Source organism: Cyprinodon tularosa, unplaced genomic scaffold (assembly GCF_016077235.1).
Source record: "Cyprinodon tularosa strain WSP-4 unplaced genomic scaffold, ASM1607723v1 ctg259, whole genome shotgun sequence".
NCBI classification, from domain to species: Eukaryota; Metazoa; Chordata; class Actinopteri; order Cyprinodontiformes; family Cyprinodontidae; genus Cyprinodon; species Cyprinodon tularosa.
In genome coordinates, this window is record NW_024038958.1 from 238,708 (window position 1) to 355,678 (window position 116,971).

Consider the following 116,971-nt stretch of genomic DNA (forward strand, 5'->3'; position numbering starts at 1 on the left):
AGTTCTGGTGTTCTGGAGTCATATATGATCTTCTTTGACCTCCACATGTTCTTTAAGTTACTTTATATCTTCTGTCTTGTCTATTTTTGCTGTTTTGTTTTGTTTTCTCTTTTTTATGCATCCTTTCCCTTCTCAAGCTCTTTCTCTCTCCCCTTAGTTCTTATCTGCTTTCTTTCTCAACTCCCTTTCAGTGTCTGTGACTGTTTTACGTATATGATTTTACTCCCTACTTTCAATCAAGTTTAATATACAAGTACTAAGAAGAACTTTATGGCAACAGTCATAATGGTCTGCTTGTGAAAGCAAATATGTTAGACTATCATCTAGCTCTGGGACATCTATTCCTGGAGCCATATTGGAAATTTTAAGATTTAATCTGGATAAACAGATATGCAGAACCCCGAAACCTCACAAACTCCAACATCAGAATCTAATATGACTGGAATTAAATTGATTTGGCAAATCTGTCTGGATAAACTAGACAAGCACTCGGAGAGCGCAGACCTTTTCCAAGTAGTTAATTTCTCCTGACATACTGTGACTTCCACCTTCAGCTAATACCTGTATTCACAGAATCTTTCAGAAAAAATCCTGGATCCAGCAAGTGATCTGGATCATCACAAATGTAATCATTGGTGGAGGTGACAATACACCACTTCTCTAAAAATTGCAGCAAAATCCATCCATAACTTTTTTTGTTATAGCCAAGGCAACGACGGTGAAAACAACCTTGTTGGCTGAGGTGATTACTGTTCAAAGATTGTTTTTGACTTAGACTTAGACAACATTTGTTGTCATTTTGTATACACAGAGTGTATACAAAACAAAATTTTGTTTTGTACAGCTTTCGTAACATTTCCATACCTTAAAATCAGCAGTGCTCAAATCTGAACAGGGTGGGAGAAACAAACATGATGCAGAAAATGCACTAATATGGAAGTTCAGAGCATTAAATATGTACGGAGCAAATATGCAGAATTTTGGATTGGTGTTATCAGAGTGATGCAGACTCAGTGACATGATCAAGAGTTTTCACAACCGTTCAGCTGTTTGATGGCGGTGGGGAAGAAGCTGTTTCAGAATCTGCTGGACCTGCATCAAATGCTGCCTCTTAGTCCCTAATTCTGCTTAATGGTTTTGGTTTGCAGAACTTGGGGAGATGCCCAAGGTTGAAATTAAGGAGAACAGACAAGCAAAGAAGAAGAAAAAAAAATCATCTGTCAGCTGCTGCACCCTAACAAATGTTTTTGGTTTTTAAAGAATGCCCAGTGATTTGGGAAGTTTGATGGTGAGATGGTCTTAAGCTTGTGTTAAACAAACTCTGGTCTGCTGACCCTGAGGGTGGCTGAGGAGGCAGCGCAAGAAGGGGTTTGCCCGGGTTGCTTTAAGGTGTTAACTGTTGCTTTCTCTATTGAGCACATTGCATGCCTTTCAACAGCCACTTGAAATGATAATGTCTTGTCCCAAGGACACCTTGGAAAACTAGGACAATATATATAGAGTATTCACTTCGGCATTTCAGCCAAAATGTTCAGAACTATTCTCGCAGGGTAAACTATCTGTTTTTGCACCATTTGCACTTTACACTCACTCTTTCCTAACTTGTTTCATCACGTTTTCTTCATTTCCTGTGTGCTGTAAGCATGTAAGTGGATGGATTTGACTCCTGGCAAAGGCACGGGTGTTATGTGTACTGAATGGGAGAATGGCTTCCTGGTAGCTTTAAAGCCGGTAGATTTTTAGCTCCTTCAAACCAAAAAGCCTCTCTGTTACCCTGAATGCTTTTGCTCACCGTGGTGGTCAGCTAGCTTTATTAGAAGCAGCGGCACAGATGTTTTGTGTTTGTGATAGAGAGATCAGGTTAAAGGCCCCCACTGATACGGTATAAGCAGCAAAATCGATATACTGTGGGTCAGTAGTCAGAAATCCACTGGAAAAAAAAATAAAGTGTGGATCATGAGGTGAAAAAGTATCATATCTCAAGCACGAACACTAACAGAAGCAAAAGGAAACCTCAGGGCTTCAGGCCTAAATTACCTCCTAGAGCTTTACTAGAATTTCAGTCTTGTTCAACCTCCTGTTTATCCTCCTTCTTCACACTTATAGATCAAATTTGATTTTTAAACTCAGTAGCAGAAAAAAACATTTTCAGAACTGGTCAGGAAGCACAGAGTTACAGCATTGCAGTGAGTGATGGGCTGCCCAATGTTAACTTTCTACTGGCATTCAGCAATGCCCACAGCTGTTGGCTCAGCTGCAGCTTCCTTAGAGCATACACCCATTTACACACCAGATGTAGTGAAATCTAGTGGATCAGGTCCTGCTGAATCTGAAATTAACATCTTAAGTTTACTCTACTTTATGATTTAAACAGCGTTTGGCGGATTGGAGTTTTCCAAGAGGTTAAAAGAGGCTTGGGCATGCTTTAAAACATTTTTTTCTTGTTGAACACATAAAATTCCAGAAAAGTTGGACACTTAGAAGTATTTCTCCATAACAGATAAAAACACACCAATCACAACACCAACCTGCAGAACCAATACACCAAGACAGTTTTGACTAAATATTTTTTTTATGCATTTCTAATTCCAACTCGATGTTTCATGACTTTAGATTTTGTCCTTACATGCACCAATAAAACAAAGCTATGAAAGCAAATACATATGTTTTAAGAACTCGCAATGTATAAGATGGAATTGTTTTTTTGTTTTGTTTTTATTTTACAGCAAACTGAAATAAGTTTACCAGATATTTGAAATTTATAAAAGATACTTCACCTTTCTTGTCACTAACTGGAATTAAATCAGACCAAGCCTTTTATTTTTTAGGATATTTTAGATTATCAAAAATATTAATATAAGCTACATAACAGAATATTGAGAGTTTGTTGGTTTTTTTCGTATTTAGAAGCAGAGATGGGAAGTAACGAAGTACAAATACTTCGTTACTGTACTCAAGTAGATTTTTCTGATATTTTTACTTTACTTTACTACTTATTTTTATGGCGACTTTTTATTTCTACTCCTTACATTTTTACACAAATATCTGTACTTTCTACTCCTTACATTTTAAAAAATTGGCTCGTTACTTTAGTTTTGAATCATTTCAATGGAGTTACCGTTATTATTTTTCACTTCATCAATACCAAATTCAATCAAATTGGATGGGAATCTACGTTGCATTTGACGCGCCACTACAAGATGAATCGACAGATTCGGCGGTATTCATTCGCGGCAAATCATTGCAGCTTGGTGGCGGTGGCGTTAGCATAGTAGTATGGACGACGAGATGATTGAAAATGAACACAATGGAGATCTAGTCCTATTGGCAGACATCCATTTAAAATGTAGGCAACGGCATGAAAAAAGTGGTTTCTACTTTTACTTTTATACTTTATGTAAATTTACAAGCCTGTTACTTTTACTTGAGTAAAGAAGTTTAATCAGTACTTCCACTTTTACCAGAGTATTTTTTAACACAAGTATCTGTACTTTTACTCAAGTACGGAAAGTGAGTACTTTTGCCATCTCTGTTTAGAAGTAGGAGGGACATGACTTGGATACATGGAAAACTATTTTTACAACTCTTTAAAGAGGAACCAGTTAAACCAGTGCTGTAAGGAGGAACAAGACCAGCACAAGTTTGAAGGAAGATTGTGGAAAGAGACACAAAAGATCAGATTCCAGTCCTCTGGTTTAAAAAGGCTATGTTTTATTTTTTTTTTTATATTTGCTTTAGCTCCAGTTTTATGATTTTTTTTCAGTATGTTTGTGAACATAAAACTTAAAGAAGCAATTACTTAGTAAAGTGTATTTCCTTTAACTAATCCCCAAAACATTTCTGTTTGCTCAGAGAATTATCATTAGAAGGTGTTGATCCAAATCAATGAAACCCCCCCTTATCACTGATACCCACTCTCTCATTGTCGAATGAAGCCCACTGTGCAATCAGAAGACCCAAATAAACAGCAGGAGTGTGAGTGATGGGAGAACAGTGCTCCTGCTAACCTGATGTGACCTCTGGATGGGGCGGCCTCATGAATGATTGGTGTTTAAGCTCAAACCCACTCAACTTGCTTCCTACTCCTGTGGGCCTTCTAAATGTCTCAATTCTCTTTACCAAGTTCCCTATTTCTTCCACTGATGGGTCTCTTCAACACCCTGACCCACCCTTTCAGTCTGACTGTCTGGGCCCTGAGGGAGGCATCGTGGGAGTTTAATTGCCTTGTACTTCCAAGAAGCAAAAGTTCATTACATTAACAGCTGCGACCCACGCTGCATACTTCCAACCTGCCGCAATTTGTTTTTGTACTTATTAAGCTGACTGAGAGGCCAGTTCACACTCAGCTGGGTGAGCGAGAAGGTCAGAGGGGGCTTTGCATGCACTGGCCTCTATTGTGATGAAAACATGATGAAGCCAATGACTTGATCTGAGAAGGAAGAAAAAAGGAAAAAAGAAATCAGGGTCTACCTGGTTGGGATGAAAAAATCATGAGACCTTGATATAACGATACAAGGAAGGTTAAAGGCATCACTGACGGAAAGTTTGAGCATTGTTTTTTGAAGGAATGGAGGAGACATTTAGAATAAATTTACACCTATGTACAGTAAATATATAAACAAAGGAAAGGAAGCTTTCACCATACACACAAACTTCCCTTATTTAGCATCAGGAAACAAAACACTAGCAATTTGTTATTTCTCTCTGCAGGATTGCTGAAGCCATGTTAGATCTAATAATGAGCTTATATAAAGATCGAACAGATTCCTGATTAGATTTAGGGCAGGACTATCATAAGAATATGCTATAATGTAGACACTTTCTTGTAGCTCTAATTGCATGTTTAGAGCTCTTTTCAGGTTTAAAGACTCAAGTCTTTTGTAGCTTTTAATATGTTTTGTTTTTGACTACCTTTAAACGTATATTGCTCCACTCATCTTGGCCTAAGACGTTTTACTCTGTGCAGAAGAAAAATATTGTCACAATCTTGGCACTGATGGCTGACTCGATTACTCATTTCATTCACCTGTCTAACTCTTCCCTGATTCTCATTACTGCTCATCTGATCCACCTGCTCTTGCCTCTATCTAAGCTGCTTGCTAACCAGTCATAAGGGCCAGATTATCTCTCTAGCGTTTCTGTAGTGTTCTGATTGCCCGATCCTGACCCATTTCTGTATTCGGACTTTTGAACTTGCCTGTCTTTGTTCTGATCTGTTTGCCTGACCTGTCTTCAAGCTCCTGTTGAATTCTTCTTGTGGACTGGATCTGGATCTGCCTCTTGACTGATTATTCTGCCTTCCTTCATCTGTTTGGATCTGATCTCCTTCAGTTCTGCAGCCTTCTAGGTACAGTGTCTGGAACGCTGTGTCTTGTCAGTCGACCGGCTGGAATCATCCTCGTTATCTGGGCTTGGTCTGAACTGTAAAACTAGGTTAGTGACTCACACATCCTCTGTCAGATTGTCATGGTCACTAAACTTTGTTTCTTTCTGACAGAGGTTCCTGCCTTAGACACCCTAGCCGCAGCCACTGTAGATCCAGTCAGGCAGTTTTTTTAATAAAGGCTTTTGAAGTTATCCCACAGTCTGTCAGCTTGAATACTGGGTCCTTATTTTCTGAATCCTGACAAGTATTTCGACAGCCTAATGCTGACACCACCATGTTTTATCTTGAGGTGTGTTTGGTAAGTTTGTTGCTAAATTGTTTAGTTTTGCTCTCATCTAACCAGATGCTATGTTTTTGCCACTTTTCACAGGTCAGATTTATTGATGACTAATAGCAGGCTGTGTACAGATTATTCCATGTGAGCTGTGAACTTCTGCATACAACTGAGGTGTTTTTCTTTTTTATTATTATTTATATATTTTATACTGCCAAGAATTAAAAAGAACAAAATTAAGAGGAAAAACTAAGGCAGAATTATCAACAATAAGTGGTGTCTTGTTTTTAGCAGTTTCTCACAAAAGAAGCTTGACAACAAATGGAAATCCACCAAGTTTTTGCAGGTTGCATGAGACTGTCCACAGATTTACACAGCGGTCGACCAGATTTCAGCGCATTGCAAAGTATGATAAGTTGTGGCAATTGGCATCATCTTCCCTTTTTTCAGCAGCACCAGTGAGACAATACTGGCAAATAAAGAGAAGTAATGAAAGCGCTTATAGTATAGTACTTTCCCATCAGCATGTTTAGCTTCCCAGCATATTTAAGTGATTGCCACATGCAATTTACAAATGTACAGAACTGATTTTCCCTCATGAATTTCGGTTGTTCACACCCACTAATGTACAGTTCAGAGAGTCCTGGAAGTCGGACATGACACATGCAGCTCTTTCTCAACTCGGGAGTTCCCTCTATCCCCACCCACTCTAAACTAACATGCTTATTTTGCTTCTGAAAATTTAGAGTTTAAAGATATGCCTCTGAGAATCTTGGGTTACAAAAGTGCAGATTGTCTGTCACCACAGTAATTCAGAGACAATGTGTACTTTTCACTTGGCTATATCTGCTGATGTAAGAAAACCACAGAAAATGGAGTCTGATCAATTTCTTCTGAGATTTATTGGAAAAATGGTGAATGAATGAAAAAGGCAAAAGCCAGCAGGAGAGTAGGAAGACTGAATGCACACTGTAGGACTAAAGAGGAAGTATTAAGCAGAGCAATAAGGAGAGAGATAGACCAGGTCCAGTGGCCTAAATGAGTGAGCATTTCTGAAAGTGGATATGAAGGCGGATGAGCCACGCCAGCCTCCTCTGACTGCATTAACAAAATCTAATGGAACGTCTGGCTCCAAGAGGCTTCGTCATCCATTATCTGACTGTTGCCCCACGCAACAGAAGAGGATCATTGTCTCAGAGGCTGCAACTCCACCATCACACGCTGCTTTCTGTCTTTTCCTGGGTCTCAACAAGCTCAAACAAAACAGCTGCTAAAGGAGTTGTGATGCACACGAAGAAACAGCAGTGACGTGGGGGGTGGTGAGGCGAGTTGCCTCCCCAAAGCCAGTTGCTGCAAATCATGTTAATTTAGGAGGTGAAGAAAAGAAAATGATGGTCATGTGTCGTACTGGGAGATCTGAACGGAGGCCAGATGTTGCTAAAAAGCCCAGAGTGGTTTTAGGAATACCCTAGAATCCAAGAATAAACTGATAGATATCCCTGAAAAGATAATTCTGCTCACATTTCTTTATAATCAGTACCAAAAAAAACTTTTTTTATGAATTAAACACGTTTTAATCTGAGTACATGTTCCCAGTGAGGGAAAATCCACACATTACGTTCACCCCTAACAATTCCTCTAAAATAGATATTAATTCAACATCTCTACATTTTTTGTAAGTTAACTCTAACTCTTCTGTAGAGAAATTGAGGGCAGAGTAGCATCTTGAAATCACAAGTACAGAGAAGCTGTTTGGAAAGGATAATGAAGCCTTTTTTTTCCCTCCTCCATCACAAAACAAGAGTAAATATTTGAAGTTTACTAAAGACTGCTGGGGATTTAGCGGGAACCCTATGCTTTGGTACAAGCAGACTGGGTTTGAGCAAGTGGGTACAGCATTAAGCAAAGAATAATGTGTGCACCTCGGGGGCAAAGTTAAATATAGCAGAGGATCTGTGATGTGATGCATGTTTCTTAAAGGCACTGGAATAAATGGAATTATAAACTCCTTGAAATACCAGGAGACTTTATGTATAAATCTGCAGGAAACTTAAGTAAACTTTTAATTATTTTTAGTGGGTCTTTCAACAGGAAAATGATCAAAAACAGGGTCAAGACAACACACCAGAATGAAAATCCATCTTCTTTCATGTCCACTCAGAGCTAAATCCTATAGAAACCATTATTATCTAAAGAGGAGAGAATAAGGAGGGATTCAAAACATTGAACTATATAATCTTTAAACCCTGAAGCTGTAAAATACTTTCCTGAGAAGAGATCAGCCGGAACAATCACTTTAAATAAGACTTTGTAATGTATATGGCATTAAATAAGTGTGAGGCATGACAACCGTTGTTAAAGAAATCGAAATCTTCCTCAGACCAGAGAAATGGCTCAGGTTAATGGCAGTGCCTACCACCGGGCTCACTTCTTAATAAACTTACCCCAGAATAACAGTTATGGAAGCATTTTATACAACTCCAGTACCACACTCTGCCACTTCATCACATCATTACATCATGCAGCTTTGTATATGAGGAGACATCTCTGGCTCCAGCCATATCAAGATATTACACAGTGCTCTAGATCAAGGATATTCCAAATGCACGGTGACAGAGAGCCCACTGTCAGGAATCATCCACACTGTGCTCCCATTTCATTGCAAAAATCTTTGTTATGTACATAAAGGAGATGATAACTTTTTATGCTGATAGAAGAACTGCCCTAATTAGATAAATTGCTTGGGAAAACATTATCCTTAACACCTAACAGGTATATAATATTAGGGTTTAACAAGCACAGACATGAATAATAGAAAATCATCATAGCATAGCACTGTGTTGATTTTTTTGTGTTTGTGCTTATAGAAAATAGCATTTTTTTTTTTTTTACCTTATTTGGATCTGAGAAAACTTTGAAAATTATACTTTTTTTCATGAGTCTGAAATCTAACCTTAATAAAGATGTTATATGTCAGCTTCAGTTAGTGTTTCACATCAACTCTGTCTCCCGTTAAAGCATGTTTAAACATCCATAGACGCCTCTGTGTGGATTTATTTTATTGTTTTTATGTTAAAAATGATAAAAATGCAACCAACTGCTGTATTTTCCATGTCTATTAAAAAAGATCTGCTGTAGAGAAAAGTGCTGTTCTGTTGACAAAAGTTTTTTTCCTTTACAAAACAGATAGAAGTTATATTATATTTCCTAAAATAATTTTTTCCCCTAAAATTGTGAGCTGACAATCATTTTCCTAAAAAGAATATAATCACACATTTTTACTTCATGACTTAATGCTTTATTGTTCTGATCTTGTGCCAGATATACTACATTCTAGAAAAGAAAATTACAATTTTGGCAAAAAATGCATAACATTTTATTAATTAACACATTTTGGTTTCAAAAAATCTTACAGTGAATTTATTTCAAGGCATCTGGTACGTAATAACATATTAGTGTTTATCATGTATTTGTTTTTCTATACTCTTATTTAATCAGAGTGTTAATTTGAAATAGAATACCACATAAACGTGTGATTATTTTTTTTTTCTAATGATTTGGCTCTATACTGATAATCTCTATTTAGATCTAGTAATGATTTGTACTCAGTTAACAGGTTTACATACCAGGGACCTAATTATCAAAAATTATCTGATTATTCTTCAGACTCCTTTACAGGGGACAACAGTAACAGTTGCTTAAAAGGAGAAATAGATTTTCTAAATTGTGAATTGTAAAGTTTCCGTTTGTATTTTGATTAGATATATTATCAAACAGCAAAAAAAATTTTTAATATTATTGGCAAGAAAGCTTTTCATCTAATATATTCTCTCTGGTTAAATAACAACTCTACTAATTTCCAGTCAGGTTTGTTTTGACCAGAACGAAGCGCTGACAATGCACTTGAAAAAAGTTTTAAATTAAACACCTTTGAGAAAATGAATATTTGTTTGTTGTTTTATGAATTGAAGATAAGTATGGCAACTTTTTCTGTTAAGCTAAAGTGGGACAAATATTACATGATAGAAAAGGAACATTTTGAAACATAGTAATTGTAGATCTGAGCAAACAAATTGTTTCTCAAGGCTCCACCCTCAGCAAGCCTGGATCGTCAAGCCACTTTGATTGAAGATCTTGCCCCACAACCACTGATTGTAAAGTATTACTGCATTTCTTACCAAAGCCATGCTGATGATGCACCTCATGTCCTCACCTGTCCTAAGTCTCTTTCTTTCAAGCACTGTGTAACTGTGTTTATAACAACAATGTGGGCCAGGATATCATCAGACTTACTACAGGAAAGACAGAGGTTATTATTACATTTTATTTCACTATTTAAAATTTGATTTTTGCAGATATATATATATATATAAAAAAACATAACCAAAGAGGGAAGCTGCAACTTGAAGATATAGTGGAAGATTTTCGCAAATTTTTGAAAAGACCCACCCTCTCCACTTGTTTTTGTAGAGATTTCATTTTTCTATAAAGTTCTGAACTAAACGTAATCTTAAAGATGAAAAAAAAAAAAGAAAAATGCACACGCTTAACCCTGTACCCGTTCCCGAGAGGGAACACCTATTAAACGCGTGCAAGAGCGTGCACGAGCCAATTTCTCCTCATGCACGCTCTGTTAAAAAGTTTCTGTTTGCATTGCTCATACAAGCTTACTTTCCAAAAGAAGAGTTGCAGATTTTCCACTGTGTCAGACTCAAGTCTCAAGTCTAAGTGAAAAAGGGGACGAGCACGTAGGACGATCTTAGGTAAACATATCACCAGAATGATTGACAATTAGGAGGACAACTTATTCTGATGATCAACCCGGGAAAAGAACATCCTGCACAATACCTTTAAAGAGTTTTAAATCACCTTACAATAATAGATTGTAAAGTTTTCTAATTTTTCATTTCAGTTCAGTTGATTTTATTCATTTTTCGACTTAAACACAAAGTAAATTAATAACTAAATTCTTTGAGCATTACCACATCACAAACCTCTGTGTTTGGTAAGAACCAGCAGTAATTCTCTGCAAGTATTTTATGCAGAAAAACTACACAAGACAAAAAAACAGTGTGTAGTTTCTATGTTATTTTCTAGTTTGAAACCAGTTCAGTAAAATGCTACAATTCCTTGAATTTCAGCATTATTCTGTATGAAGTTTTTTTATTTTTATTTTGTTTCAGTTTTGCTGTATAATTGTCTTTCATTAATAATAATGAATAATGTTTAAGCAAAAGAGTTCTCAAGAAGTATTTTAGGTGATCTCTGACTCTCACATCGAAGCGATTCAGTGCGGTCAGTGTTTGAGCAGGAGTGAGAAAAAGGCAGCAAACCAAAAAGGGAGTGGGAGGTCTGTGGGCAGATATATAATCTCTCATTTATCCATGGAACCTAACCCAGCATGCCCTCACTACACCTCTTGTTAGCCAGCAGACAGAACGTGTGACGGGACCAGGACATTGCCAGGGAGGCTGTGAGGACATTTGGACAAAGAGAAGTTCATAGAGGCTGTGTACTGTTTGGTCAACTCTGCAAGATATGGGTGAAAGTAAGAACTTACCACAAGGTGTTACCAGGTGGAACATGTGGCTTAGTGTACTTCTGCTAGGCGACCAAGTCCAAACAGTCATGTGACAACAGGATGTTATGAATTTTAAGGAATTTGGCTCATGTGATTTGGCTGCTCACGCACCAACCACACAGGAACATTTTTTCGCCTCTGAACAAATGTCCCTTTTTGCATTTGTCTTCAGCAAGCTTGTTTTCCTTCAAGCGAACAGTGGCTCATGTCAGTGGATCTCCAGATAATACTTTCTCCATCAGTTTAATTTAACATCCCCCCTCAATTGGCTTTGTGCTTTGTTTGCTTCTTGCAGTCTTCTCACCAGCTTGGGCAGAGATTACTCGTAGTACAGGAAATAATCACGCCAAGGTCCATTAAGTGGGATGGCAGGACACCATGTCAGCATTAATCTCCCACTTAGCAGAGGATCCCCAGAAGGGAGAACAAGATGGATGGGAGACAAAAGAGAAAATTGTTTGCAGCTCTTCTCTACTCCATGTTTTTTTTCACATCCTAAAACATTTTTATTTTTTTAAACAAGCATAGTGCAACAAAGGTTTCTGTTTTAAAAAGTTGACGTTTTACAGTTCTGGTCAGATACTCATAAACGTCCATCTTTTGCTTGAATACAAATTAAATTTTTGTTGTTATTTATTTTGGGTTTTTTTGCAGCTTTTGACGAAAAGTGCAATATGGAAGTTAAATGAACAATATAATGAATAATTTATTATAGAAGTTTACATATACCATGTTTTTGCTTGAAACCACACTTTGTCAAAAACATATTAATAGGCATAGATTCTTACAAACAGATCGATACTTGTTCAAAAGCTGCTCATCTTTTAATTCATGCATTTATTTAATCCGTTTTGGATACACAACTCGAAATAAGAAGTGGTTTATACTTATTTAATGACACATAATAGACAGTTGGACATATGCAGTCCTTTATTTTGGAAGAATGATTCCCCTTCAACTTTTATTTTTTTCTTGGAAAAAAATATTTTACCTCTGAAAAAATAACCTTGGAGAAAAAAAAACATACTTAACATTTTAATGATCTAAGGCTGCCCTTACTTGATGGATTGAAGAGTGTCAAAATTTGCATATTGAGAGTGGAATTCTTCATGTTATAATATGTCACATTATGTTCAAGTTGCTGCCTGTTGCATTTAATTAAGACTCTTTGTTTTTTGTTGTTTTAGGAAGGAGGGAGGATTGCACCAAGGGATACATTTAAGATTTGACATTTACTGTTAGCTTCAGCTCTTTCACTCTGCTTTTTTACATTTTTTTTTTCATCATAGTAGCTTCATCTGGTAAGTCTCTGTTTGGGTGTGACACCATCTTGCAGAGAAATATCAGCTGTGCTGCTGCCATAGACACGTTTGTTTATAGCTGTTGGAGCTTGGCCTGTTTTTCAGTGTAGTCCTGTTTCTCTGACTGTGACTGGCTGGATGTGCTCGTCTACGTGGCTGTGTGTTTCCTGGACAGGGCCGCCAGTCGAGCTGGTTGACAGATGCCTTTTATATCTCTGCTTCTTTTTTCACCGTCTGAATCTGTCTCCTTGAACCCCAGTCGGAATGGCCAGTTGGCCGCTCACAGTGAGCATGGCTCTGCTGGACGTTTCCTCCTGTTATATTGAGTTGTCCTCTCTTTTGAATCAATCTGACTGTATGGTTGTAATCTGGTTGAATTGTCTCTGTAAAGTGTCTTGAGGTGATGTGTGTTGCGAATTGGTGCTAAATCATTTTAAATTTTAATTTATGTATTTATTTATTTGACAGGGACAATGTACATTAAAAAGCATTCCTGCAAATGCACCAGAATAAGCCAAAAGGCTATTTTTCATCTGTTGTCCTTGGACAGATCTTAAAACTGTCTACCTAAAAAAAAAAACAAAAAAAACACACAACAGTAAGTATGCTACAATGTAAAATACAAATATAAAAAGAAATAAAAATAGCTATAACTCCTCAAAACTGATTTAAAAACATAGAATAAGTGTTCGCTGGACTACAGCGGTTAATAAAATAGAATAAGATATTTAAACTATGTACATATAAATATATATACATACATATACACACGTATACACATACACACATATACATACACAAAGCAGAGACACAAGTGGCAGCATGGCTTGTTAATGATAGACATTCAACTAATGCTGACATGACTGATGTGTTATGAGCCAATTTTTTAGATGCTTTTTGAAAATAGTGAATGTTTAAATGAACTGAATTTAATAAAATACCTAAAATATTGTTTTTCTCTTTGTAAAATGAAAACAAAATTTTAAAAAAGCTGCTCATTCATCTGCAGAAAGGCCATATACTTGGTATTGCCATAAAATGACGTATGTTGTACCATAACTCATTGAGGTGACTCAAAGCCTGCTGTGGACGTTGCTTTTAAACATTTGTCAACAATTTTATAATATTGACTTTATAAATGTTATATCAGTCGTTTAATGTTATCCTGCTCTACCTTTTCCAAAACCTAATTTTGTGTTTATCTGAGACATTTATCCCATTAATTATTTATTTTTCTAATCCGTCTGGCCGTAAATTGATTTTCTTTCTCCACTATTTTACTTACTTTCTGCAATGCACCCGTGTTCTGGCATAACAACCCCTTGGGATGATTCTGCTCAAACTATGGTCTAAACATACTTCACTCTGGACATGAGCACTCTTCGTCCTTGATTACCCTGACTCTTATTGTTTGCTTGTTTTTTACCAATCATCCCAAACAATTTTCACAAATCAGAGGCTTTGTTTGGGTCAAATCAGTAGAACAGGGACAGAATTAGCAAAGCCCTATAAAAGTCCCCAACTAGTAAAAAAAAAAAAAAAAAAAAAAAAAAGCTTGGAAAAGATAAACCAGGGTTTTTTTTTTTTGGTTTTTTTTCGGATGACCTTTAAAAACACAAACAATTATTAAAATATGTGAAATAACCCTGGAAACTGGTACAAAGCTATCCTGCTAGAATTATGCCAGAAGCTTGTCCATGGGATAAACATGTATGGAATATTTCAAAGCTGTGTAGATGAGAGAAAAATCCACAGTAAAACCAAACCTGTTGTTGTTTTAAGAGTTTGTTGAGTTATTCATCCTTCCACCAAGGAGTGAGGATAAGCACAAATCTAAAGGAAAAAATGAACAAATGCAGGAATCTCACTGTAATATGAAAGAAATATTTAAGTTGCATCTGTTAAAAACAAAAATGATGTTACTGACAGTTTAGATTATCTGATATTAGAATATGAATTCCCAGTTGTAGGATGAGTCAGTAAATGCAGATAAACAATTTACAAGAACACAGAGGGATTTTTTCCTCCTCCAATCAGAGCTACAAATATGTGAGACATGAAAAAAAAAACTGAACAGAGACATTCCTAATACAAATCTTAAAAACACCAACAGTTTTTTTTTTCCCAAGAAACTTTTAAAACTCTATATAGTCAACATGTTTTTAAGATTATAGATTATCAGATCTTAAAGATTAAGTTTAGTTCAGAAGTTTATAGAAAAATAATATCTCTACAAAAACAATCAATGAGGGATGCATGTTTTTAGCTCTCTTTAACCTCCCAGGAGGTCTTGCAAAAATATTTATGTATCTAAATTTTTATCAGTCTTTGTTTCTCTGGAGAATTTGGGGTAACATGGAAAATTTTTTGATGTCATTAGAAAATGAACAGATTTACAAGTGTTTTGAGCCAATATCACTATTATTATGTAAAGAAGTACTGCATGTATTCAAATAAATTTATTCTTTTTATTCTTTTTATAAAAGGGATGCTTGATAACTCAAGTTTTTGCATTTGTTGAATTGAAACAACATAGTTTACTGACTCAATTACTGATTGCAAACAATATGAATGATGGGAGAGTCTAAATATCTATAGTATGTCCCGATACTATAATAGCTCTTATTTTGTTGTTGCTTGATATGTCAGTTGGTTGGTTAAAACAGCTTCATTGTTAGTTGGATTAACATTTTTTTCCCCTTCAAATTATATATCTTAAATTCCCAAGTCTATGAATTACCTACTTGAATAAAAAGACTTCTAACAATATTTTTAAATGACAGATTATTATTATCATTATTGTGTATTGTATTTAAAGATATATCTAGTGGTTAACGTGTAGTAACATTTCACTCTAATAAGATGAACATTGTATTAAGAACTAGATAATTATATTCCACCTGGAATTATTCATATTTTATGCCTAGAATGAGTATGATTTGTATGGATTTAAATCTGTACAAAAAGCAATGAGCAAGGGGACCTAGCTTTTCAATTGCTTTTTTATATTTTGTTTTGTAAAATACCATATTAAAAGCAAAATAAAGGGGAAAAAATTACAATTACATTCTGCGCTAACGGGATGGTAACGCAAGGTTTCCACTCAACAAAATTTATGAGTGGATTTCACGGTGTCTAGCGCCATCTAGCGTCAGAAGATAATTTACAGTTTCAACTTAAAATATAGCTGCCCTCTAATGTCCCTGAACGACCCATCCAATTTCATTATTAATAACTGAAATATTATCATTAAAAAATTACTCTATTCAATATTTGAGTTAATCTTTTCATATCAAAATTGATATTTTAATTACCCGGGTAATTATGTGTTTTATTTTGTTTTTTAATCCCAGAAGTAGGGGCTTCCAGTTTTGTGCCTGATCAAAATTCGCTGGTTTTACCCGTTGTAGGTACCAGATTGACTCGGGCTGCCAGATTGACTCGGGGGCCTGCGCCTTTTGAGATGCGTCAGAGCGTCCGCCATCTTAAATGTGGCAAATCTGCAGTTTCTCAGTCACTTAAACAGTATCAGAGGGACTTTAATCTCTGAATATACTTTGTATTCGTAGTATTTTTGGTTTTGTAATATTACAAGTTTATTTTTTGTATCCCTTTAGCTTCATTCTCCTGAATTTATTCTCGTTACAAATGCAGACCGCGGGCTCAATGTAGTTTGTTTGAGTGGCATTGCCATAATGTCACGTCATCGGGAGGCGCAAGGCCCATGGCGAATTCGGTGACGTCATCAGAAGGCGCAGGGACCATGGAGAATGTCTTCGTAAAATTGTCCGTTTACAAACAGCAATCCCGCTTTCGAATAAAACCTACACCCCGCTATAATTACTTTAGTAAGCTGTCCAGACCAATCAAAATGTTTTGCGCAATTGTGCAAACGTTAAAACAATTATGTATTGTGACGTCATCAAAAGGCGCAGGCCCCCGAGTCAATCTGGCAGCCCGAGTCAATCTGGTACCTACACCGTCACTGGCTAAGAGCAGTGACAGCTGAATATCAAGCCCTCCTCCGCTCCACGCCGATTACAATCGCCAAAATGTTTGAGGAAGCGAGTGAAGTGTTTGATAATATGTTTAAATCGTCGTTTCCCCTCACCTTTATTGTATTTATCCCCGCGGTGTTGATCTTGGTGTCCCCCCTCCCAGCCGAGGCGGCTCATGAGTTCACCGTGTACCGCATGCAGCAGTACGACCTCCAGGGACAGCCGTACGGTGAGGCAGTCATTCTTCTCCTATCCTCTTTGAACTTAATGGGTGTATTTGTTGGCTAACTGAACTAAAATAGTTAATTCAGTGGCATTTCGGTAGCGGTTCCAGACGGCTTTAATGCAACGCTTCATTGACAGCTAACTGGCTGCTAACGAAACCTAGCTTCCAGTGTGTGTTTGTGGCTGCACCTTTATCTCTCTCCCTTTGTGTCATTTATGCTGTTAATTATTTATTAGCTAATTTCAGTTCAAATATGAGGTTAAAAAAATTGACAGGACTTTCCACCCTGTCAACTCATTATAAATGATGTTCTGTCTATGATTAAACTGTTAAATTTGACGGCTGGAGCCAAATAAACGATTCTTTTACAAATATTCAAACTTATTTCTATGGTTGGTTAATTTGTCCTTCAGATATGTCCTTTTAAAGTTTCCTTATTTTAGTTAAACATGTTTGGCTGCGGTGCACTGGGCATGTCTACATGGGTTTGGTGGATTTTCACCATTTTTATTCTTTTATATTAGAAATATACTGGAATAAGGAATGAATAAGTAAAATCTGTCATTTTAATATAAGCAATTTAGCCTTTTTTTGAACGATGAGTGTTAGTAACAGCTTAATGTGTCTGAGTCTGACTTCAACTGTATTAGATTGAGAAAGATTTGATTGGTTTGACCCAATTAAGTTTGGTTTTCTTGACTTTTGTTGAGTTTAAACCATCATTCCCTGTACAATTATACCTGCAACCTGTCTGGGAAATATCTCTATACAGTTATTTAAATATACCATTCAGATATAACTGATGATTTTAGCAATAATGGTATTTGTTGTAACCAAAGCTTTCCTCACTTCCTTTTTTTTTTTTAAATCTATCATCATCATTTTTTTCAGTGGAAAATAGATTGTTTCAGGATTACTACGTACAAACTCATCAAAGTTGTCTAACTGTCACATAGATGTTATTATTTTTATTGGCAGCAGTAATATTAGTCGAGTGGAATCCGCTTATAGTAGTCACGGATCTAGTAATCAACTGTTTATTGTGTTCAAAAGGCTTGGGACATAATCATTTCTATACAAATGCTGTTTAAATAATTTGTTTATAGTAATCAAGAAATCCACTTATAGTGTTAATTTTTGGCCATTTTATGAATGTAAACATCCATCCATTTTCTTACACGCTTGTCCCGAGTGGGGTCGCAGGGGGTGCTGGTGCCTATCTCCAGCAGTCAATGGGCGAGAGGCGGGGTACACCCTGGACAGGTCGCCAGTCCATCGCAGTGAATGTAAACGTGCAAAATAATTAAGTGGATCAAAAGTGATGTCCTTTGTGGTTTTCATATTGCACTGATTGATATTTACACAATATCTGAAATAGCTTTCCTTATAACTAAACATGTTTAACGAGTTGCATGCAGGGCTGAACATGCGATGTTCAGACTTCATAACAGTGTCTTCTGTTAGAATGCATACAAATATTGCAAAAATAAATGTTTCACCACAGCTTAAAAACACAGCTTAACTCATGATAAAATTCTCTATATAAATAAGAGATTGATAAATCATGACAATAGTGGCCAAACCGAAAATGTTTTTCAGAACACTACAAACTACTGTTGTTTCTGTCAGAGTTGATGAGCAGCTTGTCCTCTCCGTTTAGGGACCAGGAACTCCATTCTGAACACGGAGGCGCGTACGGTGGAGGCGGAGGTACTAAGTCGTCGCTGTGTCATCATGCGTTTGGCAGATTTCTCTTACGACAAGTACCAGAAAGCCCTCCGCCAGTCGGCTGGGGCTGTGGTCATTATCCTGCCCAAAAACATGTCTGCCATGCCGCAAGACATAGTGCAGGTATGGCTGCTACTCATTACAGGGGTTTAATTTCTAATTTATTCCCTTTAAGCTGTTTCCAGGTGAATCACAAACTCATATTTTGTATGGAGTTTCCAAAGTCTCTTCTCTCCTTTTTGTTTGAGCCAAATAAATTGCTGTTTATTTCAGAAAATAATGTCTCTGATCTCTTCTCTGTTAATTGCTTTAACTTTCATCTTTTCTAAATGTTTAAATCTGAAGCAAAAAAAGTTAAAAAGGTAAAAAAGTGTAACCAAGCCCAGTGTTTTCTTTGTTTTTAAGATCTTAAAAGGGACTAATTTTCCTCATTAAAGCATTCCTTTCACCCCCTGACTATTCATACCTCTGTGACTTACTATGAAACTATGAATTTCTCATATTTAGACAAAAGAAAAATCATTATAGAAGGTTCTTTTTTCTGAAAATTTTCCCTCAGAAATCTTTCAGGGATTAGAGATTAGAGACCGTATCAAATAATTTTTCTCTCAACATATATTGCATCTTATAAACGCTGTAATTTTTGCCTGTTTACTGACTTTAGCAGTTCATGGAGCTGGAGCCAGAGATGCTAGCCACTGAGACCATCGTCCCGGTCTACTTTGCAGAGGAGGACAATGAGCTGCTGTCTATCTACACCCAAACCCTCACATCCTCATCCTCTCAGGGCTCCTTATCTGCAGCTGAAGGTAAAGATACCTAATCTTTGTTTTTTAACATCAGATGATTTTGGTTTGACTTTTCTTCCTGGTTAATTTGTCTAACTTGTGTTTCCTTTTTGAAGTACTGCTGCACACAGCCACAGCAAATGGTTTCCAAATGGTGACCAGCGGGGCTCAGAGCAAAGCTATCAGTGACTGGGCTATCACCAGTTTGGAGGTGAGAAACAGAAACACAAGGGTGTAGTTAAAGTATCTGAACTTGTTCAACAGATTTGTTTTTGGTAATTGGCAGCTGATTTCAGACATATTAGATAAAACAGTGACACTTGACGGTTAAATTAATGTTTGCTGAGTAATTTGATTAATTTCACATTATATTGAAAGCTATTGTTTGCCTTAAAGATTTGTCAATGTCAGGAAAAATTGGTCAAGGTTAGCTCAACAAAGAGAGTCCAGAGAGTTTCAGGGAACAGGTTTTAACTGCCAAGCTGCTGCATCCAATCCTTACATGACCAGGTCAAGTACAAATTATTGCAGTGTAAACTGTGCCGCCATTGGACTCTAGAATAAGAATTAGATAAACCCTCTTTGAAACCTCCTCCCTCTCTAGCTGCGTTCCTATAACAAATATCTGCAAAATTATGTTGATATTTTGCTAATTTTAAAAGTCCCTTTTTTTTTTTGCAATTGCTGTATTTCCATTTAAAAGAAATATGATTAAAATTGCATAGAATATTTTCAAGTAATAACTTTGAAAACAACATGGCAAGAGGTGGACGTAAACAGATGGCCATATCCACATTTCAGCCATGGGTCTAGTGGGCGCCATTGTCCTTCAGCTACTTCAAGCCTTCGTCTTCGTCTTTTTTACGAAGCAGTAAGGTCCGGTTATAGATCATCTCACCTCTCGGGTGTGAAAAAAAAAAGGGTTTATTGTACGACTGAAGAAACACCCCATCAAAGTGTAAAAACTTCATCATCCATGTAGGAGTTTGGTTGGTTACTGGCTGCAGCAGCGTTTTTCTGACTATCAGTTGTAAAATTTGGTGCTGATGAGATTAAGATGTGTGGCTGGTTGTTTCTTTTTAAGTTGGAAACCTTTTTCTTGCTCCATTGCTTTACATGCAGATTAAAGGTAAACTGTAGTATAGATGTTGTTGGAATCAGATGTAATTTTAATGGATTTTTTGTAAATCTAATCAGTCAGTGGACCCTTCCAGACTAAGAGTGTCTTTAAAAAAAATTAAGTGGTGTGTAAAAAAAATAATCTAATTAATTAAATAGATATAAGTCCATATGCTAATGATCCTTTGCTTTGCTTTAGGGCCGCCTGACTGGAGTTGGAGGGGAGGACCTGCCCACTATCGTGGTGGTGGCTCATTATGATACTTTTGGTGTTGCTCCAGTATGTTTACCACCTTTATATATATATATATTTTTTTTTTTATTTCAGCAAAAACAGCAACGGAAAGGATCTATTACATACCTTAAGTGTGTCAGTGGTCTAACAGTAACGGTTGAGGAAATCCTTTTAAAGGGTGAGTAAACTAATCAGTGTGATCTGTTCCTGTAGTGGCTGTCGTATGGCGCAGACTCAAACGGTAGCGGGGTGTCCATGTTATTAGAGCTGGCTCGGCTCTTTTCCAAACTTTATACCTACAAGAGGACGCATGCTGCGTGAGTGGAAAAAGCATCACACCAAGATGATTTAGAACAGCAATGGAACCATTAGAAGATGAAGAGCTTTAGGGCGAGGTTCATCCTTATCTTATAGAGCTGTGTGGTTTGTCTTTAGGTACAACCTGCTGTTCTTTGTGTCTGGTGGTGGGAAGTTTAACTACCAGGGAACTAAGCGCTGGCTGGAGGACAACTTGGACCACACAGGTGATGTTATTATGTCCTAACACACACCTGTGTGAACCTTGCAGGAAGTCTGTCCATTTGGACTCGCATCTGACTTGGAAATAAAAAACTGTTAGGATGTAAAATAAGTTTGAGTCTTAAACTTTTTCTGCTTATTTATATGCTTCCAATATTTTTGTTTTGCTGCCTTTAGATTCCAGTTTGCTGCAGGACAATGTAGCCTTTGTGTTGTGCCTGGACACTCTTGGGAATGGAGACTCTCTCTACCTTCATGTGTCTAAACCACCAAAAGAGGGAACTCCTCAGTATTCTCTACTTAAAGAACTGGAGACTGTAAGATCATACATTTATTTAGCAAAATAATTGCTTTTATGTTTATAGAAGAAATCAAAGTTTGCATTGCTGCATGTTTTATTTCTACCACAGTCTGCAGAGACATGCAGATGGTTCAGTTCTTATCTCACCCAAAATATACAAAAACATTTTTGAATCAAATGAGTTTTTTGGTTTAATACATGGTAAACACATTGGATGACCTCTGCTCTGCATGAACCAACTTATCCTTACCAGGATCTAAACATTCAAGCTCAATTTTTTAAGATGTTTATTACATTCTTCCAGGTGGTTTCAAGTCAGTACCCTGAGGTAAAGTTCTCCATGGTTCACAAGAAGATCAACCTAGCTGAGGACATGCTGGCCTGGGAGCACGAGCGCTTCGGGATCCGCCGGTTGCCGGCCTTCACTCTCTCCCACCTGCCGTCGCATCGCTCAGCTCAGCGTTCCAGTATCATGGACGTGCGGTCAGTGTCCCCCTCCTCTCGCCATGGAGCGGGAGAGCCCCCTGCTGGGTGGGTTCATTATTGCAAGTGGAGTAAAATTCCCATTCCATGGTGAAATAATGTTTGCTGAACGATGCAGTTTAGATTGATGTTTTTCTTTAGCTTGATTCCATCCCTTATTTCCAAATTACTTGTATTTTTTTTAGATACATTTGTCAAAGGTTTCTGTCTTTTTCTTGAGGTAAAATAAGCAAAGTGGGTTTCCAGAAATCCTTCATCACACCCTCAGTCTGCTGGCTCAGTCTTTCTGTTTCCTCTAGTTCGGTCTTTCAACGTTATTCTTTGGATTTCTTTTTTTTTTTTTCACCAGCCCTTAGCTTTTTAAACCAAACCCAACTCATGTGGTATCATTTTTCAAATGCCCTTTTTTATTTACCTACCTTGATGGTTGTAGATGTCAGAAAACTGATTTAAGCTCCGTAAAGCCATCTTTGAGTTTCTTTGCTTCTATTTTGCATCTCATCCCCTCTGTGTCTTAGTGGCTTCTCAACATTTGTATACTAATAAGGCCGGTGACATCAAGAGCAGCAGCGCATACGTCAGTATTACCCATTCAAGATCTACCTGATGTCCACATGCCTCCTCAGAACCAGCATAGCATCTTTTTGCTGCTGTAACACCAGAATATTGTTGGACAATAAAGGGATTTTTCTGTTCTTTTCTATAGTTGCCCGCACAGACTTGCTTTTTTTGTCCCGTCAAGGTGGAGAAGGGGATTTTCTGAAATTAGAGGCAGCATGATATGAAGACATTTGCACATTTTTACTTTTTTTTTTCAATGTTTCATCTGTTCTCCTTGATTTCTAACCTCTCAACCACAAATCTTGTGTAATCCAGGGCTGTAAAAACTAACCATATGGTTAAATGTGTTATTCTCTTATATAGTGAGATGAAATAACCTGACAAATGTTGCTTTTACACATGACTTTGTAATCGCTGTGTGACTTTTCTTAAAACTTATTGGGTGATGCTGAGTCCCCCAGTGGTTACACTAGGCCCTCCCTAAGGCACTCATCGTGCCCAATTTTTCACTCCAAGTGTTTTACAATAAGTTTAAAGTTTAGTTCTGTTTGGACAGCAGAGACTCATTCGTCTGCTTTAACTGTTTTACAACCTGTTGTGTTTTCTAACAGACCTCATGTGGATGTCAGCAAGCTCAGTAGGAACACCAAGGTGGTAGCTGAGGCTCTGGCGAGGGTCATCTACAACCTAACAGAAAAAGTAAAAACCAACAGCAAATATTAGAATCCCTCTTCGTGCATCTGACTTTTGACATGTAATATTGTCTGTCTGTCTCTTTGACTTGTCTGCAAAGGGAGCTCCTGGAGACCTCCAGATTTTCACAGAACAAATGGTAAGTAGCTTCAGTCTGATGCTTTATTTAATCTATTTTGTTGTTCTAAATCACAATTTATATGCGAGTCAATTAGAGGATTTAATAGTTTTCTGTACATAATCTGAGTGACTGAATGGACTTGATCCAGCATCTGCAGTCAGTGTTTGGTCTCCCTCATCAGCAGGTGCAGGAGGAGCATCTGTCAGCTGTAGTTGACTGGCTCACAGCACAGCCTCGAGCTGCTCAGCTGGTGGACAAAGACAGCAATGTTGTCTCCACGCTGGAATATCACCTTAGCCATTATCTCAAAGATGTGAAAAGACACTACGTCAAAGCTGACAAAAGGTAAAGAGGAACAAAGACCACTGGTGCACAGATCAAAGTAGTTATTCTGTGAATCCAAGCTTCCTAGATAGCCTAGAGAAAGCACCCCCCCCCCCTCCTTTTAGACTTTCATTTTGTGCTTCTCAAACAGATCTGTTATAAATTCATATTGACTGTTTTTATCCCATCTTTATACTGATTAGAAAGGCTGACAAAGCATGAAAATATTGACATGAATATGTGTGGAATGCAGATTAAACCTCAAAAATGACATCAGGCTTTTTTTTTTATCTAGTATTTATAGGAATCAAACACAAATGTAAGATGCAGAAATATACCCATGTCAGAGCGTACATGTCTTACAGATATTGATCATTAACAATGTGTCCTTTTCAGGGATCCAGAGTTTGTTTTCTACGATCAGCTGAAGCAGACTATGAATGCTTACAGGTACGACTTCACCTGCTCTAAGATATTTCAGCTCATCCTAGACTCTGCTTCTAATATGGCTTAGACATCTTTTTTGTCTGAAAGATTTAAATCTACTCTATGGAGATAGAGTTACAAACCTGGGTGATTAAAAAATGGAAAATATATATTTGACTATTATTAAACAGCACCATATATTTGATTTTTTTTTTAGCTTCATTCAGGTTAGAAAGTTCCACTAAATGGTGAAACAGGAATTCTATCGGAGTGTGAGAGAACCATCTGTTTTTAAAATCTTTGTCTTAATTCAGATTGTTTAAGATGGACAACCTTATTGTGACATTGTTAAAACTGTGAAGCTTACTGCTAATTTTAACGGCTGCTGAAGTTTTAATTGATACTTTTATTTATAAAATACAATTTTATTGAGGTATCAAAACCTGAATCCAAAGATCTCCATATTTCTGACTCCCAACCTCTATCCCCCTTTTCTCAGAGTGAAGCCAGCTATTTTTGACCTGCTGCTGGCTCTCTGCATTGCAGCCTACCTAGGAATGATGTATCTGGCTATCCAGGTAAGTCATGGTATCACTGCAGCAGAAAGTAGCTTCTTTAAGACGTCCAGGTCTTAAAGATGAGTTTAGTGGAGAGACCATAAGGATATTTTACCCTTTACTACTGCTCATTAAAGTTTAGGCAGTTCAGTTATTTAATACATGCTATGAAAGATATTAGAGGCACACCATGGGGCGCTAGTGCTGCAGTCCTGTTGCAAAAGTAAACCATCAGGTGGCCAGTCACCAGTGTTTTAGAGGTTTCCCTGCTCTCACAGAGCTGACTTTTATTAACTGCTAATTAACAGGCTTTTGCTGAACTGCAATTATCCGAATCAGCTGTGCTAAAGCAGGGGAAAATCTAAAACCTGCAGGACAGCAGCCCTTGAGGGCTGACTATGGGTATGCCTGCTAGCCCTACACATGAAAAAACAGCCGCTCTGCCAATGACATGAAAAAAAAAAAAATGAACAAGGCAGTATCAAGGGCGTAAGAGATTTTTACTGCCATGTTCTAGTGGTTTTGATTTATGAAAAATAGTACTCAGTCGTTTGCGCGGAATGCCTGAAATTTACACATTCAGACTGTGGGGTCATTAGCTTTTGTCTGTAGTCTGCTAGCTTTCTTTATAATAGAGCAAGAGCCTGAGCTCTTTGACTGTATAAGAGCCTGTGGCCATATAGCCATATATTCTTCCAGGTCACATGACCTGGCCAATGACCGTATGTCAACTCCCAACTTACATAGTCGGTATTTCAAGAGGGGAGCCCCGCTCGTAGCATTGATAGTGTCAAGTTCTGTATATTGGCCTGAGGAATCATTTAAAATAGGCATCCCCAAAGTCGGTCCTGGAGGGCTGCTTCCTGCAGGTTTTTAGAGGTTTCTCTGCTTTAGCACAGCTGATTCTGATTACTGCAGTTCAGAAAAAGCCTGTTAACCTATCAATGTAAATCAGCTGTGCTCGTACGTCACTTTGCAAGTAAAGGTTGTGATCTATCAAAAAGCAAACTTGATATGGAGACGTGAAGTCACTAACGCCAAATCATTCACACATTATTGAGGAAAGGGGGGAAACTGATACAGACGGTGAGGTGGAGAATAGAGAAGGTCAAAGCGCCTGCAGTGTTTAAATGTTTCCTCACCATCACATTCCTCTGAAGTCGTACCAGAGATGAATACATGCATTTAAGCAGGTGTGAATTATTCATACACAACTATAAACATTTAAAAATAGAAAATATTGTTAGCCTATGCCATTTCCGGTTTCTGTTCCGGAAATGGCATACGCTAAGATAGATGCCAAAAACATTTGACCAAAGACCCAATTTAGAAGTTGTACTGAATACTAAGAAACATTTATGTAAACCTCAGAATTAAAAGAAAGTAATGCAATAACTTGGCTCTCTTTGTTTATTGCCATTTAGCAAATAAAATCAATTTTGAAATCCCATCTGACCTAAAACAGGAGAAGTCAGCTGTTATATCAGAGTGAGGGTAAAAAGAAAAGTTTGTCAATAGTTTGTCAGCTACCTAAATGAACAGTAACAGAGGTTGATGTCTGTAAGTAAGAGTTTGACTAAGTCTCCCCTCTCTCTCTTTACTGGCAGAACTTTGGACTCCTTTACAGCTTTGTCCGGAGAATAACTTTGCCCAAAGCAAAGGTCCACTGAGGCTCCCTGTCTTCCAGTCCTCACTGTACCTCCTTTCACAAATCCAGACACTCTAGCCAGTAAGAAGGCAGAAGCTGGACCGAGCTGCTGTTCTGATCAGGACCAGAAACGTCACTTCCATTTCCTTCCCCGGATGCACAAACTATGATGTCAGATCCTGTCTTGCTGCCAACTTTTTCTGGTCTCATAGACCACGATATTCAGGAGTCGTGATTTGTGATGTTTGTTTCTCCGTGTTGATCCTTTTTTTTATTTCCTTACCTCTCAGTACTCTGTGAGCCTGACTGATGTGTCCTTTTAGGCAGCTAGAAACTGATCAGTTGAGGCTTGAATTTGTTTTGGCAAGAAATGAGATTACAGGAAAGATGCAACATTTTCTAGCTTCTTTCAACGCTGGTCTCGCATATATTTGAGATGTACTACAAAATTCATAGCATTGATTCTTCTTTTTTGCTACTAATGGTCCCTAAAACATATGAAATTTGTATCAGAGGGTCAATTTCCAAGCATGTAATGTTTCTGCCCTTTTTATAGTTTTTGTGCCAATTTAACCTGCATCTCTAAGTGGTGACAGTCTGTCACTTTCATTTCAACCCCAGATTTCTAACTAACATTTTGCTAGAACTCAAGTATGAACAACAGGAATGATCAATATAACAATAAATAAAATACATTCAAAAATGTTTTGAGCATGTGAATGTTAAGGCTTTAACAAATACTCCTCAGAAGTACTGTTTACAGAGAAGACTGTAAAATGTGAATTTTTTTTTTCTTGATGATTTGTGAAAGGCTCCCCAAATAAACTAATTGTGTGTTTCTCTTTTTCCTTTCTGCCATAAATCACTTATTAACTTTGTTTGCTGTGTGACTTTCTTTGATTTACGATTTTGATGTTTTGCTACTTTGATTAAACGGTGATCATTATTGAAAATATGTGGTGGTGGATAATCAGAACATGTGTTTCTTAACCATATCATAGCATGCTGGTGGTTGGAGTGTGTCTTTACATAAACCTCTAAAATAACATTTGTCTGCAATAAATAATTCGATATTGAATCTAGATAAAATTCAAACATTAAGAGTTTTGAAAACACTGGATGAGTTCAAGTGAACGAATGACAGAAAATACCTTGATGGCTAAATCTAGAATGTTGCCTTTTCTGTTTTTTGGGTCTTAAGCTGCTTTAGCTTTTTTTGGGTTAATGCATGATCCATGATAACTATTACTTTTTTTTTTTTACCAACAGAGACAATGGTGTGGTACAATTAAAAATAATTTATTGGAGCGGTTTGTCTTGTGCAATTAAATGAGCTTTCCTCTGCACCCTGTTTTCACCTCATCTGTGGCACTTGATCTTTGCAATTAAAAAATTTTTGATTTAAAAATAACTGACAAATGGGATTTCTTTTTCTGTTCATGTGCATTTCTTTTTTTTTTTAAACAATTATTGTTGCAAAAAATGATAAAACAGAAAAACGTTGGGGGAAATTAATTTATTCTTATATTTTACAGTGTTAATCAGTTGTCCAAAAAAACAGTAAAATACAAAATATGATTTAGTCAATGATCCTTCAGTCATGGTAAAAATTCTCAAATGCTCCCTTCTTTTTTGTTTTGATCTACTAATGAGCAATACAAATAATACAAATGACAGTGCAATGTATAGGAAATACCTGCAGAGCATCACTGTGCCCGTCACACTCAACCAGCTCTTCGGCTTCAATCACCCAGAAACATTTCCCTTTATTTTTTTCTAGTGGACATTTTTTGGCACAATTGAAGCACTGATGGAGCCGGCTCACCTTTCATGCTAAATATCACAGTTTCTGTGCAAAATTTGAAATTGTAAAGGAACAGGACAGCAGATTTCTACATTGATATGGCCTATTCAATTCAGCTTGCCATATTTGCTGGATTTCTTTGTTATTTCTTCCTTCAGAGAATTAAAAAACAAACTTTGGCTGAATTTTGGTAATACAGCCATGGGTTGTCCAACCCAACTATTCAACTTCACCCTCCTGCTTTTATTTGCATAACCAATAGGTCACCTTTAATAAGTCGACATTAAGTGTTGAAATCAGAACCAAAATGTTAAACATCTCAAATCATTTAGTTAAGGTCAGGTTAATGTGTAATTTAATTTTTTTCTTATTTTTACAGTTTTAATGAAATGCTAACATTTGTTTTTCTTTTGTTTTAAATCATCTGCTGTGATTTTTTAATCATTTACATTTCTGGTCACTTTATTAGCACCCCCTTGTAAAGATGTATAGAAAGCCATAAAATAAATGTACCTTTCACTGCAGCAACAAAATCTTACACTGGAAATATTCAAATTGTCCAACGTTTAATTTCAGAGCTTTTATTTTCCAGTGGGGAAAAAAATCTTGTATAATACTGTATTTTTGTATATTATTGATATTTCAAGTTTCTAGGGAGTAGTTGTTGGTAAATCAGACTTTTCTGTTATATCAGGATATGACTCTAAACTAAAGCCTGATGAGTGAGGTTCTGATCAAAGTTTCAATAAATGTTTACTTTTGTTGGTCCCATTAGGAACATACACTATATTGCCAAAAGTATTTGCTCACCCATCCAAATTATTGGAATCAGGTGTTCCAATCACTTCCATGGCCACAGGTGTATAAATTCAAGCACCTAGGCATGCAGACTGTTTTTACAAACATTTGTGAAAGAATGGGTCGCTCTCAGGAGCTCAGTGAATTCCAGCGTGGAACTGTGATAGGATGCCACCTGTGCAACAAATCCAGTCGTGAAATTTCCTCGCTCCTAAATATTCCACAGTCAACTGTCAGCTGTATTATAAGAAAATGGAAGTGTTTGGGAACGACAGCAACTCAGCCACGAAGTGGTAGGCCACGTAAACTGACGGAGCGGGGTCAGCGGATGCTGACGCGCATAGTGCGAAGAGGTCGCCAACTTTCTGCAGAGTCAATCACTACAGACCTCCAAACTTCATGTGGCCTTCAGATTAGCTCAAGAACAGTGCGCAGAGAGCTTCATGGAATGGGTTTCCATGGTCGAGCAGCTGCATCCAAGCCATACATCACCAAGTGCAATGCAAAGCGTCGGATGCGGTGGTGTAAAGCACGCCGCCACTGGACTCTAGAGCAGTGGAGACGCGTTCTCTGGAGTGACGAATCGCGCTTCTCCATCTGGCAATCTGATGGACGGGTCTGGGTTTGGCGGTTGCCAGGAGAACGGTACTTGTCTGACTGCATTGTGCCAAGTGTAAAGTTTGGTGGAGGGGGGATTATGGTGTGGGGTTGTTTTTCAGGAGCTGGGCTTGGCCCCTTAGTTCCAGTGAAAGGAACTCTGAATGCTTCAGCATACCAAGACATTTTGGACAATTCCATGCTCCCAACTTTGTGGGAACAGTTTGGAGCTGGCCCCTTCCTCTTCCAACATGACTGTGCACCAGTGCACAAAGCAAGGTCCATAAAGACATGGATGACAGAGTCTGGTGTGGATGAACTTGACTGGCCTGCACAGAGTCCTGACCTCAACCCGATAGAACACCTTTGGGATGAATTAGAGCGGAGACTGAGAGCCAGGCCTTCTCGTCCAACATCAGTGTGCGACCTCACAAATGCGCTTCTGGAAGAATGGTCAAAAATTCCCATAAACACACTCCTAAACCTTGTGGACAGCCTTCCCAGAAGAGTTGAAGCTGTTCTAGCTGCAAAGGGTGGACCGACGTCATATTGAACCCTATGGATTAGGAACGGGATGTCACTTAAGCTCATATGTGAGTCAAGGCAGGTGAGCAAATACTTTTGGCAATATAGTGTATCATCGAGCTCTAATAAAGTGGGAAAACTCTATAGAATAGATGATTCTGTTATACTTTTCTGTTTCTTTCACTTCTTTATTTTCCGATCATGTTGAAAAATAAACTAACAAACTAATTCAAACTAGTTTGACCAAATGAGACTAACATTGCACCTTAGGGTAAATCACAACTCAACATTGGTAGCATAAATCAAACAGTGACTTTGGGGAAAAACACCAAACATTTGCTATAAAGCAGCGTGGAGGATTTATTCTGAATCTTTAGTGCAGGGAAGTAGGGGTTCTTTAAAAACTAAACATTTTATGGACTCTGATAAAGAGAAATAATCTAATTTTGAACTTTTTGACTGGTATTTCTGGTTCAAACATTTATTTAAATGGATACATTTTTTACCTCTGATTTAAAAAAGCATTTACAATAAAAGACTGCTTTATTTTAAGGCTTTTGCACATCCTGACTAGCAGCTGCTAATGTCAGTGTCTCAAAGCCTCAAAAAGGGGGACAATGATTTTCAAAATATTTTGGTTAAAACCCTACTGATTAACAATGTCCACAAAAGCCAACAAACCCTGAGGCTTTATAGGGATGAAAACCAAGATGTAAACAACTTCATCTAGATAAGTGGAGCCCTCTTTAAGAGAAAGTTTGTTGTTCGTCCTGTCATAGCCCTCTGATGTAGTGTGACGAACCGTGCTGGATCATCCAGATCATCGCAGAATTCAAGGTTACGGACACTCACAGCTACCATCGCTGTCATTACACAAAATAAATTAGAGTATCAGAGTTGAGCGGGAAGATGAACATGGCGGACACACTGAGGTGTTTGCAGTTCAGATGTACTACAGTAAAATCAGCATGATAGACAGGAACAGATGATAAAGGTGAGCAGTGGTCCCCTGATAAACATGACTGTCACTGACATCAGCAGGAAAAAAATATATAACATTTAGAATACAAACAATTCTCTCAGATAAAAACAGTAGCGATTCAACAAAAAAAAATTAACTACAGCGACGATATTCATCATATGAAGACAAATTATAAGGTAGCTTCGATTGTTTCCTGAAACACTGATTTGAGGACGATGGAAGACAGAAACAAAAGAGAACGGACCCGTCCACCCCACCCCTAACATCTGCGGCCTGCTCAGGCAGCACAAGCATGCTGTTCCTCCAAACAAGAGCTGGAATTTGATCGAGAAGGTAGACATTCCTTTTTTTCTTCAACACACATGCAGTAAACAAGCGGGCACCTTAAAAAAAAATCAGCTTTGTCCTAGGTTTTCAATTTATAGTTCATGTTTTGACATAACAATTTAAATCCAATTTTATCTGGTTGAAAGTGCATCTTATACAGTTGGGAAAATGAGTATTGAACACAGCAGCAGCATCATCACAGTGCATATACAGGTGCTGGTCATAAAATTAGAATATCATGAAAAAGTAGATTGATTTCAGTAATTCCATTTAAAAAGTGAAACTTGTATATTATATTCATACATTACATACAAACTCATATATTTCAGATGTTTATTTTGTTTAATTTTGATGATTACAAATGACAACAAATGAAAATCTCAAATTCATCATATCAGAAAATTAGAATATTACTGAAGACCAATAAAAACAAAGGATTTATAGAAATGTTGGCCAACTGAAAAGTATGAATATGAAAAGTATGAGCATGTACAGCACTCAGTATTTAGTTGGGCCTCCTTTGGCCTGTATTACTGCAGCAATGCGGCGTGGCATGGAGTCGATCAGTCTGTGGCACTGCTCAGGTGTTATGATAGCCCAGGTTGCTCTAATAGTGGCTTTTAGCTCTTCTGAATTGTTGGGTCTGGTGTATTGCATCTTCTTCTTCACAATACCCCATAGATTTTCTATGGGGTTAAGGTCAGGAGAGTTTGCTGGCCAATTAAGAACAGGGATACCATGGTCCTTCAACCAGGTACTGGTAGCTTTGGCACTGTGTGCAGGTGCCAAGTCCTGTTGGAAAATGAAATCTGCATCTCCAAAAAGTTGGTCAGCTGCAGGAAGCATGAAGTGCTCTAAAACTTCCTGGTATGTGGCTGCGTTGACCCTGGACCTCAGAAAACACAATGGACCAACACCAGCAGATGACATGGCACCCCAAACCATCACTGACTGTGGAAACTTTACACTGGACTTCAAGCAACGTGGATGAAGTGCCTCTCTTCTTTTCCTCCAGACTCTGGGACCTTGATTTCCAAAGGAAATGCAAAATTTACTTTCATCAGAGAACATGACTTTGGACCACTCACCAGCAGTCCAGTCCTGTTTCTCTTTAGCCCAGGCAAGACGCTTCTGACGCTGTCTGTGGTTCAAGAGTGGCTTGACACAAGGAATGCGACAGCAGAAACCCATGTCTTTCATACGTCTGTGTGTGGTGGTTCTTGAAGCACTCACTCCAGCTGCAGTCCACTCTTTGTGAATCTCCCCCACATTTTTGAATGGGTTTTGTTTCACAATCCTCTCCAGGGTGCGGTTATCTCTCTTGCTTGTACACTTTTTTCGACCACATCTTTTCCTTCCCTTCGCCTCTCTATTAATGTGCTTGGACACTGAGCTCTGTGAACAGCCAGCCTCTTTAGCGATGACCTTTTGTGTCTTGCCCTCCTTGTGCAAGGTGTCGATGGTCGTCTTTTGGACAACTGTCAAGTCAGCAGTCTTCCCCATGATTGTGTAGCCTATAGAACTAGACTGAAAGACCATTTAAAGGCTTTTGCAGGTGGTTTGAGTTAATTAGCTGATTAGAGTGTGGCACCAGGGGCCATCAATTTTGAACCTTTTCACAATATTCTAATTTTCTGATATGATGAATTTGAGATTTTCATGTGTTGTCATTTGTAATCATCAAAATTAAACAAAATAAACATCTGAAATATATGAGTTTGTATGTAATGTATGAATATAATATACAAGTTTCACTTTTTAAATGGAATTACTGAAATCAATCTACTTTTTCATGATATTCTAATTTTATGACCAGCACCTGTACTGTTAATGTGATTACTTACAGGCGATTCCCACCAGAAGTCAGCAACAACGTAAAAGAACATCCAAACATAATCATTTACAAATCATACTTATATCAGTAAGTAGCTAAAATGTTATATGTGTGAATAAATTTTATACTTGAAGTCTAATTAAAAGCCTGTTTTGGTATTTCAACTTCAAGATATGCTTTGTATGGAGTAGTTCTCCTGTAATCAGGAGAACTATTGGTACTTTGGTAATAACAGCTAAAAAAAGGCCTTTAATTAGGACTAAACCAACCAGAATTAGTTTGCACCAATAGCTACAGACCTTCATTTTAAAATCATTACAGATTTCTGTTGTTTTTGTGGGATTTCTGTGCATTTTATGTCTCATTGTGTTCACTAATTTCTCTTACTATTCCTAAAATCCTATTTTTGAGCCTGGCATTTGACACCCTGTGAAGTTGGTTTGAAGCCATTCTTATATCAGCTGTTTCAGTCTGCATTGGTTGATTGGCTCTGATTCTTTAATTTTGTGTTATCTGCAGTCGGACGATACGTATATGGGAAACCAATCTCATCTTATCTACCTTTAAAAAATCCTAAAATCTGTCAATGACATCTGAAAGTGTTAAGATATAAGAAAAATAAAGATCAATGATAGGCCAGAAAACTGCAATCAGTGCACCCTTAATTTTTTTGTTGATTTTGGAGCTGTTTGTTTTGTTGTTTTTTTTATATACAGTTGTTTTCTTGTGTTTTCTAAATTGGCCATTCAAGCTTTGCACACCCAAAATGACCAGAGGACTGCTCAGTCCATAAAATAATGTTATTTATTACTTTTTTTTAAATCTCTGCTGTTTAAAGGTATAGTGGAGGATTTTTGTGAATTTTTGACCTCTTGACTTTGAAAAAAAAAGCACATGCACAACCCTGTACCCGCTCCCGAGTGCGAAACGTGTGTGAGAGCATGCTGGAGCCCATTTCTCCTCATGCACGCTCTTTAAAGGTTCCTGTTTGCATCGCTTATACAAGCTTACTTTCCAAAAGACGATTTGCTATTTTTCCCCTATGTCACCACTACGAGCACGTAGGAAGGCCTTACGTAAACATATCACCAGAATTATTGACAATTGGGAGGATACATTTTTTGATGATCCACCCAGAAAGAGAACAACCTCCACTATACCTTTAACTGTGTATTATCTAGGTCCCGTGCTGGCTCTTTAAAGTGCTTTATAAAATTGTATTAATGGGAATTACTTGTCAGTAACACAATTAAAAGTTCATTTACTGAGAACACTGACAATACTTATTTTCCCTACCATGTATGTTTGATCATATTTATCTAAAAGACTCGTTTAGGTGCCGCTTGGAGAATATGTAAAACACTGATTTGTACGTTCAGTTTTCAGCTAATTCTGGGATCAGCTGTAGCAATCAGCTCTAAAGTTAAGATCAGAAGGATAGGAGATTTTTGAAAAACACATTGCATGTTTTCAAAATCATTCTGACATCATGCATTCCTGAATACTAGAGCGAGTGCATATATTGGATTTTTAATCATGATGGCTTTTCCATCATCATTCGCCACCTGGAGACAATAAACATGATTTAAAATCTCTTTCAAACAAATTAAATTAGGATAACATGTGCAGACCCAGTCAATCAATTCTAGCTGTTTGCTGTCATTAAAACCAGCAATAAGCTTGTATGCCTTCATGTCAGTGCAGCAACAGATGCTACCACGCCACTAAAGAGACAAAACGACAAAAATAAAGAAAAGCAGCACTTTCCATAGAGGAATCTAAGCAATATTCAAAGTTTATGTGGATCTTAAGTCACCGAGATAAGTGTTATGAAGTAAAGGATGTCTGTTGCTTTAAAAGCTGCAGGTACGCTCTTGACATCCTGGAACATGCAAATGATGCACTTGCTTCTCAGTTTAAACAAAGGGATGCAGGAAGCTGGGAAGCAGATAAAGGATTAGCAATGATAATCCTCATATATTAAATCAGACCAGATGGATGGAAGTCAAAGGAAGGGGAGAAGGAATCAACAAATAACCCCAACATGATCCGGCTGTTGCTTGTTCCCTTGGTTCCCAAAGGATATTCGAAGAAATCAGAACGGGTCTAGCCTGTTCCTCCCTTAAAAAGCCTCGTTTCCACTAGGTCTATATCATACATTAAGTTGACAACAGTAAGACAGAAAGTCAGCTGAAATGACATTCACAGTGCTCTAATAAAATAAAACCGAAAATAAATTGCTCTAAAACAAAAACTAAACAAAAACTGATTGTACCCAACTTTCCCTCCCTTTTCTTGTTTCCTCCTGTTGTTTCATGTTTGTTATGCTCTCCACGTTCGGTCGCTTTTTTGAACGACTGCTGTCCGAGGAGGGCCTGCGGGTGCAGACCAGAGCCAGATGATGGCACTGGTGGAGAGCCCTGTTATAGATACTTGTCCTTGGTAACCCCGTTCTGTACGTGCTTTCTGCAAGAAAAAAGAGAAATACAGACAGGAGAGTGGGGAGTAAGAATACTGTGCACGAAAGGTGGGGAGGTGGGAGTTAGCAGATGGGAGACATTTGGTACAAAGGATATCAGACATGTTCAAGGCTGGTCAGATAAGGGTGTAATCACATCTGTATATGCTCTTTGGGCCCCTTCTGAAGATGATTATGTTGTTCTGCACCAGGAAGATCAAAAGCACCACCAGGAAAGACCGAGCAATAAGATTATATCACAATATAACATCTAGGAGTTAGATTTTGTTGGGGCTCAAAACAAAAGGGAGGGATCTGAAGAAGAGACATCAAGGTTTCAAGTCTGCAGAGGTCAAAAGCTACCATGATAGGGATGCATGATGCTGTCAACACTGAGATTAAAGGCAGGTTTCCAGATAAAAACAGATACACTTTGGTTTCAGTCAGCAGTTTGCAGTTTAAAGTGCACTATTGCAAAATGATAACAGTGGCTTGTGCCATACTGCAGCTTTAAAAGAAGCACTAAGTAAAGTGTCATAAAAAACATCCTATAATGTTTGAGGTGTGTGATTAAAGGCCTCGGTTGGTTAAAAACGACAAAGAATGGGGCTTTAATCCAAGCTTGCCAGCAGAAGTCTTAAAGTCATTTGCATATTTTTGATTAGAAAAACAAATCCAAATTAATGCCTTTCTTTGTTTTGACTATTCAACAGCTGGTTTGAGGGCATCAGAGGTTACAGGTTAGTTGCTAACCTACATAACTGGACATTGCATTTTAAGACATAATGTGATATAACAACAGTTTCCCATACGAGGGAAATATTTGCTACTTAAAGGAATACTTATCTCAAAGTAGATACAAACTAGATGTTTTCCTGAACTTTGGCTCAATTCCTTCAGTTTTATTCTTCTTTATTCTAAGCCTTGGACTAGACCGATTTCTCTGTGTTAGTGGATCGTTCCATTGACCCTTGGAGGTTTCAGCACCTAAACCAACAGTTTCAGTCTTACTGTAGAGATGGAAACACAGGACTTTGTTTAGAAGCATGAAAAGATGCATATGGGGGGGATTTCTGTACAAAATGCTGGAGAACATAAAGCATGCCAGCAAATGCAGCTAGTAGGAATCATACAAAAATACAAAACACAAAATTTGGTTTTACTGATCAATCAGTCAATCAAGGTTCTGATGCCTAACATTGTTTGACCTGATTGGACTTTTCTTTGACAGCTTTAGAAAATGTCGGTATGCGTTCCTACCCTCACTTATTGTCATGAAATCTGGGTCATGAATGAATGAATGAGATCCTGGATACAAGCAGCTGCTATGAGCTTTCTCTGAGGCAGCTGAGGTGGCTCAGGCATGTTTCTGTTTTGGATGCTCTCTTGCCGCTCCCTTGGCAGGTTTTCTAGGAACATTCCACAGGGAGGAAGCCCAGGGGACAATGCTGTAGGAAGTATGTCTCTCAGCTTGCCTGAGAAAACCTCTGGCCTCCCTCAGAGGACCTGGAGGAGGTGTCTGGGAAGAGGAAAGTGTCTGGGAGTCTAACGCCACCACGACCAAGCAGAGGGCAATGGTACGAGCTTTAGAAATAAATAATCCAATAAAACAACACCCTGAAAAACTCCCAGCTACCTTAATTTTCAGCAACTATAATATATACACAATTTACAGGTGTAGTGTGATTCCAACTATAAGAGTTCCTTTTTATTTCTTCATTGCAAGAGATCCAATCAGATGGCTGTTTTCATTGACAAGGAGGCTCTTTCAGTTGCACTCTACAGTTCCTTTGGGTTGCAGCCACAGCAGAGATAGCCTCTATTGCCAAAGATGTTAAATTACATGGAGCCCCGCCAGGAAGGTGCGGACAAGATGACGCTGCAGGCCTCAAATGAGAACAGGATGACCAGAACTGCTTTGCATATTCTGACGAGCAATCCAAGGCGAAGCATGTGGTGAACGCTTCACTGATAAACTTCCACTGCTGCCGCCTCGCTGCTCACTGTCAATGTTACTCTCAGCTCTCAGGCTTCAGTATGCCGGGAGTTTTATATCAAGATGAAAAGATGAATTTAAAATAGATATTTCAAACCCCTTTCTAGCAGAATACCCAGTAGATGAAATAAAGATGTGACCTGCTTTTTACAGTTCTTGATGGGTTTTTTTTGTTTTGTGTTTTTTATATGGTTTGAACAAATTAAACAAAACAGGAATCAAGGATAGCAGCTAAAGTTAAACTATCACAGTCAAAAGAAAATACAAAGAATAAAGATGCATCTCACCTCTGAGCTAAGTTATGATGTCCAGCATCATCGTTATCATTATTTTCTGCCTGGGGATCTTTCAGTAGTTCCTCTGCTGCCTTCCTAGCGTCATCGTCCTCGTACTCCCTGACGTCGTTCACCTCCTTTACCTTCAGCAACTTCACCACGAAAATCACAATGAACTGGAAAGAGCAGAGGAGAAAAAGAGTTTCTACGGAGTGTCTGAAGTGGAGGCTTTTAGACGACATGGTCTCTAAGCGTGCTCACCAGAAACCAGTAGATGTTCATGAGCAGCAGGGTGAAGAGCAGAGCATTGAAGAAGAAGTAGAAGGGGATGTTGGGGACAGACTGGATGCTGGATACACACGTCGCATACAGCACTTTTAGAGGGAACCAGTAGAGCCGGAACCAGAACCTGAAAAAAAGAGGTGAGACCAGCTGAACATAATGATGCGGCTCTGAAGGCGCTATATAGTGAAAATCCGGTGACTACGAGATTTAGAAAAGAGGTTAGAGATTTCAGCAGACGTTTACCAAGTGATGCTGAAGCTGGCGGAGCCCATGTTGGACAGCACATCATTGATCAGATGATAACCACCTCCTCTGGACTTCAGGTAGACGTTAAGCTTGGTAAACTCCAGCAGGACATCGTTGATGTCGTGCAGGAATAACACCAGGATGCCTATGTTGTGGTACCTGACAGATGTAGATTTTGTTAAAGAAACGGACTGATGTCATGGCCTCTACTTCTCTCCTGTTTTGTTTTCACACCTGAAGGCGTAGGAGAAGCTAATTAGAGCCAGAGTGATGATGTGATGAACCACCATGACGGCAGAGTCCTTCCTCCATGTGTCCATGTTGACGGTGGCGTAGATGGAATGGCCGTAGAAGCTGCCCTGGATCAGGTAGGCTATGGCGATGTCTGTAGGCACTGTCATACCACTCTTCCAGTCTGAAGAGACAGAGGGGAGGAGTAGATAAGGGAATAATGTTAGATTATAAAGGATGTGTTAAGTAGGGCTGGGTATTTCCTGAATCAATTCGATTTTGATTAATAAAGTTCTAAATCGATTAATTTGAGTTGATCTGTTTTTACAATAATGAAAGTGGTTCAACTGTGTATCAAAATATAGAGAGTTTAAACCTGAGGTTTGAACAAAACTGTCTCATAAGTGCAAAGTTGTTTGTGAAAAGTGAAAATGTGAAGCCTCACTCCAGGAAGCAGACGTGACACAGCCGGCACACAGCAGACATGCATGAGTTGCATTATCTTCCTGCACAAACCATATTTGCAGCGTTGTCTGTAACAACTACAGGGTGTTTGCTGGTCAGCCCCCATTTGTTAATGTCTTTAGTAGAGATGTCCCGATCCAGGTTTTTGCACTTCCGATCCGATACCGATATTGTTTTTGGATTTCCGATCCGATACCGATACTGGCCGATACCAGCCTATCCGAGCATGTATTTAAGTTTAAGTTAAAGTATTTAGCCTTAGTTGTAAGACTCATGTTGAAAAGGGTTTTAGTACTCTTGATAACATCTAGCCAGCTAAATTAGGTGAGATTGAATAAAACACAATGATTGGTAACAACAAACTTACCTGTTTATTAAGAGATAAACACAAACTGGACAAAATTACGAATAGCAATCTGAAATTTCACAGTGAGCAGTAAAACCATAAACAGGTAAAGGTGCAAGTATTACTGTAAGTTTAAAAAAAATGCAAAACAGGGAAACACTGGCGCAAAATAGTGGAATGGATCGTTTCAATCGGCGAAACCGGATTTTTTTTAAAAAACTGGATCGGCAGTCTGGATCGGCATTTTACATGCTTTGCCGATACACATTTTTTTGCCAATATCGGCGTCCCGATCCGATCCACGTATCGGATCGGGACAAGCCTAGTCTTTAGTCAACCTATTGCTATATTTGCAGCTGTCTGGCTTGAAGTGATCTTGAGTGCCTCTTTCCTGCTCATTTGAATGTGAACGTCAGGTGCGTCACTATAAAACTAATCGATCTCATTCCCTAGACATTGATTTTGCAAAAATGTAAAGGAATCGATTTTTTACCCAGCCCCAGTGTTAAGAAATGTCATTTTTTTATTGTCTATAGGATGGTTCAGAAATACAAAAAAAAACTATGGCCAAAAATGGTTACAGGGTTTGTCATAAACAATATCTAAACATTTATTTGGATTATTATAAATAGTCAGTCAACCATGTTATTTTTTTTTTTTACTAAAACATGTTTTCAAGGTGAACAATAAATACGTTGTATGATTTTCTGCCTGCAGGTGGCAGCAACATGACACAACTCAATGCATGGCTCAACAGAGGGCAGACATGACCTATAATAAAGGTATTTGCAGTTTTATGCTTTTCAGGCACATTTGGGTCAGAGAGAAAAAAAGGCGAGAAGTTCTATAAAAAAATATGTCAAAGATGTTGCATAAAATGCAGATAAAAAAAAAACAGCACAATCATTTGGACATTATCTACAGGCTAATACAGAGAAATCTGTTTACAACTAGGAAATAGTGGAATGAAATTAAATCTTTTTAACTTCATGCGGCTGGTAAAAATTCAGTGGTTTTGACTTTTTTTATCATTATCCTATAGGGCAGGATGATTAATCAACTTTTCTGTTTATAAAGATCCTTTTTTTTTTTTTCTTTTTTTTTTACGGACTCTTTTGGCTTCCATAGCTCAGATGGTTCAGTAAATCCCTTTTTCTTCTAAGATGTGTCCTCAATAAATTCTCTAACCTTTTAATATCACCTGCTGCAAACATTTAGTGTGTGCATACTTTCATTGTTTGTTCTGGAATATGTTCATTTTACAAGCATGTTTTATAACAAACATGATTATATTTTGATGCTCTTAAAGTTAAGATCACCTCCTAGAAGGGCTGACTGATATCAAAAATCAAAGCTAGGTTATGAAAGTTTTTTAATGAAAATTAAGGGCAAAAAAAAACTTTAAAAAATGATTAATCGGATATGAGTAAAGATTTATAAACTATAGCGCCCATCTCTACAATCTTGATTCATTATTTTTGTTCAGTCTACAATCAAGCACAGGGTCAGGAATGTGTATTGTCCCCTAAAATGATAAGTAAATAATAAACAAATTAATCAATAATAATATGAATGTGGAAAAAATAAAACCCAAGTTTAAACAGACACCAGAAAATATTTTGAGCAACAGAAGAGCTCTATTTTTAAGAAGCAAAGATATTGCATTTGTGTTACTAAGTAACACCTGAATAGTGTATAAGTTATATGAGAAGGTGATGAAAGGACTAAATAAATCATCTACTTATTAAAATTATTTAAAACTGGAAATAATGAAACAATGATTAAAGAAAAATCTTCATTTAGATCTGGGGGAGAGGACTTATATCACAATGATATAAGGGGAGATAGAATATGAAATTTGGTGGAACAGTGCAGTGAGGATATAACTGGAGAGAAACACAGGGTTAATTGTTCCTGCTCTTCACCCACTAAATATGTTTAATCATAAGGTGAGAAAGCAGAAAGTTTGCAAATAATTTATCCTGTTGGATACTATTTTCTCCTGAAGCTTTTGCTTAAAAATTGCCTTAAATTCATATATGTTAAAGACTGTTATCTTAATTTAGATGTAGAAGCATCTCTAACATATGATCAGTTTGTCACATCTTTATGTTAAGTTGGACCATGGATGAGAGGAAGCAGCATTAGGGAGTCTTTCAGTTGAAAACCAGCCTAAATGCATTCTGAGACTGGCTAGAGTCTAAAAGCAGATTGGATGTTAGACGGAAATTCTCCTCTGATGTCTGAGCGAGGTTTGTCTCCACTGGGATGGGGTTTCAGGCTTCGTGTTTTGTTTATTGATTAGCGCTTCTATCATTAAACATTGAGGAGAGACTCGAGAGATGGATCCAAGCTGAAAAGCAGCCAAGAAGAAGCATGGAGGCACAAAAGCTGCAGCTCTTCCCACCTTTCATTCTGGATACAGAAATAGTGCCCTGCAGAAGTTTTTAAACTGTTTAACTTTTTTCCTTTTTCATCCATCTCAGAAGAGTATGTAACAGAGAAACAAATGGTAATTCACTTGAGTAAAATGCAAGAAAGGTTTATTTTTCCATTGATCATAACTGAATATCTGGATAGTGAGTAAGAACATTTCGTGTTAGTCAGAGCTACATAGCAAAGATGCAAGTCCAGAACTAAATTTACTTTAGAAGGTTAAAAACAAGCTGGCCAAATTCAAATGAGTTCCACACTTTTTTTTTTTTTTTTCTGCAAGTGTCCCAATTCTTTTTGTAATGACGTGCTAGTGTTGATTGGACCATCCCAATAAAATTCACCACTGTTTGAGGTTGTAACGTGTTGAGGTTATAACCTCAAACAGTGTGGGTTCTCAATGCTGTTTCAAAATTAATTCTTATACCATCGGCTGTTGTGAGCCCCCCTCCCTTCCCCCTGGAGTAGTGCTGACACCTCAGTGTCTAATAGAAGAGGCTAAGGGGTCGTAAAAGACATGAGTGGAATATATGTGAAGTCTGGGGCATCTCCATTGTCCATTAGCAGAACACTTATAGATGTATTGACACTGGTTTCTATTAAGGTACAATCATAAAAATCTTCTGTTTTAAATGATGCACTGCATGAAACCTAATGTGTCTAACAGTAAATAGTTTTAAATGAACATATTCTGTTAATAAAGAGTTGACTGAGCCTTACAATGTGTCTGCATGTGTCACTGAGGTTTTGCATCATTACATGCTCAGGTTATCCAGTGCTATCTTTATAGTTATGCTACTATAGGGTTAGACTGTTGGAGGACATGGGGCCCCCTTTTTTCTTTATCAGTTTTTCTTTATCAGTGCCTTTAGATGACATTTGTTGTGAATTGGCGCTATATAAATTAACTAAATTGAATTGAATTGTTTGAGTAAAAGAGAACCTCAACTTATTATTTCCTGTCAATTCCAATTACTGGTACCTTAACTGGATCCCCTCCAGTACATTAATATAAAAACAAAGCACAAAGATGCTGAATAAAGTGACATCATTCCTTACTGTAGAAGACAGAGGGTGGGTCATGGAAGAAGGAGTAGGAGGAGAAGAAGAGCAGGTAGGTGCTGTAGGACCACGACATGGTGTAGAAGACCAGCTTCCACGCACTCTCTGGCATCTTGGCAGCATCTTTGGGCAGCAGCCTGCACCACTGTGCAAGAGGCTGCAAGGACAGAGCAGAGAAAAGAGAGAATTTAGATAATTGACACCCTCTGAGTTGTTGTACCGGCTTCTAAAACCAGAGGAAATCGTAGGAGGCCTTTTAGAAATGGCAGGTTTAATGATTTTATAAATAAAAAGAAATCCTTACAAACAGTCCAATCCAGAGTCTTCTAACTACTTTGTAAACATTAAAATGCTTAATTTTCTTAATACATGCATCTTTTCTTATAAGACAGTTAAAAATGTTTAACATGTTCTTGTGTTTATAAAAATACTTACATTTTTAGAAAACTAAGTGCTTTTCCTCTCATCTAACCTATTCTGTTTTAAATAGATAGGATGAGAAAGTCCATGACATGACTAAGCATTTTGAAATTTATCTATCAACAGCACAGCAGTCTTCAGAGTGGCCTGAAAGCTGAATCAGCACCTCAGAAAATAAAAAAACTATTCATCCATGTCTTCATAAATCTATATTTTACTACTGCGCCACAGCATTAACTCTGGGAAGGTCTGCCGTTTCTTGGCATCTTTTGTTTGAGCTTGGAAAACTGAATTTGACCTTTTTCAATTCAGATGTATCTAGACGTTGAATCGCAGACAACTCAGTTAGAATCCAAAATGGCTGCCACTCATAAATAGACTGAATTAGAGAACAGTTTGTTCTAATGTTTAAAATGTCAAAAGCTTCAATTATGGATTATTTTGCAAATCAATTAATCTGTTAACAATTTTTTCAATTGGTTGCTTAATAATCAAATTACAAACAGAGTTTATTAGATTATTTTTACAGAATCTGGACCAGGTAAAGGTAAATCTTGAGAAGTTTTCAAGCATTTTACCAGAAAAAGAAGGTTTGGGTCCTATATTTATGGGTTTTTTTTTCTGATCCTGAATCACTGCTCTCAGTGGGTTGCTCTGGAACGACTTTAGAGTCATTCCAGTTAAGGATTGTCTGATAAATAAATGTGTTGATGATTATTTCAATAATTGAATGGGCATGATTAATAAGATCAATCATTTCAATCCTGCTAGTTTGTATAAGTAATTGTGGTTACCATGGTCACTAAGCTAACCAAGTTGCTAATAATTTAGGTTTTCCATCTTTCATCATCAGAGGTGACTTAATCTAGCTTCGAAGAGTAAAATTTTCCTTCATCCTGTTTACAGGAAAGCAGAGCGATTTTAGTCTGTGGCTCCATCAAAATCGGGGAAATCAATCAGGACACTTAAACCAAAGTATGTCAGCAGTCGCTATGATAAGTGCTGCCACAATAGTGCTGACAGTAAGAAAGGACGTAGGAAGAGGAAGCAGTATGCCATAAATGGTTCATTTAGCATAGGGACCTACCCATGTTCCTATATAGATTCCCACAATCCTTTGCATGACAGGACCTATAGACACAGCCCACCCCAGGGAAAAACTATATTTCTTCCCTCTCCCTTAAGTACCACATGCAATTGTACACACCATTACATGTTTTGGGCTTTATGTCAGAGACCATTTGTTGAATGTATGTAACTTTTGTTTTTTGTAGTTCTTTTCTTGAAGGCTGAAGTCCTGATTTCACCAGCGACATTCATGTGTGTTTCCATCACATTCATGATGTGTCCAGATACAGAACAGCAGCCCAGAGTTCATTTCCTACTGTTGATGGTGTTCTTACTGCTTACACCTTATGAGGTGAAGGAAGAGAAGCTAAGAACAGCAGATCATTCAGCCTCTGTCTATGCTGTTGACCTGAATATGCAAAATGATGGGAGGCTTTTTTTAACTCTCTGAACCTGCATTATCTACCTCCATTCAACAGGAACACAACTTAGTTTGAATCAACATGGTTTTCATCATAGCTTTAAAAAGAATGCAGCATAACCAAAATGTGAAAAAATATCTAAGCAAAAAGAAGTATCCTCCAAAAGATTTTGAAACAAATTTAGACTTTGATTTGTGTAATATTGCCTTTTTTAGTGTGAAATAACTTCCCTTGTCAGTTTCCTGCCTAAATAGAGTCCTATTTTTTTATGCTTTGTCCTGATAACCACATAATATTTAGTTTGCATTCAAACGTAAAGAGGGAAAGCTTCCAGTAAATCGTTTTACAGTCTAAAAGGTGCTGAATGGATGATACAGGACAAGAAAACATTTTCTACAAGGGCCCTAAACACCAAACTTTGTTTGAAAAGAAGGTAAATGCACAGGGCACATGCAACAGTTGTTTTGAATTTGCACTGCACTATATACTCCAGAAAGTCTGTTTGTTTATAGCCAGAGCTTAAAGGACTATACACAATTTTATTTGGAAAAAAAGACTACAGGACAGTCATTATTGTTTTAAATGCTCACATTTCCAGCTGTGCATGGCTTGTAATGGGAGGGAGAAGCAGTGAATGGAAACATGGCCATGATTATTATTTGTTCTACAAGCAGAAATCAAACTGGTGCTTTTCTTTTGGCCTCACAGTCGTCTGATATATTTGTGCAGAGACTTGATTACTAGCGGTATCATGCTATCGTCATCCCCTTCCTCTGTCTTCCTGCCTCATCGCTAATTTTTTTTCTTTCCTCTATGCCTTCTATGACGCAACAGCAAAGCCTCTAAGATATAATTACCCGTCAAAGTAACTAAACCCAAAAAAAGCTTTTGACATAATGACACCCAAACGCTGGAACAAGCATAAAGGAAACACAGTTGAGATAAAGCAGATATGCAACAGGTAAATGAGTATGGCAGGGAATCATATGGGCTGTTCTTCAGTGTTTCATAGCTGTGCCAAGACCGGAAACCAAACCCAGCCCCCCTCCCCTTGTAAACAAAATTACACACACATACACAGCGCTTTAGAAAGTCGAGAGCATGTAACTGGAGGCAGCAAAGTGAAAGTAGCCTGTGTCAATGATACAGCGGCTGGTCCACTCGGCTTGATGGGACCGGGCTCAGTGACGACCTGCATGACAAATTCATGAAGAGAGCATTAATCCTGCTTAGACACTGGACCTTGTTCAGTTTCTGCTTTTCCTGTTTGCCTGATATGAAACAGAACAGCCAGTCTTGTGTTCACCTGTGACTTCATCCCTTTTACGTGCCTTCCTTTGTTTACTCTTTGCATCCCTATGTTTTTAGAACTGGTAGAGTTTGTGAGTCACGCCAGAGAGTCGAGACACAACAGGGAAGGAAGCTGAGAGGGCTGCGCAGATGTGAGATAAAATGTAACGGCAACAGACTCATTAGCTGTGACACATGTGCAGAGCCGAGTAAAGGGGATGGTCACGTGATTGCGGCAACAAGGCCTGATTGGATCAAATGCAGGTGGCATGTGTCGTTAGGTCGTGACCCCCAGCAAAGTGCAGCACAGGACACTACGCCACATTCTTTTAGGTCTCACAAGGCATCTGCATCAGTCCCTCTCTATCGGCCCACCCATCCGTCTCCTCCCCTCCTTTTTTTTCCCTCGTTCCCGCTGTCCATTCACCCCTGTGTCACTCCTCCCCTGCCTATGACATTTATTTATAGAAGCCAGCTGTCAGCACACAGTGCAGACCCCTGCAGTCCTCTTGCACATCACCCCCCCCCCCCCCCCCCCCCCCCCCCCCCAAACACAAAACACACAAAAGCTGAAATGCAAGAGAAGCTGAAGCTGGTTACAGCCATCACCATCGGTGACTCTGCACTTTATACTGCTTCTGCTCTTAGCACATCAAAACCCATTAATCACACTTACGTTGTCTCCAGAACACAAAATCTCTGTTTTTCAGAAACTAGGTGCTTCACCTCCATCAAAATCAACCAATAAAATACAGCGGCAACAGTGAGAAAAGTTAGACTTGTGCCGTCTGATGTTAACGTTTTGTGGAAAAGTGGATTTTCCTGCACCCACTGGATGTCAATACAGTTTTTATGGCTTTTTAAGGCCAGCAAGTCCTTGTCTTTATTTAGCTCAGAAAAAAATGTTAAAAATCTACTTTTTTTAGGCCATACATCCTGTCCAAATTTAGCCTAAGCAAAGAGAAAGTCAGGCTTACAGTAGTTACCACACTTGATCAGCTTTGGAGACACAATCATAGCCTCTCTGTGCGTGGTGTTCCAGCTTTATTTTGACTCTGTTATTGTTGCACTAAATTTTTGCCTATGAAGTGAAAGGACTTTGGACCTCATGTGTGACTAATATTCAGAACGTTTGTGGTCAAGAAATGAAGTGTGAGCCTGATGACTGGACCAGCAGAGTTTTATTCCTTGTAACATTTTCTAAATCCTTTACTTTCTGTCACTCTCTGACCAGGTCAGACATCTTCAGGCTTTACAAACAGTTTGGGTGGCAAAGCTAGTCGGTCAGGTTGGTTTTTAATAGTGAAATATCGACATTAAATTTATACTAAAAAAAACAATCTTAATGTTTATAGACATCTTTTCTATGGCTATCTTTGATCGCTCAGTCATTGTCTTTGTTTATCCCGGTGTAATCTGTCTAAATTATCCTAAGATGTCAAAATGCATCCTATTGTGGACATTTCTTCACCTTTCAATTATCAACCACATTTACACAATGTCTAGAAGGAAGGGAATTTTGTATTTATTACTTCGGAGTCCAATGTGCTCCAGCTCCAACTTAATTGGGCTTCTCTTTTTTCTTGAAATGAGAGAGGTCCAGTTGGTTCACTTCTAATCTAAAAAACTTTAATGCAAAAGCACACAGCAACTCAACAAGGCAAAAAGAGGACGACACAAAGAGCTGGGTATGTTTAGTCTAAAGGTAAGCAAATGACCCAACAAAGCCTCACAAAATGTACTTTGAATAATTGATAGATGGGTTGGTTTATGGAAATTGATGATGACATTACAGATGGTCTAGTCTAGGATTTGATGCTTATACAGCCGTTGTTTGTTTGTTTTAACTAAAGGTTTGTCTTTATTGTTCCTATCTATTTAACTCTCTACGTGTTTAAAGCTGGAGTTGGGGTTTGTTAGTTGATAGGAAGATGCAGGTCTGAACGTGGCAAGTTTAAGTTACTCACATTGTTATGAGATTAATTTTTATTTATTTGGTTTTAGACTATCCTAGGCCCGGATGTGGAGAAAACTGGATCTGAGGGGTTATACTGGGGAGTCATCTCAGGAAAACACCCACGATAGTTGGAGAGGAGACATCCTGCTCGTATGAGTAAATCCTTACAATCACTCCTTTTGATATGAAGAAGCAGTAAAACAAGTGTGAGATCCCGCTAAATGGTGCAGACTCTGACAAAATCTCTAAGTCTGAGTCTGACCACCTATCCAGGGAAACCCTATTTTAGTTGCTTTTATTCAGAAGGCTGATCTTCAGATGATGATCAACGTCTCCTGACCTTAGGTAAGCAGCAAAAACTGGATAAAACTGTAAATCCTTCGAAAAGACAGACCCACAACCCCTAATCAAGTCTCCAAATCTCTACTGTACATAAATCAACCCATTTTCTGTCATATTATCCTTCGTAAAAAAAAAAAACTTGAATCAGTAAAGAAAAAACAGAAATAGATTTCAGCCAATAAGAACCCTGGTCAGCATCTCTGTAGAAAATCAAAATAAGATGGAAAAATATTTCTTGCACTAAAAAAAACTCTTATATTCAACTAGAATCACTATAATACTCATCTATTTTTGTTTGAGATATCATGATTAAACCTCACTGCCTCTCTTATGTCCTTTATTTTCAACAAGCTTGGGAATTATGGTAGTAATAACAAGCAGTATTAGGACACTGCTCAAAGCAAATTCACACAAAGAATTGCTAAAGACTGGTCCTAAATGCAGACTAAGGAATTATTCATCATTCTGTAAAAATATCTGTCCATGATGTCGGTTTTTCTGTCAGCCTACCAAGTAGAGGTATGGTGGGTCAAGGACACTTGTCCTCCAACGTCGGTCAGTTGACAAATAAGGCCTTAAACTACACTCAACAGCTCCCTCTCTCTTCTCTTTTCTCTTCCCTCCCTGACAGGCAGACTGTGGCTCGACTTGCCCCCTAGCACGAAGCGTCACTGGCTCCCATTTCACTCTCCTTTCTGCCAAAGACACTCTGAGCTAGAAATCCAGGAGGAAGAAAAAGGATGCAAAAGTTATAAAGAAGTTACAAAAACTGATTGTTTGAGAAAGTCTGAAAGACATGAGGCATTCTTATTCATTTTTTTATATACCCTCCTGTGCAGTGCTGAACCAACTGCTACTCCTCACTGTTCACCCCAAAGCAGGTGATGAATGAGGAAGGGAAGTGAATGGACTCTCCTTTGTTGGCCAGTTGCATCAGAAGATAAATTGGACCATTGAGTCAGGACGCTAGCTCATGTGTGGGTCTGTCCAGCCAGGCCAGCACTCACTCACTCACTCTTTTATTTATTTGGCTCTGTCGAGCTTCGATCTCTCCCTGGTTCGCTGACGTCACTCTGGGTATCTCTGTGTACCTTTAAATCCAAACCTATCACGGTTGCCCTCTGGTTTCAGGGTAAATAGGATTTGCTAAGGCTTATCCAGCAGATGACCAGAGTTTTAGACTATATATACATGTGTGGGTAAAAATAGCCCATTCATCTGTGATTAACAATTACTCCAATCCTATCTAAGGTCCTTCTAGAACATCTTGACACGCCAAGTGGGTTAAAGTCCACTTTTTTGTCTTAATGTATAACACAGCTGGTAAGCAACTTAATATATCTAAGTTTGATTTAAAAGCGTAGATTGTCGGATTACACAAAAAGAAAAAAGAAAAGACAATAATCTCATTGGTTCTCCTTCTTGTTGTTAAGGCGAAGAGCGGACAGCTGCCACCGGGGATAAAACCTTGTAGGTTTTTAGACTTAAAAATGGGATGGTGGTTATTGTTTTTTTTTCTATGCATCTTACTTCCGATAGTATTTTCTTTATATCTATACAAATCTTTTATGTTGTAATTTTATGCAGATTTTTTTCCTCTAGCACACAAACCAGTTAGTAATACGACAGAGTTACAATGATTTATCCCAATGAGCTCTTTTATCAGAAATGTGGGTTTTGGGCCATAAGGATATGTTGCTTTTTTGATATAGCAAACCTTTCTAAATGTTATGCCTTGTCCTACATTTTTTTTTTCTTGAGTGTTTTGTTTTATCCAGTCCCCCTAAGGAGTCGGTGTAAATCAGCCCTTATCAGCAGCCTGTTTATTTCTGTTATAATTAGAGGGAACAGGAAGATCTTTAATGAGAAGCAGCAACAGTAAAAGCAGCGTCGCCGTGGGAGGGAAGCTGCTTTGTTTTATAACTGTGGAACAAACTTGCAGAGTACACAGCTTAACGCCATTTCCCCCAGTGGGGTTGACTTGGTTGCATGACATCCCACATCTTTGCTGACCCACTGAAAACAACCCAACAGAACCAAACATTTCAAGCTCACGAATGTTGAATCACTCCAGCTTTTACTGACCTCCTTATTTCCACTTCCTGCCTACTCACTTGGTGCAAAGTATTGTGGGAAATGAGTCAGCTGTTTATTTGTATGTCTGCAAATAAATAACAAATGGAGGATCAATTCCTTAGGGGTATGGGATGAATCGACTCTCCATGCTGACTAAAAAGGGATGCGAGTGACCTGGTGGAGAAACAGTCTCAAGTATGTGCTAACTCCAATAAGTTCTGTCAGTTTTGTTATTTTTAAGCTTGCAGAATTAAGTGTGACAAACAACACATTGCCAGAGGTATTGGGACACCCTTCTAATCAATTCCATTGACAACAAAGTAGGAAATCAAAGACTTTGGCATGCAGACTGCTTCTTCAAAGATTTGTGGAAGCATGGACAGCTCTAAGGAGCTCAGTGAAGCGTGAAGCTATGATAGTGTTGGGACTTTTTCTTACTGATTTTTCTTACTGGTCTTGGTTCCTTGATTCAAGAGAAAGGAACTCTTAATTCTCAATCATAAAAAGATGATGCATGCCCCTATTGTTCATTAGTTTTTAGATTTTCACTTCCTATCCAACCATTACTATACACCAGTGTATGAAATAAGGTCCATAAAGATCTTGACAGTTCTGTATAGACCTTTGACCCCAATCTAATAAAGTACTTTAGAATTGGAGTGAAGACTGTGACCTAACGACTGACCTCCCAAATACAGTGCAGGAAAAGTGACCAAAATGTTCATAAACCTCTCTTAAGGCCTTTCAGGAAGAGTGTAAGGTATTAAAGCGGTAAGGACAGAGCCATCTACCCATTAAAGATGGTGATATGAGAAAGAGTTTAAAGCAAAATAGAGTAAACAAGTTGCTTCATTTCTCTAAAAATGAGTGTCTGAGTTCTTCCGTTTACCTTCCCTACTAATCTGCTGTGTCCTGACAGACTGAAGTCCTTTTTCAGGCTTGTTCCTCAGAGTCCCAGCTGTTTAAAACTTTTTAAGCATTGCTCAGCTGGTGTTTCTAACAAGTCTATCTTTAAAAAGCTGTTTTTTTTACATTATGGATACAAGAAGTCATTGGATTCCTAATTAAAAGTCAATTGAATAAATATGTGTACTCAATTAAAACTAGGGATGTCCCAATTCAATATATTGATAGCTTAAATTATTCTAATATCAGCCAATACTGAAATATATGAAAGAGAAGATATCTGTCTGCATCTAAATTCTCTCATATCAGCACATGGATAGAAAAAGCACTTCTGCTTTAAGTTTATGAAATACGTTGGTTAATAATAAATAGGTCAGTTGTTCTCCTGCTTATTGTTGCTGACTGTTTTTATCTGTTTGAGTAATTTCACCTGACTATGGCTTTACGATCATTTAAAATGACAAAAGGAGAAATATAAGTAATTTGTTTTACTCAAAGCTGCAATATTGGTATCTTATCAGACATTAGAAAGTCGTAACGGGACATCATGCTGCAATAAAAGATTGATTTATTTTTAGGCTTGTCACCATGGATACCAATAATCATGGAGGATGCTTTAAAAAAAATAAATGAATGATTTATTTCATTCATAAAGCAAATCTGAGGCAGAATCTTTATCCTCCAAAAAAGATGTTGAGAGATGGCGGCTGGCACCAGGAAAACTCAATTGAATTCACACTTGCAGCTGAGTGTTTGGACTCAATTAGATTAAAAACCCATGATTAGATGAGGCAGTAAATTAGAACGGGTTTGAGTGTGCACCAATGATTCAGGGCCATATGCAAGTGTGTAAAGGAGCACCAAATTTCACTGAAGAGTGCAGCTGTTGGACTGCAGCTGCAGTACGAAAAACCACTTCTTCATTGTTCCACTGTGCAAAATGCAAAATGAATGCATCTCCCAGGAAGGTCCCCCACCAAAACACGATAAAAAAAAACTTTGCATTTCTTATTTTGTTTAAAGTTACTTATTCAGCATGTTTTATCTTTATTTTCATTTGCATTACAAAAAATTAAAGCAGCGGTTTCATTTCCTTATGCATAAATACTACACCCAATAAGGCCGACTCAAGCTTCACACTTCCTCCATTGCAGTTTGTCAAACATAAAAAATGCACCTGCTCAGGGGAGCTTTAGCATATTAGTGAATCCCAGTAGAGGCATTAACCCCAAACTTGTTTAGCAAATTAACACCTAGAGCATGAGAGCATCCACACTCGGGCACGACAGCGACAACATTCACACTGTTGGGTTGTAAGACTTAAAATAATGAGTAAAGCAAATACGGCTCATAAAATACCAGAGTTGAAATTTCATCCTGACCTTGTTTCATTAAAACATTGAATAACATGTTATTGAATTATCAAAGTCTATCTTTTGCATTAAGTATGGACACAATGTGCAAAACTGAATAAAAACAAATATTTTGATGTGTAAACCATTGATATTACCTTTTCTAAACATTTTTGATATATCACTAATATCAACTATTTGATTTAAGAAAAACTGAGATGAAAAAATAATCACAGAAAGATTATTCTTTAAAGAATAAATATTAAAAAAATGCAATATTCTTTAGTATAAAATGTGAAAGAATTTGATCAATAACGAAGCAGTACAGAGAAATGCACATAGGTTAAAATGAGAACATAAAATATATATCATTACTACCTCCAGTAACATCCAAATATATCAATAATTGAATATCAGAGTATGCAGTATACATATCATAAAGGACAGTTTGGCCAATATATTCCAAGAAGTAATATTTTTCATACTAATGTAATATTTAACCACTTAGGCAGATATTAATGGAACCAGATGTTAAAACTGGACACAAATGAAAACACGTAGACCTCTTAAGGTCACAAAGAGGAAAGAAGAAAATAGACATATGCCACAACTGATGTAGTCATTACAATTTTTACCAAACTTTTTAATAAATTTAATACATTTTTACTACCCTTATTACACCCTTAACCTCTACTATATACATCTTCTGGTTTCTAGACTTGGAATAATGTTTTACAGACTGAGGTACAGTGTAAAGCTGTTCTGTATCTTTAGAGCTATTTATATCTAACCTTATATTTCTATCATATCAGCATTAGCTGTGTTTAAAAAAAAATAACAGACCCCTAATATTGAACTGAAACCAGTCGTGGTCTAGTCTTGCAGTGAGAGATGCTGAACTCAGACTTTTATTCTCACGACCACAATGTCAACATCGTGTCTTTTTAGCAACTTAGTTTTTAACTCCGCTAAACACGACTACCAATATAATCATAGAATAACAATAAAATTATTTCTTTAAAAATTGGACTGGTGCTGTTACATGCTGAAGATGATAATAGGAGAGTTAGTCCAACATATTTTTCCAATATAAAAATCAGATTTTTTTTTTTTGTCCTTCCAACACCTAGAAAGAAGGAGAGCTGAGGGAGTTTAGTTCTCCTCCTCCACCTTCACTCACATTGTTTGCAGCTAAAGCTAAGACCATTAACATCCAGCTACATCTACCAGGTCTTTATTTGGGTCTGGTTTGATGGTTAAACTGGTTACAACATATCGGATGTATCGGACAAGCGCCATATAGTTAATGACTATACAAGTCATTCAAGTTCAAGTGACATCACAAACCAAACTAGAGCAAAGTCCTAAAAAAAAACGCAACACTTTCTAAATCAGACATCATTCGAACATTGCAAATAGAGGTCATCTAATACAGGTTTTTTCAACCAGCACAGATTTTTTGACATAAGTCTAAATGATGCCCAAATGTTACACAGTCTCAGTTTAAACATAAAAAAATGACAAATCAAACAAACATAACCAATGTACAGCAGATGAATGAAGCAGCAATACATGAGCTTCACTTTAACGGAAGACATGGCTGTGTAAATGCACTAATGAAGTGGCGAACAAACCTCATAGCGGCCGATACTGATACAAGCAAAAAAAAAAATATTGGCAGGCTGATGTATAAGTCAATCTCTAGTTGCAATTTCTCCCACAGACTAAAAGAAACACAAAGGTAATCTTGGATGAAGAAACATATCTAATTTATTTCCAAAAATGCCACGTTTTTAAGATCCTACCGATGACTATATGATGGGAACAAAGGAGCCTAACAGGTATGGCACAACTCCTAGACATCTGCTCCTTTTTAACCTTGTCTGAACAAAATAAAAAAGTGACTATGAAGAAAATAAATTGTGTATTTGTAGGTTTCTGATCTACAAATAATCTGGTCTTTACCAGAAAGCTTATTTAGGATAGCATCAGGGTACAAACAGCATACTTATCCCCTATTGGACAATGACATTATTAATTGAACAAAGATGAAGCATAAACAATATATCCTAGAAGTGAAGCCCAGGATGTTAAAAGGTTATGCTATGTTCTTACAAAAATATTTTATTTGTATTGTTTTGTAAAATAAATGATTGTTTTTTTATTCTTGAGAATATTTATCTGTATTAATCTTTGCTGTGAATAATTTTCTATACATTTGTACTGCTCCCTGCTGCAGTTTAAATTCAAATTTACATAGTTAGGTGCATTCAACCCTAAACAGACATTTGAATATCATTTTTGTTTATTTACATTTTGAGGACTTCTCATATGTATATCACTGTGCATCCTATGATGGAACTTGCTCTTTATAAAAATCCCAATAAACAATTTCCTTCAAAGCCATTTACGCATTTTTAGGAAGCAGGAATGTGAAACCATAAATAGCACTCTAGTCTAAATCATGAGGATGTGAAATTATGATTCAGTGACACTTTTTAAGAGCCCGTTTCCTATGATCTGGGTTATGAAAAAATACCTGCACACTGTTATATTTTAGTAGAGCTCTTTCTCCTTACAGTAGTTAGCATTGCTAATCTTAGCCGTACATTCAAACATTGTGTGTTATGAAGTGGTGCATGACAGCAGCCCATGAATAGAAAACTCTCAGTTACTTTTAGAAAGCTAAGAACAATAGAAGCCATTGTTCACAAGCCATCTTTTTTAATCTACAACAATATCATCAAATATATTTTGTAGAGATTTGTCAAAATCCTGTAGTTAAAAATACTTTCTAAGTAATTATTTGATTTTGCTTGCACAGCATTTATTTGTCTAATGGTCATAATTAACTATGTGCTAATCAGGCAAATCAACTCATTTGCAGCTCTGCAGAGAAGACAACATTTCCACCTTAACCTGAGGTTAGGTTTAAAACCATGTCTCCACCTTAAAATGTGGGGAGTTTATGCAAAGTGGGTGTGTCATGTTGCATGTGCATCAGACACACAGAATTTGCCCTCAGACCAACTTGGCTCACAGTTTAAGCTGACAGCTGGAAGACATATTGGCTTCCATTCATAATACAGTGACCTCACTTATGTGCAACACAGCGAGGAGAACGGCTGCCATAGAGGGCAGGAGCCTGAATGCTGATGCCAGGTCGATTTAAACTGATAAGTGAAAAGTATCAGCACCAAGCAGATGCTAATTGTATTCTAGCCACAGCACATATCACAGGTGTGTCATGAAACAGACAGGTGTGTGATCTGTTTACCCCTACAACATTTTCATGTTGTCACATTACAGCCTCAAATTTGAGTATATTATCTTCATGTCACAGAGCAACACAAAGCTGAATGAAAACAGGATTATTACTCCTTTTTATTTCTTCCTAAATAAAATCAAGTCATTCAAAAGGCATCGCCGTAGGATTGGTAGAATTTAATGATAGCAGTCCGGTGAAGGCCTCAGAGGATAGTTAGAGAACAGACAACATTACAAAGTCAGGGGAAAACAGCAGGAAAGTTAGGGATACAGTTTAGGAGTTAAAAGCACAGTTCAATAAAAAAAATGTATCAAGTGTTGAATCAATCACTGAAAATCTTAGGGGTCCATTTACACTGACAGACCACTTGATCCATGAATTTATAAACAAGCATATAAAGCCATTTTTTGACTATTTTTCTGTGATAGTTGGTAACTACAGAAGTTGGGCACAAAGTTTTAGGGATAAAGACCTGTTTGAATCTAACAAACATGCTTCCTCAGACTGGAAATAATATTACGGTATAGTGGAGGATGTTCTTTTTCTGGGTGGTAGTAAGTAGTCCTCCTAATTGTCAATCATTCTGGTTATGTGTTTATGTAAGGTTGTCCCACGTGCTCCTCCCCATTTTCACTTTCCAGTGGTGTGTCTGACATAGTGGAAAAATTGCAAAATTTTTTTTTTGAATGTAAGCTTGTATGAGTGATGCAAACAGCAACCTTAAACAGAGCGTGCACGAGGAGAAATGGGCTTGTGCACGCTATTGCACGCCTTTAATAGACGTTCCCTCTTGGGAGCGGGTACAGGGTTGTGCAAATGCATTTTTTTTTTTTTTTTTTTTTATGGAGAGGGCGGTCTTTTTGAAAGTTTGCAAAAATCCTCCACTATACCTTTATTATTGTTGGCCCCAACAGAGTCTCAACTGGAATCTGTCAGAGAATCTGTGAAGGTAGTTGATGAGGTGATTGCAAGGAGGGTCTTCCAACCTCAAAGTTTTGAAGTTCATTACCAAAAACAAATGATCACAATGACAACGAAAAGGATTTATAACTGCTGTAATAACAAGACTAATTCAACACTGCTCCCCAGGTGCTGCACAATGGCAGCCCAATGCTCCCCAAAGGGGATGGGTTAAATGCAGAGAGTAAATTTCTCCAGTGTGAGATTAACAAAGTTAAATTATTATTGTAACTCCAGCTCCTCTGACATTTCTTCATCATCTTTTGCAATTCCACCTGTTATAATTTCTTCTCAGAATCCAACATGGCTGCATTAAAATAAATTTACATTTAAATCTGCAGTAGGTATGAATAATGTTGAGCTTACCTGTAACTAGGGACCTTATAAGGTGCCCTTTTGACTCTTACTTCAGTTTAACTCTTTAAATAGCTCAAAGAAAGTTCATTCTCGACCGCTTGATTTGCACTAACTAGCTACGTTGCTATGCAAAACCCAAACCACACAGTGTATGGGGACAGAAAGGGAGGACAAGACGCATGAGCAAAGAGGGAGGGAAGGTGTGATGAGTTGTGTTCTGAAATATCCCGAGCACAGAGATGAAAGCAGACTGTGCACACAGTGCACTCTGATACTATGTGAGTGTTGCAAGTTCTTCCACAGAGGAAGAGAAAGACAAAGCCCATCTAGGATGGGGAAACTAATCTAATTGCATCCCAAGAATGAAAGGCTTTTTAGATCTTAGCCATAACTACAGGGTGGGAACAAAACATCCAAACAGTTATGACATACAAGGCCATTAGAAACGGTATGCTCTTTGCAGAGAGGATCGGGTGAACACCCATTTCCTCTGACCACTCCAGTTCTCACATGATGATAAAGTGTCCTTGATAGAGGAGAATAAACCACCAAGAAAGAAGCTCACAGTTACAACTTGTTCTTGCCCAGTCAAAAGGCTGTCCGATGAGTGTGGCTGGAGGAAAACAAACAGAGAGGAGAGAGGGAATGGAAAAGGAAAAAAGAAAAGGCGGAGAGGGAGGCCACAGACTCTCTGTGGTCGGAACATCATTTCACGTTACTGCTGACCAGAGGAAAGTCAGATTATCCGCAAACAGAGATGATTCATCCCAATGCTCTGTTAAGAAGAAACATGGCTGCTGCAACCATAGGTTTAAGAATGCAGAACTATCGAGAGGGGTGCTGGTGCCTATCTCCAGCTGTCTATGGGTGATTGCAGGGCAACACAGAGACAAATGGGGGACAACCCACCATTCAGACACACGCTTAAGAAGAATTTAAAGAAGCCAATTAACTTAACAGTCATGTTTTTGTACTTTGGGAGGAAGCTGGAGTACCCGGAGAGAACCCACGCAGGCACAGGGAGAACCAGCAAACTCCATGCATAAAGACCCCGTTCCGGTAATCGAACCCGGAACCTTCTTGCTAACCACTGTGACACTGAGCAGCCCCGGAGTGCAGAACTATTTTGTGAAATAAATAATGGATGGATGGATGGATGGATGGATGGATTTTTCATTTCACACAGTGAAACCTCAAACATTTATGTTGCCAACCTGTGCACCACAATGCCAGAGTTCAACACTGGATCTTTTTGCAAAAACACCAACAAACACAAAACCCTTCCAAAAGCATGCATTTTATACCAAGGCAGAAAAAGGACTCATTTCTGAAAAGTCTGTTTATTCATTTGATCCACTTCACTGTTTCAGTTCTGCTGAGTTCACATGAGGCTGCAGTCTGTGTTTATTAGCTGGGAGCTGACAGGTAGGAGGAGAGTGGGAGCAGAGTGGCTTTTCAATCTAAAACTGAAGATCAACTCACACAAAACAATACATTTCATGCAACCTTTTTAGCAATAAACCAAAAGTTCAACTTTACTACTTCATCCTCTAATTATTTAGTGTGGGGGCGATGACAAAAATGTATAAAAGCTTTAAAGAAGTGGTAAAAGTAATTAACATATACCCTTGACATTAAAATCAACTTTTATCCTCTAAAACTTTTAAAGAGGATAAATCCAAATATGTTTTAAAATTCCTCGCCAGCAAAGAAAAAGAAAAGATGCCAGATACAGAAATCCTTGATGGGACAACCAGACCGGTTCAGCTTAGACAGCTTGTACCTCCTTACCAACAACTTTAGGTGTTTTTTCAGAGACAACCCACATAACTGGATCAATACAATCAACTGCTGATCCATTTAGTAAAGCCATGAGTTCTGCTTACATACTACAAAATCCAAAGCTAGAGAGGAAACATGCCATGACAGAGGATGGCCCTAACTGCTGCTAGTAATGCATGCAATGCAAGCAGGATATTAGATACATAGGAGGGTAATGGAAGAAGCATGCTGACAACAACTTCACATAATAAATACAAACCATTGCTTGCAATTAGTGTCAAAACTACAAGCAAGTTTTATTTGAGTGGGCACTTTTGGAATAAGGGATATCTCTTCCCTCTAACCACAAACCCCAGACTCAGGTTTCTCTTCATGCCTGTAATGCAACAACTTAATGGAAAGTGATGTGGGATGTGTGGTCAGTAGCACCATCAAGGCAGAGAATGCTTTTACCACTAGAAGAACAACGGAGGCCCGGCTTGATTAGCCATTCAGTCCAGTGCAGGAAGATAGGCTCTGTGACAAAGGCTGAAGCTGCAAAACTACAGCTCTTCTATGCCACTTCTGAGGATAACAAACTGCTGGCTGCAGCTGCAGAGCACAGAAAACACGAGGAGAGTAATGCCGGACGCAAACCTTTAGAGAACAGATATCAAAGAAGCACATGTCCTTTTAAAAAGTCTACGGATGTGTCTGCCTGGATGTGCAACTGCGTTAATGATTGGCCTCTGGAGCTGAGTCATCAAGCTTGGCTCTACGAGTCCTTTCTACTCACCAGCTCTTCCTTCCTCTCTCCAACTCGTCTTTATTTGTCCATTAATTCCCCCCGATCAACCCTCTCCTCTTCTCTCAGCTCTATTTTCTCTGTTCATTTTCTCATGAATGTTTCTACTTCTAGTTAAAGTAACGGGTGGCTTCGTAGAAAATGCTTCTGCTCTCTCTTTCTCTATATATATATAACTATAAAATGCAAGCAGATTTGAGTGGTTGTGAATCTGAAACCATCGTGCACCCTCAGCCTGTTCCCACAGATGCAGATTTAAAAAAAATCAGTTGCATTATGATTGTTTAAATATCATTTCTGCACAAAACTTTTCGGAAACATGTTTGTGCAGAATAGAGGTTAAAAAAAATGAAAATGAGGAAGGAGCCTTGCCTTAACACTGCAAGTTTACATGTTTGTTCCTCAGAAGAGCTTTTAAGCTCTTATCTTAAAAGCCACATTTGCTTTTCTTTAAACGACCAGAGTTTCAGGGCTCCCATAGATGATACAGAACATACAGGCCAGGGTGCACCGTTATCTTACATTACAGAGACTTGTAAAGGAAGTTAATCTAACCTGAGTGTGTGCTGCAGTGGGCCGTTCACTCATGCATCAAAGCAAATGTGAAACACCTTTCTGGGTGCAAGATGCTAGCATGAACCAAAGAGACACCAAGGAGCTTCTTCCCACCATAGTCGACAGATAAATAGTCACATGTGAAATAATGGCAGCATATGGGAGGCCCTATTTGCTTGGCTTAAACACAGACCAAACATTTTCTGGGCCAAAGCCCTGCCAGCTTTCAAAGCTCTGAGTTAATTTGAACAAAGTTCATCCATCATAAAAAAAAGCTTTGAGATATAAAATTGCCAATGTGTCAAAATAGGCAGATGATTTAAATGACTTAAATGCACACTGGCTTTAGACATAAATACTTTTAGTTAAAATAATCCAAATGTCGTTTTATTTAATATCTCTTTTAACTGTTGAACAGTCCGACTGAGAAAATGAAGATAAGTCAGAAAACCTGGAATAGAAGAACTTGTCTTCCTGTACAGGGGAGAGTTACGATTACAGTAAATGATGTCCATCGAGCCATCACAGCTAACTCTGAGTCCTGAAACTTACTGACAGGGAAACTAATAACAGTATTTATTGATCTGTGCCAGACAGCCTCAGCAGCCTCTGAAAATAAAGTTTGATCAAAGACAGAATGATAAAAGCAGAGCTGATTTAGGCTATCTATCTAATGACTGACTCTTTAAAATTCAAAACATACAATGCACCTCAGGCATTTCTAACATAAACATTAGATTAATTTTAATATAAAAGGTAAACGACTTTCTTGTTAATATAAAGACAAACCTGCCTCAGTTGTCTTCTTTTTCCCAGTCCTAAAGAGTGACAGGGAGAAATGGGCATCTGTGGTATCTCATACTTACACCCTACAGAAATATTAAAAAGTTCAAAGAAAATCTCATAATCTTGTCTCATAATTGAAATTGTTTAATTGCTTTTATTATTCAGTTTTTATTAGTGCCAAAGTTGCCCTGAAATAATAAAAAAAATGCGATTAAAGTGATCGATGGTTCATCAAATTTTCTGCACTCAACACTCATTTGCTTCAAGTTAATGGCAGCTTAGTTCTTCGTTTTCATTTTGAAAGGTGACATGAAGTCTGGACCTGTGTGTCACATCATGAATTCCCCACAGGGTTACAGTAAGTCATTGAATACTAATCTAATGTTCCTGCTCACTGTGCTCTTTTAAATAATGCCAGTAAATTTGAAGCACATGTTCATTTGAATGATTTAGGACTTTAAATTAATAACAATAATTTTCTGTTTTCTTTTTTTACTCATTTCAATTAAGTGCAAGATCTCTACATTCGGTTTCTGATTATAAATAAATCAAATAGACTTCTCTTAATTAAATGATAGATTATCTATCAAAGTTGTTTTTAGAATCTCTCAAAACCCAGAAAGTAATTTGCCAACCTGTTTCCAAATAATCAGCCTGTGATTACAGGTTTCTATGGGCTCTGAGGATGTGCATACATAATTATCTCTGTTGCAATTAACTGTGCTCACTTTTTTTCCATTTAGGAAACTATAACAACAGCACATGTTAATACAGTGAAAACTGCACCATCAATCTTTGCCAACCAGCTATTAAACACACGGATGTTTACTCAACTGTCTGCCTAATGAGAAACCATCTGGTTTTGTTTCAGGCCAATAGATGCGCTCTGAACAAATAAGACCACAAACCCATCTTCTTCATTCCTAATATCAGGGATGGACGTGCACTAAATGTATTCGGCTACTTAGACGGCAACCACCAATGGGTCTGATAGCAATATTAAAAAGATGGCAGTAAGACATAATTATAAATCGTAAAAGAGAAACCAGGCCTCATTCTAGACTTTTTGAGTCCACATCTGGATGTGAACATGTGGGTCAGAGATACAGCAAGGCGGTCTCTGACATCATGGCTGTAGGAACAACAAAGCTGTAGAAACTCCACTACCATACAGGACGATCACAGAATAAACATCCTATATCCAGCTTTTCTGTGTAGGAAATAATCTGGGTTGGAATAAAGGCTCCAGCTGTTGATTATTTTAGTAATCTAGTAATCTATTTTCTTTTTTTCTTCTTCAAATAATCTGAAAAGGGAAGGCTTTAGTATAAAAATATATCTTAATAAAAAAATGTATTGCACATTGTAAATGCTAAACTGTAAATGCAATATAAGACAAATGTGTTAAATTCAAAACTTCAATATTTTTGGTATTCTGTTTCTTATTTTAGCTTAATTACGGTTCTGAGGGAGTTGCTCCTTTAGTAAATGTCATATTTCAATTTGGTTCCATTACTAAATTAACTGACAATTGAATTGACAAAAGAATTTCAGGCCTAGTTGGGATTAATCAACAGAAGGAGGTAGGAGGGTCCTTGAATCTTTGATAGGTGAGGAGGAGAATATAGAGGATCTGGGCAGAGGTCCAGTCCTGTCAGCGCACAGCCTCGGTGTCTGCTCTCTAACAGACAAACTGGGGTGAGAAAGGAGCCTTTACCGTCGTGCCTGCTGTTTTCTGTAAATGGCCGTCTCCAAGCACTAAACGATGACATAGTTTTCCAGCAGCATCAAGTGATTTCACCAACAACAGCGTTTGATCTTTTTATAGCATGAAGAAACGCCTCCATCACTGAGGAATTTGATTTAGTGCTAAAAACCAGCAGCTATGTCAAACAAAGGAAAACAGAAAGTGCTTCACTAACTGAAAATAAACGTGTCGGGAGGGGGCGGGAGATTGACAAATCATTACTGATTACCAACTCCGACATCTTAAGTGTGATTCTATGTTCATAACAAACAAAGAGAGTGAATTCTTATCAGTTGTCTGGTACACTTTCAGGGCTGTTGTTTGTACATATCTGATGTGGTGTACTTCATACATTTGGTCTTTTTATTATAGTTTCACATGATGATGAGGATGAAGATTATTTTATATGAAAGAATATAAATTTTTGGTTGCTTTATTTGTTGAAGTCTATTTTTAACTACTTGTGGAAGTTTACAGCTTGGTGATCTTAATAGCATTTCTTCTTATGTTTCATGAATTTGTTTTTTTAAAACAAATTGAAAACTTTCCTGGATGGGAAGCGAAACATCTTCAAATTTTGAAACAAAGTCCAGTGGATTGTTTTTAATTTTCTTTTCTTTTTTTTGTGACTTTGACCTGGATGACTGAGAACCTTCACCAGCACTTTGGAAAAATAATCATAACCCCTGGATTTTTTCACTTCAATGTACTTTAATGAGATTTTATTTCAACATTTGGAGGTTCTCAATAACATTCCAACAGGAAGATATAAAGAGATTGGTTTTAAGGTAAATCCTTCAGCTAAGATGCTTTAAGGGTTAAATATTAGAGAACAAAACAAAAGGAAATACTGAACAAAATTACAGCTTATAAAGACAGACTATGGAAAAAAAAGAAAGTCTGTTTCAGGTGTTTTTCCTGCTACTGTACACCTGATGTAAATGACTGGGAGATTATCAGGCTTCAATGCTTTGCTGGGGAGATAATGCAGGTAAATTAGGTGTGTTGGAGCAGGGACACATCTAAATGATGAAGGGCATTTGATCCCTAGGAAAGAAAATACTGTTTGTTCTGTTTTTTTATAAATGGAACTTTAGGTGGTAAAATTGCCCAGTTAAAATCTGACCTGAACATTTATTTTGCAGATGCTTTCCATCCAAAGTGCGAAGAGTTAAAAGTACTTTACCAATTGCTTCACAATCATGCATTACAGTGTTGTAACATAATAGAAGAGGAAAGTGAGTGTAAAGCCTTTAGTGAAGCACTGTATCCCCTGCAAGGTTTCACATCCTGTCTTGCTGCTAACATTTATTTCAGGTCAGATCAACACCAGCGTTTCCTCCTGTGGGTGTCCCTGTTGTAATGAGTGTGAGCCCTCTCTCCACACATGCATGATCAGAGCATGTGCACAGTAGTAGCTGCACGTGGGCGCACACTTCCATGCCCAGCATTAACCATATTGAATGACTCACAGAACCCAAACCAAAGAGCACAACAGACTGTGAATGCACCAGCTGCATTTCTTTTTTTACGCATGTGTGAGTCAGGTTAATATTTCCTGAAACTGTAGTTACTGTAGTCTTTTTTTTTTTTTTTTTTTGGTGCGTGTGAACATGTGTTCAACTTGTGTCTAAGCGTTGCCTCCAGCCCTGTTTTTCTCTGCGTGTTGGAGGCGCATATGGCATGCATCTTAGAGGATGGAGCGTTAGGTAAAGCAGTGTGTGTGCGTGGATCCGGGTGGTTTTACCTACCTTAAATAGACTTTCTGTCAATCCCTTCCTGATGATCGTCCACAAAAAGGCGCAAAAGAAAAACAGGGCTATTTCGGTCCAGGTGAAGTAGGCGTTATCCAGGAGCGTTTGTTTGGAGAGCTCCAAACCGCAGCGGTCACAGTCTCTCCATGCGCTCAGCATGACGCTGGAGCCTCTAGAGAGGAGCTCCCAGTACCCCGGCATGGGCTCTACTTCCACCGGCCCGGGGCCCCTGGCTTCGCCGCCCATCTCGGTGCGTCGGTGTGACAACAGAGCGGATAAAAGCCGGGAGAGATGCCTCCAGCAGAGGGGCAGAAGGAGTCCAGACTGACCGGGCTTGTTGGCTCAATAAAGGGAGCTTATCTAACGAGCTTATCCCCTCTTCATGCGCCTAATTCTTTGTTTTCCAAATTGAGACATGGGCCCATTCTCTGCGCTCAGAACTCTCTCATGAAAAAATAAAATTATTAGAGGCTGTAATTAAAGCTCAAATTGGAAATGTTAACCACCAATTCCAGGAAGGATTTCTAGGAGTTAATGTGAGCGTTCATCTTTCTGCTGTATCCACACGGCTCTTCTGCGGCAGGTTAGCCGCCTAGCTTACAGTAAATCAGACAGCGCAGTTGATGGAGCAGCATTGACGACAGAGGCGGCTTCCTGTGCGATGTTAGCGCTTCGGTTGAATGAATTAAGCCTTTTAGACACAGGAGCAAACAGCACCGGACGGACTTCTGTTGCCGCTCCGCTGTCAGACACGCGCTCTCATCTCGGACCGTTATCCGCCTTATATAACGCTGCTGGGTCGCTTCATCTGGGGGACAGCGGTCACTCAAAGGCACGAGGACTAGATATTCCGGAGGAAATCGATCAAACTAACGTATCCTGGTCGACAATTAAAAATAAAAAAAATAATAAGACGTGCGTCGTTTCTTCTCCTGCTGCTCTTTCTGTGCCGCTGGTGTGAATGAGCGTTTGGACGCGGTGAGCTCAGCTCACTGCGAGCAACTGGTGCGTTCAAAGAAAGGAGGACAGCCTGCGTTAATGGCTCAGCTGCGTTTATGGGGGGGTAAAATATCAAGCGAGGGCGTGACGTATTACAGGGCCGCTATCTTCTTTATGAACCCTCTGTTTGAACCGCTGAGGAGCTGAATGGAAAGTTTAAAGCGACCGTGGAGAGAAACATTCACAGGTGCAAAGACTTAATTAAAAGCTTAATTAAAATACTTAATTAAAGTTTATTATAATGTATTCTATTTATTATAATTTATTATAATGTATCACACATTGATACATTAGAAAAAGAAAAAGAAGACAAAAAGTTAAATACATTAATATTTGAATGCAACTGTGAACAGAAGGCATAGCCAGAAAATTTTTATAAGGGTGGCCAGGCAATAACCAATGCACACTGAGGGGTGGCTGTAAGCAGATAGGCACCAAAATCTACAATGTTCCAACAGGAAAATTAATGAGCAAAACATCCATATTTTCGAAATAAAGACAAACTATATTTTCAAACATCCGTGCTTTCTACATAAAAGGTATAGTGGATAAAGGTTTGAATTTTGGGGCAAACATCTTTTCCATTGTTACTTACTTTTATCAGTAATCATTCTGCATAAAATTAATATTTACAAGTACAAATATCTACATAAATTGATTATTTATAAAATTTCTATTAAAGTAGTTATTTATCTATGATTTCACTGAAGACTCCTAGAGGAATTTTCTCTTACCCCAAAAAACACAAAATTTATTTCTGCTTGAATTCTGTATCTTTAATGTTACTATATTGATGTGTATAAAAAAAAAACCACAGTGTTTTAGTTGTCAAGTAATTGTTAATATATGAAAAATAAAATGTTTTGAATATTCCACTTGAGAGTATTACTGTTCCCACCATCTGTATTAGAGGGAAATAAATGCTAGGGTGGCCACAGGGGTGAGCAATGATTGGCTAAGAGTGGCCATGGCCACCCCTGGCCCCCATCTAGCACTGCCCCTGACTATGAAACAATTTCCCTCTTACCTCACTGACACTATCAAACAAAAGCCACAGATAATTCAAATAGGCCACCATTACTGCATCTAAGGTCACTTATAGACAGTTAAGTTGAAGGAAACGTGTATCACAAACGAAAGATAACTGTAGCTACCAGATGATGATGAAGCAAAGCCAATTTCAGATCGGTAAAGATTAATGGAGAGCAGACTACAGGTGCAGTTAATGCTTCCAGGCCCAACAGATTCTTAGACTTTATGTATAGCCACTCTTAAACCAAAGACATCAGGTGCTAACCTGACAACAGCCAGATGCATGTCTCGCTCCGCCTAGCTCAGTAGGCGGAGCGAGACATGCATCTGGCTGTTGTCAGGTTAATCAGGTGCCACTTTCATAAGGAAATTAATTTCTTGTAAAAAAAATCTTATTCTTGCTTTAATGTGAAATAAAATACTTAGGATCTAAAGGTGCAGAAATCCATGCTGCTAAGTCCTTTCCACAGTGGGCAATGAAATGGGAGCCTATATCATGCATTGGTCCATTGTGTTTTATCAAGTCCAAAGTCGGTGCAGCTGGCAGTTTTAGGACATTTCAAAGAACCGTCTGTCAACAGGCATTGTGGAGAAAATGATCTAATTATGACTAATAATAATTTAACTTTAGTGATCTCACAGAGAAATTTACCTCTGCATTTAACCTATCCCTATGATAAGCAGTGGGCTGACATTGCTCGACACCCAGGTTGAGATCGGGGGTTAAAGGACCCAGAGTGGTAGTCTGTAGGTGGGGGCTCGAACTCAAGATTCCCAGCCCTATGCCCTAACCAATAGGCCGCCACTCCACACTTATTCCGCAGGACATGGCACCTCCCCACTGCCAACAGTAAAGGTAGCCATCTCGGTGAACATAGTATTTTTGTACTTGATTGGATAACATATTGAACTGAGGACCTACTTTTCCAGTAGCTGGTATTTCATACCAACTTTTATTTTATAGTCGCCCATATAATATACTTCCATATTATTTTTGGCAGATTTAACACAAATAAAACACTCAAGTTTCGTCAAGCCTTTATTAACATTTCAAAGGAATGCTTATATAACAGAATTGCTTTAAAGAAAAGTATGTGTAGGATGGGGATCGATGCAGGGATATAAGAATGTCTAGCGTGGTTTAAATACAGACAAGGTTATAAAGAAAAAAAAAAAAACATGACAGAGACACTGTTGTTATCTTCAAGGTCTTTCTCAAAGTCCACTGTTCAGGGAGTCTTGTAGAAACAGAAGATCTATGCAGTAGCGGTGGGGGCATACTGCATTGCTAACCTGTCAAACTCATTCTCCTGCAGAAAGAGACAGCAGCAAAAAAAAACAGTTAAACACAGTTACAAATCCAGGTATTATACATGCATCTGTCCAGTCAATAACCCAGTTTATGCATGTTTATACTCTAGCGTGATTGCAACACAGAGCATAAGCAAAGGGTGAAGGTTTAATGTCCTTCTCGGCTTTGATCCAAGGATACACGCTGCCAGCTTATCACTACAAACAGTACCATCAGTCTCACTAAATAAAACAGGTTTGTTATTTAGTCTCTAAGTATCTAAGTATTTATCTCTAAGTGTATAACACAAGCGTTACCTTTGCAAAATAATCTTTTAGGAATGGATGAGCTTTGTGTGCATCCTTAAGCTGGGAGAGATACCGATTGGTGACCTAAGGAAACACAAACAGATGATTCTGGGTGGCTGTAAGGAAGTCAAGGCACAAAGGATTACGAACAAGGAGGAGCCTGAAGGCAAATAATTACTTCAAACACATAATACATTTGCATTCATGCTTGCGCCCTTCAACAAGCTGGATGCAGATGAGGCTCTGTTGTAGATACTACATGAATACTCTGCACTGGACAGAATTTTGTAGCTAAGGAAACTCAAAACAATGCATGAAACAACCAACAATTAAAATACAACAGTAAAAACTAAGAGGATTTAATCAATTGGTGTTTTGCATTATATATATATATATATATATATATATATATATATATATATATATATATATTTTTTTTTTTTTTTTTTTTTTTTACATCTAATGTGCAATAAATGTTTGCTTCTTAAGGTTGAATCATACATATACACGCATACCTAATTTAATAATTCAATTTAATAGTTTATTTACAGTATATAGATAAAAATACATACTGATCACCAAAGCAATCAATACCTGCAGCCCTGAAAGTAAAAGTCTTCAGAAATTAATGTTTAATCTTAAAGAGAAACTATGTCCTAAAAATAGTGTAAACTCTGTAGCTTATGACTTGGGAGCTGTGGGATAAAAGCAACAAACAACTTATTGGATATTAGTAAAAATTGAATCCAACAAATATCTTTTAAAAATTCTTTGATTACCTTTTAACCTTTCTATATAATTTGCTAAGAAATTACCTAATTTTCCTAGTTAACCTTGAGCGAGATGAGCTTATCAGTTGTTATCACAGCTGTAGACTGGTTAATTATGCTTTTGTGTTAATGGTCAGCATTCTAGTCTGCTGCAGTCACATGCAGCAAATGTAAGTCTGATTACTCTGCCTTTATCATGTGAACTCTGACTGTTACGCCACTGCACAGCAGATACGCCTTAGTGTCTTTTCCAGGTAAGCAATGTACCGATTTAGGCAAAGCAGGCTTTTAAATTGCTTGAATGTACGTGTTGGATTTAGGACGGAAGGGTCAAAGTTGCATCAGTGTCTTTTATCTGTCCAAAGGAGCACTCTTAGGTTGATGCCTGTAGAACTTTGGTCTCACCTCAGGAGCTTTCCCCAGGTGCTGCGTCAGGACTATAAGGTTGATCAGCGTCTCAGGATGGCTGCTGTCCTAATGGGAATAAAAGACAAAGGAAAAAAAAAAAAAGCTGTCAAAAAATTTTTCCCCTTAAAAAAACAAAAAAAACATGACATCTGGAAGCTAAATTGAACCCTTTGTTAAATTCTGCTTATGGAGCAAGGGCTATAATTAATGAATAACTGTCCCTTTGTCAAAATTTAACATGCTTACATCAAAATGAAGCACTGTGGATTCTACACATGAAACAGCTATGAAGACAGTTACTCTTCCTTATTAAAAATTCTGAATATTTAATTAAAAAAAATGAATGGCCCAGCAATTCCACTCAAAATGATGAAAATATTAATAAAAATGTGTATTTATTATAAAAATATATACACACACACATACATACACATACACATATATACCCATACATACACTACAGAGCTATATGTATTGTATTACATTGTATGTATGTATTACAGAGCTACACATTTTTCTTTTCCAGGAAGAGGTTGTCTTTGAAATAATGTACATGTGCTGCCCTCTGCTGGTAAATTATATAGGAGCATTAAAAAAGAATATATATTATTAAAGAATAAAAGATATTAACAGAAGCTTTTAGGTCAGCTTTGGTTATTTAAAGCAGTCCACTAAATGTGCAAGATATTGCACCTCCTGCCATTAAAACAATATATGGTGAAATATCTGGAGCCTCACTTAACACAAATTGTATCATACACAATATGATACTCAAATGTATAAATACATTTTAATTAAGTCTTTGCACCTAAGAAGGAACACTTCATCGTTTCACAATACCATTGGGTTGCCTCTGGAGAAAAGTTGTCTGTTCAGTATGACTGGCCTTTCAGATTGATAACATCTTTTTTCTAAAATTCTGTTTAAAACTGATGAGAATTTTTTTTTATTTATGATTTTAAAACTAATGAGAACATGTTGCACAGACGGTCTGGAGCACAGCGAGGTGAGGCGGAGCTGGGCGGTGATGGTGGATGTGGGATTTCAGGTTCACGCCGACGTTAACCTACTTCAGTATCTAAAGCAGAGGTTCCTGTAGATGCATCTATTCAGACGCATCTGAGAAAAGGCTGATTCCCTTCAGTGTTCTGTCAATTATTTCTGCTTTGGCCCGTTAAGGAGACATTCATTTGATTGCAGAAGGGATGCATCTAAAAGCTGGAGAACAGCAGCTCAGAAAGATAAACTTTGATACCACTGGCTCATGTATATGCAGTGCTGTGAAAGTACAGTAACATTTATTTTAGAGCATCTTCTGATTTTACCTTTCTGCCAAACTTATGCATTTAAAAATCAAGGACATTTTAGTCTGAGACAGACATAAACTCGAGGGCTGCTCAGTGGTACAGTGTGTAGCACTGCTGCTTTGCAGCAAGAAGGTTCCGGGTTCGATTCCCGGCTCGGGGTCTTTCTGCATGAAGTTTGCATGTTCTCCCTGTGCATGCATGGGTTCTCTCCGGAAACTCCTTCTTCCTCCCACATTCCAAAAACATGACTGTTAGGTTAATTGGCTTCTCTACATTTTCCTTAGGTGTGAATGTGAATGGTTGTTTGTCTCTATGTTGCCCTGCGATGGACTGGTGACCTGTCCAGGGTGTACCCTGCCTCTCGCCCGTAGACAGCTGGAAATAGGAACCAGCACCCCTCGCGACCCCGCTTGGGATTAAGCGTGTAAGAAAATGGATGGATGGACAAACATAAACTTAGAAATTATAGAATTATAGTATTTTCTACTGATCATGATTTATTGCCAATTCTATGTGCTGTTAAACTAACATAGTCAGCACATTTCAGAGGAGCCCTAACAAAAAAAAAAGAAAATAATAATTTGCTCTGGTCTAACCAAAGTCAAAACCTGAGAACTTTAATCCAATTTAGAAGGTGTTTCATGACCTTCAACAGGCTGCAACAGATCCATTTGGCTAAATCAAAAAATAGGAAATAGGAACAAGAATCAATGTCAAGTACTTTACAGCAGTCTAAACCACAACCAATGATTAGTTTGTAGGAAAATATTTTCCACAAAGGGCAAGGTTTGTCTAGATTTTTTTTTTTTCGGGGTTCACTCTGATCTCAATTATTTTCATAATGTGTAAAATTAAAATGTGAAAATAAGCAAACAGAAGAAATCTAAGGGGTAAACAATAGCTAAATAATAATACACATATCTATAAAACAATATATAATAATTTCAGAGGCAATAAACTAATTAAACAATTTCAAACCTTAAAACTTACAAATGCCCTTTAAATGCAGTTTAGGAAATATGGGTGTGTTTTTAGACTGTAAATTTAGATTATAAATAAAATGTTGAATGAACAACTTATTCACAATTGACAAAAATAGCAAAAAAGTTATTCATTCTTGAAATTATTTTTTTGCTGTATTTTTCCTAAGAAAAACATTAATTAAAGCAACTGCCATGTTAATTTAGTTACTAACATGAAAAAATGTATCATGATACATGCAAATGATGCAATGATTGATACATAAGATAATTTTGGCAACATTTTCAAAAGCCTAAACTATAGGAGTAGAATAAATGTAAATATAAATCCTACTTTTAAGAAACACCGGTGTTATAATGCATTTCATTGATTTTAAATATGGAAGATTCAAAACAAATAACAGCAGGAGCAACTCTTTTGAAAACACACCTTCGATTCAGACCAAAACAACCCTGTTTGGTGAGTAACATAATCAGTCCAACCTTATCCAGAGCTTCCTGCAGCACTCCTTCAGCCTCCTCCCACTTGTTCTGAGCCATGTAGCAAGCAGCCTGCCCATTCAGCAGCAACAGTGTAGAAGAGTACTTGTCAGACATCTCCTGGAAAATGTAGTAGGCATCCTGCAGCTTCTCTCCACCCTGAAATAACAGCAGAGTGTTTTAAACTAACTCCTAAATCAGATACCACATTGAAGCTTGCCAAAGAGAAATTCATTATGAGAAGTTGCATCCAAAAAAGCACTCCCAACCCAACAGATGTTGGCAAATGCTTCTATCTATAAATTAATCATAAATAATGTTATAAAATGAATTGGTGTTTTTTTTCCCTCACCACAGCAATATTAACCCAGGCAGTTGCCAGCTGAGTTAGTGTAGCATCCTCATCCTGCTCCTGCATCTTTTTCAGTTCTTTTCTGTCGAGGAATTCCACAAAGATTAGGGGAAAAATCATTCAAAAATAATAGCATTTGTAAAATATGAGAATTAAAATAACAATAAAAGGTCATTAAGTTTAAAGGATGTCAAATTAAAACGACAAACCTTGCCAGGTCAACACGGTCCAGACTGAGAAGCACCTGAATGGTCATGGCCATACTGAAAGCACATTTAGAACAAGGTTTAGCTTAAGTTGTTTCAAGAAAATAAAAACAATGGCAACAAACGTCTCGTGAACAAAACAGAAAGACTTGAAATCGATTTGCATATTAATATTTTATACCCATCATAACCTGAATTCAAAGTAAACACTTGCTTCCATTAGCAGTAAATCCCCCCAACACAAATCTATAGTGTTGCCTTTTAGGTGCTTAAATTAACAATTATGTTGTGCAAATTACTGCAGTCATTTTTTATGAAGGCAGTTTATAGTCTTCTACAGCTCAATGACGGTTGTGAATAAAACCTGAAGCCAAAATCGTTACTGGTGTTGACATATGTTGAAATCAATTGCCATTTTGAAATCTAGCAACTGCAAAAATTATTAAAGTTCCTCTTTAGATTTATCCGCACCACTCCAGACTTTCTCCTTGGTGCAGAGTTCTGAGAGCGGCATCCGTGTTCATCTCGTGGTAGTAGATGGACGCAGCCATGATGAGGAAGGTGGTGTTGGCAGCATCAACGCTCTTCGCCATCTTCTTGTCCAAATCAGCAACAATAGCATCCCTAAGTTAAAAACAAAGATAGTTAGGAGGAAAACACTCCGTTTCTTTTGTCTTAGAATATCAAAGCGATCAATAAAGTAAAGCAAGCAACCATTGTTTCCAAGGCTCAACATGCAATGCAACATGGGAAGGTAAACAGTTTAACAGGTTTTCTTTCATTGTTTTTGGAGAAAAACTCACTAAGGATAAAAAAAAAATGTCAGGAAAAAAAAGATTTCCACACATCAATAAATACAAGTTAACCCACGAAAAAATTATGTAGTTAGGACATCTGCAACATATAATGCCACATAGAGCAACATCATGATTGTTAGAAGTAAGGCAGATAAACATCAGATAACCTCTGACTTGTTTTCCTCTGGTTCAGCTCTCAACATGTAATGAGTTTAAATATTTGGGGCACTAAATAAACGTTGACCTGTCTGATGATCGTGACATTTACAGGCAGTATTGTATGATGTATGCACAAGCTAACACAGTGGTCAGAAAATTGAATTTGTTCATCCTAAAGGCAGGCGATTGGAGAATTCTACTGACCGTTGACAATGGACTCAGCCCTTCAATTATCCTTTTTTAAGAACAATTTTTTTTGTTTCTTTTTAGGTCTATGGGTTAAGATGCAGCTGATAACAAAAAAACAAACAAAAAAAAACCGCTAATGCTGTTTTTAATGGTACATACAAACTCCTTCCAGGTGCAGCTTTCTTCCCCAGTAATACTGTGCTGCAGCAATTTATCTACAAATAAAAACATTAAACTATAATGTCTCATGCCGTAGTCATAACAACTGGAAAAGAGGAAACTATTCCCACTGGCCGAAACGTATACATTTTTGACAAGAAAATAAGCATGTTTACCTCATTAGTTATTAGAAGTATGCACAAGTGGTTAACAATATTAACAGTGGTGCAGAAGACACACTCTGAAGTGGTGCTTGTCTTTGGCCATAGGAATTTGTTGCACTGACAAATATCGTTTGGAATATAGTTAGACAACGCCCAACCTTAGTTTATCCTCTAAAAAATAACTCTTTTTAAAGCCTTCTGTACTCCAGTGCACACTACCCATTTATGGCAACAATGCAAAAGAGGCAGCATCCAGAAATGTCATGTAGCATACAACGATGCTATGAGGCTACAACTGAAAATACTTAGATGGATTAGTGCTAGCCACCTGTTTGCAAGTGTTTGTATACCTACATGCCCTGCTGTGCTCAGGAATCTTAGATACAAGTGTATGTTAAGATTATCATGTGTCATGTAATAGAAAAATTTTAATTTTAGTAAACCCTGCACTACTACCAGCATTTGAAATATTCCGATCAAAATTTGTCTTGATTTATTCTGCTGATAGAAAAAAAAATGTTAATCATTTGTAATCAAAACAAAAAAAACTATAACTAGATACTTTTTAATCGAAGATCGATAGTTCGTCAAACTGAATTCATCTCTGAACTAGCAATGTGTGCAGGATACCAGTAAGTACACTGCTTCTGATTAGAGATGTACCTGGATTAGATATCAGCTCCTATCTTGACTAATTAGCTGGATTGAATATCGATGATTTGATATTGGAGATCCAATCTAGTGTACTTTACATGGAACAGTTATCTCTTTCTTTTTGCTGCTTATTTGTTAATCAACAGTATTAAATATATTTATATCTGTGTTAATTTGTTATCTTTTTTTAAAAATGTTTATGCCAAGGCTAAAGCCGTCACTCACATAGCAAGGTATATGGTTCCTTCATTTCCCAAATGATTCGGATTAGTATCGGATTTCCCTTGATAGACTCATCAGGTATCGGTGTTGGATTGAAAAAAAAAATGGAACAGTGCATCTTTACTTTGAATGCAATATTTAGTAGGTCAAGCAATGACCATTGACATGCAAATATCTTTGAGCTATCTCGACCCAAACACTTGATACAATTTTTTTGAACAGGGGAGCTGAAGTCCATGAGGCATCACATTGATGAGAAAGAGGAAGCACAGTAAATATGAGTTAACTTATTCTATAAATCTATAATGTGCACCCTGTTAATGAGAAAACATGTTTGCTTAGATAAACAACATTATCTATTCCTAAAGCTATATTGTGGTGTACAGCTAAAGAACCAACAACATATAACACCTGCACAATATTAAGCATGATATGCTTTGACTGTGGATGTTTGAGTTGTTAAGATGTGCATATAAACAACACAGCATTGTGTATAAACATATATATATATATATATATATATATATATATATATATATATGTGTGTGTGTGTGTGTGTGTGTGTGTGTTAGTTGCTTTCTATTGCAACTATTTTCATATAATTTATAAATTTATAAAAATAAAAAAAAACATGTTGCATCATTACTGAGTACAAAGTCATTGAAGTAAAAATCCAACCTTTACCTTTTGCCTTCATTGGACAGAAACTCTGCAAACATCCTTACAGCTTGGAGCTCAGCTGGAGAGTTGCCCTTGATGTCGTCCAAAACAACACCATACTTTCTCTGTGAAAACACAGAACCCTACATGTTAGGTTGTTGATAGGACTTATATTTACAAACTAAACCCACAAGACATATTTAATTAAAAACATTAAGCTACTGACGAGTGAGGCCGATTTCTACCTGTCGCTTCTCCTTACCTGAGCGATGTAGGCTCTGTACAAAAACATATCCCGTTCAACCTCCTTTTCAGGTGATGACGGCTTCAAAGACAAAACATAAATTGGATGTTAAAGTGTTAAAGTCATTCAGAGAACTGTTTGGAGAAAAAGATAAACGCTGAGATTAGCCAATAGCTTAGCATAGCTCCTCTTAGCCAATCAGGCAGGCCTGCGAACATAAAACAGCATTTATGAAAAATTTTAAAAGTCTGAAAGGACCACATACCTTTACTTTCTGGGCCTCGTTTATACATTGTTGATAACTGCCGATATAATATGCATTTTTTACATCGAACAGCTCATCAACATCACCCTGCTGAGCCGCCATGTTGGCTAATGAGACTTCCTGACACGTCGCAAAAACACGTCACTTTCGGGGTTCTGCTAAGGATTCTGGGAATTGTATTGCTAGCAAAGTAAACACACAAACCGTTAAGAAATCTTGTTAGAAAATAGTGGGGATATGTTCCAGTATATAAAAAAAATGTTAATTGTAAATTATGTAACTGTGGATTAGATTATCAGACAAAAAAAATAAAAAATAAAAATCAAAGCAGTTGAATACGTCTTTTAATTAGATTATTTTTTTGCAGAAACACAGAAATTTGATCTTTTCTGGGTCACATACATTTTAAATGACAATGTGGAAAAATGTATTTACAGCTATTTTGATTAACAAGTACAAAATATAAGCAAATTGAATATTTGCACATCAGTAATCTCAGCATTTTTTCATATATTATCAATCTAGTGTTATGACCTGAGCTGTAGTTTAATTGTGCAAACTTCTACCTTCCACATACAATCAAAAACCTAAAATCTAGGGTTAAATGTGTTTAAATATGTTTTCTCATCCCTCTATGAAATACTTAACCTCTAGTATTTATACAGTACCAATCAATCTTTGAGTCACGTGTCATTACTTTAAAATTTGATTCCACATACACAAGATCGTTGAATGTTTAAATTGATGGAGCATTAAGCTGTAACTTGCCTTTTTACATCTCAGTTGTTTATCCTCTCTCATTAAATTGTGTGATTTTCACAGTATTGACAAGAATCACAATATTCAATAGAAAAAAACCCATCAATATATATGTACTTTACAAGATCACTTATAAGCAATTTTTTCCTTCTTTTTAAATGTGTCTCATAAGGCTTGGTAGTCATGAAAAAAAAAATTAATTTAGATTTGCTTGTTGACTTGCAAGCTGACTTGATAGTTCTCGAATAAGATCTGCAAAAATCTAGATTCTGACTGAAAATTGAATGTAGGATGTGCTGGTTTTTCAAATATGGCTCAATCTACAGAGAAACTGTTTACCAAATAGAGTCAGCATTTTCCAGTCAGCTGCCTCAGTCACTAGAACTAAATCCCATAGAAATCCCGTAAAGGGGAATAAAAGAAGACCTGCAAAGCCCCAGTCTCTGATTGTCACTATCCTCAACATTTTTGATACCATCCCTGCTTCAGTATACTTAAATCAAAATGCTGAATCATTCCTTGGCACAGGCGTAGCCGGAACATTATAATAAGGGCTGCTCACCTATATTAGTTTTGTGTCATTTGGAGCTGTTCTGAAGATATTCGGTTTTGTCATATCAAAGTAACGTCTTCCTATGGGCAACAACTTGAAGGCACAAACTGAACTGTACATAATTTATTCTGTATGGTACGCCAGCATTCATAACATGTAGGTGAATCACTGTCCCCCAGACATCCGCGGTTATATTTTTTATATTTATATCTGTTAAAAACAAAGCAGCGTGTGTATGACACGCGTGTATGGGCCAATGTAAAAAAAACAACAAAAAAAAAACAGTGTTCCACTTTAAAGTAGTTATTTATCTCTGATTTCACTGAAGACTCCTGGATGACTTGCAGAGATGTAATTTTCTCTTTACCCCATAAGACAAAATCTACTTCTGAAAAGAGCAGGAATTCTGTATTTATCATATTTAATGTTAACATATTTGCATAATTAACCACAGTATTTTTGTTGTCAAGTAACTGTTAACATATGAAAAATTGAAATGTTAGATAAGTTAGATCATTCCACCTCAGAGTTTTACTGTTGCCACTATCTAAATTAAAGGGAAGAAATGGTAGGGTGGCCAGTTAATGGCTGAGGGTGGTCATGGCCACCCCTGGCCACCCATCTAGCTCCACCCCTGTTCCTTGGCATAACAGCAAGCTTTAGAGGCCTGATCAGTCATTACCAATTTATTAAAATAAAAAAAAGGTAATAAAACATTCCTTTCTCTGTAAGCGGGGGTTATTGTCGTTATATATTTTTTAATGATTTTATTAAAAACAGCAACAAGCCATCAAAATTAACGACCTATGACCAATAGAAAAGACTAGAAGAGTATTGATGTGCGTATAGCCAAACATTGCGCAATAATCAATGTATCCATTCTACCACAAGAGGGCGCTCCAGATCTAACATCTCGCACAAACTTACTTTAGCTCGGTCTAATATGCTCTTGATGGAACTGTGTAGACGTTTTACGACCAAAAGTGGCCCGTATGATTAAAATTATAAAGTCTTCTGCACATTTTAAAGGATGCAAAAATTACGTGAATACAAGAATCACAAACGCAAGAAAATAATCAATGGAAATTTCCGCAGCCTCATCAAAGAGACGGGAAGAAATCCCCGTTTAAAGACAACATCCGTTATGAGTTTGTCATGTGTCAGCTGCGAGCATGCTCTCATTATATATTGCATTGCATCCCAAATGTTGATTTAACCCATTGTGTCGAAGGGTGCCATAAAATTTAACGAGCCATAAATACAGTGATGATAGAAAGGTCCTGTCCATTGTTCCCTCTACACCATTTCCTCTGGGAAATGTGGTGCCGTGGGACTGGGACCAGGATAATTACTGGAAACGCTAATAGAGGAGGGGGCGGCGGTAGGGAATGGGCTGGTTTTTGGCCTGAAAGTGTTTGTTCAATCCTCTGGTAGCTCCTCTATTGGCCCAATCCAACATCAATCTACCAAGTAGCCAAGCCCCCCACCCTCTAAAGTTTGAAACTTTTTTTTAACCAGAGGAGGAGGAGGGTCCGATTACCAGACCAGCAGCAAACTTGTAACTGATCTCGCAGCCTGCAAGGGAAGAAAACACTGTTTTTAATAATTTAAAAATCAGCGCCTGGTAGTTTTAAGGTTACAGAACAGTGAGGTGGACGTTTCCCAGCGGATAACCGACCAACAATAAAACCATGTTGTGAAGAACAAGCATGAAGATCTGAACAGCTCCTCTGAAATAAAGCTGGTCCCCTCCTGAGTCTGACAGAAAGGTGAGTGGCGCCCTGCAGTTTGTTTTAATCTAACAATCTGAGCAATAAAACTGCGCTTAAACTTCTGTCATCTCAGGTTTGACCTCCAACAACACATGCTTAGAATATGTGTTAAAATAGAGGTCGGTTTAAGGAGGGGTTTCTGTTTTAGTGCGAGAAATGTCATGTATTTGTGGGGTTTAACGGAAGTAACGCTCAGCAGCAGTTTGATTCAATCAGTCCGATAAAGCAGCCTGGATGGGAGGATCTGAGGGAACAATGTCTGCTGAGTTCACTGGGCCTGGGATTAAAGCAGCGCTGCTCTGGGATTAATAGAAACTACTACTATTCACTCTTTATTCTACTATACATAAACTGGAAGCTTTAAACTTTTAGTTGCAGCAAAATGTTCAATTATTATTTTGTATTCATTTCAGAGGTTTTTACGGAAAAGATTAGGGCCAAAAAAGGTTAACTGATTTTTAAATATTATTTCAGTTTAATATGGAAAAAAAGTCAGAATTCTCACTTTTCTTCTCAGAAGTCTGACTTTAATCTCAGAATTCTAACTTTAATCTCAGAATTCTGACTTTAATCTCTCAGAATGCTGACTTTGATCTCAGAATTCTGATTTTGATCTCAGAATTCTTACTTTTCTTTTCAGAAGTCTGACTTTAATCTAAGAATTCTAACTTTAATCTCAGAATTTTAACTTTAATCTCAGAATTCTGACTTTTGATCTCAGATTTCTGATTTTGATCTCAGATTTCTGATTTTGATCTCAGATTTCTGACTTTGATCTCAGATTTCTGACTTTTCTTTTGAGAATTCTGACTTTTCTTTTCAGAATTCTGACTTTAATCTCAGAATTTTGGATCTTAATGTCGATGGGCACCATGAAGGAAGAGATGTGAGCACTCAGCTTCACTGACAAAGATGTTTGAGAGGGCCAGTGATACATTGGTGGAAAATGACGGAATTAGGCGACTTTTTACATGCCCAAGGGGTCCCCAGTGATGCCATTTCATTAATGGAGAAGCACAGGTGATTAAAGCTACAGTGTGTAATTTTCAGCGACATCTAGCGGTCAGACTACAGACTGCAGCAACATGAACATCTCCCCCCCACCGCTTCTCCCCCCCAACAGTACGGCGAGCGTTACGGGACAAAATTTCTTCTACGACGTCCGCATCACCTACCCTCTCAAGTGATGAGGTTTGTTTACATAGATAATTTTACAGATAGTATTTCATTAGTCTGTGTAGGGTATAGATTTCATGTAGACTTAAGATAATAAATATACCCGTTATTTTTTCTACATCGTTGTGACGTCTTGGTGAGCTGCTTTGCATGGTGATATAAACAGACGAAGTAATTGTAGTCATTAGTTTAACAGCGAGATTGTGTTCGCTGGCAGAATATATATCCCCCGTTTACAGAGTCCAAGTCATTTTGGTGGCACGGGGGTTACAACGCGAGGGAGAGGGAGAGGACGAGGGCGAAGGCAGGGAGGCCGTGCAGCTAGGGCCAGGCGAGAGAGGGGAGCCAGCGGGGTGAGAGCAGAGGAGGAAAGGCTTGAAGATCTCCAAAGGAGCCGGAGAGAAGTAACCGAGGTATATATCCAGAAAATTATTTTACAGAAAATTACTGAATCATTACCTGTGAAACGTCAGGGACGTTGCTGAATAAGTATACTGGAGAGTAACAGCATCATCACGCAGCATGTTATTGTTTTAGACAGGTCTGAGCATCCTGTACTCCAAAAACTGCAGTGATATTAGACAATTGTGTGTGTAGGATTAATTACCTGTCCAAGAGAAAACTGGCAACTTGAGCGTCACTTTGAAAACCTTTTTCCTCCATCAGTGACTTCCATCGTGTAAATGCCGTGCCAATGTTGATCCGTGTTTTTTGCCGTTTCTTGTCACGCTTGCGTTTATTCTCGTCGTGTTTCCGCTTCTTAGATGACGGGGGTTCGGTGTCCGCCGCTTTTCGTTGTGATACAGAGTAGGCATGATCCTCCATTCGTCTGATGTTTGGCCACACAGTGCCAAACAGTTTGCAAAGTCACTCACGCCTGCCGCCTTGTTTACCTTTCTTGTTACTGAGGCGCAGTATACCTGCTTCTTCTTCTTCTTTGGTTTCAGGCAGACTAAACGCTTCTCAGGCATAATACTGCCATCTACTGTTCAGTACCGTCTCAGTTAATCTCTCTCAACTTGCCGTAGTTATTTTTGAGCGTCATGGGAGATCTCGCAATCGCTAGTTTGTTGCCTCTGCGCTTGCCGTAGCGCAAAGATGTCAACCTCCATGGCTGCGAGACCCGCTCCTATGTAATTATAAATAACGAATTCTAAGGCAACGCAAATATTATGGTTAAAAGGCTGAGCTCATAGGTGATGATAAATAACATAGTTATGTATAATATATTAAATTTCTGACTTTATATGCCTGTAATTATTACACACTGTAGCTTTAAAACAAGAGAGCTAGTTTAGTCCCTAAAACAGACTTGGCTACAGCTTGATGCTAACATGTTTTTTAGCTGTCAGAATTTTGAGAAAAAAGTCTGAATTCTGACTTTTTTCACATATTATACTGAAAGAAAATTTACAAATCAGTTACGTTTTTTTTATTTTTTATTTTGCCCTACTCCGAGTTCCTCTGAGAATGAATTGCTGACTAATTAAATAAAGTAGGCGTTGGATTGGTTCATCAAGCTAGTAATAGGAGGACAAAGGGACATTGTAATCTGAAAAAGAAAAGACTTCCAAGGCCTGCTGTAAACCTAAACTAACAGGACTAGATGAGCATCAATCAATCAGCTGAGAGCGATATGGGAACTTTGAAGGAGCTGCAGATATCCACAGCTCAGGTGGAAGAATCTGTTGAAAGCATGACACCTGCTATAGACTACAGGTTTATATATATATATATATATATATATATATATATATATATATATATATATATATATATATCCACTCATACATAAGATCATTCATATTGTATTCCAGGAAATCAAATGTTATGTGTAAAAATGTAAACACCTTTATTGTCCCACAATGGGGAAATTCTCTCTCTATATTTGACCTATTCCCTTTGGGGAGCAGTGAGCTGCCATTGTGTGGCACCCAGGGAGCAATGTGGGGGTAAGGGTTTTGCTCAGGAAGCCAGAGTGGAGGCTGTAGGGATCAAACCGGATTGTTGCCGCCCTCTCAGAACACCAGCAAACTGCTCTAACCCACTAGGCCAACACTCCCCTAAATTAAATAAAATGCTTATAGACAATTATAATTAAGTACAAGACTTTTATAAAGTCATGCAATAGTGGCAAGAAAAAAAACAACTTTCTGGACAAACTGAGGATAATGGAAAAAAAAAAAACCCAAACAGAAATATTAACCCTTAACATACCTTCCCCACAGTAAATCATGACAGTGGCAGCATTGTGCTGAGGGGAAAACTTTTCTCTAGCATTAAAAAGAAATTGGTCAAGAAAATATAGAGTAACTGCTGTGGAAAAAAGGAAGCGATTCTATAAAATGACTTGAAAGAAGCTGTTTAGAAAAGAACTCCACACTTTTAAGATAGCCTGCATCATCTTCCTTTTATTTCACAACCGTTCACTATGGTGGAATACATAAACTCCCAATAAAACATATTGCAGGTCATGGTTGTAACACGAGAGCTTCTACACTTTTCCATCACTTACTAGAGAGTGATTTCATTTGGAATGATTTCATAGGGACCCACCCTACAGAAAATTACGAAATGCAGGACAATCATTAAAAAAAGGGGGGATTTTCATCTCCACCAAATGATCCTTATGCTTTTTGGGCAAATCCATAGTTTATTCAGCAGAGGGGTGTCGGGGTGTGTGTGTGTGTGTGTGTGTGTGTGTGTGTGTGTGTGTGTGTGTGGGGGGGGGGTGTAGTTTGCAAACACATATATTTTTTGAAACACATCGCCGTGTTTACATTGTAAGAGTCTTTAGTCGACAAAACAAGGCCTGTGTGCGTATGAATGGCCCCTCTGTGCAGATAGGGCCCTGGCAGGTAGCAGTGCACATTATCATGCACAACCCAGACAGACATGTCAAATGAATTACAGCTTGGCATTTGGGGCCCAGGAGTTGGACTCGCTCTGTGCATTAGCTGTGTCTGTTGTGAAATGATTTGCCGTTTTTCAGCCCATTCTGGATCTTAGTTGCCAGGGCTTCCTTTGTGTCTTTTAGCAGCAGCTGTCAGTCGATGAGCCGAGGGAGAAGATCACAGAGCAATTAAAAAAGCCTTTTTATTATATAATGGCAGACACCTCGTGTTTTAGGGTTCTTTAATTGGAAGCGACATGATGCACAGATAAGAAGAGTATCGAGGCTAATGCAACTGCCATTGTGTTTGATGCATTTTCAATAATTAGCTTCTGATTGGTAAAACTCTGAACGTCCATCAAACACACTCACACACTTTGAAGTTTTTTTTTTGTTGTTGTTCTTCTTGTTTATTGAAAATCATATGATTAAAGAAATGCACTTTGATGTATAGATGATGAAAATCTTTTTTTTAATGAAATTTGTTTGAGATACATAATAAACCCCTATTAAGGACCAAGCAGCATATTTTCTTCTCTTTTCTGAGTTCTGGTCTTTGGAGATGAAGAGGAATCAAAAGCAAGAAATAGGAATGAGTCAGGAAAAGCCTGATTGGTCCATTTCAGCTTCTTACGGCAAGGATTTCTATAGTGATTTCTCTATTGTGAGCACAACGTGTGGCACTGATGATGCCGAACACCATTTATAAGTATCATACTCAGAAACTCAAATTTATTGCACATTTTAATAGTTTCTTATAAGGAATTAAGATGTGCTTCATTTGACCATTTTTAGGTCAAAGTGTTCAAGCAAGGTTTGAGATTTATTAAACATATTTATCTCCTTGAAGACTTTATCAGATGGACTAATCAAATTTAGACTCAATTACTCTCCAATGATTGTAAAGCCTTTCTCTGAAATCTAAAAACTGAGATCCTTCCTATTCTGAAAATGATGTCATTTAAGAGGAAATTCTTGCCCAGGATGACATTGATGCCTCCACTAAGCTCATAAATGAAATGCAATAATTCATTTTTATGCTTTTTTGGAAAATGCTCAGATTTTTCTATCCATATCTTAGAAGTGGATGGGATTGGTCTCGCTTCTGAGACATGCAGCTTAAATCCATCGGGGTTCTGTTATTTCAAAGTCAGATGGTGGGAAACAAGACACATTTTCCAGCATTTTAAATTATCAATAATGTTTTGTTAAAGTGTCAACAAGAATAATTTGTTTGGAAAAAATGTTGGTCTGTAGAGGCTCAGCAGAGAGTAATTTATATCATGAGCTTTCTACTTCAGAAACTTAAATTGTGTTTTCATAGAAACTGAAATTCATAAAAAAGCTGAAGCAATTTTTAGTAGCTAATTGTCTTAATATTAATTAGGCTGGGCAATATGACTTTAAAGAAATCTAATCTCTAAATGTTTCCTAAAAAATCAACATGTGACACCTTTTGCCCCTAAGAACTACCTTTGATTTCAATCATCTGTAAGGTGACCTTAATTTAAAGGGAAATGAAAAACTACATGTGAAACCTGCTTATAAAATAATCATGTTGCACAACAAAGAGTGAAAATATAATGCAATAAATGTTTGCAGCAAGTGGTATCACACAGAGAGTTGGTTTATATTAAATACACATCAATTTATTAAAATTTGTTTACAAATTGAAGTCTATTTCCAGCTGAAAATTAGAGGCATGTTTACACCCGAATAGTGTATGTGTGTATATATATATATATATATATATATATATATATATATATATATATATATATCTGCCAGATTCTATTAAATGTGACAAATATTGCATATGTTTTTAGAGTAGAAATAAGACAGAGGAAAACAAATCTCCATTCTCCTTAATTTTCACTCTGTTATTACATTAGATGGTTAGTAATGTAGATCTTAAAGAAATCAAATGTTTTCTAATTGGAAATAGCTTCTCACTGTGACTGCTCTGTAAGGAGAAAAGCATCCGATTTAAAATCTATTTACAGTGGATTTTAGCCTGGGTTGGTTTTAATGGTCGTCTCATTTCTTTTCCTAATTATTAAAGGCTTTGTGTCCCACAACTGCGCTGTCACCATTTCAGCGTGTTGTGATTGTGAAAGATGATAAATAATACAGCAATGCTTGCACAGCAGGATTAAGCAGGGGCTTGTAAGCCTAAGCTGTGTATATTTCAGTGTAACTGTATCCTGTTCAGATCCACTATGAGCATTTTTTTCTTTCTAAATGGGACATTGCAGTCACGTTGTCCAAGAAGCCCCATGCTGCTTTATTGAGAGCAAAGCTCTAAAATCACTGCAGTAATCCTGCAGATGTGGTTCCCGCCGTGGAGAATGCATGGTAACACTCTACCAAGGCGAGAAAGCCGTCTGACCTTTTTTTTTTTTTTCTTTTCAACGCTGTAAAGTTTAACTGCAAACGGAGGTGGCCCCTAGTCAGACAAAAAAACACTCTGAGTTTGGAACCTTGTCTAATCTGAAAGCGCGATGCCGCCCGACAGGCTAATACTGTGACATTGTTTGAAATAATGAGCCAGTGATGGAGTCCGCTAATAAACCAGACTCATTTGAGATTCTACTTGAGTCATCTGTTGACTCAGTGTCCTTCTCAATTTTCCCTGATCGCTATCCCCGCCACTCCTGCCGCCACAGCATGCTTGTATTTGTCAATTAAACGCCAAGTTAACAAATTGTGCTCTCCCTGCTTGAGGTGAGGACAATTAGTCATATCATGTTCTGCTCTTATGGTGGCCTTATTAAAATGTCAAAGGCCTCGACCTAAGCCATAGCTCAAGTATAGTTCTCCCCTCGATTATGTCCCCCAAAGCTGTTAAGACGCTAATTATACTGTAAATAATATATAGTATAAAACTTGGGACATGCCAATTAAAGCGAAGTGATCTAAAAGTGGGCTGCTCTGGTGATTCCTTATTATTCTTTTACCTTTCATTTCAAATTAGCCTGGTTGTAGCCATTAATTAGCAATCCACTTATGCATTTTAATGCATGAACAAATGTTGTGAGTGAGCACAGTGCTGGGCCTCAGGCAGTGCAGCAGCCACTGTATTCCCAGCCTTATTACACATGCCTAACACTGACTGATGTTCCCAAATTAATGCCAGCAGCTCATAGCCACTATCTCTTGCTATATGTGCTGAGCCCGGCTTTTATCCCGGCCTCTCATCTTTTTCCCCAACCTGTTGCGCTTTAGCGGCTCGCTCTCAGCCCCAAGTCTATTTTAGTTCAAATTGGCAGGCTAAATTATTAAAAGCAGATCCATTATGTGGCTGAGCGTTAATTATTAATTGTTCGGCGGGCTTCTGGCAGATTTCAGAAAACCGTTAAAGGGAAGGGCATAGTTTCTGAGGGGAAAACACTGATTGCCAGCTGACTGCAAAAAGTTTCTGTACTAAATTGTAAAAGGTTACAAGTCGGAGATGGCCACGACCGAAGCGAGGGTGTTCTGTGATGCATCTCTTGGACATCACAGTTGTTGATCTCAAACCAGAGCCACTGCACAGTGATGAGTACGGACACAAACACCCGCTGGAGACGGCTGTTAACATATGCAACGCTCCTAGCTGCGAGTATCCATTAGTAGTCAGCACCGTCTGTGTTACGCAACATCTCCTGAGAGGAGAGGAGAAGAGTGAGACTGCAAAACTTGATGAGAGATGAAATTGCAGCCTGTGCTTTGTCCTGAAATCCTGCAGCCTGAATCTCCGACAGCAAAGTGGTCCCAGTTGTGCAGCTCGCTCAAGTGGTTACGTGTCCTCTCAGAACACAAAGCACGGATGTACTCTATAGACAGCCAGGATTTGCTATTGTTTTCTCTAAGTGGAAGCAGATTATAAAGCCAAAGGGGAGGGGGGGTGTATGTGGAGAAAGAGAAAAATTATTTTACAGTACAAACATATAAAACCTTTAATCGTAGATGTATTTTATGTAACTTGATTTGGAACCTCTGCCATCTTGTTCGTTTGTTTTGTAGGCAGCTTTGCAAACACCTTTATCCTTTACGCACAAGTTTTGACTTGATTGCACAAAAAACAAATATGTTGTATTTGTAATTTTCATTTGGTGTTTAGTGATTGCAGAGGTGGACATATTCAACTTGCTTTAGCGTCTTTTATAGGTGATTATCTTGTGCTGCTTTAACAGCAGTCTTTGTGTTGTAAATAATGATGATCATAAGGGTTCAAAGGTCTCAGGATGTTCTCATAGTGGATTTAAATCTTTTCCTGGTTCAATACACCTTAATGAAATGGTGTTTCATTAGCAGGCCCCTGCAGGGCTTCATAACTTGCATAAGGGATCATTCATTGACCTGGATCAGCTGCGCTGGTGGGGATGTCCCACACAATAAAGGGATTTTCTACTCTATTCTATGCGTTCAACAGGAAACCAGACCACAAAGACTTGACTGTAACACTCCAGATACAGAAACAAACCGTAACTCTGAGATTTAAAAAGAGCTGCTAGTTTGTTTGTTTTTTCAGATCCAGCTTGTATCATGTCAGACACTGGTTGGAGTCGGAATCCACGAACCAGACCAAATTTCCTGATCTTTCTTTTATCTGCTTCTTTCCGTTATCTGCTAAAACTCTTGCTCTTTGCTTTTGTTTTGTTTTTCTGCCTTCCTGCAGCTTGAATGGACTGCAGGCATGTCTTGACAAATCATAGAAAGTTTATATTTTAATTTTAGCTAACTTTCTATATATTTTAATATCCATCTGCTTTACTCCGTTTGCCTTCACACCAGACTCCTGGTGTCACTGTGATTAGTAGCACTCAGCTTGCTAAGTTCACTGATTGGAAATGGATCTTATTATTGAGTTTCTCACAAGCTGTTGATCTATTAGGGTTCATCTGGCTGAAAATAATCAATTTCCAGTCACCAGCTGATTCTCACTGCCCTTATTTCTATACATATGATCAGTCTGTGAACATGTGGCACAGAGTCTACGCTTTGAATTGTTTTTCTTGTGTGATGAGTGAAACAAGATGAATGAAAAAATTCAAATATTTTAAAATAATGTGCAAGCATGGACTTCTTAATTATATTATTAAGCAAAAATGCACATTAATAAACACTGCTCTTGTCTCACTTGAGGAGTTTCAAACCTACGTACGTGATAAGTTCCTACGGTTATTTTTATCTTCTTGCCTTCTGCCTGATTATACCAATAATTGTTAACTGCCAATTTGTTTTAACACCATACCATGTTTATGCTTCCTTGATATTAATTATTCATGTCGTTTTTGTGTGGTGGTGTACCATTTTAACACCAGGAGGATGGTTGTTCCCAGCTTTGGTTACTTTTACCTTATTGATTTAAGTTTATTTTCTCTGAGCTTTTTTTATTTTTTTCATTAAAATCATCTCTTTTGATTGGTTTCTGTATTTTGTTGAATTCAGATATTCTCTTCATAAAGAATCACTGACCAGTAAAATAGAAAAACTTCGTCATGTAAAAAAAAAAAAAAAAAAAAAAAAAAGATATAAATGGGTAATATTAAAAAAACTTAAGAGATATGGTTTAAGGAGGATGTTTTGACAGCAGCCCCTTTAATTTTCTAAAACATGTTTAATGCTCATTCGCATTTTGGTTGATAAATTGAAATATCAGCAAAGACCTTAATGTTTTGCTGCTAGAACCAAAGTAATCAATCAAAGCTGTGTCCTCCATATTAAACATCATCACCTCTAGCCAGGTTGCGTGCTAGCAATGGTAAATGGCCCTGCCTCTTTGTGTTTAAGGACTGCTATTGTTGTAAGGTAATATGGCTCTATTATTCCTGAATGGAAACAGGATATCTGTTCATATGTGGACACCTTGACTAGTGTATTATGCTGTTCTGTAATTAATGGTGATCTAACTTCCGCTCCTGAATGAGAAACATCCTGTTTAAACCATTCATTATATAAAGACAAATAGGATTTCAATCTATAACTTAGCAGAGAAAAAAAAATGCAATAAGGGATTTCCCAACCAGCTATTTACTTAAATGAATCATGGATTTAAGGGGCTTTCCCCACCAGGCTTGTAGTTTTTATTTATTTTTTTTCAAACTGGATTAAATAAAAGATAAAATGGAGTCTGAAAGTTGCTATAGTCATCATTTGGCTTGCATCTTGCCCCTGCTAAACATGTTTTCGCCTGGAGTAATTAGTGGAAGGCTAGGCTAATGTTAGTGGGTTTTTTAATGTTTGACAAGACTCTTTTATGACTGATTCCTAACACTAAGATCTTATATCATTAAAATATAAATGGACTGTTCCAGTATAGCATGTTGACCTAAGTAAATATAGTGCCCAAACTAAGTACAGTGGGTAATGCTGTTGCCTTGCAGCAAGAAGGTTCGGGGTTCTTATCCTGGCCCAGGGTCTTTCTGCACAGAGTTTGCATGTTCTCTCTTTGCATGCATGGATTCTCTATTAGGTTTATTGGCTTCTCTAAAATTGTCCTTAGGTGTGAGTGTGTGTGTCTCTGTGTTGCCCTGCGACAGACTGGTGACCTATCCGGGATGTACCCTGCCTCTCGCCAGAGATAGGCACAGGCCCCACCGTGGCCCTGAAAAGGGACTAAGCATGAGAGGATGGATGGATGGATGGATGGATGGATGGATGGAAGTGGGTTAAAAACATTCCTATCAAAGAGTATTGTACCTTTTAGAGCATCACTGCACTTTTCCATCTTCACTTAGAAAGTAGCTTTGCTGCTTTTACAGAGCTTTAAATATATATATATATATATATATATATATATATATATATATATATATATATATATATATATGTATATATGTATATGGTCTTGTTTTACCATCAATGTGAGGGAAGTATTTTGTAAAATATCCTACATGCGAGGACTTACAGGTACATATGGGGACTGTTCCCTATATGGTAAAGTTCTGTTCTTTGAGTTGGGGTTAGGTTTAGGACTAAGGTGTGAATTCAGTTTAGGTTAGGATTAGGTACATCTTAGTAATAGTTAGGGTAAGGGTCTGGGTTAGGCTATATAAAATGAGAGAAAGTCAATTAAATGTCCCTATATGTCATGAAAACAAAGCTGTGTGTGTGTATGTATATGTATAAATTTATATCTTTTTTTTTACATCACTAAGTTTTTCTATTTTACTGGTCAGTGATTCTTTATGAAGGGGATATCTGAATCCAACCAAGTACAGAAACCAATAAAAAGATATGATTTTAATGAAAAAATTTAGCTTTAATGGTCCATGTTGCTGCTCAGAATCCTGTATAAATGCAAGAGTTTCCACTGCATTAATGTAAAAGCTTTAGAAAGTTAAATATACCAGTTAATTATTTGGACTCTTTACATGCAAAGTCTTTCATTTTGTGACATTTAGTGGACAGCTGCAGTCAACACCTGTAGAGCAATGATGTCAATGGGTAAATAGAGGCCAACTCACTGTAAATGTCACTGGGCCAGCTCAAACTGGTAACCTGTTAGAGTTTACATAAGATAGTCGCATAGCCTCTGCTTTTGACATGTTAGTGACTGAAACAGTGAGTGGATTATAGAGCTTTTCTCTTTGTTGTTGCGTGATTCTGGTTCTGTGATGGCCTCTGTCCTAAAGCAGGGAGGATTTGATGGAGTTGTTTCCCTTGAGGTCACAGAGCTCCAATCCACATGACTACTAAATCCCTGAAGAATATGAAAGTCGTGACATTTTCTGCTGCCATCCACCAATCAATTGTTTTGCTGTCATGGGTAGTTCGCCTCTTCCAGCCAACACTATTTTTTTTTCTCTGTTGTGGTGGCCCAAGCACTTTTCCTATTTTTTTTCTTAGCGTCCTGTTAATGCTGACTCTTATCGGCATCCCTCAAGCTGTCTATTTGTAGCTTCCTCTCATTTCTCACCTGTCGCTCCTCAGCTTTATCGTCTCTGACAGTTGAGTTTAGGTGATGTAGAGGATTTATCTGGGATTCGGCTCAATATTTGTCATTTGTAAACAAAAGTTATACACCCGGCTCTGTTACGATGAATCATTTTATCAGGCATTTTAAATAAAGTTCACTTTTAAACTCTATGGAGACATTTGAAATAAAAAGATATAATTTTCAAACTTTTTGTGTTCCTCCACAAGCTCTGCACAGTAGTTTGCTGGATTTTTTATCCTTTCTTATTGGCAGAAACTTGGGCCATCAGAAACTGAAATTGAAATGGCTTATATTTATGTTAATTGAATTTAATTGCATAAGTTTGAAACTGATTTTCACTAAATGGAAACTTAATTCTCCACTTAAAAAAAAAAAAGAAAAATGCACATGCACAACCCTGTCCCCGCTCCCGAGAGGGAACGCCTATTAAATATGTGCAAGAGCCCATATCTCCACGTGCACGCTCTGTTTAAAAGTTGCTGTTTTTATCGCTCATGCAAGCCTATTTAAAAAAAAAAAGATTTGCAATTTCTCCACTAAGTCAGACTAACCACCATGTTATACCAAGAATTGCCTCCCGTTTCGCACACTGATGAGAAAACTAATTGAAATATGAATGAAAAGGGAACTTTTAAACATATTCTTAATGTTTTATATTTCTTATGCATGGACGCCTTAAAATTGAGAGTTTTGCTGGACAGATAAATGCTGAGAATTACCTTTCCTATCGCGGGAGCATACATGGCCCTAAGCTCTAGCACATTCATGAGAAAACGGATTGAAATATGAATGAAAAGGGAACTTTTAAACATATTCTTAATGTTTTATATTTCTTATGCATGGACGCCTTAAAATTGAGAGTTTTGCTGGACAGATAAATGCTGAGAATTACCTTTCCTATCGCGGGAGCATACATGGCCCTAAGCTCTAGCACATTCATGAGAAAACGGATTGAAATTTGAATGAAAAAGGGAACTTTTAAATATATTCTTAATGTTTTGTCAGAAAAGACATAGAATGGTGTTGATGGCAAAAGCTGGAAATGCCATTCACTGAGCATAGAGTATATTCATCGGACACTGTAGCACATCGACTAAAGAAAATCTCCTTACAAGTAAAAATTGCATTCATTCAACTTTATCTCTAAACAAAAATTTTAGGGCATCGAAGCATAAGAAATCTATATAATATTAAGGAATATGTTTATTTTCGTTCATATTTCTCATCAGCGTGCGAGAGGGGAGGCATTTCTCAGCCTAGTGTTAGATGAAAATGGGGACGAGCACGCAGGAAGGCCTTACGTAAACATATCACCAAAATGATTGACAATTAGGAGGACCATTTATTTTGATGATCCACCTGGAAAAAAAAGACCATCCTCCACTATACCTTTAGTTCCATAATTTCATTTCAGATTGAAAATTTTGTGACTTTGTGTCAAATAAAAGGTTCATGAATTTGACATTTCCCATTAAGTTAAATTTATTTTTAGCAGATTTGGAGCTGAAGTGGTGATGTGTGGGCAGTAGATGTCATAACAATGCTATCCCTATATCGATGGGGTAAAATGGAACAACTTAACAGCAGCGCCACACTATACTATTTTTGCGTCTCTCATCTCAAGTAGCTTTACAGTTAGCCCAAGTCTGCCTATTTTTTTTTTAATGCATAAAAGATCTTGTACAAAAAGATGTATCATTGTTATAGACATCTACCTAACTCTATTGCATTCTTCTGCTGTCAAATTTATATAACACCTTTTCAAGTCATGAGAGTCCAAAGCACTTTGCTGAGCATTTTCTTTAATACCCTTTCACTCACATATTCATGCACTGATGTTGGTGAGCTGCATTGTAGCAGCTGGGGCTCCCTGGCAGAAGAGAGGCTGTTGATTACCCTCCATCTCTCTCAAAATAGTTGTGGTATTTGACGTGAACATTTCTGATCAAAGCTGGTCTAAAGAGACGTGGTATTCATGTCTTTCTTTAATCCAGGCAAACCGAAAGTCGGTCCTGGAGGGCCGCTGTCCTGCAGGTTTTAGAGGTTTCCCTGCTTTAGCACAGCTGATTATGATGACTGCAGTTAAACAAAAGCCTGTTAATCAGCTTTCAATTTAAATCAGCTGTGCTGGAGCAGGGAAACCTCTAAAGCCTGCAGGACAGCTGCCCTCGAGGACTGAATTTGGGGATGCCTGCTTTAGTCGATTGGAAACCTGCAATGCTGTGTATAAATGGAAAGACTCAAGGGTGTAATAAACTGAATCAAAATATTAATGAGGATGCACAAAAAAAAACACAGCTTGTCTCATGGCTTCCTGCCAAGCTGATCAGACACCACACTATCTGCATCTGAACTGAGTTCCTGTCTGCTGCTCCTTGTAGATCATTAGAAAACTGGGTTTCTAGTGATCTTCAATGATCAGTGGACCTTTAAAACTTATGTTGCCTCAATTGCTTGATCACCAGTTTTTCATTGTAAACAAGAAAAATCAAGATATACCTAACCCACGAGGCTTCTATTGTATTCTATGGGGATCTCCCACTGTAACGATTTTAACATCCTCCTAATTGATCTCCAAGCCCTCTAAATATGATCCAGAACATAGTGCATCACCTGGTCTTCAAGCAGACTAAAAGAGAACACGTCACACTGCTGTTTGTTCAGCTTCCCTGGCTACCATTACCTCCCTATACATTTAATTAAAGTCCCTGATTTTGGCCTACCAGTACTAACTGGAATAGCCCCCTTTTACTTAAAGGCATATGTAATGAGTCAGTCACTTGGGTTTTCAAGGGATTGTACATTAGCAGTGTCAACCAACAAAAATTTAAGACAACCAGTCCTTTTTTAAGATGCTGTTCCACAGCTGTGGGATAACCTACCATGTTTACCTGAACGGTTGCATCTGTCTATTTTACCCTTTGCTTCCTTGCACTTGCTATTGCACACTGTGTGCACTTCCTTCTGTGCTGCACTTTATTTTTACACCATCACCTCTTGCAGAACCTAATGACCTCTCATCTAAGTAGCTTTGCCACATGCATACATCTAAATTTATACCTTAAAACTAATGCAGACCTTCCTTCTGAACTGATGAAAATGTTACTGCACTAACACTAATAAATGAATTGGAGCTTAGAGTACTGGTAAAAGAAAAGCTCATAAACATAAAATCTGTATTGCGTGCTTTCCCTAATGTGGCCTTAAAGTTTGTCTTAAATATGTTATAGCTTAAACAAATTCATAATTTAACATTCAAAGTAATAAGAGAATAACAGCACTCCTTCTCTCTTGAATCTGGGTCCTTTCTTCAAACCTTGATGGTGATGATGGACATGTGACAAACATGGCTTCAAACTGTCATCTTTAAAGTAATGATTGATGTCTTGCCAAATTCTGTCTTTCTGTGTAATTGCAAACTACACTCCACACTGTTCATAAAACATAGCCAAAGGAAAACTCTGTTGTTGTTTTTTTCTTTGTGAGGGCATTTCTGCAACAGATTTAGTTTAACGGTTATAAAACAGGGGCAACAACAATATTTGTTTATTCCCTACAGTGGATAATACTATTGCCCTTTGTTGATCCTCTATTCATTGCATTGCTCTGAAAGTCCAGAAACAGCTGCCATATGAGAGGCTGAATGTGGCAGCTGATGGATTTTATCCAAATATTCTGATACATGCAAGGTGTGGCCAATACACACATCAGCTTTATCAGTGCTGAAACTCAGACATGCACATCAAATAAATTATGGATAATTCCGTATCTTTGAGTCTACCTTAGAAATCCTCCTATATACACTGATGGTGGGTGGATATGCTACTTTATTGTCTTTGCGGTCTGTTTTAAGCTCTATCCCAACAATAAGAGGTTGGACTGTCGCACTTGACTTGACAGGGGCTGTCTGTGCCTGCAGTAGGGTGACGGAGTCCTTGCTTCCATTACCTGAGCTCATACACCGTCACAAGACATCCATCACACATTGTATGAGGTCCGTCTTCATTTCAGTGAGTCACCTCTGCTGAGCCACTGTCTCTTTTTGAGTGAGGGCTTGTCGGCTGGTTGGAGGCGACTGTGAGCGTCTGCAGCTCGTCTAACTGCTCTAAATAGAACCGTGGAGCTCTTGGCAGCGCGGCCTATCGGTTTAAGTGTGTGATGCTGCAGATGTTTGTTGAACGCTGATCAGCATGCCTTGTGTATTCTGCCATGTTGCCGAGCAGCACTTTCTCCTGTCGCATCTCGTTTCGCTTTAGATCTGGCAAAACGCTGCCTCTCTAAATACCGTGGAGACACCACGTCAGGGGTTGCTGTCTGCAACCACTGCACTTCACAGACCATTTAAGATTTGGTGCCACCACTTTCATGCTTCACAGCCACACATACACAGATTTTAGTCTAAAGCCATGTTTACATGGAGTGCTAAGCTTTCTTTTCCTGAGAGCAACGACAGTGTGACAGCTCTTTGCTGTGGCATGCAGAAGTGACAAGTTGAGCTAAAAAAGTAGGATATTTCGCTGGTGTTTATTGAACAATTCCCTAAATGTACAACCTGATAACTTCACATGAGTAAAATGCTCAAATCTGGCTGTAAGAAATGCTGTATATAATGAACATCCCTTTAAAAGATTGTTAGTTCAGAGAATGATTATGGGAAAACTGGACTTGGCCCAGATTTGATCACCAACTTAAGCAATTAGTTCTCCTTCTTTATGCATACATGTCTCTCTTTTTTTTTTTACTTTGCCTATTTATTTTTACTTTTTTCTTTATATTCTTCTTCTTATTCTACTTTTTAGCTTTCCTTCCTCAGCTGCTACCTTGTCCTCTCCTGTCTTTATCCTTCTTTATTTCTGTCTTTTATGTCTGTCTTTCCTTCCTTTTCTAAAATTATATAATTTCTGTCTTTTTTTGTTGCTGTTGTCCTTCCCTCTTCTTGCTTCCTTTGACCTTTTCCTCCTCTTATGTGTCTACCCCTTTTGTTTGCCTGAGGATTTCTCTGGTAACATATTCAAACCCTGCCTACTTCCATAAATTGATTTTTTTTTTCTTAACTCTGTGTGAAGGACCAGGACTTCAGTGCAGAAATTGCAGTGGACAAATAGTACAGTCATGACTTAGAAAAATAAAAACTACACTAGTGTTTTTCAAATGCTCCTCTTCTGAGAGGCAAGGTATTGATTAGTGTTCTAGCATTATTGTTAAAACTGTCCCTGAGTCTATTAATGCATTACTTCAGCACTCTATGTCTGCAACACAAGGGCAGCAGCTCAAACCCTCATTGTCCTGTTTGTGTCTAGTCCTACAGAATGCTGCCTGCCCTTTTGAGCATACACTACCCCATTTCTCCTTGTTTTAATAGCAGTGATGTGAAATGGATTTCTTCAAATGGCATGCCAAACTTTACCCGTCGAGTAGAATCTTTGCAACCGATGCATTAGTGGGAATCCCGACCTGTGTTTTCAGTGTACGTCATTGTGTGAAAGAATCTCTTCTTCTTATGCAATTCATATTCCCCATTTACACTGCCCTTGAAAAACCGATCCACGCCAAGACCGGTCCGAGCTCGGATCAGTTAACCAGGCCGAGCTCGGTTCTGACGACCGTTTACACATCACCCTATCTCGGTTCCTCGACTCCTCGCCTCCTAGTGACGATCTGGGGTATTACTGCCAGTATTGAAGGAGGAAATCCAGCAGTTGGTGGCGGTAATGCACCAAAAGTTGTTTGCCAACCGCAATAAAACACAAGAAGAAGAAGACGAAGAAGGAGGGAATCAAGCAAATCAAAATGTTGCGTGGAGAATATTTCGATTGTTGTTTATAGTTGTTCTTCTTCTGTTTTGTGTTGGTTGGCAAGAGAAGCGAGCCAGGGAAAAACCAAGCCGAGCCCACCTCTGGAACTGGTCTACAGTTAGCGTGGTCTGGTTGTGTCTAGCTCGGTTCAGTTCAGTTTGCTTTCAATTTACACACGATAAGTTATCTCAGTTACTGAGCTTGGACCGGTCTCGGCACGGTTTTTCAAGTGTAGTGTAAATGGGGTATTAGACACTTTTTTTCTTACGACCCTTGGCCATTTTCAAAGAACCGCGGTGAGAAAGGCAGGCTTCAATTACTGACTGAAACTGTAGCTCACACATATACACCTGAAAGTGCACATGCGCAGAAAAAGATAGCTAACTGGTGACGAGAACGCAAAATGGCCTTGTGTAAACATTACCTGAATGATTGACAATTAGAAGGACCAATTCTTTTGTTGATCCACCCAGAAAAAAAAAATCCTCCACTATACTTTTAAGTTATACCTTTAGAAATCAAACTTTTTGGAAATGTATATTTCTTGCTCCGAAATCTTTGTTTTACGTAACAGAATCCCTACAAGCAAGTTTGCCTCCACCAACATACAACAACCTAATGGAAACACTGTCTGTCATTCAAGAGCTTTTAGCAAGCATCAACATTCTCTCAATTTTGGCAGCTGCTTCAAGTATCGCATTACTGATTCTTGGAATGAAGGTGGAGGAGTCTGGTTTTTCTAAACCTTTAAAATTGTCTCTCTGCTTTTTTCTTAAAGAAATTGCTGCAAACATAGCAAAGCCCATAGAAGCTAATTAAGCTTTTAGGGCTTAGTAAAAGCAGTTTTAAAGCTGAAATCTCTCGGGTTGGCTGAGCATTTTCACAGCTTTCCTTTATTCTTCTTTATAGCGAGAATGTTTTTTTCTTTAGAGATCATTTGATTTGTCTTCTAATGGTAATAACAGAATGATTAGTAAACCTTTGACACGTCACCCCAATGTTTCTCTGGAATGGCTCCACTTGCAAACAACCCTCCATATTTGAACTGTTTATCAGGGTGTGTGTATACAAACACTCCATATCCTCTCCTGTCTTCCTCCTCTCCTCCTGGTTTGTGTTGCTCACCAGCAGGCTTCACAGCTGACAGGGGATGATGGCTCCAGTCCCTGACGAGAGTGGATTTTAATGAGCACTATGAAATCTCCCCAATCTAAGAAAGTGGTCCATTATCCTTCAGCACTTCTCAAAACTGATACATGTCCATCACAGAGGACAGCAGTGGGGTGTAAATGCAGACCTGTTTTGTTGTGTTCTGAAAGGTGATTCAGCGCCCAAGGCTGAGCACTATTGCTGATGGGTTTTTTTTTTTTCTCAGATCAGTCACTATTGTGTTTCTGTTGTTTTTCTTTTTTTGCATTTCACACTCATTGCATCAGAGAATGGCTGCAGCTCAGTAAGGTAGTTAGGACTATGCTGAAGTGGTGGGTGTAGATCTGCCAGCGATCCCTCTCCATTAGCTAAACCAGATACACGATTATATGTCCAGACACCATAAGATGAGGCCAGCGCTACCTCCACCTTCAGATCGCTCTGTAAGTGAGCTGTCATTCAGCGTGTCTGTTCTGACGTGTAACACACCTCCACCTTCTTATTCTTTCTCCATCCTCCTGCTTCAGTCTTGCTTACTCTCTCCTCGTGCATCTCTTCTCTTCTGTGGACGCTCTCCAAGGAGTCCTATTGATATGCTTAGAGAGGCATTGCAGACGGAGTGAGGTAGAGGAGTGAAAGTCACACACTGCAGCAGGAGATTCACTGCCTTCTTTTTACTTCAATCAACAGTAGAAAAACTCACAACTTAACTCAGCTGGGAAATCTCCTTGCTTTTTTTTATCATGTCTAACTTTGGATTCGTAATTACAGCCCTGCAAGTGGATCGAAAGTTGACCATTTTTGGCTTATGCTCAATTAATCATTAGGGCTCAGTTCATGCGAAGACATAACAATTATCTCTATGATGATGTCAGTGCAAGCTTGTTTGCAGTGTCCCACTGCAAAAACCCGTGCAGTATCCCGCTGCAAACAGTGTGTCACTGCAAATGCGTTTTAGCACTGTACTTGGTTGTTTGCAGTGCTCCACTGCAAGTGTGGTACACTGCACTGGCAGTACCCTACTGCAAAAAAGACAAACAACCTTGTTTGCAGTGGGACACTGCAAGCTTGTTTTGGTTTTTTTTCCTGTGACATTTTTGCAATAACTCAGACATCTTGGACTCTGAAGGAATACCCCTCCCACACACACAAAGAAGTGGAAGTGTTGCCTTTATTTCTGTGTGGGTTTTTGTCACTTCCCCAAATTCCTTACTCTTTGGCAAGCTATTGTTAATTTAACGAGAAAAAAACAGATGTACATTTAGTTTTTGTTCCAGTTAAAAAACAAGATGTTGTATGCCACGTTGGCCAAAAGATTGTTCATTAAAGAGCAAAATACATTCTATCCCAACTAATACTACTTATTTTTTAGCTTGCTTTTTGTGAGATGTGTATATCTTGACATGAATTATATGGATCTGTCAGCTTTTCCTCTATTGAGAATCATACCATGCCAATTTTATAAATAACTTCAATCATAAGTCTGCCATGGTTTCACAGATACAGTACTATACAAAAACCCCTCTGTAAACAGGATGGGGTCCTCTTTTCGTATAAAAACTCTACCCAATACAAAGAGATGTTTTCAAAACTGAAGATACCAGAGGTATGTTTTATAATACCTGTCTAGTTCTTAAGCTAGGCTTAATAGGCCAAGCCTGGCTTATTCTATTGTCATTTGGGTTTTATAAAGCTGGCTCTTAGTTCAAACACTGTCTTCTTTGTTCAATCCAGCAACAGGGAATACGGTAAACAACAGAGTATTAGCAATAATCTATACCCAAAGCCATCAAAAACAGCAAGTAGGTATAAGCTATTTATTGCAAAAGGAATTTTATGCAATAAATGATCATACATGAATATTTTTCAACTTAAGTAAACATATGCAGGTATGAAATGTATAAATCATATTTACCATCTAAAATATCTTAATATTTTGTCTGTCTTGCTTTGTGAAAAGAGCTTTGCCTTGACCCATTTAAGGAATCCTCACACTCCATGTTTGTGCCTGTCTGTTTGAGGGGGACCAGGATTCTGCAGGAATGTTACAGATTTTTCTAGAGGGGTTTAATTTACTTGACTGACTTAATTGGACCTCAGCTCCCCCACAGAACTGCTTGAATCATACCCTGACTGTTCTCTTGATTCTCCCCATTGGCCTGCACTTCTTTACAAGTAGTATAAAGTTGGGCGGATGCGGTCCTCCCCCAGTCTTTCTTACTTTTTTTTGGTTTTGTCTTGTAGCTGAACCATCAATAAGGTTATTTGAATGTGAAAATCTGGCCCAGATTTCTAGTAAGTAACTTAATATTACTTTCAGGCATAAGAAATGTGTTCCTAAATGTAGTTATTTGCATAATACCAACAATGTTTGTTTGGTCCCATTTGTTTTTAATCCCTTACAAATGAATTATCTTTTTCTTATGAATTAACTTTTTTCTTTCATTTTTTTCATTTCGTACCTAGGGATTGGTTTGTCTGGCAGCTTTGTGCTTTTTAAAAAAGTAATTTGTTCATTTTATTTTTTTATATATTAACAAATGATATATATAAAAAAACTAAATCAAGTATAAAGTGTTGCTTCGTTTCTATGAATTGTTACAATGGTGTTTGCCAGAGCTGCAGAATTTATCACTTTACACAGTATTCATATTTCTATACTTTATTTATTGATAGTTGTTGTATAATGCAGCAGTAAAAAGTTTTAGGAAATAATTAAAGCTTTGAAAACCACACAATGTAGGAGTTGAGAGAGAGTTGCTGAATGTTCTGCGATGCAGACCTAATGAAGTGTTTGTATCTCTGCCTTATTGACCATGAGGATGTGTCCTTGTCCTTTCCTACTCAGGGCCAAAATAGCAGTCAGGCTGTGATTAAAGTGTGGTTTCATCACAACCCCACGGTTTGGATCAGCAATACAGTATAGACTACATTATTTCCTGTTTTCACAATAGGGTTGTCCCTTTCTGTCTTAGCATTCTTTTCTGTAGTTCTCCAGCTTTTGATCACATCAGCCAGACTGATATAATCCGTGTCCTCAGGGCATGGATGCATGATGCACAAACTGAACAATGCTCACGCCAAGGTACAGAAAATGTACATCTGATAATTTAGCTTTAGATATTTTGTCTTTTCTTTTAGTGTTGGATGAGTTGGCTTAATTCCACCCTATCAGGAGCCCCAAACTGACTTTAAGCTTTACTTTGGAAGGTGCAATATCTCTTTCTCCATACCCCCCTTAGTAAACTTCTGTTTGCTCCAGATAAGGTACAAACTGCTGATAAGTAGAGACCTCATTCATAAAACCTGATCTATTCTTTAAGGTAGCTGCACAGCCCATTGCTGATCTTTCTCATGGGCTGCATTGTAATGCAGCTATAAATCAACAGAAACTTATGAATGTAAGGTTAGAAGAAAAGACAACAAAATTCCTCTCATTAAGAAGCCGGGAAGCTAATTTTTTGTCCTTACTGAGTATTTGCATTAATTTGCTATGATGCTGGAGCTCTGCTAAAGATGAAATATCGCTATACATGGTTCCATCATTGGTGTGGTAATGAGGTCATAAGAGAGGGGCTAACTCCTCCCTTTTTTTAGAAGTTCAGTAACGTTAAAAGATAAAGGCTAAAGACTACAATTGTTCTAATGCTCACATGTGCAACTTGATCGATATCTACTCATACTATAATATCAAAGGACATAAGGGATGATGCCTGACGAGGGGTCCAATTATCAGAAATGAATGGATGATGCAAAGGCAAGAAGCGTCCCATCTGCTCAGAGTGCATTTCTGGTAATGGACACATGGAATGATATTTTTTTGCTTCTACTATGGTCACTTAGGAAAGGAAAAAATGTTAAATCAATTATTAACCAGGTATTTTTTTTTTAGTTGGCAAAGTAAGTTCGGATCATCAGGCTATTTGATCAGAACTTTTATATACTTTTCCTATAACACGCCAATCAAAATCAAGTATTCACCCTCATCTTGGGATAACTGGTTGATTCCATCTTAACTGCATATTCCCTACTGACAGCTTGTAGTCATTTATTCTGGTGTCTTTTTTTTTTATAAAATCCAAACGTCCACATGCTTTCATAATGCAAAATCCTGACAATATTGTCATAGAGAAAGAGGCTGAACATCCCGCAGGTAAAGGGCCGCTCACTTTGGGATAATTCCCGATTGCTGATTGTTCAGTTGCTGATGAGCCCCTTAGATAGATTGAAAAATATGTTCAGTTAAAAAGAAGTCAGCTGCTCCGCAAAGCTTTCAAGCTGAAGGAGATATGAAATTCTCTAAGATTTAGAGGTAGATTACTGGCATGACTTTGGACTTGCCAAAACATGGCGAAGCAATACCAGCAGATGACATACTGCTGCTTACAGAGACATCACTGGCTGGATACTTAATATTGGACCTAAAGTGGTTCATCCTGTAGCTGTTGATTGTAGGGTTCATGGATACCTTTGTGTTTGGAAGCTATTTAAACAGGGGCTCCAGCAGCAGTATTCCCACAAATTCTTGAAATGGCTTGCCCTCCTATCATCTTTATTACCATCGCAAGGTCACCTCTTTTCCTTCCTTGTTGAATTGACAAACCGAAATAAGGCATCTTTTTAATGCCTATTTAATTTATTGAAATATGCATGGACTCATGTTCATACTTGCAGGGTCTGACCCCTCACTTCCCTCTATTCATGACCTTTTATCATGTGTGCAGCCTGTCACTGAGTCACCTCGCTTGGCGCACAAACACAAAGAATCCCACAGAAAACCACCCATAAATTCATGCAGAGACTGATTGGCCTCTCTGCGTCTGCAGCTCGGTATGATGCAAATGTGCACCCTGTTCCCTGGACGGGTTCAGGCTGACTGTACGTCCAGATTACACCTCCTGCTTTGCCTGGTCCTGCTTTGAGTGACTTTACTCCCACACCCACGAGGACATATTCTTCCAGGCCAGAGGGGTGCCGGCACTAATTTGACAGCTGCCTCGGCTCATTATCTGATAAAAAGACACTTTTGGCCCTGCAGTTAAAACACTATCAGTTTAAATGTTATTTGCAACAACCTCACATGTTGCAGGCTGTCGTGGTAATGCAGAGTCAAACAGGATGTTTAAGGAAAGCCTGCTTTAGTTTCTAATTTTGTGTCAACTGCAGAGCACAAGTGAGCAAACAGTCATTTTATAGACATGTCCTGTAAGTTGATATGCTTCCTGTTGGATATAACCATTAACCAGGCTGCTGTCGTCTCTTTGCTCTTTCCCCCTGGCATCACCTTGACCTAGACTTGACCATGGACACCTTCAGCACCAAGAGCCTGGCCCTACAGGCACAGAAGAAGCTAATGAGCAAGATGGCAACAAAGAGTGTGGCTAACCTTTTCATAGATGACACCAGCAGCGAAGTGCTGGACGAGCTGTACCGTGTCACTAAGGAGTACACGCGCAACCGCAAAGAGTCCCAGAAGATCATCAAAAACCTGATCAAGATGGTGGTGAAGCTGGGAGTGCTTTACAGAAACAACCAGTTCAACAGCGAAGAGCTGATCCTGGTGGAAAACTTCAGGTGAGATGGAGATATAAAATAATGCATAAAGTTTGTTTTTTGTTTATGTTCTACAAGATTTATTGGTAAATGATCTGAACTGATACAGAGCAATTTTAAGTTAAAGGACTCCGAAGTGCTTTGCATTATGTTGAGTCACATTTTAGCCACAGCTTTCCTGGATCTCGCTGACAGAGATGAGGCTGCCCCCTATCAGTAAAAACGACGCCTAACATGGACGGGGCTGGGCTTTGAACCGGCGACCCTCTGATTGCAAGACACATCCCTGCATCCTACTACACTGTCTCATTTCAGCTACAACTAGAATCCTGCGCGGGACAGATTTTCCCGTCCCGCTCCCGCAGTGTTCAGTCCCGCTCCCGCAAAGAATTATGATTTTTATGCAATTATGATTTACACCTGGAATAGTTTGTCCTTTTCCTGCCCGCAATTCCCGCATGATTCCGTCGTTCGCCTACTGCTGAAGGCAATTCGTGTCGTATGTTCCTATGAAATAAAAATATATATTTTGCTGCTTTAGGATCCGCCATATTTGCACATCTAGAGTCATGTTATTTTTCTTTGCAAACAAATTAAGCAATTTTTTTTATTTTTTTAAATATTCACCACATGTTCTTATTTTGATCTAGGACAGATTTATCACATAAATATGCTTCAACCTAATTTTCTTTTGGTTGTATTTTATGAGCTGCTCCAGCTAGGTTTAATCTCTATTAGCAGCCTTTAGATCTTTTCTCTCAGCTTTGACCTTTATTTAGCTCTTCTCCCTCCACACTGACCAGCTTCTCTATCCATCCTGAACTAAATTATCCCAGCAACACAATGCTGCAACCAACAAGTCTCAAGGTTGACTTCCTGCCATACACACCGTTTTAAATGTTGGATAAAAGTGCAGTTTTGGTCTCATCTGACCAGGACACCTTCCTCTACAGATTTCTCTGCTCCCTACATGGTTTGTTGCTGCTTCTCTGATGTTTGCATTCCTCAAACTGCCTGTCAGTTTGGCAGACGGCCACAGGGTTTAAGTATGTTGACAAAATAAAAAGTTATGTACTGCGTCAGTTTCTTTCCAATTCCCAGTTATGTACTTCTTTGTTATTCTCAGTCGGATAAGATCGTAACATCACAGAATGTGGGAAGGGTCGTAAATATTTTTGCAAGAAAATCTGTCCGCCATTCAGTAAAAATATTTCATGTATCCATGGAGCAATTTACTGGTTTCTATTTTTTTTCTCTACTTCATTTATTATACAAGTGGTACAATATAATAAATTTTCTTTGTTTTTGTTAAATAATGGGTCAAAATAATTTACATAAGAAATCCATTATTTATAGTATATATTAGCATAGCATCTGCTTGCAGATGGAGGATTAATTAAACATGGATGTATTACTTTTTTCATGATATATATATTTATAACATAACAATGATCAGTTAAGCAAATATAAGGGCTCTTTGTGAGGTTAGTAACAATATTAAACAGTGCATTAAGCATGTTGCAAGAGAGATTCAGTTATTTAAGAGCTTATCCACCTTATTCCTGTTATCCTTGATGCTTAGCCTCATTTTAGTGTGAAACATTCAAAATCAGACAATATGGATAGAAAACTAAGATTTCACCATTTGAACTGAACTGTTAACCTTAAAACACTTGACTTTAGATCTATTGTAATCGTCAAATACAGACAGTCGGCTGCTCATCTCTTGGAACAGGGCAGATCTTCCAGCTTTGTAGCTGTAACGTTAGAGAAGTTAGAACAAGTCAATTGGCTATTGATCTGGTGTTTCCTTTGCTTTTTAATATGCATCAAGTGCATTAAGTAACCCTTTTAATGGGCAATTTTCTGCTGTGGGTAAGGAAAAGGGTCACATATGAAAAGCTCAGGATGTCTTGCACAAGAGTTATTACCAATCATAAAATGACATGACTCCCCTTTAATTCATAAGTGGAAGAGAGGAAGGGAGGGGAGTCTAAATACAAACCCAATCTACTCCAACTGAAAACAGAAGCTATTCTAGTCTGCACCCCTCATCAGATCCAGTCATCTATTTCCCCCTATATCCTCCTCTTGCCACAGCCCCCCCCCCCCCCCCCACACACACACACAAACACACACACACACACACACACACAGTGACTAATCTTGGTGTAAGATTTGATCCTCTATTCGCATTTAAAACATGCATCAAACACCTCTGCAAGACCACCTTTTACCATCACAAGATCATCTCTGAACTTCATTACTTTACATATACGCTATATGCAAAGCGTCTTCTCACTTTCATCTCCTCAAGACTCAAAAACTTCAATATGTAAAAAACAGTGAAGCCTGGATCCCGATGAAGCAAAGGAGACATTACTTCATAAACCAAAATGTTTCTTTTTGCAAACTTCTTACGAAGGTTATGAAAGGCATTTAATTTCCACATTAGCAAGAGCCATAGAATATGTGAAGTCAATTTGAGTGTCAAGGAATTAGCTTTCAAGTTTAACTTGCTTGAACATTCAGACACATTGGCTGTTTTTGACTATCCACAAGTTCTTTAGAGTCTCCTTTAAAAGCCTTAACATAGACCACAGCAGTCTTCTTTCTGAAGGAAACCTCCTATAGATCTTTGGATCTCTTTTTTTACTCAGCAGTCCAGTGGACAGCGAAGGAGATGCTTGAGGTTTAAACAGACCATGCGGCCTCCTTTTATAAAGCTGAATAACAATGTTCTCATGATGTTTGACTGATGATTTGGTCAATCACTAGCTCAGGGTAATATGGTTTCATTTTAGGGAACCCCTGTATTATTTTACATGGCTTAAATGAATTTAATTCTAATAAACCTTTACTGATCCTTCTCTTTCTTCCTCTTGACCAGATATGTGTTTGTTGGGTTCTGTGATTTGGGTATCCCTGACTAAGAGTAATGTGTGTCAGATATTGACAAACCCTGCAAAATTATAAGGCTGGAGCTTTTTGCAAAAGGGACAAAAAACTGCAGTGAGAGAGATTTAGTTTCTTATGTGCTGATGGAAGCAGCTTCATGAAATTGAGTTTTACATCACTTTGTATATTTCCCTCTAAAACAGTAAAAGTCAGAGGCCTGTGAAGCTGACATAAGTGCACAGTCTGTAGAACAAGGATTGTATTTGCTGGGAGATGTGTGGCTGTGCAGGACACTGCTGTAACTAATTGGGGGAGGGCTGAAAGTTTCCTACAGAAAACTACAAGACAGCACTTTCTATTTTTTACTTCTCTCTTGCTGCTGCTGCTGGGGTGTAGAAACTGACAGAGCTCTCTTGCTCTCATCCTTGTAGGAAGAAAGTGCACACTCTGGCCATGACCGCCGTCAGCTTTCACCAAATCGAGTTCACCTTCGACCGGAGAGTCATGAGTAGCATTTTGAACGACTGCCGTGAGCTCCTGCACCAGGCCATCCGACGCCACCTGACCGCCAAGAGCCACTCGCGGGTCAACCATGTCTTCAATCACTTTGCCGACTGCGACTTCCTTGCAGCTCTGTATGGGCCTTCGGAAGTTTACAGGGCCTACCTGCAAAGGATCTGCAATGGCCTCAACAAGATGCTAGATGAAGGGAGCCTCTGACCTCTGGTCACCTACCTCTGCTCTTTCTTGGAGTTTATTTTTGACTTTTTTTTTTTTATTGTAAAGGTGACAATCAGACATTTGTACTGACATGTGTTGGTTTGTAGATGTTATTGTACTGATATTCCCTTGCTTTGTTTGTCCAAAGACTATTTCTTTGCCTAACAGCTTTAAATTCCAGCTGCTTTTTTTTTTTTTTACACACACACATATATATATATATATATATATATATATATATATATATATATATATATATATATATATATATATATATATAAATGAATGTAAAACTATTCTCTTGTTAGTATATTTTGGACAACTGTGCCTTAAAACTTTTTTTTCATGCTTTCTCTCATTAAAATGCATAAAGCAAGGCACAGGCCTAACCTATGCTAGGTGTCTTTTAGAAACATGCACCGAAGGATTGTTTTTAATTTTCCTCTTCAAGTAGTGTTTGCACTCATTTCCCAACAAGCGCTGTACTGTTTTCTCATCGGCCTATGTGACACCGTGTGAAGCACAGTCAGGTAATCCTGCTTAGCCTGCAGTTTCCCTTTCTCTCGCCACCAGGCGCTGAAATGCATTTTGCGGAGAAGCCAGCCTTTTCTTTTTCAAGGGCTGCTTTTGACTGTAATGGTCTGGTTTCTGGCCACGACAACAAATGTAAAATATGAGAGTCACAGGAAGGACTACAAACAAGAAGGAATGTGTTTGTACTGCAACTTGGCGAATGACTAGAACTGTTTGGATGCAGGAAATAAATACCACATTGTGGCACAAGGTGCAAAGTTTTTCTGGCGGGGAATTCTAGACACTGAGGCCTGACTGCTGTTTGAGCCCATCACAAGCAGTCAGATGAAAGAATGGCTGCTAGGAGTATCAGGACAGGCAGAAAATATCACAGAGACAAACACGGCGTCTGATTGAGCTCTCCTGCCGCAATTAGAGCTCCTCGCTCTGGGGTGGCATAATGGCCTGGAGCTCCTGTCTGTGGAGCAGCTACTCCATACCACATAATGATGAAGGCAGCCACCTCTGCTCCAGTGGAGCGGGGAGTCCTTTAATGGACTGAATCATGTTGTTTCTTCTCTCTTTAAGCAGCATATGAATAGTTAAACCTATCTCTCCCTAAGCTCTCATGATAATGGATGTCCTTCCTTGTTTTGTATCACCAGCTCTGTCTAGGAGATCGTTTTGTGTTGCGGACTCTTTTAGTATTATGTTTGTGAATGTGTGTACCTGTGAGAGAATTGGAAATTGAGCCGTGTAATAAGTGCTACGCTTTCCCAGATAGATTGTTGAAACTTTTAAGTTCTTCAGCAGTTTCGGCCAAAGAAAACAGCACTGAGAAAACTCCAAAAACTTCTTTTTCTCTTAGGTAACGCTCAGTGAAGCTCTATGCACTTGATTATTGACGATTAGGGACAAAAGGAACGTGACTGTTGTGGTTTCAGGCCATTTTAATTAACTCTTTTTCATTCTTACATGACTTGCTAGATTTTTTTTTTTTTTTTCCTAATTTTTGGACCCATTTGACCACATCAATTTGAAAGGCTTTGAAGTAAATCCCTTCCCTCTAAGGAGTTGACTCTTAATTGTCTTTTTATGGCATTTTTCAAGTCCATCCACATCTCAGGGATAGTTTAAATCTGCTAGTTTAAAATCATCCCCGCAGGCTGCTCAAGCCGATTCATTTATATTTACCAAAGCTCTCACATTTAATATTCTTTTCATGTTGGATTTTTTTTCTTCTTTTCACTTTAGTGGATTTTTGTATTTACACAGATTGTTTTGTGTCTTTGTACTGTATCCTTACACAACAGCTATAATACAAATTACTTTTTGAAGAAAAGGAATAACTTTGCCTTGTCTCTCTTTATCTTTAATCACGAACAGCATCATCTAATCAGCATGTTGGATGTTTTCCTGGCCGGATCGGGTCTGACTAATCTCTGTGTCTGACCTGAATTTCGTGGACTAAATCCCTTCCTCTTGCTCGGGAGAGAGAGAGAGAGAGAGAGAAAAAGAAAACACAAACCAATCTGACATGACAAACAATTCGAGCTGGGGTCACTTTTTTCCGCTCCTCCCAAGCAAACACAGCGGTCAAAGGTAGGGCAGGAAATGAGTAATGCGGAAAGACTTTGGGCTTCTGTTTTTGGACATTTAAACACTGAGCTCAGCTTCAGTTTGATTAAACCCCTCTGCGTGTGTTTACGTCCAATCCTAATGTGCCATCTACTCAGCAAGGTTTTGTATTGGAATGATAATTTGCAGTAAAAAGCGCTCGCCGGTCCTCCCTATAGCACACTTGAAAATCTGCTGCAGAACTAAGTGGCCATTTATCCTCTAATGTGCTCATTAACTCAACATGAGATGTTTTTGTGTGTGCATGTTCGAGGCCTATTCTCTGTGAATGTAGAGCTTAAAAGCATCTTTATTTTCTTGCCACAATCTTCCCTCTTTGACGCATGTAATGGTAAGGTAAAAACATGAAATTAAAAGACTTCTTTCTGCTCCTCTTCAGAGGGAGGTGGTGTTAAACGCTTCATTACATCTTGGAAAAAAATCAGCATTGCCTTGTTAAAGCTATAAACCTCTATATTTTGGGGGATCAGATTCAGTAGAATGTTTTGTAATGGTAAAGAACTGTGACATGACTCAGAATTTTCAACATGTTTTACAAATACCGGTAGTCTGAAATTTGGTTTACATTTCTGTTCAGGCTCCCTGAGTCATTTTTACACCCAACTGTACAGAGGAATCTTTCCAGCTGTATTACTAAAAGCTTTGAACATCTAGAGGACAGATTGTTCACCATTGTTCTGTGTAGAATAAATTAAGCTCTATCAGATTTGATAGAAAGTGACCATATGAATAGATTTAAGTTCCGTTAAAGATTGTCTATTTATTATAGGTCTGGAATTTCACCATGCCATTGTGATGAATTAAAATGCCTTTATTTAAATAGTTGCTGTAGCGACCATCAAACTGCATCTAAATTTGATCGTTTCTAGGTGCGGGAAATCCAGGTCCCAACATGCTCAATATGCAATGTCCAGACTGAGAGATAAGTTAGGGAATGCACCCATTTATTGTGCACACACTGAATACTGAATGCGATCCAGATTCCTGGGTGGTGCTACTGGTTTACCCAGAAGTGACCAAAATTAGAGGCAATTTGATGATCTCTATACAAAGTTTAAAAAAAAAAAATGCGTGACCACCCCACACTCTTCCCACATTGCCTTTACCTTGACACTTGTATAGATTTCACCCACAGTGACACCATTGTTAGAGCAAAAATTTAGGTCAGAGAGACGATTCATATACAAACCAAATACAGCCACCAAACCAATGTAATTAAACTAAATAAAAAAGGCTCCTATAGTTGCAGCTCAGGTTCTACGATTACCTGGCCTTGAGAATAAAGGCAATCTTTCCATTTCCCTTTGGAATCAATAAAATATTTTTGAACAGAGTTGAATCCCCACAATGTGATTCTCTAATCACCATGTTTCACAGTCTCAATTGTGTTTCAGTAAATCTTTGGTGTTGGTTCTTTATTTAGGTAAAAGGTAAGTCACATTTTATTTTCATCTGAGCAGAACATCTGTTTTAAAATGTCTTTCAGACAGATTTATGCCATGCATGGCAAAAAGCTGAATTCTCCACAGATTTCTTACCTAATGTTCTCTAGCAAATCTATGCTACATATTTTTATCAGCGGCATCGGTGTAAAGAGAGCTAAATCCAAATGCAAGCCACACTTTTCAGATTTGCGTATGAAAATATGTTTTTAAATGCTACAAAATCAACTTATTCATACATTTCCAGCCCACAGTTATACATTAGTGTTTGTCTTTGAAGTACATTTCCAATGCAACTTGTTAATTTAGGTCATAATAAAAAAAATAAACTATAAATGCTCTGGCAAGGCACTGTATATGCATCTTGTCCACCGTCAGGATTCGGTCGTTTGTGGACCTGAACGAGGTCTGTGTTACATTTCGGTGCAACCAGCTTCCACTGGGGGCATAATTATAATTTCTAGATAATGAAGTGACTACTACAAGGACTTGGCCTGCATTTTAAAGCAGGAGCTGGATGAAGGAAGCATGCAGAGAACCCCATTACTCTTCCTGCTCATGTTCGGTCTCTGATTACCAAGTTATTATCAGCAGTATAGACGCCTATTAACTTAACTAAGGAAGCGTTGGAGTGCATCTGATCATTCTTAAGCACTAGAAAGTAACCAAATGCTGGTTTGACCTGTTCTACTGTGAGCATTTGTAGCTCTGAGAGGAAAGAACAAAACAGGCAGCGCGTTTTTCTTTCCACAATCCATCCCTGCGAGGATACAGTTAGTTTTGGCAAAAGAAAAGGTCTGGCTGCATGTCAATGTGGGCTCAAATACCCTAATGTTTGAGCTCTGGGTGGTGCAACAAAACAAACCACAGGACGTTGTGTTCAAACAGCACATTTCTAGATTTTCCTTTAGGATCAAGGCGAGAATAATGAAAAAAAATCCTCTTGGGTTTAATAAGGGTAGAGAGCAGTCAAAGGATAAGTGGTACAAAAGAAGAAACAGCAACATGATTCAACTGCTTGTTTCTGTGATCTTTGCTTTATTGTTTGAGCCAAAGGCCACAAACACAAATATGTATTCAGTTATTGTGCTATAGCTTTATATTTATTCATCACTCATACTGGGTTTTTTTTTGTTCGTCATGTATAGAAATCCATGTGTCAAGGCGATCATCCTAAACCAACAACTGCATGCACTCTGTCTAAATCTCATTACAGGGTGCCGTAAAGGCAAAGCCCCTTTCAGTCGAGGCTTTTGCTGACATTTTAAGCGCTTCCAAATTTCTGCTCCACACCAATCTCATGTAGGTTAGCTGGCAGAGCACTGCAGACTCTGTGCTGCTTATTATGTATTACTTTGCTTTTGTAGTCCCTCCACATCGCTTCTCATCCAGTATGCTTAAAGGTGCTCTCCCCTCTGGCAAGCACAACTATGACAGTCAGCTTGGAAGCTAGAAGTCTTTCAAAACTCTGTCTCCCTTCCTTTTTCATTCTGTCTGTCTGTCTCTCTCTCCTTCTCTTCTCCATTGTCCCCATAACTCTCTCTTCCTTCTTTCCACTGTAGTCCTCAGAGAGCACCTGACTGACGTGCTGTTCAAGGATGAAAAGCACAGCGGAGGGGAATCCAAAAAGCAAACAACTCAAAAAATATACATGAGAAGTTGTGAAAGACACAGCAGTACACACACACTCACACAAGGAGGCATTCACAGATTCCTGCACCTGAACCCCTCAGGATTACCGCCGGCAGTGAGCTGGACACTTGAGGGAAGACAGCATCTGCTCGATTCCATTTTTAATATGGCAAAACAGAACAATATGCTCTCAAAAAACTTTTCATATTCAGTTTGAGTCAACGTGGAGGCTAAATAGAAGCACATAATCCTCCTCGGAGTGTGCTGTTCTGCTGTCCAGGCGGCTATTGAAAGTTCCCAGGTGCCTAGAGGCATCTACACTGTGACAAAAGCCATTTTGCACTGCACATTTAGATGGACTCGGGGGGGGCTTTGAGTTTCAAAGTGTTTCTTTTACATTTGACTTTTCCACCGAGTTATGTAAGGTTCCCGTGGAAGATATTCAACCTGAAATCTGTCCCTGCAGTGACAGTAAAGTTCAGAAAGCACAAGTTAGCAGAAGAGCAGCCTGACAAATGCTCTGCTGCTTCTCGACGGGCAGTTGGTTTGTTGTAGGCACTCAAAACAAAAACGAGAGCACTGCAGGGGGCGGCGGTGGAAAAAGGTTAGAAGGAGACCATATGCTGTGTCTGTTCTCTGGCTGCTCTCATGATGCACATGATGGCAACAAAAAGGCCACCAAAGAGTCAGAAGACAGCAGGTGTACAGCTTTATAAAGGAGAAGGTTTGCCCGCTCGCTTCTTTCTGCGTTCGTTCTTTATTCTCTTTCTCACACACATATTCAGCTTATTAATATAATGAATGGAGAGGCCAGTCAGCGTGACACAGACAGAAGCTGTGACAGCTACTTTACTTTTTATTCCTCATTGACTTTAAAATGAGCAAGTATTATGTGTTTCGCTGCCATCTCATTTACAACAGGCACACATGGTGGGTGGCTGATTGGAGGAAAACTGTGAATTCTAACAAATTCAGTGCCTTTAAGCATGCTCTCACACACAAACACAGGTTTAATACATTTTGTTAGTCAGTTTTGTAAAAGAAAAATCTATTTAATCAGTTTAGGGTGACAAATTGTCATGTAGGCACATTTCACCCATTTTAGTCCTGCGACATCGCTGTCACACCAAGCTTTTCTTCTCATAAGAAGGTTCCAGGAACACAAACAAATAGAGCTGGAAACATGAACCTTTAGGATTTTCTAAACAATCCCCTTTGGTATTACTCTTTAAACTTTAATATACCCACTGGTGTTGTGAAAGTTTCTATTTTTTATTCTCAAAAATATCTAACAGTATTTTTCTTCTATATTTAGTTTTATTCTATAACTATGGATTTATTTTGTATACTTTAACAAAAAAAGCCACTTAAGATAGCTGGTGTTAGGTTGTAAATAAATCATGCCATATCCAGTCTCATTATTTAGGCAGTGCTCACTCCTGCATTCTGCACATATACAATTGAAACCAGAAGTTTATTTAAAGATGCCTATCTTTTTGCATTCAGATATTAAATGAGACCATACCTTTGAGGATTCCAGGTTATTATAATGGTCAAGGTCATAAAGTAATTTGAGAATAGTTTTTGTTTTCTTTATCATTTTTTTAATGGAGATGTTAACAGACACTACCTTTGTTGTGGTAGCATTGTCGTTTAAGCTGTATGACCTGGGTTAAATATTTGGGTTATCCTTCCACAAGCTGCCGTAGTTTTGGCCCATTCTTTCTGACAGTGTCAGGAATCAGAACTAGGGACCCAGAATTAAAAGCAGACAGAGAGTAGTGATTAACAAAAGTGTTTATTAATGTATGGTGGATCTGCAACTCAGCAGCTAGAACGTCAAACGTCTGTAGAAGGAAAACTCAGGTTAGTGGCCACTTAAAACTGACAGAGGACGATTACGAGCGTGGGAGTCACTAACCTGGTTTTTGAGTTCAGTCTATGCCAAGAAGAAACAGTGGAATCCAGCCGGATGGCTAACGGCATGCTGAGAACACCGCCCAGGAAGTTCAGGAGACAAATCCTAGAAGGCTGCTGAACTGGCAGACGATTAGATGCAAGCAGACGAAGGAAGGCAGGACTTTCCAATTTTCCAGAATTCAAAGCCAAATCTGGTGCCGAAGAGATTAACAGGAGTCCAGGCCGGAAGATCAGAGATCCGAAAAGATATCAAAAGGAAATCCAAGTCTAAGTCAGAAGGCAGATCCTGGTTCAGTCCAAAGGCAGAAACCAGCAGGAGTCCAAAGACACATCACGCAAATAAATCTGAAACAGGAACAGGCAGGCTCAAAGGTGCTGAGGCAGAATTGGTCAGGATCAGGCAATCAGAACAATAGGTATGCAAAATAACTCTCACCGAAGGGTCGAATATTCTGGCACTGATGGCTGGGAACAAGCAGCTTAAATAGAGACAGGAGCAGGTGGATAAGATGAGCAGTGATGAGAAACTGGTCGAAGCAAGGCAGGTGAACACTATGAACCATTAAGCCAGTGCCAAGATAATGACAGACAGAACTGGGTTAACTGTGTTAGGTTTGTATTCCATTACCCTTGTACACACCTTATGGCTAAAAACAGTTTCATTAGACCACAATACATATATAAAAATAATAATAATCTCTTTGTCCCTGTGTACATTTGCAATCTGGCATTATAATTTATAATCTGAGCGATGGCTTCTTTTTTGCTTGGTGGTCTTTAAGCCCATGTTGGTACAAGACTCGTTTTTATGTATTTGCTGTAATAATCAGTCATGCAGTCGAAATACGTTGTAGTTGTTTGACACATTTAAAAACCTGGATTGGTCATTCCTTCTAATCAGAGTCGACCTGTACCAAACTCAGTGCTACAGTAAGTACTATGCAAACGGATTTGGGAGTCCTTTCTTAGCCCTTTCTACATATATGGGATCGATACGTAAAAGTTGACTGGCATATTTTTTAAATTATATTTATAGAGATGAGAGGGCTTCACAGAGACACTCTCTGTTACAGAGTAAATGCTTTCACATCTCTAATGCTGTGAGTTGTTTAGGCTCCACCACAACATCCAAAACAGTGAAAGGATCAGCAAATCTTAGCGTTTGAATCTTCTGATCATTTTTATTTAATTTATCTTTCAGTCGAGTGTCTGTAGGGAAAAATGCATCCTGCACATTGCACATACAGAAAACAAGAAGAAGTTTTTACAATTTTTTCCAAGTCTAAATCTAAACTAAAGTGTCAAACTACAGCCACTATTTCCCCGAATGAGACAAACAGCAATGCATGTGGCAGCCAATATTAACGTTTTTGAGTTGCATAAAAAATAATCCAGAGTTTTGTTGGTAAATAGAGTCTCTACCAGCTGTTCCAAACAAACTTTTTGTTGCAGTGTCGTTAAAAGGTTCAGCTGGTGCCATTTGAATTTCAAATGAGCAAACAATTTCTCCATGTGTTATGCTTTTAAGTGGTCTAATGTCTAAAAGGTACTTGGATCCCAACTACTGCTTTAAGCAGCCAACATTTGGGGACTGTACCAGTTTAATTTAGCCTGAGAAACAAAAGCTTTTCTCTGTGACTCAGTGAGTAACAATTCAGCTTAGATTTTTTAAAGCCTTTAAAAACATCAAATGTAAAGAGGCGGGTTTTCAGACATCAGGGGCTCCTTTCATCTCATTTTAAATGAATTTGGACACTATTAATTCATCTGAAGAGAAATAAAATAAATGTGTGAGCCAGAGAGAGATAGAGAAACTGAAAGAACTCCCAGTTTCTTACATGAACAATTAACACAGAGTTTGCTTTGTGCTCACATATATAAACTAAAGTCATTCTGTATACATGCAGATTATAAAAACTGCTTTCAATTCAATTTAATGTAATAGATACTTTCTTTTGTTATCAAGAGAAAGTCAGCAGTAGACACCTACAGAACATCTATTCTTGATTGCAATAGGTGGCTTTTTAAACACTGCACTGCATTTGATCATCATAAGCCAAAAATACAGTATATCAGAGAAGTAATTGCACCCCTCAATTTTTTTTTTTTTTTTTTAACAATTTCAATAATTTTGAAGAATATTGAAGAAGTGATACTGGGGGCGATCAGTATACAGCTTGTTTAACAGTTCCTCGAAATAACTCACTGGCAATAAAAGTGAATACACTC

At 38.1% G+C, this 116,971-nt stretch overlaps 4 protein-coding genes across 8 annotated transcripts; 2 read left to right on the plus strand and 2 right to left on the minus strand.

Moving 5' to 3' along the window:
- Positions 1–15,870: 15,870 nt before the first annotated feature.
- Positions 15,871–27,680, plus strand: ncln (nicalin). Of its 5 annotated transcripts, none has more exons than XM_038288594.1 (16): positions 15,871–15,943; positions 16,522–16,769; positions 18,427–18,617; positions 19,162–19,303; positions 19,399–19,493; positions 20,601–20,681; positions 20,850–20,953; positions 21,072–21,160; positions 21,333–21,472; positions 21,761–21,987; positions 23,112–23,199; positions 23,294–23,332; positions 23,496–23,659; positions 24,035–24,088; positions 24,564–24,642; positions 26,229–27,680. In XM_038288594.1, the coding sequence occupies exons 2-16, from the start codon at positions 16,595–16,597 to the stop codon at positions 26,289–26,291; spliced, it is 1,731 nt and encodes a 576-aa protein (XP_038144522.1). In that variant the 5' UTR covers positions 15,871–15,943; positions 16,522–16,594; the 3' UTR covers positions 26,292–27,680. The 5 variants fall into 5 exon arrangements, with proteins under 5 accessions (XP_038144522.1, XP_038144524.1, XP_038144521.1 ...); XM_038288596.1 differs by having other exon boundaries at positions 15,872–15,943; positions 19,159–19,303; positions 21,761–21,939; positions 23,499–23,659; XM_038288593.1 differs by having other exon boundaries at positions 15,873–15,943; positions 19,159–19,303; positions 23,499–23,659.
- Positions 27,681–33,820: 6,140 nt separating this feature from the next.
- On the minus strand, positions 33,821–65,807 carry cers1 (ceramide synthase 1). The gene is made up of 7 exons (XM_038288597.1): positions 64,757–65,807; positions 42,931–43,090; positions 38,631–38,811; positions 38,394–38,555; positions 38,127–38,274; positions 37,878–38,041; positions 33,821–35,602 (listed from the first exon to the last, which is right to left on the minus strand). The coding sequence occupies exons 1-7, from the start codon at positions 65,003–65,005 to the stop codon at positions 35,560–35,562; spliced, it is 1,107 nt and encodes a 368-aa protein (XP_038144525.1). The 5' UTR covers positions 65,006–65,807; the 3' UTR covers positions 33,821–35,559.
- Positions 65,808–67,816: 2,009 nt separating this feature from the next.
- Positions 67,817–76,564, minus strand: cope (COPI coat complex subunit epsilon). The gene is made up of 10 exons (XM_038288633.1): positions 76,406–76,564; positions 76,159–76,221; positions 75,921–76,021; positions 73,364–73,516; positions 72,896–72,949; positions 72,687–72,768; positions 72,338–72,493; positions 69,565–69,633; positions 68,399–68,473; positions 67,817–68,100 (listed from the first exon to the last, which is right to left on the minus strand). The coding sequence occupies exons 1-10, from the start codon at positions 76,505–76,507 to the stop codon at positions 68,047–68,049; spliced, it is 909 nt and encodes a 302-aa protein (XP_038144561.1). The 5' UTR covers positions 76,508–76,564; the 3' UTR covers positions 67,817–68,046.
- A 2,654-nt stretch (positions 76,565–79,218) lies between these two features.
- tnfaip8l1 (tumor necrosis factor, alpha-induced protein 8-like 1) lies at positions 79,219–107,800 on the plus strand. The gene is made up of 3 exons (XM_038288583.1): positions 79,219–79,486; positions 103,721–104,000; positions 107,309–107,800. The coding sequence occupies exons 2-3, from the start codon at positions 103,729–103,731 to the stop codon at positions 107,595–107,597; spliced, it is 561 nt and encodes a 186-aa protein (XP_038144511.1). The 5' UTR covers positions 79,219–79,486; positions 103,721–103,728; the 3' UTR covers positions 107,598–107,800.
- The last annotated feature ends 9,171 nt before the right edge of the window (positions 107,801–116,971 follow it).

Coding starts and splice junctions, on each gene's coding strand:
- ncln (XM_038288592.1), top strand. CDS start 16,595: ATGTTTGAGGAAGCGAGTGAAGTGTTTGATAATATGTTTAAATCGTCG. Junction 23,200..23,293: donor TCTACAACCTAACAGAAAAA/GTAAAAACCAAC, acceptor TTGTCTGCAAAG/GGAGCTCCTGGAGACCTCCA. Junction 23,333..23,495: donor AGATTTTCACAGAACAAATG/GTAAGTAGCTTC, acceptor CTCCCTCATCAG/CAGGTGCAGGAGGAGCATCT.
- cers1 (XM_038288597.1), bottom strand. CDS start 65,005: ATGGGCGGCGAAGCCAGGGGCCCCGGGCCGGTGGAAGTAGAGCCCATG. Junction 38,275..38,393: donor GCCAGCTTCAGCATCACTTG/GTAAACGTCTGC, acceptor TCTTTTTTTCAG/GTTCTGGTTCCGGCTCTACT. Junction 35,603..37,877: donor CATCATAACTTAGCTCAGAG/GTGAGATGCATC, acceptor TTTTTCTTGCAG/AAAGCACGTACAGAACGGGG.
- cope (XM_038288633.1), bottom strand. CDS start 76,507: ATGGCGGCTCAGCAGGGTGATGTTGATGAGCTGTTCGATGTAAAAAAT. Junction 76,022..76,158: donor ACAGAGCCTACATCGCTCAG/GTAAGGAGAAGC, acceptor GTGTTTTCACAG/AGAAAGTATGGTGTTGTTTT. Junction 73,517..75,920: donor CTGTCCAATGAAGGCAAAAG/GTAAAGGTTGGA, acceptor TTTTTAACTTAG/GGATGCTATTGTTGCTGATT.
- tnfaip8l1 (XM_038288583.1), top strand. CDS start 103,729: ATGGACACCTTCAGCACCAAGAGCCTGGCCCTACAGGCACAGAAGAAG. Junction 104,001..107,308: donor ATCCTGGTGGAAAACTTCAG/GTGAGATGGAGA, acceptor TCATCCTTGTAG/GAAGAAAGTGCACACTCTGG.